The sequence below is a fragment of the Pelobates fuscus genome, chromosome 5 (assembly GCF_036172605.1).
Source record: "Pelobates fuscus isolate aPelFus1 chromosome 5, aPelFus1.pri, whole genome shotgun sequence".
Lineage (NCBI taxonomy): Eukaryota > Metazoa > Chordata > Amphibia > Anura > Pelobatidae > Pelobates > Pelobates fuscus.
In genome coordinates, this window is record NC_086321.1 from 296,642,521 (window position 1) to 296,786,699 (window position 144,179).

The 144,179-nt window shown below is 44.9% G+C and overlaps 1 protein-coding gene across 1 annotated transcript; it reads left to right on the forward strand.

The window, feature by feature from the left end:
• Positions 1 to 26,233: 26,233 nt before the first annotated feature.
• On the forward strand, positions 26,234 to 105,803 carry LOC134612879 (mast cell protease 1A-like). The gene is made up of 5 exons (XM_063457334.1): positions 26,234 to 26,327; positions 65,393 to 65,537; positions 68,614 to 68,752; positions 82,874 to 83,131; positions 105,481 to 105,803. The coding sequence occupies exons 1-5, from the start codon at positions 26,270 to 26,272 to the stop codon at positions 105,622 to 105,624; spliced, it is 744 nt and encodes a 247-aa protein (XP_063313404.1). The 5' UTR covers positions 26,234 to 26,269; the 3' UTR covers positions 105,625 to 105,803.
• Positions 105,804 to 144,179: the final 38,376 nt, after the last annotated feature.

Consider the following 144,179-nt stretch of genomic DNA (forward strand, 5'->3'; position numbering starts at 1 on the left):
AGACCGGCTGATTTTATATGCCTACTTGCCACTACAACATTGTAAGTGTGCCTTATCATTAAAGTATAACTTTTTACTAAGATACTCTGCACTATTTTGTTTTTTTATTCCCTTCCATGTACCATATGATGACTTACTTATCCTGAGACATTCATCACTCTATGAGATATGCCTACAATCAATTTTGGTTTGTGAGTGTGAATCATTATATATACTTCCACTCTTTTTTATAAATTTACAGTATTACGCTATGTTTGTTCCTGTTATTATTGTATTGTAGATCCATTGTTTTTTCAACATCACTGGAGTGCTGAAAAGCACAAGGTGTGCAATACTCAGAGACATGGCCAAGGTAAGAAAGGCTGAAAGACGACTGAACACGACACACAAGCTGAAACGTCAAGACTGGGCCAAGAAATATCTCAAGACTGATTTTTATAAGGTTTTATGGACTGATGAAATGAGAGTGAGTCTTGATGGGCCAGATGGATGGGCCCGTGGCTGGATTGGTAAAGGGCAGAGAGCTCCAGTCCGACTCAGACGCCAGCAAGGTGGAGGTGGAGTACTGGTTTGGGCTGGTATCATCAAAGATGAGCTTGTGGGGCCTTTTCGGGTTGAGGATGGAGTCAAGCTCAACTCCCAGTCCTACTGCCAGTTTCTGGAAGACACCTTCTTCAAGCAGTGGTACAGGAAGAAGTCTGCATCCTTCAAGAAAAACATGATTTTCATGCAGGACAATGCTCCATCACACGCGTCCAAGTACTCCACAGCGTGGCTGGTAAGAAAGGGTATAAAAGAAGAAAATCTAATGACATGGCCTCCTTGTTCACCTGATCTGAACCCCATTGAGAACCTGTGGTCCATCATCAAATGTGAGATTTACAAGGAGGGAAAACAGTACACCTCTCTAAACAGTGTCTGGGAGGCTGTGGTTGCTTCTGCACGCAATGTTGATGGTGAACAGATCAAAACACTGACAGAATCCATGGATGGCAAGCTTTTGAGTGTCCTTGCAAAGAAAGGTGGCTATATTGGTCACTGATTTGGTTTTGTTTTTGAATGTCAGAAATGTATATTTGTGAATGTTGAGATGTTATATTGGTTTCACTGGTAAAAATAAATAATTGAAATGGGTATATATTTGTTTTTTGTTAAGTTGCCTAATAATTATGCACAGTAATAGTCACCTGCACACACAGATATCCCCCTAAAATAGCTAAAACTAAAAACAAACTAAAAACTACTTCCAAAAATATTCAGCTTTGATATTAATGAGTTTTTTGGGTTCATTGAGAACATGGTTGTTGTTCAATAATAAAATTAATCCTCAAAAATACAACTTGCCTAATAATTCTGCACCCCCTGTATATCACTTACATGATGCATATATATGATCGACTTAGGAACATGGGAGATAACTAGAAATAGAATCAAACGTATGAATATGTCACTGGCGCCTCACTTCTCTAGTCCTGTTGTTTCTGGACCCCCTGTGCAGTCTGAAACTGAACCTATGCAGTTAGGGGTTATGGGACTGTCAGAGGCAGAAAACTGTTTAGGAGAAGAGAAGGCCTTTGCTTATACTGTGGCATGAAAGGACATATGATAAATGCACTATGTAACAAGAAAAGGTTTTCATGTAAAGCCCTGATGGACTCTGCAGGAACTTTATCGACATGCAATTTGTCAGTAAACACCTTCTACCCATCAAGGAGAGATCATCACCCTTGGCCGTCGAGGCCATTGATGGGAGACCTCTCTCTCAACCTCTAATTACCCACAAAACTATGCCTATTACTGTGACTACAGGAGCGTTACATAAAGAAATCATTACATTTCAGGTAATTGCTTCCCCTTCTTGTCCCTTTATACTAGGATTCCCATGGCTTGTTAAGCTCAATCCTCATATTGACTGGGCTAAGGGGGAAATACTGGAATGGGGTAAAGAATGTAGTGAGAGAAGGAACTACGGCTCCGACACTAAGGGAATGGATGAACAGAGTAGAGGACATCAGACGCATTGAGGAGCTAATCCTCTCCGAGGCAGGACACTTACAATTCTATCACGACACATGGTACCATTGGCTCCAATGGCTCTTCTCTTCTGCAACCATGGGAGACACACAACCCCGGGAAGAAGCCAGAGGGCTATTGGCCCCGATGGAACCCAGTAACGAAACCACAGAGGAAAGGACGCCAGATTAGACGACCCATGGTGACCTTGCGGACCACTGCCCAGGGCCGGATTAACATAGAGGCTGATGGAGCTGCAGGCCCAGGCCCATGGAATAGGCCCATTTAAAAAATATATATTTTTTTTTACACACTACTCTTAGGTTTGCCACCTGACTGGTATTTTACTGGCACAGCCGATATTTGAGGCTGCCTGGCCGTGCCGGTATTGCAGTAATACCGGCAATACAAATGCAGGTATTTTTCTCAGAATAAGTGGAGATTACTCTGCAATACCAGCACCAGGGTCACTCTGTGTGAAGAGAGGCAGGGATAGGAAGTTACAGCATATCCCTGCCTCTCTCTACTCACTGATCCGTGGGGGAGCAGCAACACAGCACAGAGTCCAGACAGCAGCTCTACAGCTCAGGTAAGTAAGGGATGGGGGGATAGGCAGCAGGGACACATGGGGACACTGAGACACTAGGGGGCACATGGGGACACTGAGACACTAGGGGACACTGAGACACTGGGGGGACACTGATACACTAGGGGACATATGGAGACACTAGGGGACACTAGGGGACACTGAGACACTAGGACACATGGGGACACAGACACTGGGAGACCTGGGAACACTGAGCCACTTGGGGACACTGGAAAACATGGGACACTGAGACACTAGGGGACACTGGGACACATGGGGATGCTGAGACACATGGGGATGCTGTGAGACATAGGGACATTGGGAGACACTGAGACATTGGGACACGGAGACACTTGTTTTAACTTTCTCTTCTGTGTGTGATTTGGAAGCTCTTATAACTTGCTTAGCCTCTTTCTGCCTAATCTTATAGGTCATTCTGTCTTCCTCACTCTGGTTTTTTTTTTTATAATTACTAAATACTAACTTTTTGTTTTTTACTATTTTGGCTACATCTGCGGAGTACCACAGTGGTTTCTTGAATTTTTTGCTTTTACTGACAAGCCTAATGCAATTTTCTGTTGCCTTCAGTAGTGCAACTTTTAAATAATCCCATTTCTTTTGGACTCCATTTAAATTGCTACAGTCTGATAATGACTCCTTTACACATATTCTAATTTTGGAAAAGTCTGTTTTTCTAAAGTCTAAAACTTTTGTTTTTGTGTGGTGTGACTCAGTCACTGTTCTTATATTAAACCACACTGACTGATGATCACTGGATCCTAAACTTTCACCTACAGTAATATCTGATACCAAATCTCCATTTGTTAACACTAAATCTAGTATGGCCTCTTTACGAGTTGGCTCCTCAACGACTTGTTTTAGAGACAATCCCAGTAGGGAGCTTAGAATATGTGTGCTCCTGGCACAAGTAGCTATTTTTGTTTTCCAATTCACATCAGGAAGATTAAAGTCACCCATGATGATAACTTCCCCCTTCATTGTCAATTTAGCTATTTCTTCAACTAGTAGATTATCTAACTCTTCAATTTGTCCTGGGGGCCTATGTTCGTCTCACTAACCTTTATTAGGCTAGATTTTATGCTATCCTTTACATACAGGGCCACCCCTCCCCCTTTCTTGCCTTCCCTATCTTTTAAAAAAAATACAATCTCCTGCCGCAAGATAGAGAACTGTCTACAGATTAGACAACAACCAAACCTCCAAAAAGTGGAACGTGAAACAAATGCAAAGCAACTATTTCACTTAACTAAGTCTGCCATTCCAATGAGGTGAATAATTTAAATCAAACAAACCTTAACTTTTTATTTATCCTCCTGAATACCTCGGATTACCTCCAGGTTATCTCCAGAATATCTCCAACCACCCACACACTTAGAAGCAACACTCTCCAGAATATCTCCAACCACACACACACTTAGAAGCAACACTTAGATGAAGCAACCAAGCTATATTAGCCAAGCTAATGACAACTACCCTTATATACTTCTAAAATCACCTCCCACTAGGAATGTTTAACACGTGGGTAGGCCTCTGCTTATTAGCAAACAATAGCTAATTTAAACAGCAATCAATAGCAAGTAGCTACCTAATCCAATCAAATGCCTTATAATTACTAACAGGAAATCAAACCTTGTGCAATCAGTAACCTTTTCCTACAGATGAATCTTACCTGTAACAGTAAAAAAGAAAACTCTTAGCACAACTCTTAGACAGTTGAAGCTTCTGTAAAACTCTCCAGAATATCTCCAACCACACACACACTTAGAAGCAACACTTAGATGAAGCAACCAAGCTATATTAGCCAAGCTAATGACAACTACCCTTATATACTCCTAAAATCACCTCCCACTAGGAATGTTTAACACGTGGGTAGGCCTCTGCTTATTAGCAAACAATAGCTAATTTAAACAGCAATCAATAGCAAGTAGCTACCTAATCCAATCAAATGCCTTATAATTACCAACCTTGTGCAATCAGTAACCTTTTCCTACAGATGAATCTTACCTGTAACAGTAAAAAAGAAAACTCTTAGCACAACTCTTAGACAGTTGAAGCTTCTGTAAAACTCTCCAGAATATCTCCAACCACACACACACTTAGAAGCAACACTTAGATGAAGCAACCAAGCTATATTAGCCAAGCTAATGACAACTGCCCTTATATACTCCTAAAATCACCTCCCACTAGGAATGTTTAACACGTGGGTAGGCCTCTGCTTATTAGCAAACAATAGCTAATTTAAACAGCAATCAATAGCAAGTAGCTACCTAATCCAATCAAATGCCTTATAATTACCAACAGGAAATCAAACCTTGTGCAATCAGTAACCTTTTCCTACAGATGAATCTTACCTGTAACAGTAAAAAAGAAAACTCTTAGCACAACTCTTAGACAGCTGAAGCTTCTGTAAAACTCTCCAGAATATCTCCAACCACACACACACTTAGAAGCAACACTTAGATGAAGCAACCAAGCTATATGTATATATATAACTGTAACAATAATAGGAAAGGTAAATATATCTTAAGTTACAAAAGTAGAACGTAGATGGAGAAAGGGGATATCACCTAAATGTCTAGTATGTTAATACCAAACTACTTGTGAATTCCTATCTCAAAACTCTAAAAAAGAAAAAAAATCAACCAAGAATAGTAGTACATATAGGTATTCAATATGATCTGTGGTATGAACTAGGGTAGCTAAGCTTAGAGTTTTGAGGGTTAACTTAAATGAAAAAGTCGTTTGTGCTGATCAGTAGATATCATGCAAAGAAGCCCCAATCTATATAACGGTTATTAATGATGTCTGCTTAGTTATAGAAGTCTTATGTGGATAGATGTTGATTCCTGTGATAATGTATATCTATATATAACCCTATGTCTGTGCCTTCAAGGCACCTGATATAAAACTAAGCTGTCGATTTCCCAAGTGTAACCATAACTAGAAATGCACTAACTGAACTCTTGCCTAGCAACCCCTCAAATATCTTGCCTACCTTTTAACACCACAAAATGAAATATTTAGAGAAAATCTGAGGTGAGTATGGTGACAGTCAGAGTAGGTAAGGGGTAAATTATAGCTAAGGGTACAGAGTGCAGCTGAGCCCCGACGCGTGTAACGCCGGTAAGGCGGCTCTTCAAAGGGGAATCCTTTCTCAGAGACTGCATATATAATTTTGTATTAGTATATCTAGATGATATTCTCATTTATTCTCTCGATCTCCAGACTCATCACAGGCATGTGAAGCAAGTACTGCAAACTTTGCCAGAAAACAAGCTATATTGCAAACTTAAGAAATGCATATTTGACAAAAGAGAGGTACAGTTCTTGGGATATAATATTTTGGCCTCTGGTTTTCAGATGGATCCTACTAAACTAGAAGCCATTCTACACTGGCCATTACTTAATTTGTTAAAAACAATTCAAAGGTTTATTGGGTTTGCTAATTACTATAGGAGATTCATCAAAGGTTTCTCTACTGTAATAGCCCCCATCACCAATATGCCACATAAGGGTGCCAAGTGTACAATATGGTCTAAAGAAGCTAGAGAGGCTTATGAGCTTCTTAAGAAATTGTTTGCCTCTGCTGACATACTGGTACATCCGGACACTAGCAAATCCTTCAAACTGGATGTAGATTCCTCTAAGACATTGGTAGGGGCTGTCCTTTCTCAGAGGGAGAGTAAGGATACCCCTTTGAATCCTTGTGGGTACTTTTCTAGAATGTTGTCTCCAGCAGAGCATAACTATGATATTGGTAACCGAGAATTGTTCTCCATTATACTAGCTCTGAAAGAATGGCGACATCTTTTGGAAGGTTCCAAGGACCCCCTCCTGATCATAACAGCATAACTGATCACAAAAACTTGGCATATATTGGAGATTCTAAAAGGCTATCTTCTAGACAAGCTAGATGGTCTTTGTTCTTGTCACGCTTTAACTTTATCATCACGTACAGACCAGGTCCTAAGAACGTTTTGACATAGAATCAGAACAAGTACAAGAGACACCCCCTATCGTTCCACCTGAGTGTACTATTGCCTCTACTGTCCTTTCCTTGTCATCTGCTCTCCTTTGTGCTATCATGGTGGCTCAGTCTCAGGCACCTAGTGATAAACCTCAAGATAGATTGTTTATTCCATTGCTAGAAAGAGAGGAGATACTAAGAGTGTTCCACAATAATGTGACTGCTGGACATCTGGGTATTAATAAAACTGTATCACTGCTATTCCTGCTCTAGATGAACATCTTGCATGTATACGTGAGACTTGGACTAAGGTCCACATGGCTCTTGAAACTGCTGCTGCTCGTTTAAAATTAAGCGGCGTGATTTCAACCCTGTTTACCAGGTGGGTGATCAGGTATGGTTTTCCTCACACAATATCAGATTTAAGGATCCTAGTATGAATTTTGCACCCAGATTTATTGGTCCCTTTGAATTGTTCGGAGAATCAATCCTGTTTCATATTCTCTTGCACTTCCTGCCTCCTTACGTATACCTAATTTGTTTCATGTCTCTTTGCTTAAGCCTCTTGTCTGCTATAGGTATACTGTCCCTTTTGTCCCTTCTCCTCCTTTGGTTATTGCTGGACGGGAGGTGTACGAGGACTCCTCCATAACTGATTCCAGAATCTCTCATGGTTCTTTGCAGTACTTGGTTGATTGGAATGGTTATGGACCTGCCGATCGTTCTTGGGTTCCTGCTTCTGATATACATGCTGGCCGCAAAATCAGTTTTTTCCACACCAAATTTCCTTTTAAATCTGGCCCTGCCCGCCTGGTGGGCGGTCTTCAAGTGGGGGGTAATTTCACGTTTCCCTCATCTCCATGTGACAAATACGGAGATAATTACCTTCCTAAGATTAAGCAGAGTGCCGCTCGGCGGTTCTCTGCAATGATGCCTGGCTTTTGCGACATATCGGTGGACGCTGGCTCCTGCAGACCCACGCTATTATATAGCCCCATGTCCATCCATAGTAGACGTGCGGGTGACGTTACGCAAAAGACGCACATGCACATTTTGGGGTCAAAGGCTAGGTACGGCCAATCAAATCTGCAAGAGGGTTATTTAAACTCACTTATTCCTTAAGCTCATTGCCCTGTCGTGGTTTCCCCTAGATGGTTATCCGAGAGAGTGTTACTGATCGTGTTTTTCAGTTTTTTTTACTTTGGCTACGTTTTGACTACCCTGACTTCTGGTACCCTTGACTATTGGCTTTTCCTTATCGCTGTGTCTTGTTCTGTATCCCTGACCTCGGCTAGTATTTTGACTATTCTCTGGTACGTTAAATCTGGCCATTCTAAGGTCCGGTTAGACGTTATCCTTAGTCCTAGGTGTGATACTATTCTGCGTGCAGGATCAACTGTAATCCTGACAGGACCCCGGTCAAACCACGGCGACTGGGGCAGAAGCGCTGAGGTTTTTCTCTGTTCCAGCTAAGAAGCGGTCCTTGGCGGAGGTACCCAGCCGGGGTATAGGGAGCTCCGCAAGTGTGTACCTTCCTCTTATACATGGCAGGTACACACATTGCTACATTAACACAATAACAGAGACACGCAGTGACACATACACAATGCTAAGTGGAGGTATGTCCACTTACCCTAGCTCCACCTTCTGTATATACCCTGTGTTGGGTGATAGGTGGGAGGGGGTCATTCCGTGTGTGGCGTTTGAGGCAAAATGGGGCTAGGATACAAAAGAAGGGTTAAGAGAAACAAGGAGGATAAGATCACAAAGGGGATAAGGGATGATACGGGACACAAAGGGGTAAGGGAAGTTAAGAGACAAACAAGAGCAGGAGAGGGAATTAGGGGGATCATGCATGCTTGCCATCTTGCTGGTATTTTAGGCTGTCTGTCCACTGCCAGTATTGCAAAATTATTGGCAAGGCAAATTAATATTCTCCGGCGTCTGGACTGGAAAGTGGCAAAAGAAATAAAGCCTGAGCAGCACACAAGAAAAATACTATTCTGGGAGGTTGCCCACATACAATTTCACCACGGGTCACCTAAGTACAGTAGCGCTAATACAGCAAAATATCAGGAAGCTGTGGTCATTATTTCAAAATCCCCTTAATGGTTTGCTTCTCTTTTTCACACAAAGGTTTGACCAAAGTTGTCTTTATCAGAGAACACAATCAAGATCCAGTCCAGATCCAGATGTTTTAAGGTACCAATACATCCAAGTCTAAGAGTTAAAGGAACAATCTAAGCACACCAGGAGTGTCCTGGTGCCCTCTTAGAGTACTTAGATGGATTCAGGCACAGTGTGTGACTGCCTATACAAAGTGAACATACACTGGTTTACTGGTGATACTCGAAAAATTAGAATATTGTGCAAAAGTTAATTTATTTCAGTAATGCAACGTAAAAGGGGAAACTAATATATGAGATAGACGCATTACATGCAAAGCAAGATAGTTCAAGCCGTGCTTTGTCATAAGTGCGATGATTATGGCTTACAGCTCATGAAAACCTCAAATCCAGAATCTCAGTAAATTAGAATATTGGGAAAAGGTGCAATATTCTAGGCACACAGTGTCCCACTCTAACCATCTAAGTAAGCCATAACACCTGACAGTTGTGCAGAAAACCATCATTGACACCCTCCGTAAGGAGGGAAAGCCTCAAAAGGTAATTGTAAAGGAAGTTGGATGTTCCCAAAGTGCTGTATCAAAGCACATTAATAGAAAGTTATTTGGAAGGGAAAAATGTGGAAGAAAAAGGTGCACAAGCAGCAGGGATGACCGCAGCCTGGAGAGGATTGTCAGGGAAAGGCCATTCAAAAGTGTTGGGGACTTTCACAAGGAGTGGACTGAGGCTGGAGTCAGTGCATCAAGAGCCACCACACACAGACGGATCCTGGACATGGGCTTCAGATGTCGTATTCCTCTTGTCAAGCCGCTCATGAACAACAAACAACGTCAGAAGCGTCTTACCTGTGCTAAAGAAAAACAGACCTGGTCTGTTGCTCAGTGGTCCAAAGTCCTCTGATGAGAGCAACTTTTGCATCTCATTTGGAAACCAAGGACCCAGAGTCTGGAGGAAGAATGGAGAGGGACACACTGCAAGATGCTTGAAGTCCAGTGTGAAGTTTCCACAGTCAGTGTTGATTTGGGGAGCCATGTCATCTGCTGGTGTTGGTCCACTCTGCTTCATTAAGTCCAGGGTCAACACAGCCGTCTACCAGGAGATTTTGGAGCACTTCATGTTTCCTTCCACAGACAAGCTTTATGGGGATGCTGACTTTCATTTTCCAGCAGGAAAAAAGCACCGTGGGGTTACTGTGCTTGATTGGCCAGCAAACTCGCCTGACCTGAACCCCATAGAGAATCTATGGGGCATTGCCAAGAGAAAAATAAGAGACATGAGACCAAACAATGCAGAAGAGCTGAAGGCCGCTATTGAAGCATCCTGGTCTTCCATAACACCTCAGCAGTGCCACAGGCTGATAGCTTCCATGCCACGCTGCATTGAGGCAGTAATTGCTGCAAAAGGGGCCCAAACCAAGTACTGAGTCCATTTGCATGCTTATACTTTTCAGAGGTCTGATATAGTTCTATGTACACTCCTTGTTTTATTGATTGCATGTAATATTCTTATTTACTGAGATTGTGGATTTGGGGTTTTCATGAGCTGTAAGCCATAATCATCGCACTTATGACAAATCACGGCTTTAACTATCTTGCTTTGCATGTAATGCGTCTATCTCATATATTAGTTTCCCCTTTTACGTTACATTACTGAAATAAATGAACTTTTGCACGATATTCTAATTTTTCGAGTATCACCTGTATGTACTAAAGTGAGAATTCAAAGTAAATTTAAAGTGAATTTCAAATTTAAAGTCAAAATAGCCAAACTCAAAATCATCTCTAAGTCAGCTACACTTTCACTTTGGCTGCTCTGGTCTTAAATTTAAAATTCACTGTGAATTCATTTTGAATTCTCACTTTAGTAAATAAAGTTCCGTCATGAATTTGCTGAGAGCGATGAAAAGCATTTACAATGAAGAGATGCAACAGGATTTGTGACAGGCAAATTATATCATGGATTGTAAAGAGATATGAGAAGGGGTGAGACAGCATAGCTTATTAAAACGCAGTCCAGCTAAGTCCAACACCTGTATACTCTACCAACTTATAGACTTAGACTTGTCCTTCATCCAAAGATACTTTTTTGCTTGCAGTATACAAATTGAATGCCAACTTTGAAAGGTCACATTTCTAAGTTCTCAGAAAGAAACAGTTAGTATTATCATTATCTATGAATATTTCCTGTCTTTGATATTTCCTCACATGCTTATCTTCATGTCTTGATCATTTATCTTCTATGTTGATGGCTACAGTATGTGCTGTAGACAATTCTTTATTAATGTGTTTTTTCTTCTGTCTTTACAGTTGACCTGACACAACAAATGGAGCAATGACAAGAGCATACGATTCAACATATTATACCAGTGTTGCTACCAGTGAACATATTTATGGGATCATAAACATATCTGAAATTAGCTTTATGATCTGGCCAGTAAACTTTGCATGCAAAATAACTTATTTCACAATGGTCACAACACCAGATTGGCGCGATCACATGCAGGGCCGGCGCGTCTATAAGGCGGCACAGGCGGCCGCCTTAGGGCGCACCGGCTCCGGGGGCGCAAGATTTCAGTGACCGGAAGGAGGGAAGCTCTCCCTCCTGCCAGCCCACCATCTCAACCTCCGGCGCGGCGTGCGGCAGTGGTATGATCAGACGCGGCGAGGGAGCTCTAACCTCTCTGCTCTGCTCCCTCGCGCGCTATCTGCTGATGCCGCGGGAGCCGGGACATGACGTCATATTCCGGCTCCCGCGGCATCAGCAGACAGCGCGCAAGGGAGCAGAGCAGTGAGATTAGAGCTCCCTCGCCGCGTCTGATCACAGCACTGCCGCACGCCACCCAGCAGCCCCACTGGACCCCAGGGAATGATTCATCATCCACACCAGCTCTCAAGGTAGGGAGGCTGGGTGGAAAATGTTTATTTATTAAAATAATTAGTGAGTGTATGTGTCGGTGTGTGCGTGTCTGTGTGTCTGTGAGTGAGTGTCTGTGTGTCTGTGAGTGAGTGTCTGTGTGTCTGTGAGTGAGTGTCTGTGTGTCTGTGAGTGAGTGTCTGTGTGTCTGTGTGTGAGTGTATGTGTGTCTGTGAGTGAGTGTATGTGTGTGAGTGACTGTCTGTGTGTGAGTGACTGTCTGTGAGTCTGTGAGTGACTGAGTCTGTGAGTGACTGAGTCTGTGAGTGACTGAGTCTGTGATTGACTGAGTCTGTGAGTGACTGTGAGTGAGTGTGTGTGAGTGAGTGTGTGTGAGTGAGTGTGTGTGAGTGAGTGTATGTGTGTCTGTGAGTGACGGTCTGTGAGTGACTGTCTGTGAGTGTGTGTCTGTGAGTGACTGTCTGTGTGTCTGTGAGTGACTGTCTGAGTGACTGTCTGAGTGTGTGTGTGAGTGAGTGTATGTGTGTCTGTGGGTGACTGTCTAAGTGACTGTCTGAGTGTGTGTGTGAGTGAGTGTATGTGTGTCTGTGCGTGACTGTCTGTGTGAGTGAGTGTATGTGAGTCTGTGAGTGACTGTCTGTGTGAGTGAGTGAGTGAGTGTGTGTGTGAGTGAGTGTATGTGTGTCTGTGGGTGAGTGTGTGTGTCTGTGAGTGATTGTATGAGTGTGTGTGTCTGTGAGTGATTGTATGAGTGTTGCATGTGAGTGTATCAGTGCATGTGTGTGTCTGTCAAATCAGTGAGAGTATCTTTGTCATTGAGTCCTGTAGGGGATATCCTCCGCTCGGCAACGCAACAAGAGAGGTAGGAGGCACACCAGGAAGGAGAGAGCGACTGCTAAGGGGGTAGGGGGTGCACCAAGGGATAGGGAGGAGAGAGAAACACCAAGGGACAGGGAAGGGAGGGGACCACTAATGGACGGGGAGAGTGGCTGGTTAAGAGGCACATAGGTGAAGATGTTATTTTTGGGGGGAGAAGGGGCGGAAAAATACAAGACTTCAGGACACAGGCAGATCATGTCAAAAGTAAACTCATCCAAAAGGGATATAATAAAAACAATATAGAGAAATAGATTAGGGAAATGTGAAAGTAAAAAGAAACAATCTCCTTATAAATATTAATAAAATTAGGGACAATCTGCAATTTTGATACGCCTTTATGACAAGATTTAATACACAACATAGAGATATTAAGAGAGGTTTATAGAAATGCTGGCCCATTTTATTGAAAATCCCGATCCTAGGAGAACTACTTCGAAAACAACCTTTAATGATTTACAGGAAGAATAGGAACTTGAAGAGTTTATTGGCACCAAGTTATATTAAATGTAAACAGTCGACAACAGATAATACCTTAGAAATGGGTTTCAAAGAATGCCAACACTGTAAAGCTTGTACCACTATTCGGATAGAAAGCTCTACACATTTCTTTAGTGTCTCCACTGGGAAGACTTTTACGGTCCATGCAGTGATAGTCTGCCACCCGGATTTTGTAGTATACCTACTGCAGTGTCCATCCGGCAAACAATATGTGGGTTGTACAAAAAGATGCCTAAAAATTTGAATCATGGAAAACATTAGGAAAAAATGGTTTCCTAACACACTCAGTACCTACCCATTGTAGGTCTTGTCCAAAAGTTAATGTAATACAGTTGGGATGCCTCAGGATAGAAATAATCCCTCCACACTGGAGGGGAGGGGACAGAGTAAAAATATCTCCAAAATGGAGACATATTGGATCCACAAATTATGGATGTTAGAACCATTCGGACTTAATGCAGATATAGATCTGGTCTGTTTTCTGTAGGGGTATTCTCTTTATCTTGTATTTAATTTAAATTTTATTTGATTCTCAATTTGTATTTTTTATTATATATTTATTATTTTACTTTTATATATTTATTCTTATTTTTATTTGTATTTTGCATTTCATTATTTTTTTTTATCTATTATTGGTCTTGTAATTATCTATTTTGTTTTATATTTACTTTCATTTTTGCTTTCATTTCCGTTTATTTTCATTTCTATTGGTTTACTTTCTCACTAGTGAAATCATCATTATTACCTACAGATTTTTTATATATATATATTTCTTCTGTATATATATATTTCTTCTGTAACCACCAAATCAGGGATTGATGGACCTGAGGGGGAATCTTGATAGGCTGAAGTGGATTTCTCGTTCTGAATTGGAGGATGAAATTCTTCTGGAAAATCCTCATCCTCCATTGGGCCCATCTCGTCAGTCCGATGGTGGAGGACATCGAGCCTAACAGGCTCATGCATTTTACTGCTGAGGTCACATTGGATGCCAACATGTCTTTGACCTTGTTCATCAACTTCGTACCTCTTTCTGGAGACAGTTGTACTGTGCCTGCTAGTGTGTTGAATATGGCCCCCAAATATTACATCTCCTGAGCCGGCTGTAATTGGCTCTTGTTCTCGTTTATCTTCCAACCATGACGGCGTAGGAAATGTAGACAAACATGCCCATGGGTCTGAAGGGTATCTGTGTCTTCTGCCAGGATGAGGATGTCGTCTAGGTAATGGTAAATGGCTATGCCCTTCTTCCTGAGCTCCGCAATTAAAACAACCAAGACCTTGGAGAAAGTTCTTGGAGCTGTGCTGAGACCGAACGGTAGGGCTCGGAATTGAAAATGCCCTTGTTCCACCGCAAACCGAAGGAATTTCTGATGTTCTGGAGCAATGGGGATGTGGAAATAAGCGTCTGCCAAGTCTATAGAAATCATCCATTGGTGTGGAAAAACAACCTTTATGATGGATTGAATAGACTCCATCTTGAACTTCCGGATGAGGAGGTGCTGATTTAGTCTGCTTAAGTCTAAGATAGGCCTCCAACCACCTGAAGCCTTTCTGGTGAGAAACAGGTGAGAGTAGAACCCTTAACCTTGCTGTCGCCTGTCTTTTTTCTGCTTCTCCTGGCCATCTGGTCGTCTGAAAAGAGCAAGCTGGAGGGGGTCTGAAGAATTCTAAACGATATCCTCTTCTTATGATATCCAACACACATTTGTCTGTGGTGGATTGTTCCCATACGTCGTGGAAGAGAGATAGACGTGCCCCCACTCCTGGAGACTGGGGGGGAACCCGTCATAAAGATCTGGGATTCTTGAAGAATGAGGCGCCTCTAGATTTTCCGCCTCTGGTAGATGACTGACCACCTCTCCAAGGATGGGATCTTCCATGCTCTCTACCTGGCTTGTAAGATCTGGCCTCTCGGAAGGAAAAATAGTCTGGATATCGTTTGGATCAAAAGGAACCTCTGGGTTTACGATCCTGCGGGAGAAAAGCTCTTTTGCCTTTGGCTGCTCTTTTAATACAATCATCCAAGTTCTTCCCAAACAACATGTCACCGTGGAAAGGTAAGGCACATAAACTAGATTTAGAAGAGGTATCTGCTATCCAGGACCTTAACCATAAAGCCCTTCTGGCTGAAAAGGAGAGGGCCATATCTCTGGCAAAGGCCTTAACCAGATCCACCGAAGCATCAGAAGTAAAGTCTACTGCAAGCTTTATATCTTTGAGACTGTCAAGACGACTGGATCTGCTCCTGCCTCTTTGGATGTCTGCCTCTAGATTTTCCATCCAGATTTTTAAAGCTCTGGAAACTGAAGTAAGAGTGACTGCTGGATGTAGGCCTGTGCCTGCAGCCACGTAAGCCTTGGCGAGGTTTAGATCCATTTTTCTATCCATGGGATCTCTAAATGAGCCTGCGTCGTCAACCGGTAGGGTAGTGTGTTTGGACAGTCTTACTACGGCCGCATCTACCTTAGGAGCCGAATCCCAACAGCTGGAGTATTTTCTCTCAAATGGATAAAGACGAGCAACTCTGCCTTGAGATGTCAGTTTCTTGCGAGTATTAGACCATTCGTCTTCAATCATCTCCTTGATTGTCTCATGAGCTGGAAATGTGGCTCTCTTTTTCTTTAGATCTGCAAAATATCTACTGGAAGTAGAAGGTTGCTCCGAGGATACTTCCTTGAGGCTCAAGGATGTACGAACTCTGGCTATTAAATGATCTACTTGAGCAGGCTCCATGAATTGCGGGACATAAGATTATTCTTCTGAAGAGGACAGCCCTTCCCTGTAGGAGTCCATGGACTCATCTGAGGATTCCTCCTGAGAAAACCCCAAGGATTCAGTGAATCTGGGCCTCTTGTGGGATTTCCCAGCTTCTCTGATGCCCTGGGAGACCGCATGCTTGATAAACTCCATCATATCCAGAGTAGGAGCAGTAGTAGAAGCTCCGGCGGCTGTAGACAGGCAATCCGCACAGAGACGTTTCCCTTCTAGCGGTTTATTGCTGCAGGCTTCGCATCTCTTCTTCATAGGCGACTTGCCTTTGGAAGTTCTGGATGCTTTAATTCCCGTAGAGCTGTCATGATAGGGAAATACAATTAATCCAGGCACTCTTTTGTTTGGTATAAAAATGGAGAGAGAGAAAAAAAAAAAAATAATAATGATGGCTTACCTATAACCTTTGTGTGACATTTGTTTATGAACAGATGCCTCAGAGTCTGATGAGAAAGATGTATCCATCTTCCCTGTTATAATATAGAAAGGAATTGAGATATTTATACCCAAAAAAGTATAAAAATTCAATTGTGAAAGAAAAGGGGATGTGCCTTTAAGAAATAAAACCATACCTGAGTTACAGAAAATAGGAAGCTTGAAAATAAACCAACAAAACTGGAACCAAAGAAGCTGCAAGAACTCCCAGATGTCCAGGCAACCTGAAACAGGTGAAGGAATTTAAATTTGGCGCCTTTTTAAAGGTGACGAATGACGTCACCGTGACGTCACCGAGAACCCGGAAGAAAGTGCGCATGAGACGCCCCCCGATCCGCGCATGCGCGGAAACGTCTACAGACGCAGCCACCGGTCCGCGCATGCGCGGAAGACGCCATGACGCGGCCTCCGGACCGCGCATGCGTAGGACCGAGGATGACGCGCCCGCAGGCCAGCGCAGGTGCAGAGCACCGAAAGGACGCCGCCAAGATGGCGGCCGACCAGAAAAAAGCCCGGTAAAATCAAATTTTTTAAAGGGAAAATGGAGAGAAAAAAAAATATAGAAATTATATGGTACATACAAAGTCTTCATTTGGAAGGGTGAATATATGGCACATACAAAGAGGTGGAAGGGGGAGACCTGACAGCCATGTAATATAATACATGAATATGTATTTAAACTTACTGTGCCTTCCAGGTAGAGATAAGAAGAATCTTCTGAAGATGAGGTTCTTCTGCCACTTCCTGCTACCGCTTGGTTACTGCAGGGAATGTTCCTTATTGGCAATATTTTTTCTTGCTACCCCTAGGGTCACTGCAAGCAGCTCCCGGTAACTAAAGGAGCATCTCCAAGGGGTTATCCTTTGCGCACGGCCACGTACTGGAGACTTCCCAAGGAAGAGAGGCTGAACTCCCTTGGGGCCGAAGGTAAAAACCCTCAGGTAAGCCAAAAAATAAAAAAGTGTGTTCACAGTCCCTATAGGGATAGGACAGGAAAAAAAGACTAAGGGACTATTGGTGGGAGGGGGTATTTATACCCCTGATTTTAGATTTGTTCCTGTCTAATTAGGGATAGGGAGGAGCTAACCAATTGTTGTGCTGCCATGGATATGGCCAGGAAAAAAAAAAAAAAAATATATATATATATATACATTGTTTATATACAATTTTTTTATATATATCTTTCATCTATGTATCCATTTTTTAATCTTGTTTGGGGTTTAAAAACAGGTATATGCAACTATTACTTGTGAATAGTGATGTCGCGAACATAAAACTTTCGGTTCGCGAATGGCGAACGCGAACTTCCTCAAACGTTCGCGAACCGGCAAACTGGGCGAACCGCCATTGACTTCAATGGGCAGGCGAATTTTAAAACCCACAGGGACTCATTCTGGCCACAATAGTGATGGAAAAGTTGTTTCAAGGGGACTAACACCTGGACTGTGGCATGCCGGAGGGGGATCCATGGCAAAACTCCCATGGAAAATTACACAGTTGAGTCTGGTTTTAATCCATAAAGGGCATAAATCACCCAACATTCCTAAATCACAATGGATATGGATTGACACCTGACATATGACATATTGACACCTTGACATATAGATTGACACCTGTCCTCAGAGACCCTGATACACACTGACACAGAGCAGAATAGGGACTGTTCCCCCTACATAGGGTCACCTGGCAGATATGGATTTACACCTGTCCTCAGGGACCCTGATACACACTGACACAGAGCAGAATAGTGACTGTTCACCCTACATAGGGTCACTTGGCAGATATGGATTGACACCTGTCCTCAGGGACCCTGATACACACTGACACAGAGCAGAATAGGGACTGTTCCCCCTACATAGGGTCACTTGGCAGATATGTATTGACACCTGTCCTCAGGGACCCTGATACACACTGACACAGAGCAGAATAGTGACTGTTCACCCTACATAGGGTCACTTGGCAGATATGGATTGACACCTGTCCTCAGGGACCCTGATACACACTGACACAGAGCAGAATAGGGACTGTTCCCCCTACATAGGGTCACTTGGCAGATATGTATTGACACCTGTCCTCAGGGACCCTGATACACACTGACACAGAGCAGAATAGGGACTGTTCCCCCTACATAGGGTCACTTGGCAGATATGGCTTGACACCTATCCTAAGGATCCCTGATACACACTGACACAGAGCAGAATAGGGACTGTTCCCCCTACATAAGGTCACTTGGCAGATATGGATTGACACCTGTCCTCAGGGACCCTGATACACACTGACACAGAGCAGAATAGGGACTGTTCCTTCTACATAGGGTCACTTGGCAGATATGGCTTGACACCTATCCTAAGGATCCCTGATACACACTGACACAGAGCAGAATAGGGACTGTTCCCCCTACATAGGGTCACTTGGCAGATATGGATTGACACCTGTCCTCAGAGACCCTGATACACACTGACACAGAGCAGAATAGGGACTGTTCCCCCTACATAGGGTCACTTGGCAGATATGGATTGACACCTGTCCTCAGAGACCCTGATACACACTGACACAGAGCAGAATAGGGACTGTTCCCCTTACATAGGGTAACTTGGCAGATATGGATTGACACCTGTCCTCAGAGCCCCTGATACACACTGACACAGAGCAGAATAGGGACTGTTCCCCCTGCATAGGGTCACTTGGCAGATATGGATTGACACCTGTCCTCAGAGACCCTGATACACACGGATACAGAGCAGAATAGGGACTGTTCCCCCTACATAGGGTCACTTGGCAGATATGGATTGACACCTGTCCTCAGGGACCCTGATACACACTGACACAGAGCAGAATAGGGACTGTTCCTCCTACATACGGTTACTTGGCAGATATGGATTGACACCTGTCCTCAGAGACCCTGATACACACTGACACAGAGCAGAATAGGGACTGTTCCTCCTACATAGGGTCACTTGGCAGATATGGATTGACACCTGTCCTCAGAGAGCCTGATACACACTGACACAGAGCAGAATAGGGACTGTTCCTCCTACATAGGGATGTTATAGAATTATTAAAACCCTTATTAAATTTCCCATTAACTCCATTAACTTCATTATATGACAGATTTTCCTAACAGCATTTAGAATATTAGAAAGAGAATGTATTTTCTAGAAGGATATGAGTAACACCGGAATTGTCAAGTTCCTGTAATATGAAACATTGTATGCCATAGTTAGATCATGAGAACTGTACTAATGAAATGTCCATTCACTAAAAAGCCTTGAACCTGACCTCGAATCTAACAGCACTAACTACTCAAAATGGCGCCTAAAGCCACCCTCCCATCGAGTGAAGCCTCGTGCTAGCAAGATGGCGTCTGAGCCATCGTGTCCACTCCCGTGTCCAAGATGACGCCACCTCTCGTGGGAGGACATTTAGCCGGCCACTTAGTACTTAAGCCAATTAATAATATTGATGGGTGGGTATTGACATAGCCACTTAACACCTAACCCAATTAATGATGTTTATTTGTTGTTATCTTGATATTCTGTGATGATGTAATATTGCTCTTATAAGGGTCTGCGAGACCGCTTTTTAACCAGATGCCATTAAATTTTCTCGAAGTTCTTTTAACCTGAACTCCGTGTGTCAGTGTGAATTTACTTCTGCGTATACGCAATTTAATCATCTCTAATTTGGACAGGAACAGATAGTCATTCAAACTTATTTGTTTGCTTAAAAGAATCGATATCAGGGTCACCATTTTTAGCCCAAGGCAGCTCATCTCATCAGGCCTTTTTAAGTTGAATGTATAGCCCACTGTCAGTCCCTTCGGGATCCATCCCTCATTCATCTTAATAAAGGTGAGGTAATGTAGACTTTTTTGACCTAGGCGACTTCTCTTCTCAGTGACAATACCTCCTGCTGCACTGAAGGTCCTTTCTGACAGGACACTTGAAGCGGGGCAGGCCAGAAGTTCTATCGCAAATTGGGATAGCTCAGGCCACAGGTTAAGCCTGCACACCCAGTAGTCAAGGGGTTCATCGCTCCTCAGAGTGTCGATATCTGCAGTTAAGGCGAGGTAGTCTGCTACCTGTCGGTCGAGTTGTTCTCTGAGGGTGGATCCCGAAGGGCTGTGGCGATGCGTAGGACTTAAAAAGCTCCGCATGTCCTCCATCAACAACACGTCTTAAAAGCGTCCTGTCCGTGCCGGCATGGTAGTGGGAGGAGGAGGATTAATTTCACCTCTTCCCCTGTTAGATTCCCGTTGTGCTGTGACATCACCCTTATACGCTGTGTAAAGCATACTTTTTAATTTATTTTGCAAATGCTGCATCCTTTCCAATTTGTTGTAATTTGGTAACATTTCAGCCACTTTCTGCTTATACCGGGGGTCTAGTAGCGTGGACACCCAGTACAGGTCGTTCTCCTTCAGCCTTTTTATACGAGGGTCCCTCAACATGCACGACAGCATGAAAGACCCCATTTGCACAAGGTTGGATGCTGAGCTACTCATTTCCCGTTCCTCCTCCTCAGTGATCTTAATGAAGGTATGTTCTTCCCCCCAGCCACGTACAACACCACGGGAACCAGATAGGTGACAACGAGCACCCTGGGATGCCTGTTGTGGTTGGTCTTCCTCCTCCTCCTCCTCAAAGCCACATTCCTCCTCTGACTCCTCTTCCTCACAATCCTCTTCCAGCGTTGCCGCAGGTCCAGCAAGCGATGCTGATAAGGCTGTTTCTGGTGGTGATGGTGACCACGACTTCTTCCTCTTCCTCTTCACGCTCATCAACGGCCTGATCCAGCACTCTTCCCAGGGCACGCTCCAGGAAGAAAACAAATGGTATGATGTCGCTGATGGTGCCTTCGGTGCGACTGACTAGGTTTGTCACCTACTCAAAAGGACGCATGAGCCTACAGGCATTGCGCATGAGCGTCCAGTAACGTGGCAAAAAAATCCCAGCTCCCCAGAGGCTGTCCTAGCACCCCGGTCATACAAATATTCATTAACGGCTTTTTCTTGTTGGAGCAGGCGGTCGAACATTAGGAGTGTTGTATTCCAAGGTGTCGGGCTGTCGCAAATCAAGCGCCTCACTGGCATGTTGTTTCGGGGCTGGATATCTGCAAAGTGCACCATGGCCGTGTAGGAACTTCTGAAATGGCAACACACCTTCCTGGCCTGCTTCAGGACGTCCTGTAAGCCTGTGTACTTATGCACAAAGCGTTGTACGATCAGATTACACACACATGTGCCATGCACGGCACATGTGTCAACTTGCCCAACTTCAATGCCGCCAACAAATTTGTTCCGTTGTCACAAACCACTTTGCCGATATCCAGTTGCTGCGGAGTCAGCCACTTTTCCACCTGTGCATTCAGGGCAGACAGGAGTGCTTGTCTGGTGTGACTCTCTGCTTTCAAGCAAGTCAAACCCAAGATGGCGTGACACTGCCGTATCCGGGATGTGGAATAATACCTGGGGAGCTGGGGGGGTGCCGTTGATGGGGAGCAAGACGCAGCAGCAGAAGAGGACTCAGCCGAGGAGGTTATGGAAGAGGATGGAGTAGGAGGAGTAGAGGAGGTGGCAGCAGGCCTGCCTGCAAGTCGTGGCGGTGTCACCAACTCCTCTGCAGAGCCACGCATTCCATGCTTGGCAGCCGTCAGCAGGTTTACCCAATGTGCAGTGTAGGTGATATACCTGCCCTGACCATGCTTTGCAGACCAGGTATCAGTGGTCAGATGGACCCTTGCCCCAACACTGTGTGCCAGACATGCCATTACTTCCTTTTGCACAATCGAGTACAGGTTGGGGATTGCCTTTTGTGCAAAGAAATTTTGTCCGGGTACCTTCCTATAACAGTGAAAAAAGTTTTTTGTTTTTAAATGCATGCTATTGTGCCACCAGATATGAGTGGCACTGTGCACTGGCAGAGTACACGCTGTTGACCTGACACACAGACGCTTGCAGACAACTAACTGCTATTCAATCTATAACAGTGAAAAAAGTTTTTTGTTTTTAAATGCACGCTATTGTGACACCAGATATGAGTGGTGGCACTGGGCAAGTGGGCACAGTATCCACTGTAAGCCTGACATACAGACGCTTGCAGACAACTAACTGCTATTCAATCTATTAAAGTAAAAAAAAGTTTGTGGGTTTTTAAATGCACGCTATTGTGCCACCAGATATGAGTGGCACTGTGCACACTGGCAGAGTACACGCTGTTGGCCTGACACACAGACGCTTGCAGACAACTAACTGCTATTCAATCTATAACAGTGAAAACAGTTTTTTGTTTTTAAATGCACGCTATTGTGACACCAGATATGAGTGGTGGCACTGGGCAAGTGGGCACAGTATCCACTGTAAGCCTGACATACAGACGCTTGCAGACAACTAACTGCTATTCAATCTATTACAGTGAAAAAAAAGGGTTTGGGTTTTTAAATGCACGCTATTGTGCCACCAGATATGAGTGGCACTGTGCACTGGCAGAGTACACACTATTGGCCTGACACACAGACGCTTGCAGACAACTAACTGCTATTCAATCTATAACAGTGAAAAAAGTTTTTTTTTCAAATGCATGCTATTGTGCCACCAGATATGAGTGGCACTGTGCACTGGCAGAGTACACACTGTTGGCCTGACACACAGACGCTTGCAGACAACTAACTGCTATTCAATCTATAACAGTGAAAAAAGTTTTTTGTTTTTAAATGCACGCTATTGTGGCACCAGATATGAGTGGCACTGTGCACTGGCAGAGGTTGGCAGAGTACACGCTGTTGGCCTGACACACAGACGCTTGCAGACAACTAACTGCTATTCAATCTATAACAGTGAAAAAAGTTTTTTGTTTTTAAATGCACGCTATTGTGACACCAGATATGAGTGGTGGCACTGGGCAAGTGGGCACAGTATCCACTGTGAGCGTGACACACAGACGCTTGCAGACAACTAACTGCTATTCAATCTATTACAGTGAAAAAAACAGTTTGTGGGTTTTTAAATGCACGCTATTGTGCCACCAGATATGAGTGGCACTGTGCACACTGGCAGAGTACACGCTGTTGGCCTGACACACAGCCGCTTGCAGACAACTAACTGCTATTCAATCTATAACAGTGAAAACAGTTTTTTGTTTTTAAATGCACGCTATTGTGACACCAGATATGAGTGGTGGCACTGGGCAAGTGGGCACAGTATCCACTGTAAGCCTGACATACAGACGCTTGCAGACAACTAACTGCTATTCAATCTATTACAGTGAAAAAAAAGGGTTTGGTTTTTAAATGCACGCTATTGTGCCACCAGATATGAGTGGCACTGTGCACTGGCAGAGTACACACTATTGGCCTGACACACAGACGCTTGCAGACAACTAACTGCTATTCAATCTATAACAGTGAAAAAAGTTTTTTTTTCAAATGCATGCTATTGTGCCACCAGATATGAGTGGCACTGTGCACTGGCAGAGTACACACTGTTGGCCTGACACACAGACGCTTGCAGACAACTAACTGCTATTCAATCTATAACAGTGAAAAAAGTTTTTTGTTTTTAAATGCACGCTATTGTGGCACCAGATATGAGTGGCACTGTGCACTGGCAGAGGTTGGCAGAGTACACGCTGTTGGCCTGACACACAGACGCTTGCAGACAACTAACTGCTATTCAATCTATAACAGTGAAAAAAGTTTTTTGTTTTTAAATGCACGCTATTGTGACACCAGATATGAGTGGTGGCACTGGGCAAGTGGGCACAGTATCCACTGTGAGCCTGACACACAGACGCTTGCAGACAACTAACTGCTATTCAATCTATAACAGTGAAAAAAGTTTTTTGTTTTTAAATGCACGCTATTGTGACACCAGATATGAGTGGCAATGTGCACTGGCAGAGGTTGGCAGAGTACACGCTGTTGGCCTGACACACCCGCTTGCAGACAACTAACTGCTATTCAATCTATAACAGTGAAAAAAAGTTTTTTGTTTTTAAATGCACGCTATTGTGACACCAGATATGAGTGGCAATGTGCACTGGCAGAGGTTGGCAGAGTACACGCTGTTGGCCTGACACACCCGCTTGAAGACAAGTAACTGCTATTCAATCTATTACAGTGAAAACTTTTTTTGTTTTTAAATGCACGCTATTGTGACACCAGATATGAGTGGCAATGTGCACTGGCAAAGGTTAGCAGAGTACACGCTGAAGGCCTGACACTCGCTTGTAGGACACTGACTGCTATTAGCTTACAGTGAAAAACTTTTTTTCTTTTTAAAGGCACGCTAATGTCACACCAGATATGAGTGGCAAAGTGGACTGGCAGAGGTTGGCAGAGTACACGCCAAAGGCCTGACACACCAGCTTGAACGACACTGACTGCTCTTAGCTTACAGTAAAAAACTTTTTTTCTTTTTAAAGGCACCCTATTGTCACACCAGATATGAGTGGCAAAGTGGACTGGCAGAGGTTGGCAGAGTACATGCTGAAGGCCTGACACTCGCTTGAAGGACACTGACTGCTATTAGCTTACAGTGAAAAACTTTTTTTCTTTTTAAAGGCACGCTATTGTCACACCAGGTATGAGTGGCAAAGTGGACTGGCAGAGGTTGGCAGAGTACACGCTGAAGGCCTGACACTCGCTTGAAGGACACTGACTGCTATTAGCTTACAGTGAAACACTTTTTTTCTTTTTAAAGGCACGCTATAGTCACACCAGATATGAGTGGCAAAGTGCACTTGCAGAGGTTGGCAGAGTACACGCTGAAGGCCTGACACCCAGAAGCTTGCAGACAACTAACTGCTATTCAATCTGTTACAGTGAAAAACATTTTTTTTGTTTTTAAATGCAAGCTTAAGCTATTGTGACACCAGATATGAGTGGTGGCACTGGGCAAGTGGGCACAGTATCCACTGTGAGCCTGACACAGAAGCTGGCAGACAACTAACTGATATTCAATCTATTACAGTGAAAAACATTTTTTTGTTTTTAAATGTCAAGCTTAAGTTATTGTGACACCAGATATGAGTGGTGGCACTGGGCAAGTGGGCACAGTATCCACTGTGAGCCTGACACAGAAGCTGGCAGACAACTAACTGCTATTCAATCTATTACAGTGAAAAAAAATGTTTTCTTTTTAAATGTCAAGCTTAAGCTATTGTGACACCAGATATGAGTGGTGGCACTGGGCAAGTGGGCACAGTATCCACTGTGAGCCTGACACAGAATCTGGCAGGCAGGCAACTGCAATTACATTACACACACAAAAAAAAGCAGACTGATGTTCTAGCCCTAAAAAGGGCTTTTTGGGGTGCTGTCCTTACAGCAGAGATCATATGAGTCCTTCAGGACTGTAGTGGACACTGAATACCCTAGCCTAGCTATCAATTTCCCTATCAAATGAGCAGCAGCTACACTTTCCCTCCTCTATCTAAGAATGCAGCTTCAGAATGAATCTAAAATGGATGCTGTGCAGGAGGTGGCAGGGTCTGGAAGGGAGGGTCTGCTGCTAATTTGCTGGAATGTGTCTGCTGACTGTGAGGCACAGGGTCAAAGTTTACTCAATTATGACGAATAGGGGGCGGATCGAACCGCGCATGTGTTCGCCCGCTGTGGCGAACGCGAACACGCTATGTTCGCCGGGAACTATTCACCAGCGAACCAATCGGTACATCACTATTGAAGTGTTCCTTCTCTGCCTAATAAAATTAAATACAGTTTCAAAAAGGAGGTCAGATTCATGTCACTAATGGAAAAAAAATTATATTCTGTGAAACATGATTAATATATATATATATATATATATATATATATATATATATATATATTTATTTATTTATTTCCACTTCTCATCCACTTAATTTACCAAAAGTTGCAGATTTTAATCACAGGAGCTGTTATGCCTCACACCCACAGTTTATCTGCACCTATGATCTATGTTGTATCTTGTTATGAGTGCTTCCTCTTTTTACTTCACTCCGATATAACTTTAGCACTTTAGATAAAATCTGCTTGGAGTGAGGCGGGTCTTGGGGAGGTTCGTAGGAAAATATAAGTTGGCTGACTTCAGAAGACTCTCCTAGGTGCAACCAGCAAACCATGGAGTGTTATCTATTTCACCTACTTTTCCTGCTTTGTCTTCTCTCTGCACATGCAGGTTAGTAAGTAGTATAATTTTTGATTTTGTAGAAGGGTGGAAGGTATTAAGCTCAGAATATTGCTCTTACGTTTAATATAATAAGGGCCATGCAACAAGCTAAACATCATTATTCATTCATCGTATTATGTATGTTTCACTTGTGTTTATATTGTGCTATCTATGTAATGCTAGATATATATAGATATATTTATTTCATTTTTTTTAAATTTTTTTAATTTTTTTTGTAATTTTTTTTTTTTTTTACCTGCACTCTGGGATGTTTTCGCATTTTTCAAATCATCTTTATTTTCAAACCGCCATTATCATCTGTTAGATTAGGGAATGTTTCAGTTTCCTGGGAAACTTTCTTCTGGACAATTGTGCTGAAGGAAGTTATTGTCCCAATATCTCTTTGATGAGTGTGATTGTACCTGTGGTAAGACCATCCTTATTTATGGTGTAAATTAATTAGAATATTTGGTGGGCATATAAATATAAAGCAAAAACAAAATACATGGTGAAAACTGTATATACAAGAGATAAGCCCCTATATAGGATAAGGCTCACAGAATGTAGAGCCGTCCCAGGCTCTATATGATGTGCAGGAGGGTGCCTAAACATGCTAAAGCGACATCCTGGATGGAGAGCAGCACAGGAATCAGATATGATTAATAAAAATGTATTGGGCATACAAATTAAAATAAGGGACAATTAAGCAGTGCAAAATATACAGATATGTATAACAAGGCATATAGCCTAAATGAACACCACAGGATAAATAAAAAAGTAAAAAAAAACAATAAATAAAAGTATGGAACAGCAGACGTGTTTCATACTCCAGCTGGAATCTTCTTCATTGCTAAAGTGCTCTCTCCCAGGTTGCAATAAATACCATTAGAATCAATCTTGAACTTGATACAGCTGTAATACTTTTTATTTTCGGTGCAGCACGCTTGCGTCATCAATCCGCCCGTCACGTAACATGACGGGCGCTAGGGTATTCCTGTGCCCTCCCAAGCTGTAGTGGTCATGGTTCTTGGAGTGTTCCTTTAACAAACAAAATAAAGTGGAAAGAACCAAGGGCTTAAACGTCCCTATTGAAATGAGCTTGCAATCTACTAGGTAGAACATGAGAATAGACAATGTGAAAGAATGTCTATTGAAAATTATGAATAAATAAACTAGTGCACGGGAGAGCTGCAGAGAAATGAGTGAGTGACGTGTAGTGTGGAAGCCTGAATTTTGTGAGGAGGAACAGGATGTCAGTAGTGAGAATTTTGCGAGACTTTTTAAATTAAAATCACTATTTGTTACAATGAAAACATACATGCATTTAATTATTATTATTATTATTTCTAAAAACTGCTTAGAACAACTGCAGATCTCTTAAAAAAAAAAAGACCTCCCTTTTTACCCAAGCTAGACTTTCTGTAGCTGTCCAACCACAGGCTTAACAATGAAGCTCATTGAGAAGTCTTTGCAAGGCAGTTGCTCTGGGCAATTGCTGCCTCTTGTGTTTATTTAGTCTGAGCTAAATAAACAAGAAAGTGACAGGACAAGTAGTCTTATTGACAATCTGGGGATTGTAACAAGATTCATTAATAAAAGTGACCATTTCTATTGAAATCTGCTCTTTAAAAAAAAATGGACTTAAAGAAGACACGCTATTCAATCATAAACCACTTCAACAAGCTTTATGGGTCTAGAGTGTTCCTTTAAGAATTTGCAATAGAGGTGTGAATAGAAAATAAGATGGTCAATGATAGCCAGCATGCCGGTGTTTGATGTCACTCTGTTCCAGCTGCTTCTATGCTTGGGAGAGCAGAATCAACTCCGATGGGAGGTTTTCTTTCTCTTCCTTAGAGGCAATGCCAAAGATTTGACAGAGAAGTGGTAGAAAAAAAAGCTATTTTTAAATAATAAATGTTTCCAAACTATACATTTGCTAGCAGTACTACTACAGAATTGTATGCTCTTTCAAAAGAGCTTAAGGAAAGACAATGAGTACAGATATCCTTTAATTGAATCTCATCAAGCTCATGTTAGTGAGTTAGAAATTACATGATTTGGAAAGAGATTGGATCTGGAGAGAAAATGTGAGTCAAGAATAACACCAATAATACCAAGCTAGGGCGGGGATGGGATTATGGGTATCCCTCTGTCCTGCAGATCGATTTGAGGAGTTGTTTTTGAAAGATGAAATATAAGTAAATTCGCTATTGAAAGATTGTGTTTTAGAAACTAGGTAGCCACCCGGAGAGAGAAAAGAGGCAGTTAGATATGTTCTAGGAGAAGGGCAGAGATTATAGGGGTAGATATAGAGCTGAGTGTTATCAGCATACAGATGGCACTGGAATCCAAAGGAACTCATAATGTTGCTAAGAGATATAGACTATAGAGAAAATAGAAGTGAATATGAGGACTGACCATTGGGGACTAAAAATAAATCAAGTAGCAGGAAGGAACTGGTACCAGAAAAAGAGACACTAACGAAAGGTTGAGAGAGGAAGGTTGAGGAACGTTGAGGAAACAGGAAACGTCAATGTCACAAAAGGGTGCAAAGGCTTTAAAGAATTAATTTGTAGTCAACAGTGTCAAATGCAGCATGGAGAAATAAAATCCAGTAATGATCAGTAATGAACTAGATTTAAGTAAGTCATTACTAACTTTTGTTAGGGCCATTTCAGTAGAGTGCAGAAAGTAGAAACCAGATTGAACAGGGTGATAGAGTGTACTGGATTTGAGGAAGTCAGTTAGATAGGTATATAGTTGTTCTAGGAGCTTGAAGGAATAGAGATATAGTACAGTCATTAGATGAAGAAGTAGGGAAGAGAGAGAGAGTATTTAAGAGTGGGCTGATTATTGTATGTTTGAGAGAAGTATAGAAGAAACCAGATAAGAGATTAAATACATGACTTAGAAAAGGGACAGAACTACGTGAACAGGATTGTATAAAGTACGGGTGTATGGGTTTAAGAGGGCTGGATGTGAAGTTGGAGGGCAGAAGTGCATCTGTGAGGAGTAGGAGATTGGGGAGAAATCTTTACTTGCCAAATGTGAAGTCAATGTGTTAAGTCTTGAGTCAATGTGTGAGTTAATCCACTGAGGAACTCCAAGGGACAATGTAGGTGAAGGAAATCTATTGAGCATATAGGATGGTTAATTGGAACGATAAAGTAGCCAAGGATGAGGTGCAGAATAGCAAAAGGATGGGCAAGGGGACAGGAGTTTGAAGATTACAAAGAGAGAAAAATGCAACACCACCATCCTTGTTGACACATCATGGGAAACAATGGGAATCCACCAAAGAATCGAAAGAATGGGTTAGCAGTAAATAAGGAAGAGAGCAATGGTTTAATTTGTTTTATGAGATACAGGGAATTGAAGACGAAGAGATCATAGATAGTAGTTGATTCAATATGTTACAGACAGAGTATATATTCCAGAAAGGGCATTGAAAAGAGAAAGGAGTGATGTGACAGGATACATTTAAGAGACTGTCAGGTTTTCTAGGGTAGTGCAAGAATGATAAAGTTAGTGGCTATCATTAGAAGGTATTGGGACCTGCATGTGTGCAGTAGATACTCTGACAAAGGAGAGGGGAAGCAGATGTGTGAGAAGGGATGAGTAAAGTGTTAGAGGAGCAAAGTAGATCGGATGAGCAGGTAAACGTAAAAGGAAGCGAATATATATTTTACTAAATAGAGAAAAGACATTGAGAAGGAATAATAAAAAGAGGAACATTGATTAAGGAGGAGGTGATTTTTGGTTTGTGAGGACGATATTAACAGGTACACCTGAACCCATAAAGCTATTGGATTCTCCAAAGTTGCCAGGATAGGCATCCATTTTTAATCCTTACATTCTTTATTGTTTTATTCACCTTGGAAATGGAAAATGGAAACGCCTTCAAGGTAGCTTTAAAAAAAAAAAAAAAAAAGGAAATTGCAGATGAAGAAATAAACATATAGGAGGGGTTTATGTGTATACTCTCTGTAGCAGAAGTGTATGGGAAATGTTTGCAAAATCAGAGTTAGGCCATCTTAGTTGCAACCCAAATGTACTTGCAGGGCAGACATGGAGCAATAATCATATTTCTGATGTAATTAGGCCAGTTGGCTAATATAATAAATAGAATACAATCTAATTAATTATGTAAATGCAGTTTATTCGAACTACCCCATTTACATATACATTTGTGTTGTAATATACGAAATATACAGGCACAAATTAAGCTATTATGAAAAATGTTACAAAATGCAGAACAGGCATTAAATATTTTTTAATAATTGCTACATGATGCCATAAAAGCTAAGTTTCACCGCAAAACAAATAGCACCTCCTCGTGGTACGTGGTACTTTGTTAGCTCATAATGGCTTCAGTGACCTAGGTCCACACTGGGATAAGTTCTCATGTATTTCTAGAAAGATGACCATTGTTGCAGGAGCTCATAACAGCTGCTGAGTCCTATATTAGGCCTCTGTTAGCACAATGGGTCCAAGAAAATTGGGGCACAGTGTTTGAGGGTCAAATGCCCACAAAGCAAAGTAACAAGCTGAATATCGTTTTGCAAAAGAAAGGGCAGAGGGACAGTGGTTTGAAATGATAAAGAGAGAAAAAAAAACATTCATCCGTGATAAAACATAATCTAGGAAACAATTGGAATCCACCAAAATATTGTCAGTATCAGTATAAAATGCAATATCCTACATACATCAAACCATATATACTCCACTTCAAACCACCAATGTTGGATATAATGTGATAAACTGAAAACCAGAAGAAGAATGTTACCTGGACTGTAATTATATATATATATACACATATATGAAGCAAATACCAAAAAAGTTCCGGAGGGGGGAGATGATCTTTCACGCCCTAGTTCCCACAACTAGGTCTGGTTCACAATCGGGGAGACGTGACTCAGCCAGTCCATCGTCTATTAGATCTTGGACAATACCACAAATTAAAGCCGAACTCAGAAGAAGAAGTATTCCCTTCCCGGCTACGGCCAGGAAAGCCATGTTGTTTAGACTAATGCAGACACACCGACAACTCAGGCACAGGGGAAGGGTCTAGTGGAAACAACAACACGCCTGACTTATAAACCATGATAAAGCAAAAACGATAAAAATAATGTTACATAGTTGACTGAGCAAGTGTACATTTGAGCTGGAATAAACGCTCAGTGGGCTTATGCACCACCAGCAGAATATGGCTCAAGCTCTCAGGGCCTGCAAATTCAAATCCCCCCTCATCCCTCCAAGACAAACAAAAGCAATACTGATACCGGAGAAACTGACGGAAGCCAAGAACAGAGAGATGGACACAGGTTTCTTCAGGAAGGAAGAGATTCTTTATTCGGTTCACCGATCGGGACTCAGAGGGACTAGTGCAGGCTCCTTATATAGGCACATAACTCCTCCCTTATTAAGCTCCACCCGCACATTCTCTTGACCAATCAATACAAATAAGAATTAACTTCCTGTTTGACCGCATGGCTTGTCCAGCACAATGGAGGAGGGGAATACTACATCCTGTATTCTCGCACATGCTCCGTACACTACTGATCGTATCTTGCCTCGTGCAACCAACTGATCGATACGTCAGCATATGCACGTACACATGCCACGTGGTAATCTCGGCCTACTAAATTTATTTTTACCGAGATTCCACCACATTCCCCCCTTTGATGCCTCTTGATATTTCACAATTACTTGAGGCATCACTTAACCTTGGTTTGCATACACCGCAAGTTACCATGAATCAGACCAGACTTGTCTATGATGTGAATCTTTCAACACTCATCTTCCTGCATTGGTTCTCCCTGATCTAGAGCCTTATATTTATAAATTGCCATTATCTGTGCAGCAGCCTTCCTCTCTGCTATATTTTCTATCAGGCTTTGCACAGACCTAACTACTAAGGGTATAAGACATGGCAGGAGTAGACACAACATTAAAATCAGTAGGACTCCACCTACCAATGCCTTAAGCCCTCCAAACTGCTCATACCAGCTACCAAACCAACTACTTGGATTGTACCCTTTCCATACCTGAGTAGGCACATGTGCTAGTTTAACCATATGGCTAGTAAGCTCAGCTATTGCTTGCCCTTCGTCATCTATTTGAAGACAGCAATTGCTCAGGTTAAACTTCCCACATACACCTCCCTCTACTGCCAATAGGTAATCCAAGGCTAATCTATTTTGGTACACTGCTGTCCTCATCCTAGTATTATGCTTCGCTAGAAGATTGAGCGCTTGTGAGGTCTCATTAGTAATTATCTCAACCACCGCCTGTAACCTTATAATGCGGTTGAGCATATATATTGGGGTCCTATACCCGAAAGTACCATCCTCTGCCCAAGTGGCTGGCCCATAATAGTCTATAATACGCTGGGGAGGCCATTCATCATCTTCCCAGGCGCCTATCTCTATGGGTCCCCTTTTCTTCCTATGATTCACATCATACACTTTAACACCTAAAGTCTCACCTGTTTCGATAGGTAACAAGAAGAAGGATGGTTTGAGCATACCCAACACACATGCCCCTTCCCAGTCCTGTGGCAACTCCGAATAGGCTTTCTTACCACAGATCCAGTACAAATTTGCTGGGGCTCTCCAACTAGATGTGATGGATAAATCAAACCATACGTCCTTTAAATTGGCATATCTTGCAAACGGGTTAGATGGTTCTGAGACATTTGAAGCCGACCACCAAGTTGTATTCTTTGTATCATCATCATAAGCTTTTTGCCCTAGACAAGTTAATTCTCCTACAGAAGTATTATACATCATTCCTTTCCTCGCTATGCAAACATAACCTATGATGGAGGTCTTTAATCTCCACTCAGATTTACCTCTAACACTCATCTGATAATCGGCTTGTGAAGATATTAATTGGTCAACTGCCTCAGAACCGGACATTACCTCCTTTGCTTCCCAAGGCCATTGGTCTCCCATGTTAGTACCTCCACACACATAGCAGTTGGTAACATTAAGACTACCGGCAATACTTTCAGCTAAATCAATGAACAGGTTTTTAGCATTATGGGGGATCTTATTATCTATACTCATTTCTTCATAGAAGGAATGGAATACCTGATGAGTTTGGGAGGTTACCGTATCAGTCTCTATCCCTATAAACAATACTGTCCCAGGGTCTAAACCCGTCCCATATATTTGAAACCCAAATAAATTACCATATTTATCTAAGAACTTGTCGGGGTTATTTATAAGAATATGGACTGGATTGCATTCCATAGACTTACAGTATGGATTGGTAGGCAACTTAGTCACAATCATGTCCTTGTCTGCTGTCTGTCCCCAAGTTGCCCACCCCACACAAGACCAATATGGGCAAAAATTATATTCTCTATTTGGGCATCTAGGACTATTTGGGCATCTAGGACTCACATACTTATTTTTGCTGCTGGGACAAATATATTTATCGTTAGACCCATACGTTCTCTCCCATCTAAGATCCCCACATACATTCCACGGCTTTCTACCACTTGATATCGCCTTACATGCATCAAATAGCAGAACACCCGAAGAATGTACGGATTCTAACACTGTTTTATTAATTAGAGTCCTGAGAGTCAACCAAATTGTACGGGGTTGATACTCTGGACTGAAGCACTTAGGTTCTCCTACTCCTAAATGGCACACACTATATTCTATATTTAAGTATCTACATCTTGATACATCTCCTTTACACTCGTATTGCGAATGCCAAATTAGGGTCTGGGAACTATGGTTACCTGTTCTTGTAGTCTTAATGCATACCTCACAGCTAGGAGTGTCGGTACCTCTACCTTCCTGAATATAAAAACATTATCAGAAACACATCTTTCGTCGTCATCCTCAGTCTTCGTCCGTGCGATGGCACCTCAGCTTCCAGGATGTAAGGGCTGCAGGGAATGGAGTTCTGCTCGTCTTCACAGGGGTCTCTTCGAGACTTTTCCTGACTTTTATACTACACGTCGGTGAGCGGACAGGCTTTATTATGGCCTTCTCACTCACTTACCAATCTCTGAAACAATAAAATTTGTAATCCACAAGGTTCCTCGTCACTCCGACTGAGTCGTGCGCTTTAACCAGATCTTGCAGGGATTCTCTGGATCTGCTGTAGCTTGCCAAGAATCGACTGCTGCTGGTTTAACCCTGGAGTGATGTATCCACGGAGTCACTTCGGCCACTTTTATCGCTGTAGGGGTAGACAAAAGAACAACATAAGGACCTCTCCACTTGGGCCCTAACGGTACATTATTCCACTCTTTAATCCACACTTGGTCTCCTGGCTGGTAACTATGAACTGGGGGATAAATATTCACAGGTAATCTATCTTGTACCCATTTCTGTACCTCCTCCATAGTCTTACCCAACTCTACAACCTGCTGCCGGGTAATTCCTTCTCCCAACTGACTCAAATCCCCCCTTAAGTTACCAAGTACGGGAGGTGGTCGCCCATACATGATTTCAAAAGGAGAGAGGCCCATCCTTCTGGTAGGTGTACTGCGGATTCGCAATAGAGCTATGGGCAAGAGAACGTTCCACTTAAGTTGGGTTTCCTGACACATTTTAGCCAACTGGTTCTTAATAGTTCTATTCATTCTCTCTACTTTACCAGAACTCTGGGGTCTATATGCCGTATGAAGCCTCCACTTTATACCAAGCATATGAGTCAGTTGTTGTAGGCATTGATGAACAAAAGCTGGACCATTGTCCGATCCTATAGAGCAGGGTAGTCCATATCGGGGTATTATTTCTCGTAGCAGGAATCTCACAACTTCTCCTGCTTTCTCTGTACGAGTAGGACATGCTTCTACCCAGCCTGAATAGGTGCACACAACTACCAGTAGGTAGCGATGTCCACCAGATTTAGGCATTACTGTATAGTCAATCTGTAGATCGGACATGGGGAGTCCCCCCATAAACTGGACTCCTGGTGGCTTTACTGGTCCTTGCCTTGCATTATTTTTAGCACACGTTACACATCTTCGTACAATGGCTTGAGTCAAGTTGGACAATCTTGGTATGTAGAAATGTTTTCTGAGAGATTCTTCTGTACTATCTCTCCCAGAATGTGTCCCGTTGTGATAGTTTTGGACAATTTCTACCGCTAGTGATGCTGGAATGACTATTCTCCCATCTTCTAACTGATACCATTTGTTCTCCAAATACTTTCCAGGTTCAGTCTTTAACCACTCCTCTTCTTGAGCTGTATAAACTGGAGTCCATTGAGACAGTGGAGTTGGTATAAGAGCAGCTATATGCTCCACATATTCCTGTCTTTCTGATTCAGCGGCACGCTTAGCTGCATTATCTGCCATCCGATTTCCTTTGGTTACATCACCATCTCCTCTCAGATGCGCTCGACAATGTATAATACCGACTTCTTTCGGCTCCCACACTGCTTCCAATAGTTGTAGGATTTCAGCTGCGTACTTGATTTCTTTGCCCTCTGAATTCAATAGTCCTCTTTCTTTATACAAAGCTCCGTGGGCATGAGTGGTTAAAAACGCATACTTGGAGTCCGTGTAGATGTTCACTCTTAAACCTTCAGCCAATTGTAACGCTCGTGTCAGTGCTATCAATTCTGCTTTCTGTGCTGATGTTCCTTTTGCCAGTGGCCGAGCTTCTATCACCTTGTCTATCGTTGTTACTGCATATCCTGCATAGCGGATCCCTTCTTTCACATAACTACTGCCGTCTGTGTAATATTGAACATCAGGGTTCTGGATGGGAAAATCACGAAGATCTGGTCTACTTGAAAATACTTCATCCATCACTTCCAAACAATCATGTTGACTTTCAGTAGGTTGTGGCAAAAGGGTAGCTGGATTTAAGGTATTAACAGTCTCTAAATGCACTCTTGGGTTTTCACACAACATTGCTTGATACTTGGTCATACGGCTGTTACTAAACCAATGATTTCCTTTGTAATCCAACAACGTCTGTACTGCATGTGGGACTCGTACATAAAGTTCTTGACCCAGAGTGAGTTTATCGGCTTCAGCTACTAGCAGGGCGGCTGCAGCTATGGCTCTTAGACAAGGTGGAAGTCCGCTGGCCACTGCATCCAGTTGCTTAGACATGTAGGCAACAGGTCTTTGCCATGATCCCAAGTACTGTGTCAATACTCCCACAGCCATTCTTCTTTGCTCATGTACATACAGGTAGAATGGTCGTGTGTGATCAGGTAGACCTAATGCTGGGGCACTCATCAAAGCCTTCTTCACATCTTCAAATGCTGTTTGTTGTTCTTGAGTCCATAAGAAGGGGTCGTGCTCTGTACCTTTGATAGCTGCATACAGAGGTTTTGCCAGTATCGCGTAACTGGGAATCCATATCCTACAGAAGCCTGCTGCCCCCAAGAACTCTCGCACTTGTCTTCTATTCTTGGGTATCGGTATTTGGCACACAGCTTCTTTTCTCTCTGGCCCCATAATTCTTTGACCTTCAGAGATATGGAATCCCAGATATTTGACAGTTGGCAAACACAACTGAGCCTTCTTTCTAGACACCTTGTATCCTGCCTTCCAGAGAATGTGTAGTAGATCGTGTGTTGCTTGCTGACATATTTCCTTTGTAACTGCTGCTATCAACAAGTCATCTACATATTGTAACAATACACACTCTCCTGGGATGGACTCGAAATCCAGTAGATCTTGACTTAGAGCTGAACCAAATAGGGTAGGTGAATTTTTAAACCCTTGGGGCAGTCTTGTCCAGGTCATTTGGCTTTTTGAGCCCGTCACAGCGTTTTCCCATTGGAAAGCGAAGATACATTGGCTTTCTGCGGCAATTCGGAGGCAAAAGAAGGCATCTTTGAGGTCTAAGACTGTAAAATAAGCAGCCCCGCACAGAATTAAAGCAAGCAGGTTATACGGATTGGGTACAACTGGATGTATACTAACAACCGCATCATTGACTGCTCTCAAGTCCTGCACAGGTCGATACTCATCTGTACCGGGCTTTTGAACAGGCAGCAATGGGTTGTTCCAGGGGGAAGTACAGAATTTTAGGATACCATACCGTATGAACTTATCCAGATAAGATTGAATGTTCTTCTTAGCCTTCTGCGGGATGTGATATTGTCTTAGGCTCACTGGATAAACCCCAAGTTTTAGTTCGATTTTAATAGGTGGAATATTGCGGGCCAGTCCTGGTGGGTTGTTCTCTGCCCAAACTCCTGGTATGTTGAATAAGGATTCATCACTCCTAGGGTTTTGGCTAGTCAACGCTGTATAAAGTCGCCACTCTTCTTCCTTTGGTACGGATAATGTGATAATACCTGAAGGTCCATTAAACTTTAAGGATGTTGTTCCGTTTGGTAGGAACGTAATCTGCGCTTGTAATTTGGATAGCATATCACGTCCCAACAATTGGACTGGACATTCAGGCATGTAAAGGAATTGATGTTTTACTACGTGGCCTCCCAATGTACAGAGTCGACTTTTAAGAACCGGTTTTGCAGCACTTCTTTCAGTTGCTCCTATTACGGTAATAGTTCTTCCAGATGGAGGAGCAACTAGGTTAGTCACCACCGAATGTTCAGCACCAGTGTCGATCATGAATGCACTCCTTTTTCCCCCTATTGATACATCGACCATAGGCTTCGCTCGACCAAGGGGGATGGAGCCCGGTCGGTATCAATAGTCCTCCATGACCGTGTCAGCCAATCCTACGAAGTCCCTACCTTCTCTATCGCGGGACCTTTGCGCTGCTGGATAATACCTATCTTCTCTTACACTTCCTCTGTTACCATTACTCCCTCTATTACCATTACTCCCTCCGGGGCCTCCTCTACCTCTCGCTCTGCCTCTAAAGTTTCCATAACCTGCCCTGGGTGGGTCTCTCTCGTACTGCTCTCTTTGTGGACACTCGCTTCTCCAATGCCCTTCTTCTCTGCAATACGCGCACTGATTCCTACTCAGGGGCTCCCTATTCCACCTACTATCGCCTCTATCTGGGCCCCGTCTATCCACGCCTGCGATCGCTACCGCTAGCATATCAGCCTTTTTACGCATCTTGCGCTTCTTACTTTCTGATTCCCTATTCATGTACACCTTATTTGCTACCTCCATTAGTTGGGTGATGGACATTCCTGCAAACCCTTCTAACTTTTGTAGCTTGCGCTTAATATCCCCGTAGGCTTGGCTGACAAAGGCGGAGTTTACCATTCGGGAATTATCAGTGTCTTCCGGATTAAAGGGGGTATACAAGCAGTATGCCTCCAATAATCGGTCATAAAAAACACTGGGCGCTTCATCACTTTTCTGAATCACCTCAACTGTCTTCGACATATTAATGGCTTTCTTCCCTCCGGCTTTCATGCCAGCAATTATAGCGTCTCTATAGGCTTTTAGTTGAACCATATCTGCGCCATTAACGTTCCAGTCGGGATCGGTATTAGGATAATGTGTTGCGGCCCATGCTGCTGGATTGGCTTGATTTAAAGTACGGGCTTCATCCTCTAGCGCTTTAATGGCCGCTTGGTTAATCCTAGTCCTTTCCTCATTATTGAACAATGTCATTAATAACTGCTGGCAATCAGCCCATGTCGGATTATGTGCCTGAACTATCGAGGTGAACAGATCAGTCATAGCTTGTGGTTTCTCAGTATACGAGGAATTGTGGGTCTTCCAATTCAAGAGATCGGTAGTCGTGAACGGGACATATACGTAGACTGGGTCAGCATATACCATTTGACCTGCGGCATCGAGATAGGCTGACCCAGGATTCAAACGAAGAGGCATCTGGTAATGTTTGGGTTGTTGGGTACCGGTCAGTTGTCGGGTTAGTATAGGGCTACGTGGAGGGGCGTCGGTTAGAGGTTCCGGTCGGGGGGTAGTAAGACATGAGGATGTAGAAGCTTGATTTTGGGGAAGGTCGGTGAATAGAATATTCCGAGCCGAGCTAGAAGAAGCTTGACCGGAAGTTTGAAGTGGCGCCAAATCAGGATAATCGGATCTAACAGGGGTTGGTTCCGGAAGGGGAGGTTTAGTACGGCGGGGGGTGGATTCTGAACTGGAGGAGGAAGCGGAAGCGGATGGGGACAATGGGGGAAGGGGTGTAGAACTTCCTGTACTCGTATCACTTCCTTCTACAGGGAAGTAAGGGGGCGGCATAGGGATCTCGGACTCAGGGGGCGTGTCCAAAATGGGCCTAACCATAGTCCTAGTGGACAAACAAGTCCTGGCCACCATGAGGCGACATTGCTCCTCGTGGCATATCCGAATCCATCTTGGCGAGTCGTTTACGGCCTGTCTCCAACAATCAATATATGGAAACTGTCCGTAAAGTTCAGGCCTACCTGATACAGCCACGTGTACACGCTGTACCAGAGTTGGATCCAAACTGCCACGTGGCGGCCATGCCGCAACCAAAGTAGGCCACTCCCTAGTGCACAAAGTGACCAAACGTACAGGAGACATTTTAACCCCAAAATCACATGTTGTAAATCCCTTTTTAAAATTCTTTACCATACAACCTAAGGGATCCAAAATCGTTGACTCCGACGCGCCCATACTTATCAATGGAGCGTCGTTGACAACGAATACTATGCACACGTTCTATTCAACAGTCACACCCGTTTCTTCCGGCAACAGCACCACGTGGTACAGTTACCAAGTGAAACGTACACAATAACACAATAAACACTCAGGGAATTCCCGTACACACACAGCTGTTACACCAGTCACTAAATAATCAATATTATGCCCTTTGGCGAAACTATACAGTCACCCACGCTATAATTCTCTATATATGAATTGCCCGTCTATAACACACCCCAGTAACATCGTCTTTTACAAACAGCGGTTACAGTACGGTTAGCATAGGTCAAAGCACAATTTAAGGTCACAATACAATTATTAGTGGTTATGGTGTTAAACATGCAATAGACGACAATGATTAGTACTTATATACAATGTCAGTAAATATACAGGGTTATGGTACCGTGCACTATAATACAGCAACACACTATTAACACTCTCGCTAGACGGCTGAGCTCGCGCTATCTAACAAGATATACACTTTACTAACAATCTTTAACACATATACAATCCCAACTAAACTATTGGCCAGTACCTTGATGGACTACCTAAAACTATCTACATCCATTTTGGTTATCCACACTGCCCAAGCACCACATATAGCGAACTAGAGGGCGGAATTTACAACAGAACCCTTTTAGTCTTTCTACTCTATCAATAGTCTAGTGGGTTCCAAATTTACACGCCTTCCCACTTAGCCAAGATAGGTTGAGATCTAGCAAACGATAATGTACATCAGAGTCTGCTTAGTCTCCCGGTCCCTCCGACCTAGCGAACGTAATATACACCCTAGAACGCTAGTCTAGACAAGACACCGGTGTCCGGCTAGGGCTATTTACACAGAACCCCGCCTGACTCCAAACCAAATCAAACGGTCTTACTAAAGAGCGTTCGATTGAGCGGTGCGCCTTCGCTCCTTCCCTCCGACAGAGGGGGCAGATTCCATACACAGATTTAAACCCCTTATGGGCCTACCGCACAATCGGTATACCCCTAGTGGGTCCGCCGTCTAAAACAGCGGTCGTCTTACCTCCTCGTTCCTGAACCTGAGTTCACACTCATCGACGGGGACACCCCAGCACTTCTTACGTAGAGGCCGATGATCTCCTAGACAACAGACCAGTGGCGCCGAGACGAAGGGAGGTCCACGCAGAAGTTCAGGGGTGCAGCCGTAGAGAACGTGGGCAAAGATAGACCGTCTCACGCCTCTGCCTCTCAGCTACCGTTGAACGATGAGCTTCCCGGCCAATGCACCAAATGATACCGGAGAAACTGACAGAAGCCAAGCACAGAGAGATGGACACAGGTTTCTTCAGGAAGGAAGAGATTCTTTATTCGGTTCACCGATCGGGACTCAGAGGGACTAATGTCACCAAAATACAGCAAGTTCTGAGCCCCGGACAATAGTGCAGGCTCCTTATATAGGCACATAACTCCTCCCTTATTAAGCTCCACCCGCACATTCTCTTGATCAATCAATACAAATAAGAATTAACTTCCTGTTTGACCGCATGGCTTGTCCAGCACAATGGAGGAGGGGAATACTACATCCTGTATTCTCGCACATGCTCCGTACACTACTGATCGTATCTTGCCTCGTGCAACCAACTGATCGATACGTCAGCATATGCACGTACACATGCCACGTGGTAATCTCGGCCTACTAAATTTATTTTTACCGAGATTCCACCACAATACAACTTTTCTAACAAGAGGGATTATGATCAGGTGAGCAGACTCAATATGCACTTGGAATAAGGATAGGCATTGTGGGTGGGGATATACGTATACATAAAAATATATACACTTAAAACTATAGACCATTATAGGATATACAGAATGTTAAAATACATATAAAATCAAATAACATATAAGACTGTAGATAAATTATTATTTTTATTATTAATTTATTATTTTTTATAGCGCCATCACATTCCGTAGCGCTGTACATTGGGAGCAATAAAACTAAAAAAGCATGTACAGTTATAGTACTTGCCTCACTACTATAAGGACAGATAAATTCCCTTCCTTTTGGAGGAAAGCTGCCTTAATTTCACTTTTCCCAGTTTATTCTATCAGCTGACCCTTTACTACTGTTTCTGCTATATAAACACTCACTACAGCCGTATACACACACACTACATCTCCTAGATACACACACACTGCAACCTACATAGATGTGCACACAGATTGCTGCCCTAGAGACACACATACATTGCACCCACCCACCCACACACCCACCCACACACACACACACACACACACACACACTCACTCTACAGCCCTTATACACACATACAATCTGTATAGCCCCTGTGCACACTCACACACATGCACCTTACTTCCTGGAAACACACACCAGAGCCCCTCTACACACACACACACACACACACACAAATAGCAGACCGCAAACAGACCCCTTAACAAACTACTAGCAGTTTACAAGCACATACAACCCATAGACAGCCTTTCCCTCATGTACATAGAATCCATTAGCAATCCTGTCTCTCTTTTATCCTCTAATATTCCACTATTGGCAACACCGGAGACAAGTCACCAGTAAACGCAGTGCAAAGGTGTCATTAAATTTGCTTGTGTGCAAAACAAACCCAGACAGTTTTTCCATTCTGAAAGCACTTCAGCAAGGCTTTTTGCATGGATGTCAGGATAGTCTAATTCCCAACATCCAGATCTTAAGTTAACTAAAATAATATTAACCAGAAATCCAAAGACATATTACTGGAGTTTAGAATAGACGGATTTAACATTAATAAGAAGAATAGTACAGAACTAGCCAAGGTTAGGGAAATAGAAGAAACATAAATGGTTAGACAAGCCAAAAAGCAAGGGATGCAGAAGTCAGAATAATCAAAGTATAAACCAAAAAAACACATTACACATTTTACAAACTTTATATAAATATTTGCGCTCTCGGATAGTCAAATAGGAAGCCATGACAAGGCACTGAGAAATATTCATTCTGAGTTTAAAAATCCGAATATGACTCTGATTTGACATGCATGTACATTCGCAAATATAATTAGGGACAGAACTTATGGAACCATAAAAGGATTTAACGAACAGCGGACGGTGTCTCTCTTCAGAGGTGGCCTCTGCTGAGTTAAGGGTGAGTTAATTTGGCAGCATTCCCATGGGCCTTGTGGGAACATGCCGCATTGGTTTGCCGTGACCATGCTGCATTGGAGCGTGACTGGTAGTAGGCACCATGGCATTGGGATACCTTGGAGGTGCCTTTTTTGGGGGGAAGCTTGACATTGGTGATCGCATAACATGCCTCCTCTCTTTTTTTAAATGCCTGAGCCAAATTTTGTTGAGCTAGTACTCCACTGGATTTTTTTACCACTAGACAGTCGTGTCAATTTAGTTGTAGTCATCATATAACCTGTCTATCTTTCAATTATCAAGCATAGGGCTCTTCCAGCATCTGAAATGCACACTTGGCAGACCTCTTTTGTACCTGTGAGAGTTGTTTAAATATGAGGCAATGTCCCCCCCCCCCCAATCTTTTATTGTAATAGTCCGTGCGTGGCCATGAGTGGGGCAGAGGAGGAAATCTATTTCCCCCACTTTATTTATTAGGTGCCCCACTATTGGTGCATGGGCAGCCTGTACTAGGTTCCCCTTTATTATATTAGCAACTGGGCAGCAATAGCCCAGTCACTAGTCTTTTATGATAGCAAGCAGTAACTGGATGTAGACATGCCCCTCCCCACGGAAGAATTAACACCTCTTATTTACTAACACAAAGTATTTATTTTCACTTAGTATTAGTAAAGTTGTCTGAAAGACCAGAATTAAGAAAATGAAGGGCTTTTCGTAATTTTGATCTTTCAGCTTTTTACTTACAAAAGAGGTCCCCAATCCTTACATTGGTTTGCCACAAGTATACCAAATATATAAACTATCTACTAAACAGCTCCCTAATTTGGTACCCTTAAAAGAAGGTAAGGAGAGGAGTGCAAGGATATATTCCCTAGAAAATCTAAAGCAAGCTAGAGCAAGCATTTCATTAGAAGCATTTGGGACCAAAACAGTAAGAGGTGGTGAATAGTTTCTAATGGAAAGGGAGGGGGTAATAACAAAAGAGAAATACTTAGGGGGAAAAATGTTTTTCCAGGACTAGGATATATATATACAGGCAGTGCAGAATTATTAGGCAAATTAGTATTTTGACCACATCATCCTCTTTATGCATGTTGTCTTACTCCAAGCTGTATAGGCTCGAAAGCCTACTACCAATTAAGCATTTTAGGTGATGTGCATCTCTGTAATGAGAAGGGGTGTGGTCTAATGACATCAACACCCTATATCAGGTGTGCATAATTATTAGGCAACTTCCTTTCCTTTGGCAAAATGGGTCAAAAGAAGGACTTGACAGGCTCAGAAAAGTCAAAAATAGTGAGATATCTTGCAGAGGGATGCAGCACTCTTAAAATTGCAAAGCTTCTGCAGCGTGATCATCGAACAATCAAGCGTTTCATTCAAAATAGTCAACAGGGTCGCAAGAAGCGTGTGGAAAAACCAAGGCGCAAAATAACTGCCCATGAACTGAGAAAAGTCAAGCGTGCAGCTGCCAAGATGCCACTTGCCACCAGTTTGGCCATATTTCAGAGCTGCAACATCACTGGAGTGCCCAAAAGCACAAGGTTTGCAATACTCAGAGACATGGCCAAGGTAAGAAAGGCTGAAAGACGACCACCACTGAACAAGACACACAAGCTGAAACGTCAAGACTGGGCCAAGAAATATCTCAAGACTGATTTTTCTAAGGTTTTATGGACTGATGAAATGAGAGTGAGTCTTGATGGGCCAGATGGATGGATTGGTAAAGGGCAGAGAGCTCCAGTACGACTCAGACGCCAGCAAGGTGGAGGTGGAGTACTGGTTTGGGCTGGTATCATCAAAGATGAACTTGTGGGGCCTTTTCGGGTTGAGGATGGAGTCAAGCTCAACTCCCAGTCCTACTGCCAGTTTCTGGAAGACACCTTCTTCAAGCAGTGGTACAGGAAGAAGTCTGCATCCTTCAAGAAAAACATGATTTTCATGCAGGACAATGCTCCATCACACGCGTCCAAGTACTCCACAGCGTGGCTGGCAAGAAAGGGTATAAAAGAAGAAAATCTAATGACATGGCCTCCTTGTTCACCTGATCTGAACCCCATTGAGAACCTGTGGTCCATCATCAAATGTGAGATTTACAAGGAGGGAAAACAGTACACCTCTCTGAACAGTGTCTGGGAGGCTGTGGTTGCTGCTGCACGCAATGTTGATGGTGAACAGATCAAAACACTGACAGAATCCATGGATGCAAATTGTCTGCCGGTATTTTGAGTGTCCTTGCAAAGAAAGGTGGCTATATTGGTCACTGATTTGTTTTTGTTATGTTTTTGAATGTCAGAAATGTATATTTGTGAATGTTGAGATGTTATATTGGTTTCACTGGTAAAAATAAATAATTGAAATGGGTATATATTGATTTTTTGTTAAGTTGCCTAATAATTATGCACAGTAATAGTCACCTGCACACACAGATATCCCCCTAAAATAACTATAACTAAAAACAAACTAAAAACTACTTCCAAAAATATTCAGCTTTGATTTTAATGAGTTTTTTGGGTTCATTGAGAACATGGTTGTTGTTCAATAATAAAATTAATCCTCAAAAATACAACTTGCCTAATAATTCTGCACTCCCTGTATATAGTGATAAAACATAACTGTTATTAGTAAGGTAATGCAAAACAGAACAAATTCTAAACCAAAAAGAATAAAAATCCAAAAAGAGCAGCTAGAAATTTTACAAAAGTTGTCGTAGAGATATTGGTGCAGATATTGTACAAAAAATATTTATTGTGCTTAGAATATTAGCTTGTATCCAAAAAGCTACTTGAACTACCCAAGTTACAAATTAGATTAAAGAAGTAATGTTGTAAAGGAAAAACATGAGATCAAATAGATATACTCTGGTATGCCCTTTCAGGACATCTAATATTGAATAAACCTGAAGCGCTGTCTAAATACCCTAATCGTTCCTTTGAGTTCATGTAAGTTACCAAGCTAATCAAATATCTAGACACAATTAGTAGGATAACTCTAGCTGATAAATAACCTAGGATCCAAGGTTCACAAGCTAAAGTGCAGTGTCAAAAGTCAATCATACTTCAGCAAAACAGGATGACGCGGAGACCCGACACTTGTTTCGCCGGTCTGGTGGCTCTTGACTGGCAAAATGTGCATCAAAACTCAGCATAATCCTATTTTGCTTGCTGTGGTGCTTTAGGGCTTAATAGAGTCTCCCCTTTCACAGTTGAGAAAACAGCACTTTTGAAAATGTCTATTTTTTTAAATCAATCAGATAGGAAAGTGCTCTTCGTGATTGCGCTATCCCCTAGCACACATCAAAAGGCACTGAGAAGCTTGCATTTAATGCATTTCTATGAATATATAAGTGCAATGCATGTGCAGTATATTCCAGTGCTTCTATATGCCTCTGCAGCTTTTGCAAGCTGTTTCTTCATATACCCTCAAAGTAAATATGCAGGAAAATATACATGCATGTATTGGTGGTTAGGGGTTATATCTACAAAATAGCTTTTAAAAAAAAAATAATAATAATAATTGGAGTGTTCCTTTGATGATACGTGTCTTAAACCTTTAGTGCTACCTAGTGCTAACAGTGAATATCTAATAAATTACATGCAGAGTTATTCACTAAAGAGAGAATTCAAAAGTACATTTTAAGGGCAGCTCTATGTCGGATAGGTCCTCCATGCTGCCATCTAAGGCTGAGGATCATGTGTTGATGACTCTACCATCAACACATTATTAATAGCTAAACTATGTCATTTTCATCCATTTCTCTCCTGCTTGTCTATTAACCATCCTTCCCTCTCTGGTGTATTTCACTTATCCTTTGCTATCCTCTGCACACACCTTTCCATACTTGTGTTTCTCCCTCATTTTTCTCCCCACCTCCTCCCCCCATTCTCCATTATTGCTTATTATTCCAAAGGATACCACATTTGAGTGCTGTTTAGCAGAACGTTCCCTAATTTGGTATCTTTAAAATAGTGGAAGCAGACTCCAGGTAACCCAACTGGTTACCTCAGCTATTTTCCCTCTCAGCCAGACTGGAACTTTGTGTGATTAAGCTAGTATTCCTCTGTAACTAGGCGAGACATAGTTCTGGGAGTCATCTGGTGTATTCAGGCACAACATGCTCAATTTATACCCAGCATGGGGGTCTCTATAAAGGAATATAGCAAGCCACTCCCTGACATCCCTGTGTCTGGGAGATAATTGAGTCTGAATTTAACTCAATTATCTCTCAGTTACAGGTAAACATACAAAATATATATACAATCCCCCAAAAGTATCCCCAATATCAACAGGAACACCACAAGTGTCATATCCCCGTATAGCCCGGATCCGAACGCCCATGTTGGTTTATAAGGGCTCAGATCCCTTTGATAGAAAATAATTGACACCGGGGTAAAGTTCTGACTGGCCGGCCATGAGGTTGAAGCCCAAAGTTCCATAGAAAGAGGTGCAAAGGCCAGTCTCTGTTCGGACACCGTCAAATGTATTCCCTTGCTTCCCTGGTTGATAGTCTTTTTCTCCTGAAGAGTGCTCTCCTAGCTGTTCGAGGCATGGAGCAGGTAGCAGTAGAATTTTCCCGATCTTCATGAGGCCGTCTATCTGAAAAGGGTTAGAGGCGTTCAACGACCGTGTTCCGGTACCTGTTTTCGGAAGACAAAATTATCACCATTCCTTCGACCACGTGCATTCAGTTATACGAAATGGGCACTCATTATCATTGTTTCCTTTGCAGTTTTACACGAATGGGTTAATCGATGTTCCAGTGTTCTAATGAGGTACGGGGGGGTTCCCATTCGGAGCTGAACCAAGTGGGTTTGAGTACGATAACTCCCGACGTAATAAAAGTCAAACCGGCCCAATAAATGGTATGTTCCGTCACAACTGTAATCCCAAATAAGGGTACAAAATTAGGAGACTATCTATAAAACAGCTTCCTTAAAGATCAAAATTATTAAAAGGACTTATTTTTTCTTAATTTTCACATTTCAGCTGTTTAGTACATAGCTTCCAAATGTAATATCCTTATATGGGATTGCCATAATTAAAGGTAGAGTTCTCCCCACATTGCTCCTCTCTCTCAGCTGCACCTGGATCGTACCATCCCTACCCTCCAGGCCTACATTCCGGCTACTGAACTGGAGGTGGCTTCTCCTCTCATCCCACCACTTGTCTGCTTGATCCTTCAGGGCCGGATTAAAAGTCCATTGGGCTTGCTGCTGACAATTATGATGGGCCTAATTACAGAATCTTATCAACAGAAAACACTAAAACAGTCATACCTCCCAAGAAGCATGTATCTGCTGGAAGGAAACTCACAGGATATAGCTATCAGAAAATACAAACCCTGTGGTAATCTCTTGCTTTCATCTTTCAAGTAAATCCATACCCTCTAACAGCAGTGTCTGGTGAAGCAGGATTTCGGTGAGTGGGATAAAAGAGTGGGCCACTGATGTGAATCACGTAAACTGAACCGCCCAATGGGACAAACATGACAAAAAGGGGGAGGGAGGGTGTATGCACAAATAATTAGATGGTTAGCATGGCGTGAATGCATATAAGGCTGCCTGCCAATCATGCAGGTTGGCCAACTAAAAGCATACTGTACAGACAGCACCCTGAGCTTGGCATAAATGCGTCCAATGATGCGCTTGCTTCATACTTTCCAAGGACTGTCCCCTACCACTTGTTGGTCCACTCCTCTCCTAACTTTCTTACTAGCAGGCAGAAGCTCCTTTTATACAGTCTGGGACAGAGAATGTTGTAAGTGTAGAAGAAAGGGAACGTGCCACAGTGTTAGAGAGACTGAAGAAGCAAGAGCATTTGCATAGTGCGCAAAGTCAGCTTTACCTTAACTAATTTAATTGTCAGCCAGTCCCCATCAGTTTTGTTCCCCTACATCCCTCTTAAGTTTCCATACTTAAGCAAGAGCATGTGAAGAATAGTGAAAAAAAACTCAATGGGCCTATTGCAGTTCCATCAGCCCCTATGTTAATCCGACCCTGCATCCCTCAACTTATCAAATCTCTCTCCCTTTCTCTTTTACCATCCCAAATGGATTTCTTCAACTGCTCTCTTTCTTTGGGTGCTGTCCCTGTTCCTCTTAGACATGCTACTGTCATACCAATCCTAAAAAAAACATCTCTTGACCCATCTTCCCTTTCCAACTATTATCCCATATCCATGCTCCCTTTTTCCTCAAAGCTTCATGAAAGATTTGTATTTACTTGTTTGGCTTGTTTCCTCAATTCCAACTCTCTCCTCGACCCTCTCTTTAATCTGGCTTCCGACCCCTCCAATCTATTAAGACTGCTCTGATTAAAGTAACAAATGATCTAATCACAGCTAAAACCAAAGGCCACTACTCCATACTAATTCTTATTGACATCTCTGGTGCCTTCAAAAACTGTTGATCATGTTCTCCTTCTCCAAACTCTTCAATCCCTTGGTCTCTGGGGTTCTCCTCCTATCTCTCCCAACGTTTGTTCAGTGTCTCAGTGTCCAATGACACCTCCTGCCCACGTCTTGTCTCAGTTGGAGTCCCCCAAGGCTCTGGGCTTGATCCCCTTCTGTACTCTCTGTGTACTACCTCTCTTGGTAAACTCATTAATTCCTTTGGCTTCCGCTACTATCCAAACACTGATGACACCCAGATCTATCTCTCCTCCCCTGATCTCTCCCAAGCTGTCCTACAATGCATCATGATTTGCCTTTCTTCAATCTCTGACTGAATATCCTCCCACTTACTGAAACTCAATCTCTCTAAAACAGAGCTTCTTATTTTTCCTCCTCATAATTCTGATTCTCCCTGTTTGCTTTCCCTGCAAGTTGATGGTACCTGCATGAGCCCATCCTTGCATGCTCACTGTCTTGGTGTTATCTTTAATCATGGCTGATCATTGCCTCACCTTTGTGCCTCATATCTAGCATGTTGCTAAAACCTGTTAATTCCACCTTAAAAACATTGTCTGCCTCCGCCCCTTTCTTACGCAAGCTACTTTCATACTCTGGTAATTAATCCCTTGGATTACTGTAATTCTCTCCTATCTGTTCCTAACCAGAAGTGGTACTGCCCTGCTACAATCTGCAATCAATGCTGCTGCCAGGCTGATCTTTCTCTCCTGTTGCTCCTCTTATACCTCGGGTCTCTGTTGATCCTTCCACTGGCTTCTTGTATCCTATAGGTGTCAATTTAAAATACTAACCCTTACCTATAATGTTCTATACAACTCTAGCCCCTGTTACATTTATGCACTGATTCATAGGTATGCCCCTTCTCATTCTCTCTGCTCTGCCGGTGACCACCTCCTGCCTGCTCCCCCTCACTGCTAACTCAAGCCTGAAGGACTTTTCATGGGCATCTCCATTCCTTTGGAACAGCCTGCCTACCCCCATAAGACTCTCCCCTATTCTTCAATTGTTTAAAAAAAAAAAAAAAAACTAAAGACCCATCTGTTTAGAAATTGTTACGGTTGCCTCCAGGCTGGCTGGAAGTTGGACCGTAGAAAGGATGCTCCCAGCGCTCACCAAAGGACCATCAGCACCGTAGACACCATAACTACTGCATAGACACCTTAAGTACTGCAGACTCCACGAACCGCCGCTGCTGGGCTAGGATCTCGCCGTCTGCTATCCACCCTGGACCTACGACCAGGCTCCAGGTTCCAGTAGGTGAACCTCTTCCTTCTGTAGAGCGAAGCAGCTAAGGGAGTATGAAGAGCATAGCAATCCCTGTAGTAATTATATCTGTCCCCTACAAACATGAGTCAAGGCTGCAAGTTAGAGGGTCAAGTCATTCTGTTTATAGACACCAAAAGAACCTTCTTTTATGCAGGATCCCCTTAGATAGGACCACCCACAGGGTGTTACAAAACAACCAATCCTACACGTACATTACAGAAAACACTCCCAGTAATTACACACAAAATCCTCCCCTCTGCCTGTGATATAATTATGTTACACAAGGGATCAACATAATTATCACAGACAGTACAAATACAGTTTTTACACATATCCTGTAACTTTACAACCATACATCCAATCTCCATAAAAATACATTTGGACTCAGAATACTTTAAACATAAACACTCTCAAGAATCATACAAATCCCTCCAGTGGATAAAAAATTAGGTGAAAGTCCTTTATGACCGACCGCAAGCACATTTTCCTGCCCAAAACAGTTCCATAGAAAAACGGCTAAGTCCCCTTCGAATGCACGAACGGGTCCGTTCGTGCAAATAGCACAGTGTAACAGGGGGTTCGAATTGTCGAACGTACTTCGACTTTAACCGAAGCGTCGAAGTGGAGGCGATGGTAAGGGTCAGCGGTGTTCGTGCATTTGCGTAGCCGATTCTAGTTCCATAGATTCTTTAGCATACACCGCTGTTGCGTTTGACTAAATTAAAATGGCCGCCGCCACATGTTCCTTTGTCGAATGGCGGCCACTTCGACGACTTCGACAATAGTGATGTCGCGAATATAAAATTTTCGGTTCGCGAATGGCGAACGCGAACTTTCGCGAACCGACGAATCGGGCAAACCGCCATAGACTTCAATGGGCAGGCGGAATTTAAAACCCACAGGGACTCTTTCTGGCCACAATAGTGATGGAAAAGTTGTTTCAAGGGGACTAACACCTGGACTGTGGCATGCCGGAGGGGGATCCATGGCAAAACTCCCATGGAAAATTACACAGTTGATGCAGAGTCTGGTTTTAATCCATAAAGGGCATAAATCACCTAACATTCCTAAATCACAATGGATATGGATTGACACCTGACATATGACATATTGGCACCTTGACATATGGATTGACACCTGTCCTCAGAGACCCTGATACACACTGACACAGAGCAGAATAGGGACTGTTCCCCCTACATAGGGTCACTTGGCAGATATGGATTGACACCTGTCCTCAGAGACCCTGATACACACTGACACAGAGCAGAATAGGGACTGTTCCTCATACATAGGGTCACTTGGCAGATATGTATTGACACCTGTCCTCAGAGACCCTGATACACACTGACACAGAGCAGAATAGGGACTGTTCCCCCTACATAGGGTCACTTGGCAGATATGGATTGACACCTGTCCTCAGGGACCCTGATGCACACTGACACGGAGCAGAATAGGAACTGTTCCTCCTACATAGGGTCACTTGGCAGATATGGATTGACACCTGTCTTCAGAGACCCTGATACACACTGACACAGAGCAGAATAGGGAATATTCACTAAATGCCAAACATTGTTATGCAGGGGAATATTCAGTAAATAAGGATAAGGGGGGGAACCTACTGTCTTCCCCCCCCCCGGCCCGCACCCCTGCGCGGTGGGTGGGGGCCATTAATCACAATGGGGGGACCTACTGTCCTCCTGCCCGCCCCCACCCATGAGCGGTGGGTGGGGGCCATAAAAATAATGAGGGGGGGACCTACTGTATGATGTTGTATCGATCAGGTAGTCTAAGGGTTATGCCTGCTTCACAGTGACAGACCAAACTCCCCGTTTAACGCACCGCAAACAACTGCAAACAGTCCATTTGCACAAAAGCAAACTCCCCATTTGCACAAGGTTGGATACCAAGCTAGCCATGTCCGTTCCTTGTCATCACTGATGTCATTGAAGGTCTCTTCCTCCACCCAGCCACGTACAACACCAAGAGTCCCCGAAAGATGACAACAAGCCCCCTGGGACGCCTGCTGTGTTTGGTCTTCCACCTCCTCAAAGCCACCTTCCTCCTCTGACTCCTCTTCTTCAGACTCCTCTCTCTGCGTTGCCTCTCTCTGCGTTATTATAAGGTGTTTTAAGTAGTACTATTCTTATCAGTTTAATCCCTGTTACGAGTAGAGGACTATTTCCTTGTTTCACCAAACCCCTTCAAAGCTGGAAAAAGCGGTATGAGTGGAAGAAACGAGGAAATGTGGTCAGGCGGTGGTGCCAGCCCCACCGAGGGCTTATACCCAGGTATGCTAATAAACTGAAAAAAGAAAAAATCTCCCAAGAAGGAGATCTAAAACTGGCATAGGAAAAGGTTAGATAACTATAATAAAGTGATACCTACAAATCCTAGTGAGCATAGGTGTATAATAGAGGGAGAAAGAGAAAGCAGAGTAATGCTTCCTAATACCGTGGTTAGTACCCTTTGTTAAAGTAAATTGAGTAATGGACAAAAGTCTTTATTGTATCATTTATAAATAACAAATGGATACTATACTCATTCCCCTATAGTGGCTAATTGTGTAATAATGGTAATACTATTACCTATTATATAATATTGCCAGGGGCAAGGAAATTCCCTCTAAATAGATGGGTATAGGCAGAGAGTATGGAGACCGGAGTGATGCTGTCATAAAAAGTGTCAATAAGGTGAAATAAAGTTAAATGTTTCACAGACACACAGCCACCCTTTCTCTTAGCTAGTTTCCAGAAATGCTGGATATGTAGAAGGGCTATAAAGACTCAGAGAGGTCTAAGAAGAATCCTCTAAACTATCCTTAATCTCCTTAAACACCTTCAAGGGTGTTCTAAGCTAAAGCTCAATCTAAACGTTTAGATGACTGCCTGATTTCCCATCACAGATGCTGGCTAGGAATAACACTGTGCAAGACAAAGAGTGGGTCTAAGTGCCCATAGTGCAGTTAAGTGTCCCTAGTGAAGTGAAAAAGAGAATAACGAGCTGGCGCCCTATTAGGGGATGTGTATATGGCATTGATTTTAGGAACCAGGAAATGGAAAAAGATGCTTGGTCGGTCCTCCTACTTCAAATTTGGGGCACTGCGCGTGCAATCTAATGTGCCACCAGATAGGAGTGGTGTGTTAAGTAGTACTATTCCTATCAGTTTAATCCCTGTTATGTGCCTTTTTTTTGGTTTGGTTTTTGAAGCCACGTTGCAGCACCATAGGCCCGAAAAATTAGGCATGCACACATGCCTGAAAAATTAGGTATTGTTGCAGCCACTGCTACAGCCATAAAAATTGATGTTTGTTTCCCAGGCAGAAAGTGCCCTAAAACATTGCGGCTTGAACCCTAGTTGGTGGCAGATAAGTCCCGCAAGTCAACCGGCATTCAGAGCTAAAATACAGCAGCGTGTGGACCATTTTTAGCCCAAGGCAGCTCATCTCATCAGGCCTTTTTTAGTCGAATGTATCAATGTACCACTGTCAGTCCCTTCGGGATCCATCCCTCATTCATCTTAATAAAGGTGAGGTAATCTAGACTTTCTTGACCTAGGCGACTTCTCTTCTCAGTGACAATACCTCCTGCTGCACTGAAGGTCCTTTCTGACAGGACACTTGAAGCGGGGCAGGCCAGAAGTTCTATCGCAAATTGGGATAGTTCAGGCCACAGGTCAAGCCTGCACACCCAGTAGTCAAGGGGTTCATCGCTCCTCAGAGTGTCGATATCTGCAGTTAAGGCGAGGTAGTCTGCTACCTGTCGGTCGAGTCGTTCTCTGAGGGCGGATCCCGAAGGGCTGTGGCAATGCGTAGGACTTAAAAAGCTCCGCATGTCCTCCATCAACAACACGTCTTTAAAGCGTCCTGTCCTTGCCGGCGTGGTCATGGGAGGAGGAGGATTACTTTCACCTCTTCCCCTGTTAGATTCCCGTTGTGCTGTGACATCACCCTTATACGCTGTGTAAAGCATAATTTTTAATTTATTTTGCAAATGCTGCATACTTTCCGACTTGTTGTAATTCGGTAACATTTCAGCCACTTTCTGCTTATACCGGGGGTCTAGTAGCATGGACACCCAGTACAGGTCGTTCTCCTTCAGCCTTTTTATACGAGGGTCCCTCAACAGGCACGACAGCATGAAAGACCCCATTTGCACAAGGTTGGATGCCGAGCTACTCATTTCCCGTTCCTCCTCCTCAGTGATCTCAATGAAGGTATGTTCTTCCCCCCAGCCACGTACAAAACCACGGGTACCAGATAGGTGACAATGAGCACACTGGGATGCCTGTTGTGGTTGGTCTTCCTCTTCCTCCTCAAAGCCACATTCCTCCTCTGACTCCTTTTCCTCACAATCCTCTTCCAGCGTTGCCGCAGGTCCAGCAAGCGATGCTGATAAGGCTGTTTCTGGTGGTGATGGTGACCACAACTCTTCCTCTTCACGCTCATCTACGGCCTGATCCAGCACTCTTCGAAGGGCGCGCTCCAGGAAGAAAACAAATGGTATGATGTCGCTGATGGTGCCGTCGGTGCGACTGACTAGGTTTGTCACCTCCTCAAAAGGACGCATGAGCCTACAGGCATTGCGCATGAGCGTAAAATAACGCGGCAAAAAAAATCCAAGCTCCCCAGAGGCTGTCCTAGCACCCCGGTCATACAAATATTCATTAACGGCTTTTTATTGTTGGAGCAGGCGGTCGAACATTAGGAGTGTTGAATTCCAACGTGTCGGGCTGTCGCAAATCAAGCGCCTCACTGGCATGTTGTTTTGCCGCTGGATATCTGGAAAGTGCGCCATGGTCGTGTAGGAACGCCTGAAATGGCCACACACCTTCCTGGCCTGCTTCAGGACGTCCTGTAAGCCTGTGTACTTATGCACAAAGCGTTGTACGATCAGATTACGCACATGTGTCAACTTGCCCAACTTCAATGCCGCCAACAAATTTGTTCCGTTGTCACAAACCACTTTGCCGATATCCAGTTGCTGCGGAGTCAGCCACTTTTCCACTTGTGCGTTCAGGGCGGACAGGAGTGCTTGTCCGGTGTGACTCTCTGCTTTCAAGCAAGTCAAACCCAAGACGGCGTGACACTGCCGTATCCGGGATGTGGAGTAGTACCTGGGGAGCTGGGGGGGTGCCGTTGATGTGGAGCAAGACGCAGCAGCAGAAGAGGACTCAGCCGAGGAGGTTATGGAAGAGGATGGAGTAGGAGGAGTAGAGGAGGTGGCAGCAGGCCTGCCTACAAGTCGTGGCGGTGTCACCAACTCCTCTGCAGAGCCACGCATTCCATGCTTGGCAGCCGTCAGCAGGTTTACCCAATGCGCAGTGTTGGTGAGATACCTGCCCTGACCATGCTTTGCAGACCAGGTATCAGTGGTCAGATGGACCCTTGCCCCAACACTGTGTGCCAGACATGCCATTACTTCCTTTTGCACAATCGAGTATAGGTTGGGGATTGCCTTTTGTGAAAATAAATTTTGTCCGGGTACCTTCCACTGCGGTTTCCCAATAGCTACACATTTTTTGAACGCTTCAGACTCCACCAGCTTGTATGGTAAAAGCCGTCGGGCTAATAGTTCAGACAAGCCAGCTGTCAGACGCTGGGCAAGGGGGTGACTTGCTGACATTGGCCTCTTACACTCAAACATGTCCTTGACAGACACCTGACTGTGGGCACATGAGCGGGAACTGCTCAAGGCGAGAGACGGAGTGGCTGATGGTTGAGAGGGGGCAAGGAGGACAGAAGTGGTTGACGTGGCTGAAGATGCTGGACCAAGAGGAGGATGGCGGCTTTGAGTTTGTGTGCTGCTTGTGCTCATGTGTTGATCCCATAGGCGTTTGTGATGTGCGATCATGTGCCTACGCAAAGCAGTTGTACCTAGGAGGGTGTTGTACTTCCCACGACTCAGTTTCTTTTGGCACAGGTTGCAAATGGCATCGCTGTTGTCAGAGGCAGAAACACAAAAAAAATTCCACACTGCTGAGCTCTGCAATGACGGCATTCTGGTGGTGGACACAGCGTGCGTTGATTGGCGTGCTGTCGGGCTGACCCCGGGTGCCGATGCATGCTGTCTGACTGTGCCACTAGTGTAACCGCTAGTTCTCCTATTTACCGCTATAAAAACCTAGAATTTAGCAGGGCTAACCATACAGATATCTTAGCTAAAATTTTGTATAGACGGTATAGAGTTTCTCTATTTAAAATACATAAATAATTGAGAATACAATAAAAATAGGATTTGGATGCAATAACTTTGTCTTTTTAATATAGTTTATTGAATATAATAATCCATTAATATATCATAAATCAGAGTATATAAAATTAAATGAATAAATGCTTGCAAAAGTATTAGTATAACATACCCTCCTGCATATACAGGTAATCTCTCAGTATGTCACCTCCAGAGTCGGTCAGTAAGTCTCTACCTAGCATTGATTATGCATGTATATATAGTATAGCATTTCTAATTACTACTGGTAATGTATGGGTTAATTCATCTTAGGGTTAAAAGCAGTTCATATATTAAAATAAAGGAAAAACACCCTTATCAGTCTTATGTCATAACCCAGACATCTTTAACCTGTATTTGGACTAGAAGTTAGGTTGACATGCACCTTAGGGTTGAAAGCAGTTCATATTTAAAAATAAAAGAAAAACATACTTGACAGTCTAATGTCATAACCTAGACATCTTTAATCTTTATTTGGACTAGACGTTAGGTTGACATAGGCAAAGCCTTGATTTGTTATTGCATTAGTCTAAGACAAGATGGAGTAAACATGATGTGTACTGTAAATAGGTAAAAGGTTATTAGTTAAAGAAACAGTTGCAGTTTAAAGAAATACAATTTAGCAATGTGTATTATACCTACAATTGCCCATCACACTAGCTCCTTGCGACGACCTCCCCCTGCTTCCAACTCGTCTCCTCCTCCTCCTCTCTGTCTCCCCATCTGAACTTTCGCCCTGTCGTTCTTCTTGCCGAGCGGGCACCCACGTGAAATCCATGGACGCATCGTCATCATCAATTGCTTCACTTGTATCTGACAACTCAGCAAAGGAAGCAGCAGCGGGTACAACATCATCATCATCACACCGTACGTCCATGTGTGTAATGCTGCCTGCCTGAGATATATCCCTGTTATCTACATCCTCTGGCAATAATGGTTGCGCATCACTAATTTCTTCGAACGGATGTGTAAATAACTCCTCTGACATACCAAGTGAAGCGGCTGTGGTGCTAGTGTTGGTGGTGGCGGCAGGCGGGTTAGTGGTATCTTGAGAGGTGCCCGAAGCTAAGCTGGAGGAGGATGGTGAGTCAAGGTTCCGAGCGGAAGCTGTAGAAGATTGGGTGTCCTGTGTTAGCCAGCCAACTATGTCCTCAGAACTTTTCAAGTTCAGGGTACGTGGCCTCTGAAAACTGGGCATTATTCTAGGGCAAAAGGGAATCACAGCACCACGACCACGATGGCCCCTGCGGGGTGGCCTGCCTCTGCCTGTAATTTTTTTTGGATTAGTGGTACTGTGTGCAAGCTACTGTGAGACCAGATATTTTGGTTGTAAAGGCACGCTATTGTGACACCAGATATTAGTGGCAATGTGCACTGGCAGAGGTTGGCAGAGTACACGCAGTAGGCCTGACACACCCGCTGGAAGACAAGTAACTGCTATTCAATCTATAACAGTGAAAAAAAGTTTTGTGGTTTTAAATGCACGCTTTTGTGACACCAGATATGAGTGGCAATGTGCACTTGCAGAGGTTGGCAGAGTATACGCTGTAGGCCTGACACACCAGCTTGAAGACAACTAACTGCTATTCAATCTATAACAGTGAAAAAAGTTTTTTGTTTTTAAATGCACGCTATTGTGATACCAGATATGAGTGGCACTGTGCACTGGCAGAGTGCACGCTGTTGGCCTGACACACAGACGCTTGCAGACAACTAACTGCTAATTAATCTATTACAGTGAAAAAAATGTTTTTGTTTTTAAATGCAAGCTATTGTGACACCAGATATGAGTGGTGGCACTGGGCAAGTGGGCACAGTATCCACTGTGAGCCTGACACAGACGCTTGCAGACAACTAACTGCTATTCAATCTATAACAGTGAAAAAAACTTTTGGGGTTTTTAAATGCACGCTATTGTGCCACCAGATATGAGTGGCACTGTGCACTGGCAGAGTAAATGCTGTTGGCCTGACACACAGACGCTTGCAGACAACTAACTGCTATTCAATCTATAACAGTGAAAAAAGTTTTTTGTTTTTAAATGCACGCTATTGTGACACCAGATATGAGTGGCACTGTGCACTGGCAGTGGTTGGCAGAGTACACGCTGTTGGCCTTCACACAGACGCTTATGGACAACTAACTGCTATTCAATCTATAACAGTGAAAAAAGTTTTTTGTTTTTAAATGCACGCTATTGTGACACCAGATATGAGTGGCACTGTGCACTGGCAGAGTACACGATGTTAGCCTGACACACAGATGTTTGCAGACAACTAACTGCTATTCAATCTATAACAGTGAAAAAAGTTTTTTGTTTTTAAATGCACGCTATTGTGCCACCAGATATGAGTGGCACTGTGCACTGGCAGAGTACACGCTGTTGGCCTGACACACAGACGCTTGCAGACAACTAACTGCTATTCAATCTATAACACTGAAAAAGGTTTTGGGTTTTTAAATGCACGCTATTGTGCCACCAGATATGAGTGGCACTGTGCACTGGCAGAGTTCATGCTGTTGGCCTGACACACAGACGCTTGCAGACAACTAACTGCTATTCAATCTATAACAGTGAAAAAAGTTTTTTGTTTTTAAATGCATGCTATTGTGCCACCAGATATGAGTGGCACTGTGCACTGGCAGAGGTTGGCAGAGTACACGCTGTTGGCCTTCACACAGACGCTTGCGGACAACTAACTGCTATTCAATCTATAACAGTGAAAAAAGTTTTTTGTTTTTAAATATACGCTATTGTGACACCAGATATGAGTGGCACTGTGCACAGGCAGAGGTTGGCAGAGTACACGCTGTTGGCCTGACACACAGACGCTTGCAGACAACTAACGCTAATTAACCTATTACAGTGAAAAAAGGTTTTGGGTTTTTAAATGCACGCTATTGTGCCACCAGATATGAGTGGCACTGTGCACTGGCAGAGTACACGCTGTTGGCCTGACACACAGACGCTTGCAGACAACTAACTGCTATTCAATCTATAACAGTGAAAAAAGTTTTTTGTTTTTAAATGCACGCTATTGTGACACCAGATATAAGTGGCACTGTGCACTGGCAGAGGTTGGCAGAGTACACGCTGTTGGCCTGACACACAGACGCTTGCAGACAACTAACTGCTATTCAATCTATTACAGTGAAAAAAAGGTTTTTGGATTTTTAAATGGACGCTATTGTGCCACCAGATATGAGTGGCACTGTGCACTGGCAGAGTACACGCTGTTGGCCTGACACACAGACGCTTGCAGACAACTAACTGCTATTCAATCTATAACAGTGAAAAAAGTTTTTTGTTTTTAAATGCACGCTATTGTGACACCAGATATGAGTGGCACTGTGCACTGGCAGAGGTTGGCAGAGTACACGCTGTTGGCCTTCACACAGACGCTTGCGGACAACTAACTGCTATTCAATCTATAACAGTGAAAAAAGTTTTTTGTTTTTAAATATACGCTATTGTGACACCAGATATGAGTGGCACTGTGCACAGGCAGAGGTTGGCAGAGTGCACGCTGTTGGCCTGACACACAGACGCTTGCAGACAACTAACTGCTAATTAACCTATTACAGCGAAAAAAGGTTTTGGGTTTTTAAATGCACGCTATTGTGCCACCAGATATGAGTGGCACTGTGCACTGGCAGAGTACACGCTGTTGGCCTGACACACAGACGCTTGCAGACAACTAACTGCTATTCAATCTATAACAGTGAAAAAAGTTTTTTGTTTTTAAATGCATGCTATTGTGCCACCAGATATGAGTGGCACTGTGCACTGGCAGAGTACACGCTGTTGGCCTGACACACAGACGCTTGCAGACAACTAACTACTATTTAATCTATAACAGTGAAAAAAGTTTTTTTGTTTTTAAATGCACGCTATTGTGACACCAGATATGAGTGGCACTGTGCACTGGCAGAGGTTGGCAGAGTACACGCTGTTGGCCTTCCCACAGACGCTTGCGGACAACTAACTGCTATTCAATCTATAACAGTGAAAAAAGTTTTTTGTTTTTAAATATACGCTATTGTGACACCAGATATGAGTGGCACTGTGCACAGGCAGAGGTTGGCAGAGTACACGCTGTTGGCCTGACACACAGACGCTTGCAGACAACTAACTGCTAATTAACCTATTACAGTGAAAAAATGTTTTGGGTTTTTCAATGCACGCTATTGTGCCACCAGATATGAGTGGCACTGTGCACTGGCAGAGGACACGCTGTTGGCCTGACACACATACGCTTGCAGACAACTAACTGCTATTCAATCTATAACAGTGAAAAAAGTTTTTTGTTTTTAAATGCATGCTATTGTGCCACCAGATATGAGTGGCACTGTGCACTGGCAGAGTACACGCTGTTGGCCTGACACACAGACGCTTGCAGACAACTAACTACTATTCAATCTATAACAGTGAAAAAAAGGTTTTGGGTTTTTAAATGCACGCTATTGTGCCACCAGATATGAGTGGCACTGTGCACTGGCAGAGGTTGGCAGAGTACACGCTGTTGGCCTTCACACAGACGCTTGCGGACAACTAACTGCTATTCAATCTATAACAGTGAAAAAAGTTTTTTGTTTTTAAATATACGCTATTGTGACACCAGATATGAGTGGCACTGTGCACAGGCAGAGGTTGGCAGAGTACACGCTGTTGGCCTGACACACAGACGCTTGCAGACAACTAACTGCTAATTAACCTATTACAGTGAAAAAAGGTTTTGGGTTTTTAAATGCACGCTATTGTGCCACCAGATATGAGTGGCACTGTGCACTGGCAGAGTACACGCTGTTGGCCTGACACACAGACGCTTGCAGACAACTAACTGCTATTCAATCTATAACAGTGAAAAAAGTTTTTTGCTTTTAAATGCATGCTATTGTGCCACCAGATATGAGTGGCACTGTGCACTGGCAGAGTACACGCTATTGGCCTGACACACAGTTGCTTGCAGACAACTAACTACTATTCAATCTATAACAGTGAAAAAAAGGTTTTGGGTTTTTAAATGCACGCTATTGTGCCACCAGATATGAGTGGCACTGTGCACTGGCAGAGGTTGGCAGAGTACACGCTGTTGGCCTGACACACAGACGCTTGCAGACAACTAACTGCTATTCAATCTATTACAGTGAAAAAAAGGTTTTGGGTTTTTAAATGCACGCTATTGTGCCACCAGATATGAGTGGCACTGTGCACTGGCAGAGGTTGGCAGAGTACACGCTGTTGGCCTGACACACAGACGCTTGCAGACAACTAACTGCTATTCAATCTATTACAGTGAAAAAAAGGTTTTGGGTTTTTAAATGCACGCTATTGTGCCACCAGATATGAGTGGCACTGTGCACTGGCAGAGGTTGGCAGAGTACACGCTGTTGGCCTGACACACAGACGCTTGCAGACAACTAACTGCTATTCAATCTATTACAGTGAAAAATAAGTTTTTGGGTTTTTAAATGCACGCTATTGTGCCACCAGATAAGAGTGGCACTGTGCACTGGCAGAGTACACGCTGTTGGCCTTCACACAGACGCTTGCAGACAACTAACTGCTATTCAATCTATAACAGTGAAAAAAGTTTTTTGTTTTTAAATGCACGCTATTGTGACACCAGATATGAGTGGCACTGTGCACTGGCAGAGTTTGGCAGAGTACACGCTGTTGGCCTGACACACAGACGCTTGCAGACAACTAACTGCTATTCAATCTATTACAGTGAAAAAAAAGTTTTGGGGTTTTTAAATGCACGCTATTGTGCCACCAGATATGAGTGGCACTGTGCACTGGCAGAGTACACGCTGTTGGCCTGACACACAGACGCTTGCAGACAACTAACTGCTATTCAATCTATAACAGTGAAAAAAGTTTGTAGTTTTTAAATGCACACTATTGTGACGGCAGATATGAGTGGCAATGTGCACTTGCAGAGGTTGGCAGAGTACACGCTGTTGGCCTGACACACAGACGCTTGCAGACAACTAACTGCTATTCAATCTATTACAGTGAAAAAAAGGTTTTGGGTTTTTAAATGCACGCTATTGTGCCACCAGATATGAGTGGCACTGTGCACTGGCAGAGGTTGGCAGAGTACACGCTGTTGGCCTGACACACAGACGCTTGCAGACAACTAACTGCTATTCAATCTATTACAGTGAAAAATAAGTTTTTGGGTTTTTAAATGCACGCTATTGTGCCACCAGATAAGAGTGGCACTGTGCACTGGCAGAGTACACGCTGTTGGCCTTCACACAGACGCTTGCAGACAACTAACTGCTATTCAATCTATAACAGTGAAAAAAGTTTTTTGTTTTTAAATGCACGCTATTGTGACACCAGATATGAGTGGCACTGTGCACTGGCAGAGTTTGGCAGAGTACACGCTGTTGGCCTGACACACAGACGCTTGCAAACAACTAACTGGTATTCAATCTATTACAGTGAAAAAAAGTTTTTGGGTTTTTAAATGCACGCTATTGTGCCACCAGATATGAGTGGCACTGTGCACTGGCAGAGTACACGCTGTTGGCCTGACACACAGACGCTTGCAGACAACTAACTGCTATTCAATCTATAACAGTGAAAAAAGTTTTTAGTTTTTAAATGCACGCTATTGTGCCACCAGATATGAGTGGCACTGTGCACTGGCAGAGTACACGCTGTTGGCCTGACACACAGACGCTTGCAGACAACTAACTGCTATTCAATCTATAACAGTGAAAAATGTTTTCTGTTTTTAAATGCATGCTATTGTGACACCAGATATGAGTGGCACTGTGCGCTGGCAGAGGTTGGCAGAGTACACGCTGTTGGCCTGACTCACAGACACTTGCAGACAACTAACTGCTATTCAATCTATTACAGTGAAAAAAAGGTTTTGGGTTTTTTAAATGCACGCTATTGTGCCACCAGATATGAGTGGCACTGTGCACTGGCAGAGTACACGCTGTTGGCCTGACACACAGACGCTTGCAGACAACTAACTGCTAATTAATCTATTACAGTGAATTTTTTTTTTTTTATCTGCAAGCTATTGTGACACCAGATATGAGTGGTGGCACTGTTCAAGTGGGCACAGTATCCACTGTGAGCCTGACACAGAAGCTGGCAGGCAGGCAGGCAACTGCAATTAGATTACACACAAAAAAAGCAGACTGATGTTCTAGCCCTAAAAAGGGCTTTTTGGGGTGCTGTCATTACAGCAGAGATCAGATGAGTCCATCAGGACTGTAGTGGACACTGAATACACTAGCCTAGCTATACATTTCCCTATCAAATGAGCAGCAGCTACACTTTCCCTCCTCTATCTAAGAATGCAGCTTCAGAATGAATCTAAAATGGATGCTGTACAGGAGCTGGGAGGGTCTGGAAGGGAGGGTCTGCTGCTGATTGGCTGGAATGTGTCTGCTGACTGTGAGGCACAGGGTCAAAGTTTAGTCAATGATGACGAATAGAGGGCGGATCGAACCGCGCATGAGTTCGCCCGCCGTGGCGAACGCGAACACGCTATGTTCGCCGGGAACTATTCGCTGGCGAACAGTTCGGTACATCACTATTCGACAACTTCGCCACTTCGACTGCATCCGAAGTGCCATATAGAAAGTACCAATCCTTCCCCACAGGATTTAAAGGGCCAGAATGAGTGACATACACTCTGGTATGGCCGAATACTTGTTTTAAAGGGCCCAATCTCCCAGGGCCATAGTCATGCGGGAGGAGGCTGGCAAACAGGCTTCTCCACAATCCAGGGAAGCAGGGCAATTTGTCATTTAAAGGGCAAGTTACAAATAGCAGTTTGTAACAGAAATGTCTATGTTCTATATCACAAATCTGTCTCTGGCTCTCTCCTAAAAAGCCACACTCCACTCTCACCTCTAGTTCTGTTACTTAACCACCTTGTTCATTTTCCCCCTTGATGCACTCCCTACTGTGTCCTTACACTCCACTCCTCTAGAATGTGAGCTCGTCTGAGCAGGGTCCTCATCTACATATTGTTCCTGTATCATTTTGTAATTGTCCCTCTTTTATTAAATTCCCCCTTACATAATATTGTAATGCACTGTGGAATAAGTCGGCGCTATGTAAATAGCAATAATAGGGAAATATTTACTAAGCAACTGAAAGAGCAAATGTAAAAAAATGCTGTAATTTTTCTTTATTTTCACCTTACAGCTATTTAGTAGATAGCTCACAAATGTGGTATCTGTAGGTAGGATTACTCTTAATTATCTCAATCTAATACCAAATTAGGGAGCTATCTACTAAACAGCTGAAAGGTGAAAATGGAAAAAAGCCTTTTGTTATTTTGCTGTTTGCCCAATTTGTCCAAAACTCAATTTGGAATTAAACTAAATGCATGTCTCTACTGTGAATTTGACACACCAACTGATTTATATATTCAGAGTTTTATATAGTATATGTTATACACACTGAGTAACTTTAAAGGGGCTCCTTCTAACTTAATAACCATTGTGTCTTTTTCAGGGAAAATCCATCATGGAATTATTGGGGGACATGAAGCCAAACCACATTCCCGACCTTATATGGCCTTTTTAAAAGTTGATAACATCTTTTGTGGAGGCTCACTCATTGCTCCAAAATGGATCCTCTCTGCTGCACACTGTTTTGGGTAAGGTACCATGGAACAGGTTGATAGATACTCCTCAGTTATCATACTCAATTCCTAGAATGTTTTAATTATATTTATTATATGTACGTGTCCCCTCACTATGTGGTTTGAGGTCTGAACAAAAATTTTGAAATCCACACTGCTGTATTTAACTCTACCCTGCAACTGAATGCCTCCATCTTGGCTCCCTTTCAATCATAGTTATAAATGTTGCCATTTCCTGCTGATAAAATTTTTATATTGGTTAATCTCAGCTGGGCGTCAACCACTAGTATTGGCGCTCTGGCAGTGAAAAACCAATTGAAGTACCAAAAAGAGACTCCAGGGATCTCAAGGGGCATAACCCCAAAGATACTAATGAAAAAGAGAAGAAAAACACAACATGCTAATCAAAACGTCAAAAGACAAATGTGACTAGCTGTGTTACCTGGAAATATACAGTATTCTAGCAAAAATATACTATATACATTAAATTCAAAATTTGAGATTATCCAGTAAGGCGTGACACCATAAGCACTGCAGACCCCATAAACCGTCACAGCTTGGTTGGGGTTTCGTTGTCTCCTAGATTTTTACAGTTAGACACTCCCAGATAATGCACCCCTCTGACTGTGATACAATTAACAAACACAATTCAATTACTCACAGGCAGAAAACACACATTTTTCCCAAAACACAGAAAAAAAAAAAAACACCACATATCCCCATAAATATACACCACTGGATAGCCCTGATCTGGGTGAACAACATATCCAAAAATCACCCAGATCAGAGCAGGGTTCCAAACGTTTTCTGGAAGTCACATTTGACCGACTGCAAGCATGGCTTTCATGCCCAAAATAGTTCCAGGTATTTAGGCTGTGCGGCCAGTCTATCTTCTCCTCTTTCCTGGAGATAATTTGCTTAAGTGGCTGTGGTAACTTAATTATCTCCAGGTACAGGAAATATCTCTAAATCAAAAACTGTTACAAACAATACATAACTCATATAATACAATGTTTAACCTATATGTCCAACATATCTCCAGATAGCTTAGATCTGAGTGCTCAATATGCCCAAGAAGCGCTCAGATCTCACGAATACAGTTGAATCGCCATGGGATTAAACAATAGCAAGGGCTGATGAAAGATTGAGGAGGGGCACATTTTCCTATGGATTAAAAGGGGCAGACAAAGTGTTTTAAAATCCAATAAGCCCAAACAGACTTTTTAGCATGTCTTTTTTTTTGCAGGGCCCATAGTCTTTGGGCAAAAGGCTGGCCATTAGTCCTCTGTTGGCCACAGTTCCTAAGCTAACGTGCATCCTGCTGAATCACCTGCATTCAAGGTGGTATAGATAACCATGTTTATTACATTAAATGTATTTTTGGGACGGTCAGAAAAGTAAACGAGAGGCTTGGGTAGCATCCTAGGTTGTTTATATTATATTATATTGTGGCTTTACAGCATTCTCTATCATGGGTTATGGTCAGTCCACTTGCAATATATATCGTAACCTGTCTCAGCTGTCATATTTTGAATAGCAAATGTATTGAATGGCTTAATTTGTCTCTAAAAAGTGTGTACATTGATTAAAGGAACACTATAGTGTTAGGAATACAATGCCGACCCCTATAGTGTCTATCTGCCCCCCATCCCTTGTACCTCCTGTGGCAAACCTAGCCACTTCTGGAACACTGAACTTTACTTGTCATAAAGGTTGTCTGTATTTTATGCTATGTAATGTATGTATTCTGCTGTATCTTATGTGGCCATTGTAATTCGTATGCTAGCAGCCGTAAGCCACTAGCATTCAGTTACTTCGTTTCACGAACAGCGACTATCCGGGCTGTTCGTGAAACGAATATGGGCCCCCCTGATAGACCACACATTAAGAGACGTGTGGCGCTCGTTAACCGATTGCAACAATGTTGCAATCGGTAATTAAGTGTATTCCTAGGTGGCCGTCGTTCGACTACCGACCACGCGGCGGTCGGCCATCTTGGATCCTTTGTCTCCCCAGCGGTGTTTTGTCGTCGAGCGCGTGGAACTAAAAACGGCTACTCGACGACACGAACACCGCTGTACTTCCAGGCCGTTCGGGAGCTCCGGTATTCTCCTATTATGTTTCCCCATCAGTATTCAATACTTTAAAACCAATCAAAATAATAAATGTATTTCGTACGGTGTTCGGTTGTTTCAGCTGGGATCTGAGCGCCATTCACACGAAAGGTGCACTCAGACCCCAGCTATCTACGTCCGTTCGTCTGAATAGCATGAATATTGGGAAAGTTGTGAATTTTCATGTAAAATGCCGGTTCTGCTGCACGGAGGGATAATCCACTTAACGGTATATTTCAGTGGAAGTATCCCTCTCGTGCAGCAGTGCCTGATGGGAGAAAAGCTCCAAATGTTAAGTCCCCCATGTAGTCCCTTACTGTGTTACCCCTGCCAGGACAGTAAGGAAACCCCTTGCATGGGGACTTGCATAAATACTGGAAGCTGCGAATAAAGACTTCAGTTGACTCCCATACTGTGTTTCGTCCGGTTAGTGGGAGGATTGGGATATTGCCTTACTTTTCAGCGCTGACTGTGGATTTACCTGTAATACCAGCGGAGATCGTGGATTATAATACTGCCCTCCGCTACACCTCCTGACGGCAAATTAAAAACCCTTTTTGCACTTGTGAATTCGGGTTCCTTCTCCTCCGACATTACACCGATTAAGGAACACATTTGGCCTTAGCCATTGAACAAATGAACCAGTAAAACATTGAACCAATGCTTTAGTATGGGATTTTAAAAGATGCTGGACACCCACACGCAAAGCGTTCAGAATGTCCAGCATTGTTTCAACTCCGAAAAAAGCCGTAAAAGATAGGCAGGCTTAACCCTGCAATGTGATTTTAGCCCTGCAAATTTAGCCCTGCAGCCGTATTTGCATCTGCATGGCTAAAATGAGAGGGACTTTGCACCCAGACTACTTAAATGAGATGAAGTGGTCTGGGTGCCTATAGTGTCCCTGTAATAACATATGTGAATATCAGTATTGAAATAATTTTTAAGGGTTAATTTGAATTGTGGTCTTGTCTACACAGGACAATCAAAGCCATCCTCGGAGCACACAATGTGAGTAAGCATGAAGATTCTCAACAGACAATTGACATTGACAGCTATTACACACACCCTGATTACCGTTTTGATCGAGTACCATATAATGATATCATGCTTTTGAAGGTAAGTAAATACTAACAACTTTGTTTCCCTTTAATAGATTTGTTTTTCATGTTTACGTGGAGCTATCTTGAATGAGTATTCTGGCTTGCTTAGTGGGAATTCCCATTCCTATTATTTCTGATAACTAGGGGTTTTACTGTTTTAAAACACTAATATTTATGTTCACTGAAGTATCCCGAGTATAACAGTACCCCACATGTACAGGTTTTATGGTGTTTTCAAAAGTTACAGAGTCAAATATAAGGCTTGCATGCCAGTTTTTTCACATTACAATTTGCCAAATTGGTTATGTTGCCTTTAAGATCGTATGGTAGCCTAGGATGACATACCATTACAAAAGTAGACCAAAGGTATTGCAAATGGGGTATGTCCAATCTTTTTTAGTAGCCACTTAGTCACAAACACTGGCCAAAATTAGAGTTAAAATTAGTTTTTTGTATTTTTCACACACAAACAAATATGAACGCTAACTTTGGCTAGTGCTTGGGTTGTCTAGTTTTGCAAATGGTATGCTATCATGGGGGTAATTCTCATTCCTGGGCTACCATTTGGTCTCAAAGGCAACATAAACAGCCTGCCAAATCTCCATGTGTATAAACTGAAAAATGTAGCATGCTATATTTGGCCTTGTAACATTCCAAAACACCATAAAACCTATACAGGGGGGGACGGGGACAACAACTGTTTTACTCGTGAGACATTGCTGAATACAAATATGTGTACTTTATTGCAGTAACAGCTAACAGTATTATGACATTCACAGTTAAAATACCATGCAGAACTTAAATAATTTTAAAAATCCTTAATTTCTCACATTTTTTTTATATTTTATTCATATTAAATAAATATTTGATATGAAACGAAAGCCCTGTTTCTCCTGAAAATGATAATGATATTTTAATATAAAAGAGGTGAATTCTGGTTGAACAGACATATAGCGCAAATTCAAGGTTTTGTTTACGTTTTGTTTTGATCACAACTTGCACAACTGCCTCAGTCCTTAAGGGGTTAAAATTAAATTAAGTGACCACTCTTCTGTTAGCTCAGACTGTATATGTACACAAGAAAAAAGTGATTTGAAAGTTATAGGAGCTTACATCAGGTGAAGTTGAAATACAAATCACTTTTTACAATTGATACAGACCACAAAAGAATGTAGGGCAAGGTTGGAAATAGAAATATAATACACAAATACACAATGCTGTAAGGGCATGCATTTCTTTGATTTATAATTTGCTGGTGGAAGCAGTATCAAAGGAACACTATAGCATCAGGAATACAAACATGTATTCCTAACACCATAATGCTGAAGTGGCGTTTAAGGCCCTGGGGAGATAGCACAGCTAAGCGGACAAGGGCACATGTAGGAGTGTGGGGATAGATGCATGGGATTGGTTGGGAAAGAGTCTGTGGGTGGGATTATGTTCTGTAAGTTAGTGTGGGGGAGGTCTTACCTCAGTGCCACTTGGGATTCGGGCCAGCAAACAGTTGCTTCCTGTCCTCCTGCTCCTGTTTGCCTGGGCCTGCAGATTTACACAGCTTGAGGGATGGAAGTTGAGGCTTGCTGGCTTCCCTCAGAGCTGCTGCAGCATGGATGGTGGCTGGCAACTCCTGATTCAGGTGCTCTCCTCTCCCCTCTCCATCTGGGACCTTCCCTGTGGCCCCTGCTCCCCTCTCCCATGGTGGCTGCCGGTGTGGGTGCTCCCCCCCGCGGCCTGAGTCCCTCTGGGCCTTCCCTGTGGCCCCTGCTCCCCTCTCCCATGGTGGCTGCCGGTGTGGGTGCTCCCCCCCCGCGGCCTGTCTCCATTGGGGCCTTCCCTGTGGCCCCTGGCCCCTCTCCCCTGGGTGGCTGCCAGTGTGGGTTCCCCCCCGCGGCCTGTCTCCATCTCTGGCCTTCCCTGTGGCCCCTGGCCCTTCTCCCATGGTGGCTGCCGGTGTGGGTGCTCCCCCCCATGGCCTGAGTCCCTCTGGGCCTTCCCTGTGGCCCCTGCCCCCCTCTACCATGGTGGCTGCCGGTGTGGGTGCTCCCCCCCGCGGCCTGAGTCCCTCTGGGCCTTCCCTGTGGCCCCTGCCCCCCTCTCCCATGGTGGCTGCCGGTGTGGGTGCTCCCCCCCGCGGCCTGTCTCCATTGGGGCCTTCCCTGTGGCCCCTGGCCCCTCTCCCCTGGGTGGTTGCCAGTGTGGGTTCCCCCCCGCGGCCTGTCTCCATCTCTGGCCTTCCCTGTGGCCCCTGGCCCTTCTCCCATGGTGGTTGCCGGTGTGGGTGCTCCCCCCCACGGCCTGTCTCCTAATGGGGCCTTCCCTGTGGCCCCTGCTCCTGGGGGCTGCGATGGTGCCGGCCGGCATTCCCGCCCGCCGGCTCCGCTACCCCCCCTGATGCTGCTCCTCGGGCCCGGTTGAGGAGGTGGAGCCCGGGCCCGAGGCTTCACCCGGCCGCATGTCTGAGGCTCAAGACACGCGGCCTACAACTTTCGCGGAGGATGCGCGGCCTAATACCGCTGCGCGGGACTTGCGGCCTCCCCCTCCTGCAGCCCGATCATGGGCGGCGGCCTCCGGCATTGGGATTCGTGCCGGAGGCTGTAGGAGGCAGGCGGCGCATCCCGCGCCTTGTGCGGATGGCCAGAAGCCTTCCTGAAACGCCGCGTGGCGGGTGCGACGGCGGGGCCTGGGACGGGGCCCTGGCGGTGAGTGGGCCCTGCGGTGCCGAGAGGGGTCTGCTTACCTGCTGTTGGGGGTCGGGGGGACCTCTCCTGAGGGCCTCCTCTGCCAGTGAGGTTGGCGCCTGGGGGGTCTCTCTCCCCTGCCCCCCCCTCCTTTTTTCAGTTCACCCTCCCTTCTCTGTCTCCGGGTTCTCTCCCCCCTGTTGGCATGTTTTCTTTCTGTTCCTGGCGGTCCTTCTTTCTTTCCCCCCCCCCTTTTTTTTCGCCGCTCTCTGTTTTCTTCCCCCTTCCACTCTCTGTTTCTCTCCTCTATGTCCCCCCCCTTTATTTTCCTCTCTTTCCCTGCTCTTACCTGTTCCTGGGTCTTCTCTGCCTTCTGCTCTTCTCTCTCTGCCTTCTGCTCTTCTCCTTGGTTACTTACCTCGACTGCCTCCTGGTGGCACGTCCTCTCCATGCCCTTCTCACAGGTCCTGGCTGCAGTTCATAGAAATGGAACATCTTGGAAGAAAACAGTGGAAGCTGATTTCAATGTCTTCTGCCTGGACTTCTACGCTTCTTATGCCGCGGATGGTGCACCGGACATTGGCTGGTGAGTATGTTGTCCCTTCTTGAAATCTGATCGGGTCCCTTTGAAACTGGGAGGGGGGGGGGGGGGGTATTAGTGCGCAAAAAAAGCCACACCAAAAAAAAAAAAGAGAGAAATTGGAAATGTCATCAAAAAACAAACAAATAAACACAAAAAATAAACAAAAAAGTCCTGAATGAATACCTGAATAGAATGAGGAATAAAAGATTCACCAAAAAAAAAAAGAATGAAAAAGAAAGAGGAAAACGGTACCTGGACGCCGCTTACCAGTGAGTCCACTCCGGTTATTTAACCCCGCCCCCCTTTTTGTCAGTGTTTTTCACATATTATAGTACAGTTTCCTGCGGCGTCCTGCGCAGCTACTAGCGCTGGAGTTGCCGCCCAAGAGGCAGGCGGCTAGGGTGGCTCTGGATGCTGCTGCAGGGCACTAGTATGGCCTGCTTGACTTGCGCGTGTCGCGTACTGCTAGGGAGCAGTGGTTAAGGGTTTTCTCTCTGGGACGCGTGTCCCAAAACAGCATCCTCTGTTTTTGATTTTTATGTACCTGTTAAAAGTGATTTGCTGAAAGAGGTCCCTGAGGAAGTCCTTTTTGTATAAGGACGAAACGCGTAGGACCAGCATCTCTTTCTTATCTGTTTTTACTATATTTTATTTCATTTAAACTTTTTCAAGTGAATAAATCGCCTTTAAAGTATTCCTTTGGTTGCTGTCTGTGAGATCTTGTGCTGATCGGCTATCACTTGAGGAGGGAAGTTTAAAGGGACATACTGTCAGGGTACCTGTAGTCTCTACCTCAGAGGAGGTGAGAGACTTAGACGTTTATCCTCCCAGAGGGGTTGTTTCTTCCGTTCCTCGCGGTTCTCTCGGCCATTTACAAGCCGACCGCGAGGGATCCACTTCCTTATATGACGCAACGCTCAGTAGTCGACGTCATGACGCCAACCCGGGTCGACCTGTCAGTCAAGTCCCGAGCACTAATCAGGACTCGTCGGGGGCGTGATTACCCTCTAGAATCAAGGTATAAAGTAAGGCTTTCGGCATCTGCTCATTGCCCTGTCGTGGTTCTAGCCTGTCTAGTCACTCAGTGCTCTTGTATTCTAGTTGTCTCTTTGGTTCTGACCCGGCTTGTTTGTACTACCCTGTTTATCTCTGTTACCCTTTGACTCGGCTTGTCTCGCTTACCTGTCCTCTCGTTCCCTCGACCTCGGCTTGTTCCTAGACCATTCTCTACGTACTCCTTACGTTAAGTCCGGCCATTCTAAGGTCCGGTATACGTACCTACCACCTGTTTGTACTCTGCGTGTTGGATCCCTGTCCCGATCCTGACATTACGACAGGGCCAATGGATCCTGCAGGTACAAACACTCAGGTTGGTCCTTCTGACTCTAGGTTCGACGCCATGGATCACAGAATGGACCAGATGGCTCTAGCACTACAGGCGTTACTATCTCGTTCTGGTAATCAACCAGAGGAGATGCGTAATACTTCTATCTCTCCTGTGAGTTCAGGTCTAGAGGTAGCCACTGTAGGTGCTTCTTCCCGTATCACTCCACCTGTACGTTATGGTGGTTCTCCAGAGAAGTGTCGTGGTTTCTTAAACCAAATAGGTATCCATTTCGAATTACAACCCCGCTCCTATCCTACAGATAGGGCGAAGGTTGGATTTATTATCACATTACTTGTTGAGAAAGCTTTGAGATGGGCCAATCCATTGTGGGAAAATGATAATCCGTTAGTATATAATTATAATGCCTTTGTAGCTGCTTTCAGAAGAACTTTTGACCCTCCAGGTAGAAAGGTCAATGCAGCTAGATTACTGTTGCGCCTTAGACAAGAAAACCGAACACTTGTGGATTATGCACTAGAGTTCAGGTCCTTGGCGGCAGAGGTTAAGTGGAATGAACAGGCTTATATAGATGTATTTTTAAATGGGTTATCAGACATAATCCTTGACGAGGTTGCTACTAGAGAGCTTCCTGAAAATTTGGAGGATTTAATTTCTTTTATTTCTCGCATTGACGAACGTTTAAGAGAGAGGCAGAACACTCGAGAGAGAAACCGTAGACCTTCCTTTAAACTAGCTCCTTCATTTCAAAGTTCTGAATCCACAACCTCACTTTTTCCAGAACCTATGCAGATAGGCAATACTCGCCTCTCAGAAGAGGAGAGACAGTACAGGAGAAGGGAGGGGTTGTGTATGTACTGTGGAGTCAGAGGTCATTTACGCCTAAATTGTCCTAATCGCTCGGGAAACGCTCGCACCTAAGTTTCTCTAGAGGACAGGCCTTGGGTGTTTCTATTTTGTCCTCTAATCTTAATTATAAAGATCACAGGCTTCTGCTACCCGTTTCTTTAACTTGGGAGAAGGGAGTACTAGAAACTATGGCATTGATAGATTCCGGAGCTGCTGAGAGCTTTATCGACCAAGTTTTTGTTACCAAACACGCTATCCCATCCCAGTTAAGGGTGACACCCTTGGCCGTTGAGGCCATAGATGGTAGACCTTTAGTTGAGCCTGTTATTTTCCGTGAAACCATACCCGTTAAATTAACTGTTGGTATCTTACACGAGGAAGACATATCTTTATTGCTTATTTCTTCTCCTTCTGTTCCCATAGTCCTGGGGTACCCTTGGTTAAAAAAACATAACCCTATTATTAATTGGGAATTAGGGGAGATAATCTCATGGGGTCAGGGTTGTCAGGACAGGTGCTTACGGACAGTGTCACCGCTTTGCGCAGTTAACACACCGATTAATTCTACCTACTCTACAGAGGTACAAATACCGCCCCTGTACCTGGATTTAAAGGCAGTATTTGACAAAAAGAATGCTGATACTTTACCTCCACACAGGTCTTTTGATTGTAAGATTAATCTACTACCTGGTACTATGCCCCCCAGGGGTAATGTATATCCTTTGTCCCCTAAAGAGAACTTAGTCTTAGAGGAGTATATTCGTGAGAACCTTGAAAAAGGATTCATTAGGAGATCCTCCTCTCCTGCCGGGGCTGGGTTTTTTTTTGTTAAAAAGAAGGATGGTACACTAAGACCTTGCATTGATTATCGAGGTTTGAACAAAATAACCATTAGAAATGCCTACCCAATTCCTTTGATTACCGAGCTCTTTGATCGTCTAAAAGGCTCCAAGATTTTCACCAAGTTAGATCTCAGAGGGGCGTATAACTTGGTGAGAATTCAGCAGGGACACGTGTGGATGACGGCGTTCAATACCCGTTATGGGCACTATGAATACACAGTAATGCCTTTTGGCCTCTGTAATGCACCGGCAGTATTTCAGGACCTGATCAATGAAGTTCTTAGGGAATTTCAACATGACTGCGTTATTGTATATCTGGATGATATACTTATACACTCTAGAGAGATTGAGACTCACCACAGACAAGTCAGAAGGGTATTGCGCAAGCTTCTTCAACATGGCCTCTACTGCAAATTGGAGAAATGCAGCTTTGACCAATCCCAGATAAACTTTCTTGGTTATGTGATTTCTGGGGAAGGGTTTAAGATGGACCCGGATAAGCTCCAGTCCATTTTGGATTGGCCTTTACCCAGGGGCCTCAAGGCCATTCAGAGGTTTATTGGATTCTCCAACTATTATAGGCGCTTCATTAAGGGTTACTCTTCAATTATAGCTCCTATTACCAATATGACCAGACAGGGGGCTGACACTAAGAACTGGTCTACTGAAGCCCTTCTTGCCTTCAAAACACTCAAGGAACTGTTTGCTTCTGCACCAATTTTAGTTCACCCTGATACGACTCTGCCTTTCTTACTCGAGGTAGACGCCTCAGAGACAGGTATAGGTGCTATCCTGTCCCAAAGGTTAGGTGTGGATAAGCCCTTACATCCATGTGGTTTTTTTTCCAAGAAACTATCAGGCCCTGAGAGCAGATATGACATTGGTGACAGGGAACTACTAGCAGTTATCATGGCTTTAAAGGAGTGGTGACATTTATTGGAGGGCACCTTACATCCTGTTACTATTTTGACAGACCACAAGAACCTGTCCTATATTGGGGAGGCCAAGCGCCTGTCCTCCAGGCAAGCTCGTTGGTCTTTATTCCTCACGCATTTCAATTACGTGCTCACTTATAGACCTGGTTCTAAGAATTCTAAAGCCGATGCTTTGTCTCGACAATATGAACCTTCTGCGATATCTGAGCCGGTTTTGTCTTCTATAGTACCCAGGTGCAATATTATCGCCAACACGAGTCTTAAGACTCACTCTCCGTTGCTTGGTCAGATCATGAAGTTGCAGCATCTGGCGCCTAGACAGACTCCTGGGGCAAGGCATTTCGTTCCTCCTGAACTCCAACTGGAACTCTTACAGTGTTTTCACAACAGTAAGGCGGCTGGGCATCCGGGTATTCGCAAGACATGTTCCTTGATCTCTAAAGATTTCTGGTGGCCTTCTTTACGGAAGGATATTAGGGATTTCATCGGAGCATGTGAGGTCTGTATGAAGACTAAGCAACCTCATACGCTTCCATGTGGGTTGTTACATCCCTTGAACATTCCAGAGAGACCATGGTCCTGTTTGGCTATGGACTTCATTGTAGATTTGCCTGTTTCTAAAAAACAGACTGTGATCCTCACGGTGGTTGATAGGTTTACTAAGATGGCTCATTTCGTGCCCTTAACTAAACTCCCGACTTCTCCTGAATTGGCGGAGATATTCGCGAGAGAGATTTTTCGCTTACATGGGATACCTTCCGAAATTGTTTCCGATAGAGGTTCCCAATTTGTTTCACGTTTTTGGAGATCCTTCTGTTCTCAATTAGGCATCAAATTGAATTTTTCTTCTGCCTATCACCCTCAGTCTAACGGAGCTGCTGAACGTACCAATCAAAAGATTGAACAATATTTGCGTTGTTTTGTTTCTGAACACCAGGACGATTGGGTCGGTTTGATTCCTTGGGCGGAGTTTGCACACAATAATCTCGTTTGTGATTCTACTCGTTCCAGTCCCTTCTTCATGAATTATGGCTTTCATCCTTCCATTCTTCCCTCGGTTTCTCCTTCCCAAGGGGTACCGTCGGTTGATGTTCATGTTGCCAATTTGAGGAAGTTGTGGGATCAGACTCGACAAATTCTCCTACATAATTCCATGTTGTTCAAGAAACACGCTGATAAGCACAGAAGGGCGGCTCCGGTTTTTGTTCCAGGTGATAGGGTATGGTTGAGTACTAGAAACATTCGTTTGAAGGTTCCTTCTATGAAATTCGCTCCTCGTTACATTGGCCCTTACAGGGTTCTGACTCGAATTAACCCAGTTGCGTATCGCCTAGCTCTTCCAGCTGCCTTACGCATTCCTAACTCCTTTCATGTTTCTTTACTGAAACCGCTAGTCTGTAACAGATTTTCCTCCACTATATCCTCCCGGGGGAAGTTACAATATCTTATTGACTGGAAGGGATATGGTCCTGAGGAGAGGACTTGGGTACCTCAGGAGGATGTACATGCTCCTCGCCTCCGCAGGGCTTTTCACTCCCGTTTTCCATCTCGTCCCGGTTCCTTCCGCCCGGTGGGCGTTTCTGAGAGGGGGGTACTGTCAGGGTACCTGTAGTCTCTACCTCAGAGGAGGTGAGAGACTTAGACGTTTATCCTCCCAGAGGGGTTGTTTCTTCCGTTCCTCGCGGTTCTCTCGGCCATTTACAAGCCGACCGCGAGGGATCCACTTCCTTATATGACGCGACGCTCAGTAGTCGACGTCATGACGCCAACCCGGGTCGACCTGTCAGTCAAGTCCCGAGCACTAATCAGGACTCGTCGGGGGCGTGATTACCCTCTAGAATCAAGGTATAAAGTAAGGCTTTCGGCATCTGCTCATTGCCCTGTCGTGGTTCTAGCCTGTCTAGTCACTCAGTGCTCTTGTATTCTAGTTGTCTCTTTGGTTCTGACCCGGCTTGTTTGTACTACCCTGTTTATCTCTGTTACCCTTTGACTCGGCTTGTCTTACCTGTCCTCTCGTTCCCTCGACCTCGGCTTGTTCCTAGACCATTCTCTACTTACTCCTTATGTTAAGTCCGGCCATTCTAAGGTCCGGTATACGTACCTACCACCTGTTTGTACTCTGCGTGTTGGATCCCTGTCCCGATCCTGACACATACCCCCCATTTCCATCCAGGGGAGGCTCCTATAATATGCTTTATTTCTCTGGAATATGTGAGTGCATTCTGATCACTGGCCATTTTTATTACAGTTTATTAGCAATATTTGCACTATGTTTTGTCCTCTATTATAGGTACACTAGCAATATCCCAAAATACCCCATCAACTATACAGTCTTGTTATCAGCTGGGAGATAACCTTGGGAGGCCGTGTACCTATCAGTTAAGTTATAGTTTTTTTGTGTGTTTTATCACTATTTCACGGGTGTCCGTGTTGTTTGTCACGTCCTAACAGGGTGTGCTAGGTTCTCAGGATAGTTGGAAATATACCGTCCCAATTGGGGGGAGCGCCGGGTTCCCACACGTGTCCTGTTTTTTCTTCGGTGGGGGCTATTCCGCCCCTGGGTTATTTGGCCTACTCTTCCCTTGTTTGCTTCTCGAAGCAGAGTTTTCTCCACTGTGTCCCTGTTGTTGGGGTGCTCCAATTGGGGCTAGAATTCCTGGGTAAGGATGGTGGTGGGTTCAGGGGGTATTCGGTCCGGTTTGGGGCGGCTACAGATGCCGCCAGGCTGGGCGTGCTTGTGCCACTGGTTCACAGGGCTTGGATGGCAGGGGTCAGGGTGGTAGGTTCCTTGGGTTCACCCTGCTAGTCTCCGAATGGATTTCTCCCCACGGTTACTGTCTCTCCCCCCCCCCCACCCCGGAATAAAGAGGGTGGGATACTCATCTGTCATTTGGGACAGGAGGTGCGGGGTGAGTGATTGGATCTTACGCCTTCGGGAGTGGAGGTTCGGTGGTCTGCCGCCTGATACATGAGGGAGGTGTGGCTCCTCCTCTTCCTGGGGTCAGCTGTCCCGCCTCCTGGGGGTACCGGGGGTTTTTGTCATCTGTCTGGGTGGACTGATCTGGATTCGGTGGCTGTTTGGGATTTGGGTGTTCTTAAATCTGGACATGTTACGCATTCTGTTTCTTACCAGAGGTTCTCAGGGGCCGGGCTGAAGCTATCGCCCATTCCTCAGCAATGTGAGTGCCCTGGTGCGCTGCCATCGGAAATCGGACAAGATGGGTTTCTAGGTTTGGCTTGGGGGATTCCAGTTCGCCTTGGGGTTTTGCCGGATGTGGCCTGGTTATCTAGAGGGGATGGTTGCGCTTGCTGGAGGTCGGACAAGGCCTATGTTAACGGTGCACTGAGGAAGGCTCCGGCTGGAGTTGAAACGCGGTTGCTGCTAGACCGAAGTATTGTATCTGAGACTTTTTCTTATTTACTCTGCGGTGTTTTATTTTGGCTTTGTGCCTAGTATATTTTACTATTTATACACTGCTTTTGTCCCTGTTTTAACTGTTTATTTGTTCAATGAATTTTGGATTCTCCACTTTGTATCCTTTGCTGCTCCCCTCAAAGGTATTGTTTTAGCCTTTTTAGGCTCCCTCCTGCATATTATATAGAGCCTGGGACGGCTTTCAATCCTGTGAGTTTTACTCTACATAAGGGGTCTAGCATTACATATATATATATATATATATATATATATATATATACGTTTTGCACTATGTTATGTTATTTGTGTTTTTTTTTTTTAGTTTGATCCCGAATTGTTATTTCATTTACTGGTGCAGTATTTATTCTATGTTAATCTAGCGCCGCATGAAGTGGTGGAACAGGCCATGGCTGGTTGTGGTGGGGTCCCCCGCTGATTTTAGGTGTAAAACAGCGGAGTTGTGGTGGGGGTATGTCCTTGCCAATTGAGTTTGAGGTTACGTTTAAGTATATGGAATGAGATGAACAAGTTTTTTAAGGTCTCAAACCTCCCCTGCTTCAAAGGTTAAACTTTAGGTTACCTGAGGTCTCGTGCCCATCGAGCGTGGATAAGGTCGGCTGATGGCAGGCATTGGAAATATATGATTTTTATGACGAGGGGGGAGGTGAGAGGGAGTGGTGATTAGGAACCACTCTATGTTTATTGGCAAGGACGGTTGGGTCACTGTATAACACTATGTGTGGAGTTATATATGTATATATGTTAATTTATGCTTATTTATGTCTAACGTTTTGGTTACAGAAAAGAAGAGATTTAACTGAGCCAAATGTACAAGTTGTGAACGAAACAAAATGTAAACAAAACCTGTTTTGCGCTATATGTCTGTCCAACCGTAATTCACCTCTTTCATATTAAATGCACCCCCCATTATTATATATCATTTTATTCAGAGGAAACAGGGCTTTCATTTAATATCAAATATTTAGCTGTGAAACATAATTTAATATGAAAAAAATGGGAGAAAATAAGATTTTTTTTTATTTTTTTAGTTCTACATGCCATTTTAACTGTCAATGTCATAATACTGTTTGCTTTTACTGCAATAAAATACACATATTTGTATTCAGCAAAGTCTCACGTGTAAAATAGTACCCCCTATGTATAGGTTTTATGGTGTTTTGGGAAGTTACAGGGTCAAATATAGCGTGTTACATTTGAAATTGAAATTCGCCAGATTGGTTACGTTGCCTTTGAGACTGTATAGTGGCCCAGGAAATAAATTTACACCCATAATGGCATACCATTTGCAATAGAAGACGACCCAAGGTATTGCAAATGGGGTATGTCCAGTCTTTTTTAGTAGCCATTTGGTCACAAACACTGGCCAAAGTTAGCGTTAGTATTTGTTTGGGTGTGAAAAATGCAAAAAACGCCAATTTTGGCCAGTGTTTGTGACTAAGTGGCTACTAAAAAAGACTGGACATACCCCATTTGCAATACCTTGGGTTGTCTACTATTGCAAATAGTATGCCATCATAGGGGTAATTTTCATTCATGGGCTACCATAGGGTCATAAAGGCGACGTAAGCAATCTGGCGAATTTTAATGTGAAAAAAATGAAACACAAGCCTTATATTTGACGCTGTAATTTTTGAAAACACCATAAAACCTGTACATGAGGGGTACTGTTGTACTCGGGAGACTTCGCTGAACACAAATATTTGTGTTTCAAAACAGTAAAAAGTATTGCAGCAATAATATCGTCCGTGTAAGTGCTGTTTGTGCGTGAAAAATGCAAATAAACGTCACTTTTACTGGCGATATCATCGCTGTAATACATTTTACTGTTTTGAAACACTAATATTTGTGTTCAGCGAAGTCTCCCGAGTAAAACAGTACCCCCCATGTACAGGTTTTATGGTGTCTTGGAAAGTTATAGGGTTAAATATAGTGCTAGCAAATTAAATTCCCTATACTTTCAGCATGGGTTGTCAGGCAGGTCCCGCTAATTGTAATTAATTAGGATAGCTAATTATGTAAATTTATTACATAAATATATGTGTAGAATTAATATATGTATATATATATACATATGTGTATATATACGTATATATATATATATATATATAATTTTTTTTAAATATTTTTATTTATATATAGGTATATATATAGTGATATATACGTATATATTTATGTATATAGATATATATATTTCGTTCTACGTGTATTTTGATATAAATATATATATATATTAATATCACAATACAGTTAGAACAAAATAAAACACATCTATATATTTTTTTATATTTTATTTTTTTATATTTTTTTAATTTTATTTTTTTACGTATGTACATATTTTTTTTATATTATATATAAATATATATATATAACAATAATTATATACATATTTAATCAGTATCAGTCTACGTGTAATTTGATATTAATATATATATATATATATAATTATATATATTAATATTAAAATACACCTAGACAGTGTATGTGTGTGTATGTATATGTGTATATATATACTTAGATCATATATATATAATATATATATATATGATCTAAGTATATATATATATTTTTTACACTTATTTAAATTTTACACTTATTTTAATTAGATTTTCAGCCAGGTCCCCCTGCTGGCATTGCTGCAGCCAGCTATCCCGGCCATGGCCCGGGGGGCTGAAGAGGACGGAGGTGCCACGGGGGGCTCCCTGGGAGTCCCCTCAACCGCGATCGGCGGCGTGGGATCGCCGGCGACCGGGTAAGTTACAAAAAAACGGAGGGCGTACTATTACGCCCTGCGGCATTTAGAGCCGCTTTTAAAAGGACATAATAGTACGCCCTCCGGTCTTAAGGGGTTAATAAATAAAGTTATGGATGTGTTATGCAGTAACTTAGTTTGTGATAATAAATGCTGTGGCCTGTTTCATCCATACTAAGTGGTCTGTCGTTACTGGGGGGTTGAATAGGGTTAGATTTTGTTCTAGGCTGCATCGCGATTCCCCACTACGTACATACAAGTTACCAGCCCCTTCTCTGAGCAGTAAAACAGTGTGGAGATGCTGAACACCAGTGGTGCACACTGTGCAGCACTGACACAAGAAGCACCTATCGTGGCCATCCACTACCACTAAAGGTGTTACTAACCAGCAATGTCAATACCACATTTTCTCTGAAAAGGCAGTGTTCACATTGCTAACACTGCAGCCACATACTATATATACTAAGACCACTACTTTAAGCTGTAGTGGTTCTGGTGACTAGAGTGTCCATTTAATGATACAATGGCAATTTAGTATAATATACAAATTGGTTATTGCATTTAGTAATAGAGGTAAATGCAGTGAAGTGTTTATCATTTTTACTAATAATTTGTAATGCACCAACATATTCTGCAGCACTGTACAATGACTAGATAACTAGATAATTATAAATAATAACTCAACATCTATCAAATTCTTCATATTGTTTATCCTATAAGCTTTCACGCAAGGCTACAATCAACAAATACGTGCAGCTAATCCGCCTACCGCGGAAAAGGAGTGATGTTCCAACAAATACCCCTTGCAGTGTAGCTGGATGGGGAAGGCTCGATAATCAAAATAAAACTGGCACTGACATCTTATTTGAAACCAACATCAACATTTTAAGTCGGAGAACGTGTCGAACTACTGTTCCAATGCTGAATGATGGGATGATCTGTGCAGGGAACACAGAGGAGGAAAACGATGCTAGTCAGGTACAGCTTCAAAATGTTTTTTGTAAAAAAAAAAGCTATATGTCCTGTAGCTTTTGTACTATTAACCACCGTTGGTATATAGAGAGTAAATGTAGCCTCTGAATCTCTATGTATTTTTTACTAAACAAATAGTGCTATATATAGATATAGGATGTAGAGCATGCCCTGCTCAGTTTCCCGCAGTGATGTCGGGAGACGCAATATGACGTCACTCTGGCTCCCGGCATCACTGCGGCGCACAAGGGAGCTGAGCAGGGAGAGCTTACACTCAGCGCTCCCATACTGCCTGTCCTCCCCCATGCCTGCCACTAGACCCCAGGTAAGAAACCAACTTAGTCTGTGTGTATGGCTGTGTGTGTAAATGTATGGCTGTCTGTGTGTATAGGTGTATGGCTGTCTGTGTGTATAGGTTTATGGATGTTTGTGTATGGCTGTCTGTATGTATGTCTGTGTGTATAGGTGTATGGCTGTGTGTGTGTGTGGCTGTCTGTGTGTATAGGTGTATGGCTGTCTGTGTGTATGGTTGTCTGTATGTGTGGCTGTGTGTGTTTATGGCTGTGTGTGTGTGTGTGTGTGTGTGTGTGTGTCTGTCTGTCTGTCTGTGTGTATAGTTATATGGCTGGCTGTGTGTATAGGTGTATAGCTCTCTGTGTGTATAGCTGTCTGAGTGTCTGGCTGTCTGTGTGTCTGGCTGGCTGTGTGTCTGGCTGGCTGTGTGTATGGCTGGCTGTGTGTATGGCTGTCTGTGTGTCTGGCTGTCTGTGTGTGTGCCTGTCTGTCTGTCACTGTGTGTGTGTCTGTCAGTGAGTCTGTGTGTGTGTGTGTGTGTGTCTGTAAGGGAGCCTGTGTGTCTGTCAGTGAATGTGTGTGTCTGTGAGTGTATGTGTGTGTTGGAGTGATTCTGTGTGTCTGTCAGTGTGTGTGTATGTCTGTCAGTGAGTGTGTCTCAATGAGTGTGTGTGAGGGTTTCAAGGAGTAACTGGAGGATCCGCTTTTTTAAGGTGCGGTTGGGGCCATTGGGGGTATGCCAGAGGCCGGACTCCGGACACTGCTTGTTGGATGTTTTTTTTAAATGTATTTATTTATTTTTAAACAGGGGCAGGGGTTTAGTAGACAGGGGGACTGGGATATAATAAACGAGGGGAGGCTAAGATTTAGTAGAGGAGGGGGGGACTGGGATTTAGTAGACGAGGGGAGGCTAGAGTTTAGTAGATGGTCACCGGTGGTCACCGCGTGGTAAGGTGCATAAAAGTCACCAAAGCTCTGCTGATTCAGTAGCTGAAGAGTTTCACATTACCACTGGCATTAATATCAGCACAAATACTGTGGAGCAGGAGCTTCATGGCTGAGCAGCTGCATGCAAACATCACATCATGAAGTACAATGCTATGCATTAGTTCTAGAGGTTAAAGCATGCAACCACTGGACTCCGGAGCAGTCCTTCTCTGTTTAGCAGTCTGATGGGTGATTCTGGGTTAGGTGAATGCCACGAAACTGTTACCTGCTTGACTGCATTGTGCCAACTGTAAAGTTTGGTGGAAGAGTGATAATGGTATGGGGCTGTATTGCAGTCATACTTGCAATACAAATGCAGGTATTTTTCTCAGTATAAACTGAGATTAGGCGGCAATACCGCCGCTGTGTGTGTGTAGAGAAGCAAGAATAGGAAGTTACAGCATCTTCCTCCCTGCCTCTCTCTACTCACTGATCCGCAGGGGAGCAGCTCTGCAAGAGAGTCCAGCCAGCAGCTCAGGTAAGTGAGGAACGGGGGAGACAACTGGAAGGGCAGTCTGTAAGAGGTAACACAGGGTGCACAGGGGGATCAGAGACACATAGATATGGAGACACAGAGACAAAGTGACAATAGGGGAGACCGGGGCACACAAGGGGACACAGACACCGGGGCACACAGATACATGGGGACACAGACACATGGGGACACTGAGACACTAGGAGAGATATGAGGACACTAGGACAGACAGAGACATGGGGACATGGGGGGTTCCTGGGAGACATAGAGACATAGCTCCGCCTACAAGGGTCACGCAAGCGTGCGTGTGATGTCACAACGTCGATGCACATGCACGTTCTGGGGTCAGAGGCCAAGCTCTGACCAATCACAGCACAAGGGGGGGTATTTAAACCCCTAAAGGTTCCTAGCCCATTGCCCTGTCGTGGTTTCAGTTCCTGGTTCCTGAGAGTGCGTTTTCCTTGTTCTTGTTATTTGATCTTCCCGTTCTCTTGATTTTAGCTATTCCTGACTACTTTTATCTTGTGTTTCCCTGACTTGGCTTTCCTTATTGATCTCGTGTATTTCTGGCTTCCTTGACCTTGGCTTTCCCTTGACGATTCTCTGTCTTTCAACGTATTAACCTGGCCATTCTAAGGACCGGTTTACGTTCTGTCTATCTTCTATAGTCTATGTAGATGTAACATAGTTTTGCGTGTTGGACCACACTGGTAGTCGTGACACATACATACTGACATACACACACACACAGCTAATTTTTCTTACTTTTTTTTTGTTTTTGCAGGAGGGTGGCTGAGGCTGATGGGAGTTGGCGTGGCTCTCCCATCCTCACGGCCTGTCTCTCTTCCCTCCGCATGGAGGGAGCAGGGAGGAAGTGACTGGTCGTCACTTCTTCCCAGCAATACTTGCGGCTGCAATTTTTTTTAAAGGGGCCTGGTCGCGCTATTGCACAGCCACAGCGCTGACCGGACCCCTGAAAATATAGGGTCCATTGGGTGGATCTAAATGCTTGGATATGTATATATGACATTCTTAATATGTGTCAATTCCTTTTATTACCATCTCCTGCTGCCATGTTTGTTTGTTTATATATACAAGCCTCTGGAAGAATGGTGTCTATCTTCTTTGTCTTTTTTTTCTTTCTTCTTTACCCTAAATCAGCCCTGTGTTTTATCTGTACTCATGTCGTTTTAGCCCGTGTATCAGAATTCAACTTTTTACTCTATGTGTTATCTTGCTAAGATATGCTTTAGACTTAAAAGGGAGGTTCTTTTAAAAGCTTGTCATTCCAAAACGCTGTTAGCTCAATAAAAAGATATTACAAAATGCTATTTACGCAAGATCGGAATATGCTTTTATAAATGTTCTGGAATGGAAGATCTGTGGTATTCTCACACCCATGGGCATAAGCTGGGGTTTTCATATTAAATAATGAGGGGGCAGGGGGGACAGATCACTTTCAACCCCCTCTGTGTACCCACCTGTGGCTAGTGGGTGTTGGCTATTAAATAAAAAAGTGTTGGGAACATGCTAGTGTCCACCCTGCCACATAGTGGTGCCAATTATGAAATCTTAAATGGGTGGGGGAGGGGGGATATTAGTGTCCACTGTGCCAATAGCAGGTAGTGACTTTAATTATATTAACACAGAGAGAGGGGGAACTAATGTCCCACAGCCTTTACACTAATTATAACCAGGGGGGACCTACTGTTCCCCACAGCCCCCACTTTTAGATGATGAGTGGGGCTATTTTTATTAACTTTTTTATTTTTGATAGTGCACAGCATAAAAAAACAGTGTGCAAAGATATTTTCCTAGAGAATAAACGGTAACGCACAAGCTTAAATAAAACAGAAAATGTTTGAATACAGCACTTTTTATATGACTTGAGCAATAATAATCTAGCTAATTTGTTAGTGGAGATGAGAAGAAAAAACCATAAAACACTGCTGGGTATACTGACTGATAATGAGTTTAAAATAATAGTTTAAAGCCACTGGGTTCAGGATAAGAACAAGAAAAGATAAGAAAATGAGAGAATGAGAAGCTAAATACACAGAGTGCTGGCATAGCTTTCTGCATTATTAGTAGATGGATAATCCTATGTGTGGCAGGAAGCCTCCAAGATAGTTTACCCAGTGCCGCAGGTAAGCTATAGGTCAGTTCCTTGCCAGGACCGGTGTTCTTCCCCTCCATTACAAGCTTATGCAGATTCTGCAGGTTGTCTAGTTGCATAGGGTGGAGTAGGCCCCCAAGCACAGTGTCCCTGTAACTACAGCTCCGGGCCTTAAAGGGGGCTGGTGCCCATGTCCATAGTTCCCCCATCTCCAGGTGGCAGGATCATGTGCATACAGGGTCCCCAACATTCGGGCACCCTATGGGTGTATGGATGGCTGCCCAGACATCGCTCCAGGCTGGCCACTGGCCCAGAAGAGGAACATGTATTGCAGTCAGAACTCCTGGCATACTGCATTAAATCAGACTTCAAATGGCTTTCTCCACTTCTGGCTCCTGAGGTCTGATCAGCTGGGTTGAAGCTCCAATGCAGCAGCCATCTTGAACACACCCTGTGGGTCTCACCATCTGAAGGCACCTGTCAAGAGGATTTCCACCTCAGATTCTGTAAGCCCTAGTGGGGACCGGAATAATCCCCACCGATCCAATAGGGGGGTGTAACAGTGTGCACCTCGAGGCGACCGCTCGGCATTGGAAGACCAATCACTTCTTAAATCCGCCATCATGGCAGGCTTGATAGGCCGCAAAGACAAACAGGGCTACTGATCGGTTCAACACTTCGGTCCTGACCCTAGAAGGTGGCAGACAATTTCATTCCTCCTGTGGTTGAGAACCTCTGATAGCTATAGCAGTAGGTTTAAATATTCAATATTAGCCCAGTGTTGCAGAAGCTACAAAGGAACAAATCCAGCCAGCTTGGGTTTCAGGTCCCAAAACCTTCCCCCCATAAGTAGGGCTTTTAAATGGATATACCCCCTAAAATTGTGCCACAAAGTAAACCCCTGTGACTTCGTAAGGCCCTAACCACTACCCCAAATGCAAAATTACTACCTATCACCTACCCCACCTTAAAGGGGACCTGTCAGCTCCCAAATCACTCATGCTCTTATAGAAAAAGCATTACATGTAATCTATAAATTTGAGCAGCTGTGCTAGCAAATTAATAAGTTGGAAGACAGACTGATTTAAAAAAAAAAAAAATGCCCACCTATCAATCAATACTTTAGCATAAATGTTGAGAAATGACTGATAGGGAGAGAAAAAGTGACTCCCACAGGAAGTCCACCCATAGCAACTACAATTCATGCACTGTGGATGCTATGGTAACTCTTAGTTGGCACTTAAGGAGTATAGGAATGACGTGACTGATGTCACTACGTTTAGATGTCAGCATGCTGGCAACAAAACATGCATTTCTGAAATGTAGGAGGTTTCCCCTGATTGGAGAAGCGTTCCTAAAGAGTGAAGACCGCAGGAGTAGATAGGGTGGTCTGGAGGTATTTGTTACAGAAGTGTAACAGGAAATCATAGCTGGGGAGCAGAGGGTCAGGTATGTAGTGGAAGGTTCACTTTAATCATAGTGAGTAGGGCACAATAAATAAAAAAACTTATACTAAGCATCAGGCGTTTTCTTTCTTCTTAAATCTTCAGCCCCAAAAAAGGCCAATAAAATCCATAATGTCCTGACTCAACTATTACAATAAAAAAAGGATGGGGGCGGGGCCTGACCGCCAAGCTGCTTGGTCGCACAAAGCGTGTGCTCCGTGTGAGAATCCACAATTGAGCTCTTTAAAGGACCACTCTAGGCACCCAGACCACTTCAGCTTAATGAGGTGGTCTGGGTGCCAGGTCCCTCTAGGATTAACCCTTTTTTTTTTTATAAACATAGCAGTTTCAGAGAAACTGCTATGTTTATAATGATACCGGAGAAACTGACGGAAGCCAAGCACAGAGAGATGGACACAGGTTTCTTCAGGAAGGAAGAGATTCTTTATTGGATCACCGATCGGGACTCAGAGGGACTAGCGTCACCAAAATACAGCAAAGTCTGAGTACTGAATACATAGAGTACATTCCTTATATAGCACTGTAGCTCCTCCCACAATTAACTACACCCACACATACCCTTAACCTATTTAATGAATAGAGTCTAAACTCATCCATCCGGTCTAACCACGTGGCTCATCTGATACAAAGGAGAGGGACGCGTAATTCCAGTTCTTACATTCCTGCACCTGGTCAGTACAGTGATGACAGTATCTTAGCTACGTGTTATTAACTAACTGATACTACAAACACATATACATACATATGCCTTGTGGCAATCTTAGCCTGCTAAACTTGTATTTTACTGGAATTACATCACATTCCCCCCTTTGATGCCTCTGATATTTCACAATTACTTGAGGCATCACTTAACCTTGGTTTGCATATACCTCAGGTTACCATGAACCAGACCAGACTTATCTTATGATGTGAATCTTCAACATTCATCTTCTTGCATTGGTTCTCCCTGATCTAGAGCCTTATACTTATATATCGCCATTATCTGTGCAGCAGCCTTCCTCTCTGCTATACTTCCTATCAGGCTTTGCACAGACCTAACTACTAAGGGTATAAGACACGGTAGGAGTAGACACAACAGTAAAATCAGTAGGACTCCACCTACCACTGCCTTAAGCCCTCCAAACCACTCATACCAGCTACCAAACCAACTACTTGGATTGTACCCTTTCCATACCTGAGTAGGCACATGCGCTAGTTTAACCATATGGCTAGTAAGCTCAGCTATTGCTTGCCCTTCGTCATCTATTTGAAGACAGCAATTACTTAGGTTAAACTTCCCACATACACCTCCCTCTACTGCCAAAAGGTAATCCAAGGCTAATCTATTTTGGTAGACTGCTGTCCTCATCCTGGTGTTATGCTTCGCTAGAAGATTGAGCGCTTGTGATGTCTCATTTGTGATAATCTCAACCACCGCCTGTAATCTTATAATACGGTTGAGCATATAAATAGGGGTTCTATAACCAAAGGTACCATCCTCAGCCCACGTGGCTGGCCCATAATAATCTATAATACGCTGGGGAGGCCATTCATTATCTTCCCAGGCGCCTATCTCTATGGGTCCCCTTTTCTTCCTATGATTCACATCATACACTTTAACACCTAAAGTCTCACCTGTTTCAATCGGTAACAAGAAGAAGGATGGTTTGAGCATACCCAACACACATGCCCCTTCCCAGTCCTGTGGCAACTCCGAATAGGCTTTCTTACCACAGATCCAGTACAAATTTGCTGGGGCTCTCCAGGTAGATGTGATGGATAGATCAAACCACACATCCTTTAAATTGGCATATCTAGCAAACGGGTTAGATGGTTCTGAGACATTTGAAGCCGACCACCAAGTTGTATTCTTTGTATCATCATCATAAGCTTTTTGCCCTAGACAAGTTAATTCTCCTACAGAAGTATTATACATCATTCCTTTCCTTGCTATGCAAACATAACCTATGATGGAGGTCTTTAATCTCCACTCAGATTTACCTCTAACACTCATATGATAATCGGCTTGTGTAGATATTAATTGGTCAACTGCCTCAGAACCGGACATTACCTCCTTTGCTTCCCAAGGCCATTGGTCTCCCATGTTAGTACCTCCACACACATAGCAGTTGGTAACATTAAGACTACCGGCAATACTTTCAGCTAAATCGATGAACAGGTTTTTAGCATTATGGGGGATCTTATTATCTATACTCATCTCTTCGTAAAAGGAATGGTATACTTGATGAGTCTGGGAGGATACCGTATCAGTCTCTATTCCTATAAACAATAATGTCCCAGGATCTAAACCCGTCCCGTATATTTGAAACCCAAATAAATTTCCATACTTATCTAAGAACTTGTCGGGGTTATTAATGAGTATATGGACTGGGTTGCATTCCATAGACTTACAATAAGGGCTAGTCGGCAACTTAGTCACTATCATGTCTTTGTCTACTGTCTGTCCCCAAGTTGCCCACCCCACACAAGACCAATATGGGCAAAAGTTATAATCTCTATTTGGGCATCTAGGACTTACATATTTATTTTTGCTACTGGGACAAATATATTTATCGTTAGACCCATACGTCCTCTCCCATCTAAGATCCCCACATACATTCCACGGCTTTCTACCACTCGATATCGCTTTACACGCATCAAATAGCAGAACACCCGAAGAATGTACGGATTCTAACACCGTTTTATTAATTAGGGTCCCCTGAGGATCTCCATTCCTGAGAGTCAACCAGATTGTACGAGGTTGATACTCCGGACTGAAGCACTTAGGTTCTCCTACTCCTAAATGGCACACACTATAATCTATATTTAAGTATCTACATCTCGATACATCTCCTTTACACTCGTATTGTGAATGCCAAATTAGGGTTTGGGAAATATGGTTACCTGTTCTCGTAGTCTTAATGCATACCTCACAGCTAGGAGTGTCGGTACCTCTACCTTCCTGAATATAAAAACACATGTAAATAAACACAATCAAAAGCACATCTTTCGCCGTCATCCTCAGTCTTCGTCCGTGCGATGGAACCTCAGCTTCCAGGATGTGAGGGCTGCAGGGAATGGAGTTCTGCTCGTCTTCACAGGTGTCCCTTCGAGACTTTCCTGGCTTATACACTATGTGATGGTAAGCGGACAGGCTTTATTATGGCCTTCTCACTCACACCTGTAACAATAAAATTTGTAATCCACAATAATTCCTCGTTACTCCGACTGAGTAGTGCGTTTTAACCGGATCTTGCAGGGATTCTCTGGATCTACTGTAACTTGCCAAGAATCGACTGCTGCTGGTTTAACCCTGGAGTGATGTATCCACGGAGTCACTTCTGCTACTTTTATTGCTGTAGGGGTAGACAAAAGAACAACATAAGGACCTCTCCACTTGGGCCCTAACGGTACATTATTCCACTCTTTAATCCACACTTGATCTCCTGGATGATAACTATGAACAGGGGGATAAATATTCACAGGTAATCTATCTTGTACCCATTTCTGTACCTCCTCCATAGTCTTACCCAACTCTACAACCTGCTGCCGGGTAATTCCTTCTCCCAACTGACTCAAGTCCCCCCTTAAGTTACCAAGTACGGGAGGTGGTCGCCCATACATGATTTCAAAAGGAGAGAGGCCCATCCTTCTGGTAGGGGTACTGCGGATTCGCAATAAAGCTATGGGTAAGAGAACGTTCCACTTAAGTTGGGTTTCCTGACACATTTTAGCCAACTGGTTCTTTATAGTTCTATTCATTCTCTCTACCTTACCAGAACTCTGGGGTCTATATGCAGTATGAAGCCTCCACTTTATACCAAGCATATGAGTCAGTTGTTGTAGGCACTGATGAACAAAAGCTGGACCATTGTCCGATCCTATAGAACAGGGTAGTCCATATCGGGGTATTATTTCTCGTAGCAGGAATCTCACAACTTCTCCTGCTTTCTCTGTACGAGTAGGACATGCTTCTACCCAGCCTGAATAGGTGCACACAATTACCAGCAGGTAACGATGTCCACCCGATTTAGGCATCACTGTAAAGTCTATTTGTAGATCGGACATGGGGAGTCCCCCCATAAACTGAACTCCTGGTGGCTTTACTGGTCCTTGTCTTGCATTATTCTTAGCACACGTTACACATCTGCGTACAATGGCCTGAGTCAAGTTGGACAATCTTGGTATGTAGAAATGTTTTCTAAGAGATTCTTCAGTACTGTCTCTCCCAGAATGTGTCCCGTTGTGATAATTTTGGACAATTTCTACCGCTAGCGATGCTGGTATAACTATTCTTCCATCTTCTAGCTGATACCACTTGTTCTCCAGATACTTTCCCGGTTCAGTCTTTAACCACTCCTCTTCTTGAGCTGTATAAACTGGAGTCCATTGGGACAGTGGAGTTGGTATAAGAGCAGCTATATGCCCCACATACTCCTGTCTTCCTGATTCAGCAGCACGCTTAGCTGCACTATCTGCCATCCGATTTCCCTTGGTTACATCACCATCACCTCTCAGATGTGCTCGACAATGAATAATACCGACTTCTTTCGGCTCCCACACTGCTTCCAATAGTTGTAGGATTTCAGCTGCGTACTTGATTTCTTTGCCCTCTGAATTCAGTAGTCCTCTTTCTTTATACAAAGCTCCGTGGGCATGAGTGGTTAAAAACGCATACTTAGAGTCCGTATAGATATTTACTCTTAAACCTTCAGCCAATTGTAACGCTCGTGTTAGTGCTATTAATTCTGCCTTTTGTGCTGATGTTCCTTTCGCCAGTGGCCGAGCTTCTATCACCTTGTCTATGGTTGTTACTGCATATCCTGCATAGCGGATCCCTTCTTTCACATAACTACTGCCGTCGGTGTAATATTGAACATCGGGGTTCTGGATGGGAAAATCACGAAGATCTGGTCTACTTGAGAATACTTCATCCATTACTTCCAAACAATCATGTTGACTTTCAGTAGGTTGTGGCAAAAGGGTAGCTGGATTTAAGGTGTTTACAGTCTCTAAATGCACTCTTGGGTTTTCACACAACATTGCTTGATACTTGGTCATACGGCTATTACTAAACCAATGATTTCCTTTGTAATCCAACAACGTCTGTACTGCATGTGGGACTCGTACATAAAGTTCTTGACCCAGAGTGAGTTTATCGGCTTCAGCTACTAGCAGGGCGGCTGCAGCTACGGCTCTTAGACAAGGTGGAAGTCCGCTGGCCACTGCATCCAGTTGCTTAGACATGTAGGCAACAGGTCTTTGCCATGATCCCAAGTACTGTGTCAATACTCCCACAGCCATTCTTCTTTGCTCGTGTACATATAAGTAGAATGGTCGTGTGTGATCAGGTAGACCTAATGCTGGGGCACTCATCAAAGCCTTCTTCACATCTTCAAATGCCGTTTGCTGTTCTTGGGTCCATAAGAAGGGGTCGTGCTCTGTACCTTTGATAGCTGCGTACAGAGGTTTTGCTAGTATCGCATAGCTGGGAATCCATATCCTACAGAAGCCTGCTGCCCCCAAGAATTCTCGCACTTGTCTTCTATTCTTGGGTATTGGTATTTGGCAGACAGCTTCTTTTCTCTCTGGCCCCATAATTCTTTGACCTTCAGAGATATGGAATCCTAGATACTTGACAGTTGGCAAACACAACTGAGCCTTCTTTCTAGACACCTTGTATCCTGCCTTCCAGAGAATGTGTAGTAGATCGTGCGTTGCTTGCTGACAGATTTCTTTTGTAACTGCTGCTATCAACAAGTCATCTACATATTGTAACAATACACACTCTCCTGGGATGGACTCGAAATCCAATAGATCTTGACTTAGGGCTGAACCAAATAGGGTAGGTGAATTTTTAAACCCTTGGGGCAGTCTTGTCCAAGTCATTTGGCGTTTTGAGCCCGTTACAGCGTTCTCCCACTGGAAAGCGAAAATACATTGACTTTCTGCGGCAATTCGGAGGCAAAAGAAGGCATCTTTGAGATCTAAGACTGTGAAGTAAGTAGCCCCGCCCGGAATTAAAGCAAGCAGGTTATATGGATTGGGTACAACTGGATGTATGCTAACAACCGCATCATTGACTGCTCTTAAGTCCTGCACAGGTCGATACTCATCTGTGCCGGGCTTTTGAACAGGCAGCAATGGGGTGTTCCAGGGGGAAGTACAGAATTTTAGGATACCATACCGTATGAACTTATCCAGATAGGATTGGATGTTCTTCTTAGCCTTCTGCGGAATGTGATATTGTCTTAGGCTCACTGGATAAACCCCATGTTTCAGTTCAATTTTTATTGGTGGAATATTGCGGGCCAGTCCTGGTGGGTTGTTCTCTGCCCAAACTCCTGGTATGTTAAACAATGTCTCATCACTCCTAGGGTTTTGGCTAGTCAACACTGTATAAAGTCGCCACTCTTCTTCCTTTGGTACGGATAAAGTCATAATACCTGAAGGTCCATTAAACTTTAAAGATGTTGTTCCATCTGGTAGGAACGTAATCTGCGCTTGTAATTTGGATAGCATATCACGTCCCAGCAATTGGACTGGACATTCAGGCATATAAAGGAATTGGTGTTTTACTACGTGGCCTCCCAATGTACAGAGTCGACTTTTAAGAACCGGTCTTTCAGCACTTCTTCCAGTTGCTCCTATCACAGTAATAGTCCTTCCAGATGGAGGAGCAACTAGATTAGTCACCACTGCAGTCATGGCTTGTGGTTTCTCAGTATACGAGGAATTATGGGTCTTCCAGTTTAAAAGGTCGGTAGTGGTGAAAGGGACATATACGAAGACAGGGTCAGCGTGTGCCATTTGACCTGCGGCATCGATATAAGCTGACCCGGGATTTAAGCGAAGAGGCATCTGATAGTGCTTTAATTGTTGGGCACCAGTCAACTGTCGGGTTTGGATGGGGCTACGTAGGGAAGCGTCAGTCATGGGTTCCGGTCGGGGAGAGATAGGGTATGGGGATGTGGGAGGTTGGTTTTGGGAAAAGGTAGTGAATAGAACACTTCGGGCCGAGCTAGATGAAGCTTGACCGGAAGTCTGAAGTGGCGCCAAATCAGGATATTCATTTTTAATGGAGGTTGGTCTATCTGGTTCCGGAAGGGGGGATTTAGTACGAGGGGGGGTGGATCCTGCACTGGAGGAGGAAGCGGAAGTGGATGGGGGTAGTGAGGGAAGGGTTACAGGACTTCCTGCGTTTGCGTCACTTCTTCTTAACGGAAAGTAAGGGGGCGGCAAAGGGATCTCGGACTCAGGGGGCGTGTCCAAAATGGGCCTAACACCAGCCCTAGTGGACGAACAAGTCCTAGCTACCATGAGGCGACACTGTTCCTCGTGGCATGTCCGGAGCCATTTTGGCGAGTCATTTACGGCCTGTCTCCAACAATCAATATAAGGAAACTGGCCGTAAAGTTCAGGCCTACCTGATACAGCCACGTGTAAGCGCTGTACCAGAGTTGGATCCAAACTGCCACGTGGCGGCCATGCCGCAACCAAAGTAGGCCACTCCCTAGTGCACAAAGTGACCAAACGTACAGGGGACATCTTAACCCCAAAATCACAAACTTTGAATCCCTTTTTAAAATTCTTAACCATACATCCTAAGGGATCCGGAATCGTTGACTGCGACGCACCCATATTTAACAGTGGAACGTTGTCGACAACGATTACTATACACGCGTACTATTCAACAGTCACACCCGTTTCCTCTGGCAACAGCACCACGTGGTACGGTTATCAAGTGAAACGTACACAATAACAATAAACACTCAGGGAATTCCCGTACACACACAGCTGCTACACCAGTCACTATATAATCAATATTATGCCCTTTGGCGTAACTACACAGTCACCCACGCTATAATTCTCTATATACGAATTACCCGTCTATAACACACCCCAGTAACATCGTCTTTTACAAATAGCGGTTACAGTACGGTTAGCATAGGTCAAAGCACAAGTTAAGGTCACAATACAATTATTAGTGGTTATGGTGTTAAACATGCAATGGACGACAATGATTAGTACTTATTATATAATGTCAGTAAATATACAGGGTTATGGTACCGTGCACTATAATACAGCAACACACTATTAACACTCTCGCTAGACGGCTGAGCTCGCGCTATCTAACAAGATATACACTTTACTAAACAATCGTTAACACATTTACAATTCCCAACTAAACTATTGGCCAGTACCTTGAATGGACTACCTAAAACTATATACACCCGTTTTGGTTAGCCACACTGCCCAATCACCACATATACATAGCGAGCTAGAGATCCGAATTTACACAGGCGCCTCTTAGTCGCACTATACAACGAGCTAGAGATCCGAATTTACACAGGCGCCTCTTAGTCGTACTATCAAAAGTCTAGTGGGTTCCAAATTTACACGCCTTCCCACTTAGCCCAGATAGGATGAGAACTAGCGAACCGAATTTACACAGGCGCCGCTTAGTCTCCCGGTCCCTCCGACCTAGCGAACGTAATATACACCCTAGAACGCTAGTCTAGACAAGACACCGGTGTCCGGCTAGGGCTATCTTACACCAGGACCCCGCCTGACTAACCAAATCAAACGGTCTGACTAAAGAGCGTTCGATCGAGCGGTGCGCCTTCGCTCCTTCCCTCCGACAGAGGGGGCAGATACAGATTCAAAAACCCCTTTGGGCCTACCGCACAATCGGTATACCCCTAGCGGGTCCTGCCGTCTAAAACAGCAGTTATCTTACCTCCTCGTTCCTGAACCTGAGTTCACACTCATCGACGGGGACACCCCAGCACTTCTCACGTAGAGGCCGATGATCTCCTGGACAACAGACCAGTGGCGCCGAGACGAAGGGAGGTCCACGCAGAAGTTCAGGGGTGCAGCCGTAGAGAACGTGGGCAAAGATAGACCGTCTCACGCCTCTGCCTCTCAGCTACCGTTGAACGATGAGCTTCCCGGCCAATGCACCAAATGATACCGGAGAAACTGACGGAAGCCAAGCACAGAGAGATGGACACAGGTTTCTTCAGGAAGGAAGAGATTCTTTATTGGATCACCGATCGGGACTCAGAGGGACTAGCGTCACCAAAATACAGCAAAGTCTGAGTACTGAATACATAGAGTACATTCCTTATATAGCACTGTAGCTCCTCCCACAATTAACTACACCCACACATACCCTTAACCTATTTAATGAATAGAGTCTAAACTCATCCATCCGGTCTAACCACGTGGCTCATCTGATACAAAGGAGAGGGACGCGTAATTCCAGTTCTTACATTCCTGCACCTGGTCAGTACAGTGATGACAGTATCTTAGCTACGTGTTATTAACTAACTGATACTACAAACACATATACATACATATGCCTTGTGGCAATCTTAGCCTGCTAAACTTGTATTTTACTGGAATTACATCACAATAATAGGGTTAATCCAGCCTCCAAAACCTGTAGTGGCTGTCTCATTGACAGCCGCTAGAGGCGCTTGCGTGCTTCTCACTGTGAAAATCACAGTGAGAGCACGCAAGCGTCCATAGGAAAACATTGTAAATGCTTTCCTATGCGACCGGCTGAATGTAATGTTGTTTCCAACACAACATTACACGGTCATCCCTCCCATGATACTGTGTCTGAGAGAGAATTCAGTCCCCTCTCAAGTACAGCAAATCTACAATTTTCAAAACCCCACACACACATTTGAATATTTCAAAAGGGTTTAATTGATTGCATGGAATGTCCTAGCTTACAACCCCAGTTCCTCTTTGCAACTTGGACTCCAGCAGAACTATTCTGTAGGGTATGGGAAGTCACACAGCAGTGTTCTTGAAGTCTGACTGAGTTTACATCTGCCATATGTCTTGCTTTCTCTAAGATAGGAAGTCATTTGATGTGGTAATGATCAAGCCTTCCAGAAACAGGATACCCTTGATTCAATACCATATCCAAAAGAGACATTTGCTTAACCCAATTATCCCCCAGGCATAAAACACAAAACATAAACTATTAAATATATATCCAATACATATAGGAACCCCAAAAATAATCCATGGAAATCACTTGAACCAAGTCTTTTCACTTGCTTTTTACAGGGCCCATATGTAGGCATGGCACTCAGTGACAGCGTTTTGTCACAGCCACCATATCCTTAAATTAATAGCCCTAATATGTATAAAAAGGGGGAGAGAGAGGACTTAATTGATCCTAGCCCCCAGATTACAAATATCAAATATTAGGGCCACCACCCATCAACATGTGAGGGCTGAGAGGTGTTGACACTAGGTCCCTCTCATTTTATAACCATTAGGACCCCCACATGCCAGCATTGGTGGGGGGTCAGTGGAGGGGATGCTAGGTCCCCCAACCTTAAAAGTGAAGTTTTCTCCACCCGATGCCGGGTGGAGGCAGGGAGCAGTGGTTGACCATTTGCTTGTTTTAATGTTCAGTAGACATGCACCCACTTGCTAGATGGCAGGGGGGGGCATATGGAAATAAAATACTTCCATTATAGTAATATGGGGGTCTTATTGATCCCCATAGGATATTTATTGACTATTTAATGTGACAGCGAGTTTGCAAGCGCTGGCCAGATGCCACATAATTAACCCTCAAGCCATAGAGTGTTTTTAACTAGTTGCCTACTGACTGTACATTTGGACATAATTAGGTGTTTAGTGAATAACCCAGTATATCTAATGGGGTTTGGACACAATGATCTCAAGTATCTGTTCTTGAGTAAAGGAATCATGTATGCTTATTCCGTTACAATGTGCACACTAATTGTAGATTATACTAGCTTTAGTGTAACTATAATCTTAATTTTATTAATGACAGGAGGCGAATATTTGCTTAAGTCTCTCTTTACTAGAACTCCACAGCAGCACATTAACATAGAGAGAAAAACACCAAAGACAAAAACATAAGGCATCTATAAAAGGCTCCTCCTAATCAACCATTTCCTCTTTCACGCTGCGACAAGACATAAGGTACACAAAATGCAATAAACTAATAAAAGGAAGAAACATAACACAACAATGAATGCCATCTGTAAAAGAACATCGAATAACAGATGTAATCTTGCGCTTCATCCAGCGAAACCGTCGATTCTATGAAATGTAGTCGAACCATTATACTGAAACGAGATAAACAGAGTCAAAAACACTGATTAGTGAATGAAATGTACTGAGAAAACATAAATCCCACAGTACAGTACTGATAGTACAAAAACATAAAACCCCAGTATATAATTACTGACAATATCAATATAACAGACACCTCCCCTATCTTCCCCAGGCAGCACCCTAGACTACCATATCTAGCCCAGGCGACTCAACAACCCGTAGAAATCAACCAACAATCGATCTAAACAAAGGGAAGGAAAGAAAAACCAGGTGGGAAATATTCGCCTTCTGTCATTAATAAAATAAAGATTATAGTTACACTAAAGCTAGTATAATCTACAATTTTATATCATGACAGGAGGCTTCATATTTGCTGTTTTAACGCTCCGACAGCAAAACCAAAGAAACATTGTCCGACGGTCTAAAATAAAACTGGCGCAAAAACTCCTCACGGGACCGGACTGTCACATACAAAACGTCCCGAAGAGAAACGCCCACCAAGGAAACTCGGAAGCAGCAGCGCCGTTAACCGAATGCACTCCAAAGGTTGCATTCACCCCCGCCAGTGTCAAAAACCATCTCATCCATCGAGTCGGGACAGGGGCAAAGGGCCGGACAACAGAAACACGTCTGAACGAAACCAGACACAACAAGAGGGCAAACACAGCAGAAAGCTGGCGAAGGGAAAAGTCAAGGAACCCCGGCCAAATCCCGAAGAAAACGCTAAAACCATACTTACCTCCCAGAGGGAAGAGTATTTAGGTGCCGGAGGACGTGCCAGTCTCATCCCACGTATAAATCTGCAGACCAGCGGGTCCTGACCAATGGGAAAAAACCTCCAAACGGAACACGCGCCGCCTAAATAACTGACTAGTCACAATAACCAGACGGCACAACCGTCCCAAATCATCGAGGAGGGACAAGACACTCAGCAAGTTGGTCACGGGCCAGTAAAGGGCTCGGTATCCTGTCCTAAGCACCAACGACACCATGAAATCCATGCTGAGAGATAAACATCTCCTCGTCCCGGGAGCTCAGGAATCCCAGAGAAGGTCCCTGGCCAATAGCGATGACGCCTCGACATACCAGGCACTCCCGAAAGAGTCCAAGAGGAGTATTCGAGAGGACGGTAAGAGAAGAGGATCCCGACAGGAAAGCTCCGTGAACCAGACCGATCCCGCCATAGCGGAGTCAACAACACTAAGGACACACGTCGACCTCGAACTTGAAGTAATACCCGGGGGATCGAGGCGAACGGAGGAAACACCTATGCTTCCTGAGAAAAAAAACATACCTGTCGAAACGCGACCACCACCGCGCACGCTGGGTCCGGGAGCCAACTAAAGCACGTCCGAATCCGATGGTCGTCCCGGAGGCGAATAGACCCACCGTGAACGAACCTGTGCGACGCTCGAGTATGAGGAAGATGGGTCGAAAGAGTTCCCAGTTGCTGGCATCCTTCCAATGTCTGTAGAACCAATCCGCCGTCAGGTTCGACTCCCACGGCAGATACTCTGTCTGTAATGTGATGTTGCGCTGGAAGCAGAAGCTGGAAATCCCCTTCGTCACCTCCAGTGTGCGAGACCGAGCGCCCCCCAAGCGGTTGGTATATTGCACCGCTGAGACCTTGTCCCTCCGAAGGAGGACGCAGCAGTCCGACAGGTGACTTGTCAGTCTCCGAACTGCCAACGAACCCACAATCAAGCCAGGCAATTGATGTGGAACTCCAATTCCTTGTCCGACCACGGGCCGCCCGTGAACCCGGTCGCGCACGTGGCACCCCAACCCCAAGGCTTGTAGTCTATTCCAGTACGAAATCCGGGGTTGGTCCGAATATTGCCTTGCCGTTCCATGCGGCCATGCGCAGAAGCCACCAGCGCAGTCCGGCCTTCACGTCCAGGAACAGAGAAATCATCCGGTCTGAAGAAGGTCACATGCGTAGAACAGGGGCCTTCAGCCGTTGCATGGTCCTGTAGTGTAGTGGGCTCGGGTATATTGCCTGTATCGAGGCTGAGAGGAGGCCCACCACGCGAGCAAACATTTGAAGGGGAATCCGGACTTGCCGTAATATCCTTCTAATCACATCCTGGGCGGTTGCCATCAGTGCCAAAGGCAGACGGAGAACGCATTCCATCGCATTGACCATGACACCCAAGAACTCCACCTTTTTCTTCAGATTAACTACGAATCCCAGGAGCTCCAATAAGGAGATCGCCGAACGCGTTTGATATCTGAGCCTGGAGGGATCTCCGCAGAGGACCAGCAAATCATCCAGAAATAACAGGAAACGGACGCCCTCTGACCAGAATCGGGCAACCACAGGCGTCAGCAGCTTGGTGAAGCACCAAGGGGCCGAGCTGAGGCCAAACGGGAGGCATGTGAATTAGCGAGGGACGCCATTCCAGGTGAGGCGAAGCGACCCGCGACCACTCTTGTCCACCAGGCCAGAGAGGTAAGCATCCTTCAGGTCCAGTCACATGAACAAGTCTCCCGACCGGGGAAGGTCCCGAAGGAGATGAATGCCCTCCAACTTGAAGTGGTTGCAGACAACAAAGGTGTTCAATTCCCGAAAGTGACCACCAGGCGGAACTCCCCCGACTTCATCTTCACTAGAAAATCGAGCTGAGGAAGCCCCCCAAATCCGGGGCTCGCTGGATAGCGCCAATAGTGAGCAGAGTCCGAACCTCCGAATCTATCAAGGAATGTTGAACTCTCGCGATGAAGGAGACACTTGGAGGTCCAACCTGCGTCGATGGGGAGTGGAAGTCCATGACATAACCCCGTACCGTCTGATGGACCCATGCATTTGAAGACACTTCCTGCCACCTGTCTCTGCAGTGAAACAATCTGTCTGTATGCAGTAGAGAGGAATTGAAAAGTGGCAGGAGTTGTACTCACCCATAGGAAATCTCGCTCGTCCTCTGGCACGGTCTCCACCACCTCTACCCACCCTTCGAGTGTAGTGAGGTCTGGGCTGGTATGGTGGAAAAAAGGATGGGCTACGGGATCTGTGGGGTCCGAAGCCCAGCCGGGATAACAGTGAGCGAAACACCTTCTTTATAGAGGACTGTGCTTTATCCAGGGAAGCAAATTGAAGTGTTTCTGTAGCTCCTTAATGAAAGGTTCCCCGAACAGTAGGTCTTATTGCCAGGGGGCCCAATTCTTTGAACCCTAGCTCCGATAGCTTGGTGTCCATACGGAACAGAGCCGTTTACCTGCGTTCGGTGCAGAACCACATTAGCATTGCCTAGAAGGCAAATGGGGCGTAGCGCCCAATCCCGCATGACCCAATCCCGCATGACCACATGGCCGGGTCCAGGCTCGTACCATCCGTGTAGGTCACATCCATCAGGGCCAACATCCTGCACAAAGGGGCCCAGTCTAACCAGCTGTTTATCTTGCGCCGAGCGGAGGCGACGCTCGACCCCTTTCATGGGGTCCCGACCCGTACGATTCAAGTACGACGCCACCAGGAGGTCAAAATCCGGGTCCCCCGCCACCGTGTCCGGCAGGACGGCCAGGGGCATTCCGCCCGAAGTTTCTTGCGGTCCACGGACCCAGTAGCGCACAAATTGTGCTAAGTGGTCGGGCCGCAAACATTATGAGGACCTGGGGTGCCAGATAGAGCAAGGGTCAGACAGAGGTCACCTGTAGTATCTAGAAAGGTGTCGTCTCCCGGCACCACCTCCTAGCGCCAACCCCGGTCAACACTACGGTCCTCGTCCCAATCATCCTCTGCCACTGAAGGGGATTGGTCTGCCCGCCATTCATCCAGTACGGCCATGGTAGGGGGGGGCAAGGAGGCCTCCTCCCCTGTGCCCGGTAGACGGCGGCGCGAGGCCGGCGAGGTTAATAACCTCGAACCATGTCGCTTCGCCGGAGCCTTGCCCTACCGGGAGCGTGGTTCAGGGTCTTCGCCCTTCCAATAGCGCATTTGCGCACTTGCCTGCTCTCTCCCATGAGAGTCAGACTCAGCCGAGTCGTCAGCCGAGCGGGGAGTTCCACTCGCACCTCTGTCTGGTTGTGATTGAGGGAGGGTCCTAGCCAGGGCTGTCTCCACAGAGGCGGACCCCGCCGCATTAATCAATGCCTGCAAATTCTGCTCCTGTGCAGAGGCCTCCATAATATCCGAGATTATGGTACGTGACACCTAAGGAGATAGAGAACAGGTATCACTAGCAGGCAGTAGGGGCCGCACCCCTATAGTTGGCAGAGGCAAGTATTATACGCATGCAGGCTCAACAATCAGGGGTCCAGGAGTGGAGCCGCCAGGCCAGTAGCATGTGTAAAATGGCACAGACAACGCAGGCCAAATCATGGGGCACAGACAAAGCTGGCCAATCAAGGGGCACAGACAAAGCAAGCCAATCATAAGGGCACAGACACAGCTGGCCAGCATTTGGGCGCGGGTAGCACCGGCCCAGTGGTATATGGAGGCAAAACGTAAATCCTTAGAGGTGACAGGCAGGCATATCTTGACACAGAGGCGTAGATTAAAGATGTACCAGGGTCCTCAGGACAGGTCCAGAACCTTGTGGGATAGTGTCACTAAGCAGGGTCCCGTGCAGGAAATATGCGGATGTAATGCATTAACCAATCCTAAATAAGCCCAGGCAGCATGCATAGTGTAAGCCGCAAGGGCACAGAATCCATGCACCGAGAGTACTGCAGTCGGTAGTGTTATAGGCCAATATGCATTGCCCCGCTACATGTAGCGAGACAGGGGAAAAAACCTGCACCTGGAAAAACCCTCAAATCACACCTGGGCGATAAAGTACCTAGGGAAGCTGAGCAGTGAAACAAGGCACAGAAAAAACAAAAGTGTAAATCTCAAATAATACAAGGTGGCAGTAATTCGTCACAGAAATGTATCCTGATTCATATCGGCACATAAAAAACAAAAGTGTAAATCTCAAATCCTACAAGGTGGCAGTAATGTGTCACAGAAATGCATCCTGATTTATATTGGCACATAAAAAACAAAGGTGTAAATCACAAAACATACAAGGTGTCAGTAATGTGTCACAGAAATGTATCCGGAATCATAGTGGCACATACAAGAACAAAAGAGTCCTGCGCCCTTAAATGAAGGGCGCACATGCGCCAGTCACATCAGCAAGCCGCGCACCCCCGGACCCGGTCACGGGGGAGAGGGCGCACGGAAGCCGCATCCCGCGGCAACAGTGAGGCTCCCTGTACCCTCCCCACGCCGCCCGAGTATGGTAGAATGCGAGCGAGGCGTGGGAGGGACAGGGAAGCAGGTAGAGGATTCCCGCTCGGCGGACGAAGCCGGCGGGCGTGAATCAGTACACGGCGCATGAGGGACCGCCGGAGTCTTTCTCCGCAGTCCCGACAGTCGGCACGGGAGGCGGTCGGAAGACCGCTTCTCGGCGACCTTAAAGAAACAGGCACACGGAAAAAAAGCATAGAAGCATAAAACCGGAAAGAAAAAATAGGCAAAGAACAAGAAAGAAAAGTAAAGTAATAAATCAATCACAAATCAGGAAAATTAGGGAATAGAATATGCCTGTAAACAGTTTGTATAGACAAAAGGGGTATATATATAATAAACCCACAGCCACCCAGGAAAAACATGGAGGCAGTGGTACTCTGACCGGTACTGTCTGCGGAGCAGCAAAGAAAGAGGAAATGGTTGGTTAGGAGGAGCCTTATATAGATGCCTTATGTTTTTGTCTTTGGTGTTTTTCTCTCTATGTTAATGTGCTGCTGTGGAGTTCTAGTAAAGAGAGACTTAAGCAAATATGAAGCCTCCTGTCATGATATAAAATTAACTACTAGGTCACTGTGTCCACACCAAGCACCAATTCTCATCTAAACGCTTAAAGTAAACACATTTGTATGCTTCCAACCATGTGCACACAAAATTATTTCATTAATGTAAATTTTGTATTTGTTTTTCCAGGGCGACTCTGGGGGTCCATTAGTCTGTAAAGGATCTGTTGAAGGCGTTGTCTCCTTTGGATTAGACCGTCCTCCTGGAGTCTACACAAGGGTCAGCAAGTACTTAAACTGGATTGAAAACACCATATCCACAAGTGAAGATTAGAGTTCATGACACAGGAATGGATTCTGTTCTTAAAATGTATTTAAACATTGACCATTGCTACATGCATTGCAATTACATTAGTAATTTTTATATTTTAGCTTGTGTTTAGTAAATGCTTAATGGTATAAATGGTATGAACAATCATGGAATGTTAATAAATGAGAATTTGGATGCACTGAGCATGTTTCCTTCCTATATTAAGTAACTTTCTAATAAGGTGGGTCACTCTAAAATATATATACATATATATATATATATATATATTATTTTTGAAAAAAACTCCAAAACAAACATGCATTTTTGTTCTATTCAAGTTGGTGATCCTAAACACAGGTTATTAATGAATGTTAAAAGTTGCTAGATTTTATTGATTATTTATTGAGCTTCAGATGCTCAATTCAAAAAATAGATAAAAGTTATATAAAATGTAATATAATCTAAAATGATATTAAAAGAACACTCTAAGCATTATATCCACTACATCATGCTATCACGCTATAGTGATTATGGTGCCAGGAGTGCCCTGGTGCCTTAACTAGTATCAGGTATTTTTGTAAAAGTTTTAAAAACCTGGCATCTGACACCTCATCTGCTTGGAAATGGCTAATCAGTGCAGGGCTTAGCTCAATAGATATGCCTGTGATCAGGGCCGCCATCAGGGCATGACAATCATGACGATTGTCAAGGGTCCAGCGGTCCTGGGGGGCCTGGACTGCTGGGGGAATTCCGGGCCCCACATTGCCTATGTACACATGTATAGCGATTTTCGATATATATATGTGTGTGGACCTGCCAGCAGGCCCCCAACCATTGGCGGATCCAGGGGGGGGGGGGGCAACAGGGCAATTGCCCCCCCCCCCCGAGATTCTCACCTGCCGGCTAGTGCAGGGCTGGCATTGTCCAAGTGCCAACCCTGCTATGTGCCTGTGGACCGGGGAGGGAGACCAGGGAGCTCTCACCTGCAGCTCCTCCGGGTCCTCCTCTCGCAAGCACGGATCGTTGCCACGGCAACGCTCCAAATCTCACGAGCGTGAACTCTAGCCCTGAAATGCGGGCTAGAGTTCACTCAAACCACCACTGGGGCCACCAGGGATTCCCACTGGGACCACCAGGATGGAGAAATGTCCCCCCTCCTCCTCAATAAAGGTAAGAAGGGAGGGGGGACATATATATATATATATATATATTTAAATACATTTTTTTTTTATTAAAAAGCCTCCCTTCCCTCCTTCCCCCCGCCCCCATACACACACTGCCCCCCCACACACACACATTGCCCCACAAACACTGTCCCCATTCACACACTGCCCCACAAACACTGTCCCTATACACACACTGCCCCCCATACAAACTCTCCCCAGACACACTGCCCCCATACACACACTGCCCCACAAACACTGTCCCCATACACACACTGCCCCACAAACACAGCCCCCCATACACACACTGTCCCCATACACACACTGCCCCACAAACACTGTCCCCATACACACACTGTCCCCATACACACACTGCCCCACAAACACTGTCCCCATGCACACACTGTCCCCATACACACACTGCCCCACAAACACTGTCCCCATACACACACTGCCCCCCATACACACACTGTCCCCATACACACACTGCCCCACAAAAACTGCCCCGCAAACACACTGCCCCACAAACACTGTCCCCATACACACACTGCCCCACAAACACTGCCCCCCTACACACACTGCCCTACAAACACTGTCCCAATACACACACTGCCCCATACACATACTTGCCCCACAAACACTGTCCCCATACACACACTGCCCCACAAACACTGTCCCCATACACACACTGCCCCCATACACACACTGCCCCCATACACACACTGCCCCACAAACACTGTCCCCATACACACACTGTCCCCATACACACACTGCCCCACAAACACTGCCACCATACACACACTGCCCCCATACACACACTGCCCCACAAACACTACCCCATACACACACTGCCCCCTACACACACTGCCCCACAAACACTGTCCCCATACCCACACTGCCCCCATACACAAACTTTCCCCATACACACACTGCCCCACAAACACTGCTCCCATACACACACTGCCCCCCATACACACTGCCCACATACACACACCGTCCCCATACACACATTGCCCCCCATACACACACTGCCCCACAAACACTGCCCCACATACACACTGCCCCACAAACACTGCCCCATACACACACTGCCCCACAAACACTGTCCCCATACACACACTGCCGCCATACACACACTGCACACCCATACACACACTGCCCCACATACACTGCCCCCATACACACACTGCCCCACAAACACTGCCCCCCATACACACACTGCCCCACAAACAATATCCCCATACACACACTGCCCCACAAACACTGCCACCATACACACACTGCCCCATACACACACTGCCCCCCATACACACACTGCCCCATACACACACTGCCCCACAAACACTGCCACCATACACACACTGCCCCATACACACACTGCCCCCCATACACACACTGCCCCACAAACACTACCCCCATACACACACTGCCCCACAAACACTGCCCCCTACACACTACCCCACAAACACTGTCCCCATATGCACACTGCCCCCATACACACACTGCCCCACAAACACTGCCCCCATACACACACTGCCCCCCATACACACACTGCCCCACAAACACTGCCCCCATACACACACTGCCCCCACACACACTGCCCCCATACACACACTGTCCCCATACACACACTGCCCCCATACACACTGCCCCACAAACACTACCCCCCATACACACACTGCCCCCATACACACACTGTCCCCATACACACACTGCCCCACATACACACACTGCCCCACAAACACTGCCCCCATACACACACTGTCCCCATACACACACTGCCCCCATACACACACTGCACACCCATACACACACTGCCCCACATACACTGCCCCCATACACACACTGCCCCACAAACACTTCCCCCCATACACACACTGTCCCCATACACACACTGCCCCCCTTACACACACTGTCCCCATACACACACTGCACACCCATACACACACTGCCCCACAAACACTGCCCCCATACACACACTGCCCCACAAACACTCTCCCCATACACACACTGCCCCCCACACACACACTGCACACCCATACACACACAGACACATACAGTGCCCTACACACTGCTGCCCCCCATACACACATTGCCCCACACACACACAACCCCCCATAAATACAGTGCCCTCCATACACACAGTGCCCCCCCATGCACACACTGCCCCACACATACATACAGTGCCCCCCATACATACAGTGCTCCCCATACACACACTGCCCCACACAGACATACAGTGCCCCCCATACACACACTGCCTCAAACACACATACAGTGCCCCCCATACACACACCCTGACATACACTGCCGCCCTCACGCACTCACACACCCACTTCACCGCTCACACACACACTGCACCACTTCTCCTATGCCCTATATATCCCAGCAGACCCCAGGTAAGTTGTCAAACTGTTCTTAAACGGTATGACTACTTACTCTGGGGTGGGATCCTGGCACTACTGGCACCATAACTACTACACTGAGCTGTAGTTGTTATTGTGCCAGGATTATTTATTTAAATAATCTACAAGTGCCCCTCCCGAGATCAGGCTCTGGATCCGCCACTGCCCCTAACACATCTCAACATAAATACTGACATACACAGACAGACATACATACTGACACACACACACACATACATACTGACATACACAGACAGACATACTGACACACACACAGACATACATACTGACATACTGACACACAGACAGAGATACATACTGTGTTTCTCAGAAAATAAGACCGAGTCTTATATTAATTTTAGTCACAAAAAACACACTAGGGCTTATTTTCAGGGTAGGGCTTATTTATTTACGGTACCGGTATGTACATTGAACCCCCCCTTTAATTAATCCACCCCCCTTTAATTAATCCACCCCCTCTAATTAATCCACCCCCACTTTAATAAATTCACCCCCCTCTAATTAATCCACCCCCCTCTAATTAATCCACCCCTCCTTTAATAAATCCACCCCCCTCTAATTAATCCACCCCCTCTAATTAATCTACCCCCCTCTAATTAATCCACCCCCTCTAATTAATCCACCCCCTCTAATTAATCCACCCCCCTTTAATAAATCCACCCCCTTTAATAAATCCAACCCCCTTCTAATTAATCCAGCCCCTCCTTTAATTAATTCACCCCCCCTTTAATTAATTCACCGCCCCCTTTAATTAATTCACCCCCCCCCTTTAATTAATTCACCTCCCCCTTTAATTAATTCAGTCCCAGACATAAAATATCTACTCACATTTCAAAGATGCCTTCCTTGCCCGCCGAGTCCGACCACTGGGTGCCTCACTGCCCGGAAATGGATCCTTACGCTGAAGATCCGTGAAGGCAGACTGACGGCGCTGCATGCGTCGTCATCACATTGCGCGATGCCGCAGCCCGCAACGCTCCTCCCCCTCCTCATAGAAGAAGGAAGTCCCGCCGGGCCGCAAAGGTGCAATGCCTAGGTTTTATTTTCGGGGTAGGACTTATATTGCAGCCCACCCCGAAAATTCAGCTAGGGCTTATTTTCGGGGTAGGGTGTATTTTCGGGGAAACACAGTACTGACATACTGACACACAGACAGACAGACACACAGACATACATACACACTGACACACACACAGACAGACATACATACTGACACACAGACAGACATACATACATACATAGACAGACATACATACTGACACACACACAGACAGACATACTGACACACAGACAGCCATACATACTGACACACACACAGACAGACATACATACTGACACACAGACAGACATACATACATACATACATAGACAGACAGACATACTGACACACACACAGACAGACATACTGACACACAGACAGACATACTGACATACTGACACACAGATAGACATACATACTGACACACACACAGACAGACATACATACATAGACAGACATATATACTGACACACACAGACAGACATACTGACACAGACAGACATACTGACACACAGGCAGACATACTGACATACTGACACACAGACATACATACATACTGACACACAGACAGACATACATACATACACAGACAGACATACATATATACATACTGACATACACACACACAGGCATACATATATACATACTGACATACACACACACAGGCATACATATATACATACTGACATACACACAAACAGACATACATAATTGCAGACACATACATACACACACACCTCATTTATCAGCCACCCTCCTCTTACCTTTAAGTTGCAGGAGGGTGGCTGGGGATGATGGCAGTGGATGCCTCTGCCCTCTGGTGTCCTCTCCTCCGCTCTCCTTCTGCTCTGACTCCCCCCCCCCCCGCTTGTGACTTGTAGCCAGGGAGGGGGGAGATCCCCCAGACCTGTCTCCCACTCGAGCCATTCCGCCCATACCTTCGAGTGGGAGACAGGCCCAAGTGGAACTCGATACAGACCCTTGAACCAGGTCCATCAGCCTGTCGAGCCCAGGGACCATAGTTCCACCGGACACCGGCACCCATTCTCGTCCGCGTGGGGCGCAGCTGCCCGGAACTCCGACCACTGCGAACGAGAGAGAGCATCTGCAATTACATTGTGAACCCCCGGAACATGCAGCCCTACAAGACACGTTAAGGCACAGGCACCGTAGCACCAGGCGCTGGAGCAAACGAACCACCGGCGGGGAGGAGGCAGAGAGCTGGTTAATCGCCTGCACGACCCCCAGGTTGTCACAGTGAAAGACAACCCGCCGATCCCACAAGTCCAGACCCCAGAGCTCCAACGCCACCACAATGGGGAAAAGCTCAAGGAAAGCCAAATTCTTAGTCAGGCCAGAGGCGTACCAGTCCCCAGTCCAAGTCTCAGCGCACCAACCCCAGTATCGCCCCAAAGCCGACGGAACCCGCCGCGTCCGTATAGAGGTGGAGATCCGCCCCGGACACCGCTTGCCAATACGACTTCCCATTATAATCCGCCAAGAACGAACCCCAGACGTCCAAATCGTCCCGTAAATGCCTCGTGAGTCTAATGTAGTGCTGAGGCCTCTCCACCCCAGCGGTCGCGGCCGCTAGGCGCCAGCTAAAAATCCGCCCCATGGGCATGATCCTGCATGCGAAGTTTAACTTCCCCAACAGCGATTGCAGCTGGCATAGCTGTATCTTCTGCAAGCCCCATGCTAACGCCACGTCCCGGCGCAACCCTTCCACCTTGTCTAGGGGCAGCCGGAACTCCATGGCCACCGAATCTATCTCGATGCCCAGGAAGTTAAGGCACGTTACCGGCCCCACAGTCTTATTGTGCTCAAGGGGAACCCTGAAGCGCCCAAACACCCTTTCCACCATGGTGAGCAGGCTCCCACACGCCGGAGAATGGTAAGGTAATGCAGCAGTGAGTCGATCCCAGACTTCTGCCGCACCACCCATTCCAGGAAAGTGCTGAAGCACTCGAAGTAAAAGCAGGATATGGAGCAACCCATCGGGAGGCACATATTCACATAGTACTGGCCCTGGAAACAACAACCGAGGAGGTGATGGCAATCGGGGTGCACCGGCAACAAGCGAAACGCTGATTCCTCGTCCGCCTTTGCCAGCAATGCCCCAGGACCCGCCGCCCTGACCATGCGTACCGCCGCGTCAAAGGAAGCATAAGACACCCGACACAGCTTGGCAGAGATGTCATCATTTACCAAGCCCCTGCGAGGGTACGACAAATGGTGAATCAGGCAAAATTTTCCCGCCTCCTTCTTGGGCACCACCCCCAAGGGAGACACCCGCAAGTTGGAAAATGGAGGGGCCTCAAACGGCCTGCCACCCGCCCTAGTGAAACCTCCTTCCGGAGCTTTTCAAAGACTACATCAGGAAAATCAAACACCGACTTCAAGTTCCTGACTGCCCCGGAGGAGGGGCGCTCCGAGAATGGAATCCAAAACCCCTGGGTAAACCCCTCCAGCAGCAACCCCCGTGGCCCGGCGGTTCCTATAACTGCCGAGCCAGGGGCGCATCACGTCCATGGCCACTGGCGTCTTCGCCCTTAGTCCCCACGTCACCTTTGTCCCCAGACTTACCCCGCTTAAAGCAGCGGGATGCCGAGTGGGCATCGCCGCAATGGGAGCATTCGTGTTTAAAATGACATGTTGCTCCCCACTTGCATTGGCTGTCGTTGAACTTCCAACAACAGCCTGGCCGTCTGTGTGAGGCCGATGGGGCAGAACTGCCCCCCCCCCACTGTCCCCCCCCCCCCACTGTCCCCCCCCCCCCAAGAAAGGACGACGTCCCCCCTTGGTGCGCCGCCGGGCGAGTCATGATGGACAGTCAAAGGCCAATGTCCATCTGATCCCACGAGATAGAGGGGCGGACAGCGAGCCGCTGACGAAATTGTTCGTCATAGCGCCACCAACCCAGACCGCCATAGGTCCGACACGCATTCCAAATGGTTTCCTGATAACAAAAGAGCGCTGAGCAGTGCTGGGGAGGCTTTTCCCCAATCACGCTAGCCAAAATGGAAAACGCCCGCACCCAGTTCCCGAAAGTTTTCGGAATCTTCCTGTAACGGGACTTCTCCCTATCCTTGTTCGACTCTTTTCCCTCCTTGTCTCCAAGAATTCCCCTTTCCAGATCTTGTCCCTGACCTTGAGACCTTGAGATGCAAGCCAAGGGGACCCGACCAGCACATATATGCTGCCCCTCTAGCTACTATCCAGCACCACCCGTCGCCATCCCCCCTCCCCCCCCCCGGGTCACTTGGCAGATATGGATTGACACCTGTCCTCAAATCCCCTGATACACACTGACAAAGAGCAGAATAGAGACTGTTTCCCGTCCTCAAAGCCCCTGATACACACTGACAAAGAGCAGAATAGAGACTGTTCCCCCTACATAGGGTCACTTGGCAGGTATGTATTGACACCTGTGCTCAAAGCCCCTGATACACACTGACACAGAACAGAATAGAGACTGTTCCTCGTCCTCAGAGACCATGATACACACTGACACAGAGCAGAATAGAGACTGCCCCCCCTACATAGGGTCACTTGGCAGATATGGATTGACACCTGTGCTCAAAGCCCCTGATACACACTGACACAGAGCAGAATAGAAACTGTTCCCCGTCCTCAGAGACCATGATACACACTGACACAGAGCAGAATAGAGACTGTTCCCCCTACATAGGGTCACTTGGCAGATATGGATTGACACCTGTCCTCAAAGCCCATGATACACACTGACACAGAGCATTATAGAGACTGTTCCCCGTCCTCAGAGACTATGATACACACTGACACAGAGCAGAATAGAGACTGTTACCCCTACATAGGGTCACTTGGCAGATATGGCGTGGTCGTGGGAGGAGGAGGATGACTTTCACCTCTTCCCCTGTTAGATTCCCGTTGTGCTGTGACATCACCCTTATACGCTGTGTAAAGCATACTATTTAATTTGATCAGCATGGCCACTTGAGTTTTTATAGTTTTCACGCTGCTTGTAGTTTATATATGGTTCACAAAAATCAAACAAACAATAAAGTAAACATGTAAGGATTCAGAATTTTCTTTCAAACCCTTACACATTGTGTGTACGTATTTTTTGTCTTAAGTTTGTGGCTTTAAAGAGGTTCACGTTGTTTCTATGATGTGCATAACATGTTCTTGTAAATGTTTGTTAAATTTTTCCTGGAATTGTAATTTTGGAATCTGAATAAAGATAGTAAAATCCCTGATACACACTGACACAGAGCAGAATAGGGACTGTTCCCCCTACATAGGGTCACTATGCCTTTTTTTTTGGTTTGGTTTTTGAAGCCACAGTGCAGCACCAGAGGGCCTAAAAATTAGGCATGTACACATGCCTGAAAAATGTGGTATTGTTGCAGCCGCTGCTGTAGCAGCGGCCAGAAAAATTGATGTTTGTTTCACAGGCAGAAAGTGCCCTAAAACATGGCGGCTTGAACTCTAGTTGGTGGCGGATAAGTCACGCAAGTCAACCGGCATTCAGAGCTAAAATACAGCAACGTGTGGACCATTTTTAGCCCAAGGCAGCTCATCTCATCAGGCCTTTTTTAATCTAATGTATCGCCCAGTGTCAGTCCCTTCGGGATCCATCCCTCATTCATCTTAATAAAGGTGAGGTAATCTAGACTTTTTTGACCTAGGCGACTTCTCTTCTCAGTGACAATACCTCCTGCTGCACTGAAGGTCCTTTCTGACAGGACACTTGAAGCGGGGCAGGCCAGAAGTTCTATCGCAAATTGGGATAGCTCAGGCCACAGGTCAAGCCTGCACACCCAGTAGTCAAGGGGTTCATCGCTCCTCAGAGTGTCGATATCTGCAGTTAAGGCGAGGTAGTCTGCTACCTGTCGGTCGAGTCGTTCTCTGAAGGTGGATCCCGAAGGGCTGTGGCGATGCGTAGGACTTAAAAATGTCTGCATGTCCTCCATCAACAACACGTCTTTAAAGCGTCCTGTCCTTGCCATCGTGGTCGTGGGAGGAGGAGGATGACTTCCACCTCTCCCCCTGTTAGATTCCCGTTGTGCTGTGACATCACCCTTATACGCTGTGTAAAGCATACTTTTTAATTTATTTTGCAAATGCTGCATCCTTTCCGACTTGTTGTAATTCGGTAACATTTCCGCCACGTTCTGCTTATACCGGGGGTCTAGTAGCGTGGACACCCAGTACAGGTCATTCTCCTTCAGCCTTTTTATACGAGGGTCCCTCAACAGGCACGACAGCATGAAAGATTTGCACAAGGTTGGATGCCGAGCTACTAATTTCCCGTTCCTCCTCCTCACTGATGTCAATGAAGGTATGTTCTTCCCCCCAGCCACGTACAACACCACGGGTACCAGATAGGTGACAACGATCACCCTGGGATGCCTGTTGTGGTTGGTCTTCCTCCTCCTCCTCAAAGCCACATTCCTCCTCTGACTCCTCTTCCTCACAATCCTCTTCCAGCGTTGCCGCAGGTCCAGCAAGCGATGCTGATAAGGCTGTTTCTGGTGGTGATGGTGACCACAACTCTTCCTCTTCACGCTCATCTACGGCCTGATCCAGCACTCTTCGCAGGGCATGCTCCAGGAAGAAAACAAATGGTATGATGTCGCTGATGGTGCCTTCGGTGCGACTGACTAGGTTTGTCACCTCCTCAAAAGGACGATGGAGCCAACAGGCATTGCGCATGAGCGTCCAGTAACGTGGCAACAAAATTCCCAGCTCCCCAGAGGCTGTCCTAGCACCCCGGTCATACAAATATTCATTAACAGCTTTTTCTTGTTGGAACACGCGGTCGAACATTAGGAGTGTTGAATTCCAACGTGTCGGGCTGTCGCAAATCAAGCGCCTCACTGGCATGTTGTTTCGCCGCTGGATATCGGCAAAGTGAGCCATGGCCGTGTAGGAACGCCTGAAATGGCCACACACCTTCCTGGCCTGCTTCAGGATGTCCTGTAAACCTGTGTACTAATGCACAAAGCGTTGTACGATCAGATTACACACATGTGCCATGCTCGAAACATGTGTCAACTTGCCCAACTTCAATGCCGCTAACAAATTTTTTCCGTTGTCACAAACCACTTTGCCGATATCCAGTTGCTGCGGAGTCAGCCACTTTTCCACCTGTGCATTCATGGCGGACAGGAGTGCTTGTCCGGTGTGACTCTCTGCTTTCAAGCAAGTCAAACCCAAGACAGCGTGACACTGCCGTATCCGGGATGTGGAATAGTACCTGGGGAGCTGGGGGGGTGCCGTTGATTTGGAGCAAGACGCAGCAGCAGAAGAGGACTCAGCCGAGGAGGTTATGGAAGAGGATGGAGTAGGAGGAGTAGAGGAGGTGGCAGCAGGACTGCCTGCAAGTCGTGGCGGTGTCACCAACTCCTCTGCAGAGCCATGTATTCCATGCTTGGCAGCAGTCAGTTTACCCAATGCGCAGTGTAGATGATATACCTGCCCTGACCATGCTTTGCAGACCAGGTATCAGTGGTCAGATGGACCCTTGCCCCAACACCGTGTGCCAGACATGCCATTACTTCGTTTTGCACATCGAGTACAGGTTGGGGATTGCCTTTTGTGAAAAGAAATTTTGTCTAGGTACCTTCCACTGCGGTGTCCCAATAGCTACAAATTTTTTGAATGCCTCAGACTCCACCAGCTTGTATGGTAAAAGCTGGCGGGCTAATAGTTCGGACAAGCCAGCTGTCAGACGCTGGGCAAGGGGGTGACTTTCTGACATTGGCTTCTTACGCTCAAACATGTCCTTGACAGACACGTGACTGTGGGCAGATGAGCGGGAACTGCTCAAGGCGGGAGACGGAGTGGCGGATGGTTGAGAGGGGGCAAGGAGGACAACAGTGGTTGACGTGGCTGAAGATTCTGGACCAGGAGGAGGATGGCGGCTTAGAGTAGGCGTGCTGCTTGTACTCATGTGTTGATCCCATAGGCGTTTGTGATGTGAGATCATGTGCCTACGCAAAGCAGTTGTACCTAGGTGGGTGTTGGACTTCCCACGACTCAGTTTCTTTTGGCACAGGTTGCAAATGGCATCGCTGTTGTCAGAGGCAGACACACAAAAAAAATTCCACACTGCTGAGCTCTGCAATGACGGCATTCTGGTGGTGGACACAGCATGCGTTGATTGGCGTGCTGTCGGGCTGACCCCAGGTGCCGATGCATGCTGTCTGACTGTGCCACTAGCTCCTTGCGACGACCTCCCCCTGCTTCCAACTCGTCTCCTCCTCCTCCTCTCTGTCTCCCCATCTGAACTTTCGCCCTGTTCTTCTTCTTGCCGAGCGGGCACCCATGTGGCATCCATGGACGCATCGTCATCATCAACCGCTTCACTTGTATCTGACAACTCAGCAAAGGAAGCAGCAGCGGGTACAACATCATCATCATCACACCGTACGTCCATGTGTGTAATGCTGCCTGCCTGAGACATATCCCTGTTATCTACATCCTCTGGCAATAATGGTTGCACATCACTCATTTCTTCAAATGGATGTGTGAATAACTCCTCTGACATACCAAGTAAAGCGGCTGTGGTGCTAGTTTTGGTGGCGACAGGAGGGTGAGTGGTATCTTGAGAGGTGCCTGAAGCTAAGCTGGAGGAGGACGGTGTGTCAAGGTTCTGAGCGGAGGCTGTAGAAGATTGGGTGTCCTGTGTTAGCCAGTCAACTATGTCCTCAGAACTTTTCAAGTTCAGGGTACGTGGCCTCTGAAAACTGGGCATTATTCTAGGTCCAAAGGGAATCACAGCACCACGACCACGATGGCCCCTGCGGGGTGGCCTGCCTCTGCCTGTCATTTTTTTTGGAATTAGTGGTACTATGCGTGCAAGCTACTGTGAGACCAGATATGAATGGCAATGTGCAATGGCAGAGGTCTGCAGAGTACACGTTGTAGGCCTGACACACCCGCTTGAAGACAACTAACTGCTATTCAATCTATAACAGTGAAAACAAATTTATGTTTTTAAATGCACGCTATTGTGACACCAGAAATAAGTGGCAATGTGCACTGGCAGAGGTTGGCAGAGTACACGCTGTAGGCCTGACACCCGCTTGAAGACAACTAACTGCTATTCAATCTATAACAGTGGAGAAAGTTTTTTGGTTTTAAATGCACAAAATTGTGACACCAGATATGAGTGGCAATGTGCACTGGCAGGGTTCTGCAGGGCACACGCTAAAGGAAGGCCTGACACACCCGCTTTAAGGACACTTACTGCTATTAGCTTACACTGTAAAACTTTTTTTCTTTGTAAAAGCACACTACAGAGACACCAGATATGAGTGGCAACTGTCAAAGTACGCTGGCAGGTTTCTGCAGGGCACACGCTGAAGGCCTGAAACACCCGCTTTAAGGACACTGACTGCTATTAGCTTACACTGGAAACCTTTTTTTCTTTGTAAAAGCACGCTACAGAGACACCAGATATGAGTGGCAACTGTCAAAGTACGCTGGCAGGTTTCTGCAGGGCACACGCTGAAGGCCTGAAACACCCGCTTTAAGGACACTGACTGCTATTAGCTTACACTGGAAAACTGTTTTTCTTTGTAAAAGCACGCTACAGAGACACCAGATATGAGTGGTGGCACTGGGCAAATGGGCACAGTATCCACTGAGCCTGACACAGAAGCTTCATAATGTTCAATGCCTATATATATATATATATATATACACACACAAACAAAATACACAATCCAGCACACTTGCTCATTCACTAAACAATGATTTCAAGTCTCACAGTTTTAAAAACACCTCACCTAGGCAAAAAATAATGGGGGTTTAGTTACAGTATATTATCATATTGATACCGGAGAAACTGACGGAAGCCAAGCACACAGAGATGGAAGAGATTCTTTATTCGATTCACCGACCGGGACTCAGAGGGACTAATGTCACCAAAAAACAGCAAAGTCTGAGCCCTGATCATACAGTGTAGGTCCCTTATATAGGCATGTAGCTCCTCCCATAATCAGTTCAACCTACACATACTCTTATCCATCAACCGAATAGAGACTAAATTCCTGTTTGACCACATGGCTTGCCCAGCACAATGGAGGAGGGGAAATACTCATATATCCTGTATTCCTGCACTTGCTCAGTACACTGTTGATTGTATCTTAGCTACGTGTAACTGACTAACTGATACACCAACATACACATATGCCACGTGGAAATCTTGGCCTACTAAATTTAATTTCTACTGAGCTTCCACCACATTCCCCACTTTGATGCTTCTCATATTTCACAATTCCAGATGCATCACTTAACCATAGTTTGCTTACACCTCAAGTTGCCATGAACCAGACCAGACTTTGCGACTCCCTAAAGATACGAATCCCTCAACATTCCTCTTCCTGTACTAATTCTTCCTGATTTAGAGCCTCATACCTATATATAGCCATTATCTGTGCAGCAGCCTTTCTCTCTGCTATATTCTCTATAATGCTCTGCACAGACCTAACTACCAAAGGAATCAGACATGGTAGGAGAAGGCAAAGCATCAAAATTAGCATGACTCCACCCACCAATGCCTTAAGTCCTCCAAACTGCTCATACCAATTACCAAACCAACTACTTGGATTATACCCTTTCCATACCTGGGTAGGCACATGCGCTAGTTTAACCATATGGCTAGTAAGCTCAGCTATTGCTTGCCCTTCATCATCTATTTGAAGACAACAATTGCTTAGGTTAAACTTCCAACATACACCTCCCTCTACTGCCAATAGGTAATCCAAGGCTAATCTATTTTGGTAAACGGCTGTCCTCATTCTAGTATTATGTTTCGCTAGGAGATTGAGCGCTTGCGATGTCTCATTGGTAATTATCTCAACCACTGCCTGTAACCTTATAATACGGTTGATCATATATATTGGGGTTCTATATCCAAAAGTACCATCCTCTGCCCACGTAGCTGGCCCATAATAATCTATAATACGCTGGGGAGGCCACTCATTATCTTCCCAGGTACCTATCTGTAGGGGTCCCCTTTTCTTTCTATGATTCACATCATATACCTTAACTCCCAAAGTCTCTCCTGATCCAGTACAAATTTGCTGGGGCTTTCCAACTAGATGTAGCAGATAGGTCAAACCACACATCCTTTAAATTGGTATAACTTGCAAACGGGTTAGGTGGTTCTGAGACATTTGAAGCTGACCACCAAGTTGTATTCTTTGTATCATCATCATAAGCTTTTTGCCCTAGACAAGTCAATTCTCCTACAGATGTATTACACATTATTCCTTTCCTTGCTATGCAAACATAACCTATAATGGAGGTCTTTAATCGCCACTCAGATTTACCTCTAACACTCGTTTGATAATCAGCTTGAGAAGATGTTATCTGTTCAATTGTCTCAGAACCGGAATACATTACCTCCTTTGCTTCCCAGGGCCATTGGTCTCCCATATTAGTACCTCCACACACATAGCAGTTGGTTACATTAAGACTACCGGCAATACTCTCGGCTAGATCAATAAACAAGTTCTTGGCATTATGGGGGATCTTATTCTCTACACTCATCTCCTCGTAGAAAGAATGGAAAACCTGATGAGTCTGGGCTGCCACAGTATCGGTCTCTATCCCTATAAATAATATTGTCCCAGGATCCAAACCTGTCCCATATATCTGGAACCCAAATAAGTTTCCGAACCTATCTATAAACTGTTCAGGATTATTAATAAGTATATGGACTGGGTTACACTCCATAGACTTACAATATGGTTTGGTAGGCAACTTAGTAACAATCATATCCTTATCTACTGTCTGTCCCCAAGTTGCCCACCCTACACAAGACCAATATGGACAATAATTATAATTCTTATTTGGGCATTTTGGATCTATATACTTATTCTTACTACTGGGGACAAATATACTTGTCATTAGACCCATACGTTCCACGGTTTTCTACCACTTGATATCGCCTTACATGCATCAAATAGCAGAACACCCGAAGAATGTACGGTTTCTAGTATTGTCTTATTTATTAGGGTCCCCTGTGAGTCTCCATTCCGAAGGGTCAACCAAATTGTACGGGGTTGATACTCTGGACTAAAACACTTAGGTTCTCCTACTCCTAAATGGCATACACTATAATCTATACCTAAGTATCTACACTTAGATACATATCCTTTACACTCATATTGTGAATGCCAAATAAGGGTCTGGGAAATATGATTACCTGTTTTTGTAGTCTTAATGCAAACCTCACAGCCAGGTGTGTCGGTACCTCTACCTTCCTGAATAATTAAAAACACAAATATACACATTATCAAATGCATTTCTCCTGACATCTTTATCCTAATTCTTTGTCCGTGCGATGGCACCTGAGCTTCCAGGTTGTAAGGGCTGCAAGGAATGGAGTCCTTCAAGTCCTATCTTCCCTTCACAGAGGTCCCTTCAAGACACTCTGGCTATGTAACGTGGGTAGGTGGTCAGGCTTTATTATGGCCGTCAAAACACCTACTTGCTGATCTCTTTGATTACTCTAGAAGTCCCAATATCTCCTCGTCACTCCGACTGAGTTACAAGCTTTAACCGGATCTTGCAGGGATTCTCTGGATCTGGTGTAGCTTGCCAATAATCTACTGCTGCTGGTTTAACCCTGGAGTGATGAATCCACGGAGTCACTTCAGCCACCTTTATAGCTGTAGGGGTAGACAAAAGAACAACATAAAGACCCTTCCACTTTGGCCCCAACGGTACACTGTTCCACTCCTTTATCCAAACTTGATCTCCTGGATGATAACAATGGACAGGTGTATAAATATTCACAGGTAATCTATCTTGTACCCATTTCTGTACCTCCTCCATAGTTTTACCCAACTCTACAACCTGCTGCCGGGTAATTCCTACTCCCAACTGACTCAAATCCCCCCTTAAGTTACCAAGTACGGGAGGTGGACGCCCATACATGATTTCAAAAGGTGAGAGACCCATCCTTCTGGTAGGTGTACTACGAATACGCAACAGAGCTATGGGCAAAAGAACATTCCACTTAAGTTGAGTTTCTTGACACATCTTTGCCAATTGGTTCTTAATAGTTCTGTTCATCCTTTCCACTTTCCCAGAGCTTTGAGGCCTATATGCCATATGAAGTTTCCACTAAATACCAAGCATATGAGTCAGTTGTTGTAGGCACTGGTGAACAAAGGCTGGACCATTATCCGATCCTATAGAGCATGGTAGTCCATATCGGGGTATTATTTCCCGTAACAGAAATCGCACAACTTCTCCTGCTTTCTCTGTACGAGTAGGACATGCTTCTACCCAACCTGAGTAGGTAAACACAACTACTAGTAGGTAGCGATGTCCGCCGGATTTAGGCATTACCGTATAGTCTATTTGGAGATCGGACATAGGGAGTCCTCCCATATACTGGACTCCCGGTGGTTTCACTGGACCTTGCCTTGCGTTGTTCTTGGCACATATCACACATCTTCGTACAATGGCTTGAGTCAAGTTGGACAATCTTGGTATGTAGAAAGGCTTCCTAAGAGATTCTTCCATACTATCTCTTCCGGAATGTGTCCCGTTATGATAATTCTGGACAATTTCTACAGCTAGCGATGCTGGAATAACTATTCTTCCATCTTCTAACTGATACCAATTGTTCTCCAGGTACTTCCCAGTTTCAGTCTTTAACCACTCTTCTTCTTGAGCTGTATAAATTGGAGTCCATTGAGACAGAGGGGTTGGTATGAGAGCAGCTATACGTTCCACATACTCCGGTTTTCTGATTCAGTGGCACGCTTGGCTGCATTATTTGCCATCCGATTTCCTTTTGTTACGTCACCATCACCTTTCAGATGCGCTCGACAATCTATGATACCAACTTCTTTCGGTTCCCACACGGCTTCCAGTAGTTGTAATATCTCAGCTGCGTACTTGATTTCTTTACCCTCTGAGTTCAGTAGTCCTCTTTCTTAATACAAAGCTCCATGGGCATGAGTGGTTAAAAACGCATACTTGGAGTCCGTGTAGATGTTCACCCTCAAACCTTCAGCCAATTGTAACGCTCGTGTGAGTGCGATTAGTTCTGCCTTCTGTGCCGATGTTCCTTTTGACAATGTCCGAGCTTCTATCACCTTGTCTATGGTTGTCACTGCATATCCTGCATAGCGAATCCGTTCTTTCACATAACTACTGCCGTCCGGTCTACTTGAGAACACTTCATCCATCACCTCCAGGCAATCATGTTGACTCTCAGTAGGTTGTGGCAAAAGGGTAGCTGGATTCAAGGTATTAACAGTCTCTAGATGCACTCTCGGGTTTTCACATAACATAGCTTGATACTTAGTCATGAGGCTATTACTAAACCAATGATTGCCTTTATAGTCTAGCAACGTCTGTACTGCGTGCGGGACTCGCACGTAGAGTTCCTGACCCAGAGTGAGCTTATCAGCTTCGGCTACCAGCAGGGCGGCGGCAGCTACGGCTCTTAGACAAGGTGGAAGACCACTGGCCACTGCATCCAGTTGTTTGGACATATATGCAACAGGTCATTGCCATGATCCCAAGTACTGTGTCAATACTCCCACAGCCATTCTTCTTTGCTCGTGTACATATAAGTAGAATGGGCGTGTATGATCAGGTAGACCTAATGCTGGGGCGCTCATCAATGCCTTCTTCACATCTTCAAATGCCTTTGCTGTTCGGGGGTCCACATGAAGGGATCGTGTTCTGTACCTTTTATAGCCACATAAAGAGGTTTCGCCAATATCGCATAACTGGGAATCCATATCCTACAGAAGCCTGCTGCCCCCAAGAACTCTCGCACTTGTCTTCTATTCTTGGGTATTGGTATTTGGCATACAGCTTCTTTTCTCTCTGGCCCCATTATCCTTTGACCTTCAGAGATATGGAATCCCAGATACTTGACAGTTGGCTGACACAACTGGGCTTTCTTCCTGGAGACCTTGTATCCTGCCTTCCAAAGAATGTGTAGTAAATCATGTGTTGCTTGCTGACATATTTCTCTTGTAACTGCCGCTATCAACAAATCATCTACGTATTGTAATAGTACACACTCTCCTGGGATGGACTTGAAATCCAGTAAGTCTTGATTTAAAGCTGATCCAAATAGGGTAGGGGAATTTTTAAACCCTTGGGGCAGCCTTGTCCAAGTCATCTGGCGTTTCGAGCCCGTTACAGCATTTTCCCATTGGAATGCAAAGATACACTGACTTTCCGCAGCAATTCGTAGGCAAAAGAAGGCATCTTTGAGATCCAAAACTGTGAAGTAAGTAGCCCCGCCCGGAATTAAAGCAAGCAGGTTATATGGATTGGGCACAACTGGATGTATACTTACTACCGCATCATTGACTGCTCTCAAGTCCTGCACAGGGCGATACTCATCTGTACCGGGCTTTTGAACAGGTAACAATGGGGTGTTCCAGGGGGAAGTACAGAATTTTAGGATACCATACCGTATGAACTTATCCAGATAAGATTGTATGTTCTTCTTGGCCTTTTGTGGAATGTGATATTGTCTCAGGCTTACTGGATAAACCCCAAGCTTTAGTTCGATACGAATTGGTGGGATATTAAGAGCAAGTCCTGGTGGGTTATTCTCTGCCCACACTCCTGGTATATTGAACAAGGATTCATCACTCTTAGGGTTTTGGCTAGACAACACTGTATAAAGTCGCCACTCTTCTTCCTTTGGTACAGATATTGTCATTATACCTAAGGGTCCATTGAACTTCAAAGATTATTTAGGTAGAAATGTTATCTGTGCTTGTAATTTCAACAACAAATCAAGTCCTAGCAGTTGGACTGGACATTCAGGCATATAAAGGAACTGGTGTTTCACTATGTGGCCTCCCAATGTACAGAGTCGACTTTTAAGAACCGGTTTAGCGGCACTCCTTCCAGTTGCTCCTATTACGGTGATAGTTCTTCCTGAAGGAGGAGCGACTAGGTCAGTCACCACCGAATGTTCAGCACCAGTGTCAATCATGAAAGAACTCCTTTTTCCCCCTATTTAGTGATGTACCGAACTGTCCGCCGGCGAACAGTTCCCGGCGAAATTAGCGTGTTCGCGTTCGCCGCAGCGGGCGGACACATGCGCAGTTCGATCCGCCCCCTATTCGTCATCATTGGGCAAACTTTGACCCTGAGCCTCTCGGTCAGCAGACACATTCCAGCCAATCAGCAGCACTCCCTCCCTTCCACACCCTCCAACCTCCCTCCCAGCATCCATTTTCGATTCATTCGGAAGATGCATGCTTAGTGAGAGGAGGGAAAGTTTAGCTGCTGCTGATTAGATAGGGAAATTGATAGCTAGGCTAGGGTATTCAGTGTCCACTACAATCCTGAAGGACTCATCTGATCTCTGCTGTAAGGACAGCACCCCAAAAAGCCCTTTTTAGGGCTATAACATCAGGCTGCTTTTTTTTTTTTTTTTTTTTCCTGTGTAATGTAATTGCAGGTGCCTGCCTGCCAGCTTCTGTGTGAGGTTCACATTGGATACTGTGCCTACTTGCCCAGTGCCACCACTCATATCTGTTTTAACAATAGGTTAAGCTTTACATTTAAAAGAAATGTTTTTTTTTCACTGTAATAGAAGAGCAGTTGCCTGCCTGCCAGCTTCTGTGTGAGGTTCACATTGGATACTGTGCCTACTTGCCCAGTGCCACCACTCATATCTGTTTTAACAATTGGTTAAGCTTTACATTTCAAATAAATATTTTTTTTTCACTGTAATAGAAGAGCAGTTGCCTGCCTGCCAGCTTCTGTGTGAGGTTCACATTGGATACTGTGCCCACTTGCCCAGTGCCACCACTCATATCTGTTTTAACAATTGGTTAAGCTTTAGATTTAAAATAAATAATTAGTTTTCACTGTAATAGAAGAGCAGTTGCCTGCCTGCCAGCTTCTGTGTCAGGTTGGATGCCTTGCCCATTTGCACAGTCAGTGCCACCACTCATATCTGTTTTAACAATTGGTTAAGCTTTAGATTTAAAATAAATATTTTTTTTTCACTGTAATAGAAGAGCAGTTGCCTGCCTGCCAGCTTCTGTGTCAGGTTGGATGCCTTGCCCATTTGCACAGTCAGTGCCACCACTCATATCTGTTTTAACAATTGGTTAAGCTTTAGATTTTAAATAAATAATTTTTTTCACTGTAATAGAAGAGCAGTTGCCTGCCTGCCAGCTTCTGTGTGAGGTTCACATTGGATACTGTGCCCACTTGCCCAGTGCCACCACTCATATCTGTTTTAACAATTGGTTAAGCTTTAGATTTAAAATAAATAATTTTTTTTCACTGTAATAGAAGATCAGTTAGTTGTCTGCAAGCATCTGGGTGTCAGGCCTACTTCAGCGTGTGCTCTGCAGACCTGTGCCAGCGTGCTTTGACAGTTGCCAATCATATCTGGTGTCTCTTTAGCGTGCTTTTACAAAGAAAAAAGGTTTCCAGTGTAAGCTAATAGCAGACAGTCAGTGTCCTTCAAGCGGCTCTGTCAGGCCTTCCTTCAGCGTGTGCCCTGCACAACCCTGCCAGCGTACTTTGACAGTTGCCACTCATATCTGGTGTCTCTATAGCGTGCTTTTACAACCAAAATTTTGTTTCCACTGTAATAGAAGAGCAGTTGCCTGCCTGCCAGCTTCTGTGTGAGGTTCACATTGGATACTGTGCCTACTTGCCCAGTGCCACCACTCGTATCTGTTTTAACAATTGGTTAAGCTTTACATTTAAAATAAATATTTTTTTTTCACTGTAATAGAAGAGCAGTTAGTTGTCTGCAAGCGTCTGGGTGTCAGGCCTACTTCAGCGTGTGCTCTGCAGACCTGTGCCAGCGTGCTTTGACAGTTGCCAATCATATCTGGTGTCTCTTTAACGTGCTTTTACAAAGAAAAAAGGTTTCCAGTGTAAGCTAATAGCAGACAGTCAGTGTCCTTCAAGCGGCTCTGTCAGGCCTTCCTTCAGCGTGTGCCCTGCACAACCCTGCCAGCGTACTTTGACAGTTGCCACTCATATCTGGTGTCTCTATAGCGTGCTTTTACAACCAAAATTTTGTTTCCACTGTAATAGAAGAGCAGTTGCCTGCCTGCCAGCTTCTGTGTGAGGTTCACATTGGATACTGTGCCTACTTGCCCAGTGCCACCACTCATATCTGTTTTAACAATTGGTTAAGCTTTACATTTAAAATAAATAATTTGTTTTCACTGTAATAGAAGAGCAGTTGCCTGCCTGCAAGCTTCTGTGTCAGGTTGGATGCCTTGCCCATTTGTACAGTCAGTGCCACCACTCATATCTGTTTTAACAATAGCTTAAGCTTTATATTTTAAAGAAATCATTTTTTTTCACTGTAATAGAAGATCAGTTAGTTGTCTGCAAGCGTCTGGGTGTCAGGCCTACTTCAGCGTGTGCTCTGTAGACCTGTTCCAGCGTGCTTTGACAGTTGCCAATCATATTTGGTGTCTCTATAGCGTGCTTTTAAAACCAAAATTTGTTTTTCACTGTTATAGATTGAATAGCAGTTACTTGTCTTCAAGCGGGTGTCTCAGGCCTACAGTGTGTGCTCTGCAGAACTGTTCCAGTGCACATTGCCAATCATATCTGGTGTCTCTATAGCGTGCTTTTAAAACCAAAATTTATTTTTCACTGTTATAGATTGAATAGCAGTTACTTGTCTTCAAGCGGGTGTCTCAGGCCTACAGTGTGTGCTCTGCAGAACTGTTACAGTTCACATTGCCAATCATATCTGGTCTCACAGTAGCTTGCATGCATAGTACCACTAATCCCCCAAAAAATGACAGGCAGAGGCAGGCCACCCCGCAGGGGCCGTCGTGGTCGTGGTGCTGTGATTCCCTTTTGCCCTAGAATAATGCCCAGTTTTCAGAAGCCACGTACCCTGAACTTGAAAAGTTCTGAGGACATAGTTGACTGGCTAACACAGGACACCCAATCTTGTACAGCCTCCGCTCGGAACCTTGACGCACCATCCTCCTCCAGCTTAGCTTCAGGCACCTCTCAAGATAGCACTCACCCGCCTGCCGCCACCACCAAAACTAGCACCACAGCCGCTTTACTTGGTATGTCAGAGGAGTTATTCACACACCCGTTTGAAGAAATGAGTGATGCGCAACCATTATTGCTAGAGGATGTAGATAACAGGGATATGTCTCAGGCAGGCAGCATTAAACACATGGAGGTACGGTGTGATGATGATGATGTTGTACCCGCTGCTGCTTCCTTTTCTGAGTTGTCAGATACAAGCGAAGCGGTTGATGATGACGATGCGTCCATGGATGTCACGTAGGTGCCCGCTCGGCAAGAAGAAGAACAGGGCGAAAGTTCAGATGGGGAGACAGAGAGGAGGAGGAGACGAGTTGGAAGCAGGGGGGGGGTCATCGCAAGGAGCTAGTGGCACAGTCAGATAGCATGCATCAGCACCCGGGGTCAGCCCGACAGCACGCCAATCAACGCATGCTGTGTCCACCACCAGAATGCCGTCATTGCAGAGCTCAGCAGTGTGGCATTTTTTTTGTGTGTCTGCCTCTGACAACAGCGATGCCATTTGCAACCTGTGCCAAAGGAAACTGAGTCGTGGGAGGTCCAACACCCACCTAGGTACAACTGCTTTGCGTAGGCACATGATCTCACATCACAAACGCCTATGGGATCAACACATGAGTACAAGCAGCACGCCTACTCTAAGCCGCCATCCTCCTCCTGGTCCAGCATCTTCAGCCACGTCAACCACTGCAGTCCTTCTTGCCCCCTCTCAACCATCCGCCACTCCGTCTCCCGCTTTGAGCAGTTCCCGCTCATCTGCCCACAGTCATGTGTCTGTCAAGGACATGTTTGAGCGTAAGAAGCCAATGTCACCAAGTCACCCCCTTGCCCAGCGTCTGACAGCTGGCTTGTCCAAACTATTAGCCCGCCAGCTTTTACCATACAATCTGGTTGAGTCTGAGGCGTTCAAAACATTTGTAGCTATTGGGACACCGCAGTGGAAGGTACCCGGCTGGAATTTCTTTTCACAAAAGGCAATCCCCAACTTGTACTCGATTGTGCAAAAGGAAGTCATGGCATGTCTGGCACACAGTGTTGGGGCAAGGGTCCATCTGACCACTGATACCTGGTCTGCAAAGCATGGTCAGGGCAGGTATATCACCTACCCTGCGCATTGGGTAAACCTGCTGACGGCTGACAAGCAAGGAATGCGTGGCATTGCAGAGGAGTTGGTGACACCGCCACGAATTGCAGGCAGTCCTGCTGCCACCTCCTCTACTCCTCCTACTCCATCCTCTTCCATAACCTCCTCGGCTGAGTCCTCTTGTGCCGCTGCTTCTTGCTCCACATCAACGGCACCCCCCCCCCAGCTCCCCAGGTACTATTCCACATCCCGGATACGGCAGTGTCACGCCGTCTTGGGTTTGACTTGCTTGAAAGCAGAGAGTCACACCGGACAAGCACTCCTGTCCGCCCTGAACGCACAGGTGGAAAAGTGGCTGACTCCGCAGCAACTGGATATCGGCAAAGTGGTGTGTGACAACGGAAAAAATTTGATAGCGGCATTGAAGTTGGGCAAGTTGACACATGTGCCGTGCATGGCACATGTGTGTAATCTGATCGTACAACGCTTTGTGCATAAGTACACAGGCTTACAGGACGTCCTGAAGCAGGCCAGGAAGGTGTGTGGCCATTTCAGGCGTTCCTACACAGCCATGGCTCACTTTGCCGATATCCAGCGGCGAAACAACATGCCAGTGAGGCGCTTGATTTGCGACAGCCCTACACGTTGGAATTCAACACTCCTAATGTTCGACCGCCTGCTCCAACAAGAAAAAGCTGTTAATGAATATTTGTATGACCGGGGTGCTAGGACAGCCTCTGGGGAGCTGGGAATTTTTTTGCCACGTTACTGGACGCTCATGCGCAATGCCTGTAGGCTCATGCGTCCTTTTTTTTTTTTTTCAACGTATATTAAAATTTTTAGTATACAAATGTAAAAACATATCAGTTTTACCCAAAACGTAACAGTTTTACCCATTTTACAGTACAACTGTACACATGCAACATAAAAGAAATCACTGAAATTCAACAACACAAAGCTTACATGGGCTTTGAGGTGTTTGCCAAAATGCATGTATTTGTAGCCCAGATATAACAGTGGCTATAATTAACCTATGTAAACTTGTCACATCTGGCACACTTATACATTACTAAACACAGAATAGTAGTGAACTAAAAAACAAATTAAAAAATTCTGGTATTTGAAGAATATATTCAAATCATTCGTTTTCTGCCTACATTTTGTCATTCAGTTTTCAATTCAGTACAAATAGATGTTCAGTGAATAAACAGCTTAATATGGGGTAGTTGCTTGCTAAAAACAGACAGTTATGCTTTCTTCAGAAAACAATTATTGAACATTTGAAACTCCCATAGAAAGTATGGCTTTCAACTTACTGAGACAAATTAAAATTTCAGCTTTGATGTTCAGCACATTACATGTATTTTTTTCAATATTTCGCTAAAACATAACAGTTAAAAAAAAAACAAAAAAAACGTAAATATAACAAAACTACAACATTTATGCAAAAGGTTGAGGTCCTGCAGTAAAATGTTGATCAGATAAGAAGTTAGGTGGTATTATTTGTGAAAGCGGGTAAGAGAAGAGATTGGCTGGGTCAATGGACAATGGATTTACTCCATGAGTAGCGGGCAACATACCATGCCAGCCAGGGTAGGCTGCTTCTGGATACAATGGAAAAGATGGATATGGGAGACCTGCTGGAACAGTATTTGGCACATGGAGAGGTGGCATAATATTAGCACCCTGACTCTCTCCTATAATTACAGAGAATTCTCCTGGGAACTGAAGGCCATTGCTCAAATTTTGGAGCATATTCATGATCTCAGGCATGCCAACTTCCTCTCCTGTATCCTCAGAATTCTGATTCCACTGCTCAAAATTTGGGAAACCTGGAGGAGGGAGCCCTTGCTCGGCCATTTGTCTCTCCTCTCGTTCAACATCTGCTAATATGTCAGAGAAAATATCATCTGGGATATCCAAACCTTCTTTATGTTTCTTGGAAGATTTTTTGGGATTGCTGTCCAGGAAGCTGTCCAGGAAGGATGGCTTGGAAGAAGCAAGATCAGAAGCAGAATAGGATGGTTGTCTTCCAAACCTGGACCTCCCAAAGGACGCAATCTTTGAGGGATGGGTTGGCCGGCAGGTAGAGGCACTAGGAACGCCTCCATGCCATGACTTCTGATGATTGCATATCTCAGCTTCCGATTAAGATAAGAATACAGCCGAGCATATGAAACTGCATCACTTGACGTTCTTTGATTCAGTCGGATCACACACATGTCCTTGGTGCACTCTGGCCAGATACGATCCACATATTCCCAAACAGACTCTTGCAAAATGCATCCTTCGGATGTTAACACTTTTGGTAAATCCTGGCAAAGATGATTGCTATAACCAGACTCTGGCGTGGCTGTAACTTTAAACTGCTTTATAGAGAACATGTGAAGGAATCCCTTCCACACACTTGAGTCTGCTGGATCTGTGAGTCTAGTATCTGGATCATACAATTTCTTGTTCTTCTTTTCAATGCATGAAGAATGTTGATTGCCATTAGTTATATGGTGTTTCCATATTTTCTCTGGTTTCTTGGTAATTACCCATTGGCTTAAGTCAGCATCACCTGGGGGGTTTATCAGCCCTTTGCATATAAGGCAGTCCTGATCTAAAAGGTGGCTCTTGTGTTGGGATGTTGTGTCCCTTTTCTCTGAGATTCAATCCGGCTGAGAATCCTGAGGCTGCCACACAGAATCAGACAGATCCTCTAGGGTCAAGTTCTGATCGGGCACGGTATCAATTTCAATTAACCCCTTGTGTGTCAGCTTTGTCATCTGAATCTGGTATGGCTGTCTTTCCTCTTTCTCGATTAGTTCCAGTGCATGTTTTCTCTTTTGAATTCTCCAGTTGGCCAGCTCCTGTGCAGCCATTTACGTTGCACTCATTAGAACCAAACACTGTGGGGTGATTTCACCAAGGACCACACGACGGAACAGGATCTGATTTTTAGGGTCCTTCAAATTGAAAAGGAGGATCCGGTATTTATTCTTATATCTGCTGTCAGTACACAGGAAAAGTTTAAATATTTCTTGTTCTACGTTCTCTGCAACTCCACGCACCGACTCATCCAATACGTGAAGATCTGGGGTTTCTCTGACTCTCCTCAGTAGTGTATCAAACAGAGTCTGCACTGTGGTAACACGGACATCTTCAGGACATAACTCAACTATTTGCAGATAGGCAGTCTGCAGCTTCTCTTTTTCACCTGTTCTCTTCTTTCTCTTATGCGTATTCTTGTCTATATGCAGGTGGTCTCTTGCCTTTCTTTTAACCAATTCGTTCCTTCCATATGGTTTCAAAAGATCTCTGGCATCATTACTTTCAACGCAAATAACGTCATCATAGTTAGTCTCCTCATTATTCACCGGGAAGAGAGTGTTTGCACTGACTACCCACAGCATGCTCTTGCCATTGCCTACTCCACCTTCAACGACAGAGTGCAAGTCCCAAGGAGAAGGATCATTCACTTTATTATCTATCTTTATTTCACAAGTAGTGCCTGGAACATCCTCATGGGTCACTAGATGTAAATCTGGACTAATGTCAACCCCAGGGTCTGGAAAATCATCAATTTGAAATTTTTCGAATAATCCCAGTGGGCTGCCACATTCTTCCTCCTCTGATGGTATTAAAGTTTGCAGAGATTCACTATGGGGTGGTGTCAAGCATTTTGGAGAACAATTAAGCATCTCCATCCCAATACGTTTCAGATGTCCTATCAGCTCTTCCACCCTATGCGATACTATGGGCAGGCTACCCGTGACGTCATTACTCACGGCCCTATTTCACACGGACACTCTGTGTCAGTGTGTATCATGGTGTCTGTGGACAGGGAACAGTCTCTATTCTGCTCTGTGTCAGTGTGTATCATGGTCTCTGTGGACGGTGAACAGTCTCTATTCTGCTCTGTGTCAGTGTGTATCAGGGGTTTTGAGGACAGGTGTCAATCCATATCTGCCAAGTGACCCTATGTAGGGGGAACAGTCCCTATTCTGCTCTGTGTCAGTGTGTATCATGGTCTCTGTGGACGGTGAACAGTCTCTATTCTGCTCTGTGTCAGTGTGTATCATGGTCTCTGTGGACAGGGAACAGTCTCTATTCTGCTCTGTGTCAGTGTGTATCAGGGGTTTTGAGGACAGGTGTCAATCCATATCTGCCAAGTGACCCTATGTAGGGGGAACAGTCCCTAATCTGCTCTGTGTCAGTGTGTATCATGGTCTCTGTGGACGGTGAACAGTCTCTATTCTGCTCTGTGTCAGTGTGTATCATGGTCTCTGTGGACAGGGAACAGTCTCTATTCTGCTCTGTGTCAGTGTGTATCAGGGGTTTTGAGGACAGGTGTCAATCCATACCTGCCAAGTGACCCTATGTAGGGGGGACAGTCTCTATTCTGCTCTGTGTCAGTGTGTATCATGGTCTCTGTGGACGGTGAACAGTCTCTATTCTGCTCTGTGTCAGTGTGTATCATGGTCTCTGTGGACGGTGAACAGTCTCTATTCTGCTCTGTGTCAGTGTGTATCAGGGGTTTTGAGGACAGGTGTCAATCCATATCTGCCAAGTGACCCTATGTAGGGGGAACAGTCCCTATTCTGCTCTGTGTCAGTGTGTATCATGGTCTCTGTGGACGGTGAACAGTCTCTATTCTGCTCTGTGTCAGTGTGTATCATGGTCTCTGTGGACAGGGAACAGTCTCTATTCTGCTCTGTGTCAGTGTGTATCAGGGGTTTTGAGGACAGGTGTCAATCCATATCTGCCAAGTGACCCTATGTAGGGGGAACAGTCCCTAATCTGCTCTGTGTCAGTGTGTATCATGGTCTCTGTGGACGGTGAACAGTCTCTATTCTGCTCTGTGTCAGTGTGTATCATGGTCTCTGTGGACAGGGAACAGTCTCTATTCTGCTCTGTGTCAGTGTGTATCAGGGGTTTTGAGGACAGGTGTCAATCCATATCTGCCAAGTGACCCTATGTAGGGGGAACAGTCCCTAATCTGCTCTGTGTCAGTGTGTATCATGGTCTCTGTGGACGGTGAACAGTCTCTATTCTGCTCTGTGTCAGTGTGTATCATGGTCTCTGTGGACAGGGAACAGTCTCTATTCTGCTCTGTGTCAGTGTGTATCAGGGGTTTTGAGGACAGGTGTCAATCCATACCTGCCAAGTGACCCTATGTAGGGGGGACAGTCTCTATTCTGCTCTGTGTCAGTGTGTATCATGGTCTCTGTGGACGGTGAACAGTCTCTATTCTGCTCTGTGTCAGTGTGTATCATGGTCTCTGTGGACGGTGAACAGTCTCTATTCTGCTCTGTGTCAGTGTGTATCAGGGGTTTTGAGGACAGGTGTCAATCCATATCTGCCAAGTGACCCTATGTAGGGGGAACAGTCCCTATTCTGCTCTGTGTCAGTGTGTATCATGGTCTCTGTGGACGGTGAACAGTCTCTATTCTGCTCTGTGTCAGTGTGTATCATGGTCTCTGTGGACAGGGAACAGTCTCTATTCTGCTCTGTGTCAGTGTGTATCAGGGGTTTTGAGGACAGGTGTCAATCCATATCTGCCAAGTGACCCTATGTAGGGGGAACAGTCCCTAATCTGCTCTGTGTCAGTGTGTATCATGGTCTCTGTGGACGGTGAACAGTCTCTATTCTGCTCTGTGTCAGTGTGTATCATGGTCTCTGTGGACAGGGAACAGTCTCTATTCTGCTCTGTGTCAGTGTGTATCAGGGGTTTTGAGGACAGGTGTCAATCCATACCTGCCAAGTGACCCTATGTAGGGGGGACAGTCTCTATTCTGCTCTGTGTCAGTGTGTATCATGGTCTCTGTGGACGGTGAACAGTCTCTATTCTGCTCTGTGTCAGTGTGTATCATGGTCTCTGTGGACAGGGAACAGTCTCTATTCTGCTCTTTGTCAGTGTGTATCAGGGGTTTTGAGGACAGGTGTCAATCCATATCTGCCAAGTGACCCTATGTAGGGGGAACAGTCCCTATTCTGCTCTGTGTCAGTGTGTATCAGGGGTTTTGAGGACAGGTGTCAATCCATATCTGCCAAGTGACCCTATGTAGGGGGAACAGTCCCTATTCTGCTCTGTGTCAGTGTGTATCAGGGGTTTTGAGGACAGGTGTCAATCCATATCTGCCAAGTGACCCTATGTAGGGGGAACAGTCTCTATTCTGCTCTGTGTCAGTGTGTATCAGGGCTGGGCTTTGAGGACAGGTGTCAATGTTAGGTGATTTCTGCCCTTTATGGATTAAAAGCAGACTCTGCATCAACTGTGCAATTTTCCATGGGAGTTTTGCCATGGATCCCCCTCTGGCATGCCACAGTCCAGGTGTTAGTCCCCTTGAAACAACTTTTCCATCACTATTGTGGCCAGAAAGAGTCCCTGTTGTTTTTAAAATTCGCCTGCCCATTGAAGTCAATGGCGGTTCGCGCGGTTCGCCGGTTCGCGAACATTTGCGGAAGTTCGCGTTCGCCGTTCGCGAACCGAAAATTTTGTGTTCGCGACATCACTACAGAAGACCATGGGGCGAACATTGAAACACACAAATGCGAATTAGAAACAGTAAATGTACCGAAATTACAAAAGAATGAATGTAAACACTACCCCTATTGCTACATCGACCATAGGCTCCGCTCGGCCAAGGGGGATGGAGCCCGGTCGGTATCAATAGTCTTCCATGACTGTGTCAGCCAAACCCACAAAGTCCCTATCCTCTCTCTCTTGGGGTCTCTGCGCTGTTGGGTAATACCTATCTCCACTAACACTTCCTCTATTATTCCCACTATTTCCTCCAGGGCCTCCTCTTCCTCCTCTTCCTCTCGCTCTGCCTCTATAATTATTACTAGGTCTGTCTCTCTCATATTGTTCCCTCCGTGGACACTCACTTCTCCAATGCCCTTCTTCCCTACAGTACGCGCATTGGTTCCTACTCAAAGGCTCCCCATTCCACTTATTCTCGCCTTTATCCGTTCCCCTATACGCTTCCTTTTCCCTTCTATCTACGCCTGCGATAGCTACCGCTAGCATATCCGCTTTCCTTCGCATCTTTCGCTCTTCCTCCTTCTTCGTCTCTGTCTCCCTATTCATATAGACCTTATTTGCTATTTCCATTAGTTGGGTTATGGACATCCCTACAAACCCTTCTAACTTCTGTAGCTTGCGCTTTATATCTCCGTAGGCTTGGCTGACAAAGGCAGAGTTAACCATTCGGGAATTCTCAGGAGCCTCTGGATTAAAGGGGGTATACAACCGGTATGCCTCCAATAATCGGTCATAAAAGGCACTGGGCGATTCATCACATTTCTGCAATACCTCAGCCGTCTTAGACATATTAATCGCCTTTTTTCCTCCGGCTTTCATGCCAACAATAATAGCGTCCCTGTATGCTTTTAAATGGGCCATATCTGCGCCATTGACATTCCACTCCGGATCAGTATTTGGATAATGTGTTGCGGCCCATGCTGCTGGGTTGGCCTGATTTTGTGTACGGGCCACTTCTTCCAGCGCTTTAATTGCCGCTTGGTTTATCCGTGTCCTTTCCTCATTGTTAAACAATGTCATAAGCAGTTGCTGGCAATCAGCCCAAGTGGGATTATGTGTCTGGACTATGGAGGTAAACAAATCCGTCATGGCTTGAGGTTTATCGGTGTATGAGGAGTTATGGGTCTTCCAGTTAAATAGATCAGTAGTAGTGAAGGGAACATAGACGAATACAGGATCAGCGTGTTGTAACTGGCCATCAGCGTTAATGTGTGTCGGGCCTGGTGTCAGTCGGAGAGGCATTTGATAATGTCGGGGTTGGAGGGTACCGGTCAGTTGTCGGGTTAGTATGGGGCTTCGTTTAGAAACGTCAGTTAGGGGTTCCGGTCGAGGGGTAGTAAGACGAGGGGAAGGGGACGCTTTACTGAGGGAGAGATCAGCGAGTAAAATATTCCGGGCCGGGCTAGGAGGTGCCTGACCAGGAACTAGATATGACGTCAAATATGGATAGTTGGGGTTAACGGAGGTAGGTACCGGAAGGGGAGGGTTTAAAACAAGAGGGCTGGGCTCTGAGCTAGAGGAGGGGGTAGGTGGGGACAACGGGGCAAGGGGAGTAGCGTTACCAACAGCACCTCCTCTTCCTCTTCCTGTGGAGGAGGAGTAAGGGGGCGGCATGGGGATCTCGGATTCAGGAGGCGTGTCCAAAATTGGCGTAATTACGGCCTTAGTGGACAAGCGAGTTCTGACCACCATGAGGTGACATTGTTCCTCGTGGCATACCCGGATCCATTTTGGCAAGTCATTTACAGCCTGCTTCCAACAGTCAATATACGGAAACTTGCCGTAAAGTTCAGGCCTACCTGATACAGCCACGTGTACACGCTGTACCAGATTAGGATCCAAACTGCCACGTGGTGGCCATGCAGCCACCAAAGTAGGCCATTCCCTACTACATAAAGTAGTCAGGCGTGTTGGAGACATTTTTACCCCAAAATCATACACAGTGTATCCCTTTTTAAAGTTTTTCAACATACATCCTAAGGGATCCATAATCGTTGAATCTGACGCACCCATACTAACAATGAAGCGTCGTCTCCAACAGAAACCAAACAAACACACTTCCAACGGTCACACCCGTTCCCTCGGCAACAGCACCACGTGGTACAGTTACTAAGCGAAACGCACACAACAAAACACTCAGGGAATTCCCGTACACACACAGCTGTTACACCAGTCACTAAATAACTATTACTGCGCCTCTTGGCGAAACTATACAGTCACCCACGCTATAATTCCCTATATCTGAATTACCCGTCTATAACATACCCCAGTAACATCGTCTTTACAAATAGTAGTTATAGTATGGTTAGCATTGGTTAGAGTACAATTTAAAGTCACAGTTGAATTAGTAGTGGTTATGGTGTTAAACATACAACATAGACGACAGTTATTAGTAGTTATTTACAGTATCAGTAGTTATTATACATGGTTATGGCACTGTGCGCTATAATACAGTTACACACTATTCACACTCTCGCTAGACGGCAGAGCTCACGCTATCTAGCAAGATATACACGCTACTACAACAATCTTTAACACATTTACAATTCCCAACTAATCTATTGGCCAGTACCTCGATGGACTACCTAAAACTATTTACATCCGTTTTGGTTAGCCACGCTGCCCAAGCACCACATATAGCGAACTAGAGGGCGGAATTTACAACAGCACCCTCTTAGTCTATATACTCTATCAAAAATCTAGTGGGTTCCAAATTTACACGCCTTCCCACTTAGCCAAGATAGGTTGAGATCTAGCGGACCGAATTTACACAGACGCCGCTTAGTCTCCCGGTCCCTCCGACCTAGCGAACGTAATATACACCCTAGAACGCTAGTCTAGACAAGACACCGGTGTCCGGCTTGGGCTATTTACACAGAACCCAGCCTGACTCCTAACCAAAATTAAACGGGCTGACTACAGGGCGTTTAATTACGAGCGGTGCACCTTCGCTCCTTCCCTCCACTGGAGGGGGCAGATTCCATACACAAATAACCCCTTATGGGCCTACCGCACAATCGGTATCCAATACCCCTAGTGGGTCCACCGTCTAAAACAGTGGTCGTCTTACCTCCTCGTTCCTGAACCTGAGTTCACACTCATCAACGGGGACACCCCAGCACTTACTACGTAGAGGCCGATGATCTCCTGGACAACAGACCAGTGGCGCCGAGACGAAGGGAGGTCCACGCAGAAGTTCAGGGGTGCAGCCGTAGAGAGCGTGGGCAAAGATAGACCGTCTCACGCCTCTGCTTCTCAGCTACCGTTGAACGATGAGCTTCCCGGCCAACGCACCAAATGATACCGGAGAAACTGACGGAAGCCAAGCACAGAGAGATGGACACAGGTTTCTTCAGGAAGGAAGAGATTCTTTATTCAATTCACCGACCGGGACTCAGAGGGACTAATGTCACCAAAAAACTGCAAAGTCTGAGCCCTGATCATACAGTGTAGGTCCCTTATATAGGCATGTAGCTCCTCCCATAATCAGTTCAACCTACACATACTCTTATCCATCAACCGAATAGAGACTAAATTCCTGTTTGACCACATGGCTTGCCCAGCACAATGGAGGAGGGGAAATACTCCTGCACTTGCTCAGTGCATTGTTGATTGTATCTTAGCTACGTGTAACTGACTAACTGATACACCAACATACACATATGCCACGTGGAAATCTTGGCCTACTAAATTTAATTTCTACCGAGCTTCCACCACAATATATTGCATATGCCTGCCACAACGTCAATGTACTTCATTCTTGGCAGGTCCTATTCTAGCTGCTTAATACCTGCTCTTATGAGATCGATCCACTTACTTGGGAAATTCTTCCTCCTAGGACTCTCTGCAGGTGAAGGTTAAATAGGACCCTTAAACGAGGCACCTGTGACAGGGAGGTGTGCCAAACCAAGGATTTATTATAAAAATAAATGAAACCAAGGATGACTAGGACTGCCTTCACCTGAACATGCATACATTATAGGGTGCTGCTGGGGTGATATATATTATAATCTTGCACTCCATAAAAACGAAATTTCTTAGCCTGGTGCTTGTCAAGCAAAATACAAAAACTTAACAAATGAAAGCACTCTCGGGACTTGTAAAAATAAAACTTAAAACTTAAGTCATATTGCCTTACATCAAAAAAGGTCAATGGGTCGAAGTTTCAGTATGGTAAACATGATGTAATAATTTAGCTAAATAAGGGGTGAGGAGGGTGGATCACTTGAAACGGAATGGCCCAATTAAGAGTAGGGATAGGGTTTATATCGGGCAAACACCTACGAAAAATACAGGCCTTTGACTTTAAACTTGTAGTCAGAAACATGATAGTTATATGAAACAGTAGAATGGGGTGATATTAGAAAGTGGTGAAAGTTGGCAGTGGTGTTACAGGGTAGGCCTGTAAATATAGAAAGTTGGCAGTGGTGTTACAGGGTAGGCCTGTAAATATTGAGGGCAAAAAATGTTAAAGGAAGAAACACACTTTATTGCATAGCTCATAAGGCTAAACTGTTTCCTGAGCTCTTTTTTAGGTTGAGGATTTCCATCTCCCCAGTCTTTTGATAATATGAACTGGTATGTCCACGCTGAAGACTGCAGATGCTGCACCAATCCTAAATGAGTGTCAAGAAAAGGAAGATAGATTGTGATCCAATCTCAGTAGTAATTTCCTAATGTAGAACACAAACTTGGAGGTAGTAAGTGGATGGGCATGAAATAATTGTAAATGAGAATTAGGGCTGTTGACTGTAAGCAGGTATGAACCCAATACTTTAACAGGACAGCAATCGTTGCCTGTGGGAAATAATATGATCGTGGATGGCTGGTTGGACTGCTTAGTTTTGGACATTTGTAGGGTGAGAATGTAGTGGTCATCGTGTTTGATGATGTTGGAAGTTTTGAGGCTTATGTTGGCCTCGGATTGTCATACTGATACCGGAGAAACTGACGGAAGCCAAGCACAGAGAGATGGACACAGGTTTCTTCAAGAAGGAAGAGATTCCTTATTCGGTTCACCGATCGGGACTCAGAGGGACTAGTGTCACCAAAATACAACAAGTTCTGAGCCCCAGGCAATAGTGCAGGCTCCTTATATAGGCACATAACTCCTCCCATATTAAGCTCCACCCGCACATTCTCATAACCAATCAAAACGAACAAGAACTAACTTCCTGCTTGACCGCATGGCTTGTCCAGCACAATGGAGGAGGGGAATACTACATCCTGTATTCTCGCACATGCTCCGTACACTACTGATCGTATCTTTGCCACGTGCAACCAACCGACCGATACACCAGTATTTGCACGTACACATGCCACGTGGTAATCTCGGCCTACTAAATTTATTTTTACCGAGATTCCACCACATTCCCCCCTTTGATGCCTCTGATATTTCACAATTACGGAGGCATCACTTAACCTTGGTTTGCATATACCTCAGGTTACCATGAACCAGACCAGACTTTTCTATGATGTGAATCCCTCAACACTCCTCTTCCTGCATTGGTTCTTGGTTTAGAGCCTCATATTTATATATGGCCATTATCTGTGCATCTGGGCCATTATTTTCTATCAGGCTCTGCACAGACCTAACTACCAAAGGAATAAGACATGGCAGGAGTAGGCACAACATTAAAATCAGCATGACTCGGCCTACCAATGCCTTAAGCCCTCCAAACTGCTCATACCAGTTACCAAACCAACTACTTGGATTATACCCTTTCCATACCTGAGTAGGCACATGCGCTAGTTTAACCATATGGCTAGTAAGCTCAGCTATTGCTTGCCCTTCGTCATCTATTTGAAGACAGCAATTGCTCAGGTTAAACTTCCCACATACACCTCCCTCTACTGCCAATAGGTAATCCAAGGCTAATCTATTTTGGTACACTGCTGTCCTCATCCTGGTATTATGCTTCGCTAGAAGATTGAGCGCTTGTGAGGTCTCATTAGTAATTATCTCAACCACCGCCTGTAACCTTATAATGCGGTTGAGCATATATATTGGGGTTCTATATCCAAAAGTACCATCCTCTGCCCAAGTGGCTGGCCCATAATAGTCTATAATACGCTGGGGAGGCCATTCATCATCTTCCCAGGCGCCTATCTCTATGGGTCCTCTTTTCTTCCTATGATTCACATCATACACTTTAACTCCCAAAGTCTCACCTGTTTCAATAGGTAACAAGAAGAAGGATGGTTTGAGCATACCCAACACACATGCCCCTTCCCAGTCCTGTGGCAACTCCGAATAGGCTTTCTTACCACAGATCCAGTACAAATTTGCTGGGGCTTTCCAACTCGATGTGATAGATAGGTCAAACCATACGTCCTTTAAATTGGCATATCTTGCAAACGGGTTGGGTGGTTCTGAGACATTTGAAGCCGACCACCAAGTTGTATTCTTTGTATCATCATCATAAGCTTTTTGCCCTAGACAAGTTAGTTCTCCTACAGAAGTATTAAACATCATTCCTTTCCTTGCTATGCAAACATAACCTATGATGGAGGTTTTTAATCTCCACTCAGATTTACCTCTAACACTCATCTGATAATCGGCTTGTGTAGATATTAATTGTTCAACTGCCTCAGAACCGGACATTACCTCCTTTGCTTCCCAAGGCCATTGGTCTCCCATGTTAGTACCTCCACACACATAGCAGTTGGTTACATTAAGACTACCAGCAATACTCTCAGCTAAATCTATAAACAGGTTTTTAGCGTTATGGGGAATCTTATTATCTACACTCATCTCTTCATAAAAAGAATGGAATACCTGATGAGTTTGGGATGTTACAGTATCGGTCTCTATCCCTATAAACAATATTGTCCCAGGTTCTAAACCCGTCCCATATATTTGAAACCCAAATAAGTTACCATATCTGTCTAGGAATTGGTCAGGATTATTTATAAGAATATGGACTGGGTTGCATTCCATAGACTTACAGTATGGTTTGGTAGGCAACTTAGTAACAATCATATCCTTGTCTGCTGTCTGTCCCCAAGTTGCCCACCCCACACAAGACCAATATGGGCAGAAATTATATTCCCTATCTGGGCATCTTGGACTTACATACTTGTTTTTACTACTGGGACAAATATATTTATCGTTAGACCCATACGTTCTCTCCCACCTAAGATCTCCACATACATTCCACGGCTTTCTACCACTTGATATCGCTTTACATGCATCAAATAGCAGAACACCCGAAGAATGTACGGTTTCTAACTCAGTTTTATTTATAAGGGTCCCCTGAGGATCTCCATTCCTGAGGGTCAACCAAATTGTACGGGGTTGATACTCCGGATTGAAGCACTTAGGTTCTCCTACTCCTAAATGGCATACACTGTATTCTATACCTAGGTATCTACACCTAGACACATCACCTTTACACTCATATTGTGAATGCCAAATTAGGGTCTGGGAAATATAATTACCTGTTATAGTAGTCTTAATGCAAACCTCACAGCTAGGAGTGTCGGTACCTCTACCTTCCTGAATATAAAAAGACAAATAAATAAACATTATCATTAACACTTCTTTCGTCGGCTGCATCCTCAGTCTTCGTCCGTGCGATGGCACCTCAGCTTCCAGGGTGTTAGGGCTGCAGGGAATGGAGTTCTGCTCGTCTTCACAGGGGTCCCTTCGAGACTTTCCTGGCTTTTAATAATACATTGGTGAGCGGACAGGCGTTATTATGGCCGTCAAAACACTCACTTACCAATCTCTGTAACAACAATAATTGTAATCCACAAGGTTTCCTCGTCACTCCGACTGAGTCGTGCGCTTTAACCGGATCTTGCAGGGATTCTCTGGATCTGGTGTAACTTGCCAAGAATCTACTGCTGCTGGTTTAACCCTGGAGTGATGAATCCACGGAGTCACTTCGGCCACTTTTATTGCTGTAGGGGTAGACAAAAGAACAACATAAGGACCCCTCCACTTAGGCCCTAACGGTATATTATTCCACTCTTTAATCCACACTTGATCTCCTGGATGGTAACTATGAACAGGGGGATAAATATTCACAGGTAATCTATCTTGTACCCATTTATGTACCTCCTCCATAGTTTTACCCAACTCTACAACCTGCTGCCGGGTAATTCCTACTCCCAACTGACTCAAATCCCCCCTTAAGTTACCAAGTGCGGGAGGTGGACGCCCATACATGATTTCAAAAGGAGAGAGACCCATCCTTCTGGTAGGTGTACTTCGAATACGCAACAGAGCTATAGGCAAAAGCACATTCCACTTGAGTTGGGTTTCCTGACACATTTTTGCCAACTG

Coding starts and splice junctions, on each gene's coding strand:
- LOC134612879 (XM_063457334.1), top strand. CDS start 26,270: ATGGAGTGTTATCTATTTCACCTACTTTTCCTGCTTTGTCTTCTCTCT. Junction 65,538..68,613: donor TCTGCTGCACACTGTTTTGG/GTAAGGTACCAT, acceptor TTGTCTACACAG/GACAATCAAAGCCATCCTCG. Junction 83,132..105,480: donor AGGAAAACGATGCTAGTCAG/GTACAGCTTCAA, acceptor TTGTTTTTCCAG/GGCGACTCTGGGGGTCCATT.